Source organism: Sciurus vulgaris, assembly GCF_902686455.1.
Source record: "Sciurus vulgaris genome assembly, chromosome: 3".
Classification (NCBI taxonomy): Eukaryota; Metazoa; Chordata; class Mammalia; order Rodentia; family Sciuridae; genus Sciurus; species Sciurus vulgaris.
In genome coordinates, this window is record NC_136463.1 from 1,053,843 (window position 1) to 1,185,021 (window position 131,179).

The window sequence follows — 131,179 nt, forward strand, 5'->3', positions numbered from 1 at the left end:
CTGGGAAGTCTTCCACAGCTGCTAATTCCTTGCCACGCCTGAGCGTTTCCTTTTCTTCCCTCATTCCATAATTCCATATTTGTATTTGGTTGGATCATATGAAATTGCCAATAGTTTTTTGTTGTTGTTGTTTGTTTGTTTGTTTGTTTTTTGTGGTGCTGGGGATTGAACCCAGGGCCTTGTGCATGTGAAGCAAGCACTTTACCAACTGAGGTATATCTCCAGCCCCAATAGTTTTTCTCTATAAAAAATAGTAAATGGCTCAACCTCACATCTCCTTTGTCCACAGTGACCAGCCTTGTTTTCAGTAAATCAATATATGTGCTCAGTTGTTCTGCATGAAATCACCCTCCAGGGCTGGAAGTGTAACTGAGTAATAAAGCGCTTGCCCAGCGTCTGTGAGGCTCTGGATTCCATTTCCGGCTACTACAATGATCCTGCAAGTAACCACGGACCTGGTGATGAAATTTCAGATCCTCTCATAGTTGTTTTTGTTCTTAGAATACATCCCACCAGAGAAATACAGAGTATTGTGTTCAAGATTTATTTAAGACTGGGAACAATGGTACATGTCTGTAGTCCAGCTACTGAGGAGACTGAGGCAGGAACACTTGAGTCTAGGAGTTAGTGGCCAGCCTGGGCTACGTGGTGAGACCCCATCTCAAATAAATAAAAATAAAATTGTTGAAGACTTATTTGAATTAATTATGCTGGGGGATTAGGTTAGATTCTCAGGCTACCAATTCAAATGTGTAAGGGGAGATTCATTATGGGGATTGGCTCACCTGGTTTTGGAAACTGAGAGGTTCCATGATCTGCTGTCTGCCAGTCAAAGACCAAAGAGCTTCAGTGTGTGATTCAGTCCTAGTCTGAAGGCCTAAGAACCAGGGGAGCTGGATATAGTCCCACTCTGAGGCCAAAGGCCTGAGTACTAGGCGGAGGTGTGGGCCCTGCACTGCTCTAAGTCCAGTGGGCAGGAAGAGAAGGACATCTCAGCTCAAAAACAGGGAAGGGGCTGGGTGTGGCTCAGCGGTAGAGTACTTGCCTGCCTTGTTGGGTTCCAGCCCCGGGGGTGGAGGGGGGCGGTGGGGACGGGTAGGAAATGAGGAAGAAGACAGAATATGCCCTTCCTCTGCCTTGTGTGCCATTTGTTCCCCAATGAATTGAATGACCCCTCAATCATCCTCTTACACATTTGAATTGAATCTCCTCTTACACATTTGAATTGGTAGCCTGAGAATCTAACCTAATCCCCCAGCATAATTAAGTCAAATAAATTTTCAACAATTTTATTTTTATTTATCTGAGATGGGGGTCTCACCATGTAGCCCAGGCTGGCCACTAACTCCTAGACTCAAGTGTTCCTGCCTCAGTCTCCCCAGATCTCCTCAGTCCAACTAATTCAAATACCCATCTCTTTCAGCACTCCCGAAATCATGTTTTACCAGCTATCTGGGCACCCCTAAGCTCAGTCTTTTTTTCTTTCTTTTTTTAGTGCATTGCTGGGGACTGAACCCAGGAGCACACTACTGCTAAAGTGCATCCCCAGCCTTTTCTGATCAAACTCAGTGCCTCCCACATGCCAGGCAAGTGCTCTACCACTGAGCTACAACCCCAGCCCCTCTGAAATTTATTTTGAGACAGGGTGTTGCTAAGTGTCCCAGCTTGTTTTGAACTTGTGATCCTCCTGCCTCAGCCTCCCTAGTGGCTGGGACTACAGTGTGTGTCACCATTCCCAGCTATCCCAATAATCCGACATGAAATTGACCATTACAGTTAGGTCAGGTTAATAATCGGATGCATAGTTATGCTCATTTATTTTACTTTGTACTGAATTTTAGAGTTTGTTTTCTTCACTCCCTCCTCACCCCCCACCATCCCCAACCCTGGCAGTGCTGGGAATTGAACCCAGGGCACTTCTCCACTGAGTTGCATTCCCAGACCTTTTTATTATTTTTTTTATTTTGAGACGGGGTTTCAGTTGCTGAGGCTGGCCTTGACCTTTTTTTTTCTTAAGTTGTCAGTGAGAACTTTATTTTGCTTATTTATCTTACGTGGTGCTGAGAATCAAACCCAGTGCCTCACACACACTACGCAAGCGGTCTACCACTGAGCCATACCCCAGCCCCTGGCCTTGAACTTCTTATCCTCTTGCCTCAGCCTCCCAAGTCACTGGGATAACAAGTGTGTGCCACCACACCCTACTCTTCACCTCTCTCTCTTTACTTTTTTTTCTTTTTCTTTTTTCTTTTCTTTTATTTATTTATTTATTTTTGGCGGTACTGGGGATTGAACCCAGGGTCTTGTACTTGAAAAGCAAGCACTCTACCAACTGAGCTAGATCCCCAGCTCCCCCCGCCCCTTTTTCTTTTTTAACTTTTGGTTACCTTTTTTTTAAATATATTTTTTTAGTTGTCAATGGACCTTTATTTTATTTATTTATATGTGGTACTGAGAATCGAACCCAGTGCCTCACACACGCTAGGAAAGCGCTCTACCACTGAGCCACAACCCCAGCTCTGTTACATTTTGTTCGTTCAAAATACTTAGTGATTCAAAAGTCACAAGGATAAAGCAAGACAGGGCCAGCCCTTTCCTCCCAGCTCCCGCAGAAGACCATCGCCTTCCATCTGGCGTAGCTGCTTCTCTCTGCAGAGCTGAGAGTGTGTGTGTTAGAATGCTGAAAGAACCCAGCTGCGGATCCTTATTTTTCCTTCTCATACAATAGGTGACAGGACACAGCCTCCTTTGTTCCTTTCACTGTGGCTTCCCCATGGCAGGGTAAGTTAAGAGCCAAAGTGTCCCTTTGAGCAGGATGTCCCAGCGTCTGCAGCCTAGCGACCCTGGGTGGGGTATGCCCACGGCACAGCAGCAGCCACGGCACCACCCTCACAGGGGAGTGGGCGCTGGCCCAGCACAGGACAGCACGTCCGAGGCCCTGAGCCTGACCACAAGGTGAGGTTAGGGTCTTTGCCCTGGCCGCAGAGGTCTGGGCCTGTGCGGGTCTGCTCTCTGCCTGGTTTCCACACTTCCCCTCCAGCCTGTGCCAACTGCCCTTCTGCTAGGGAGCTCCCAAAGACAAACCCTGCAAAGCGTGCCCACCCTGCCGTCTAGGCCTGCGTCCCTGGGCCTGGACAGGCCCAGGTGTGCGCAGCGTGGCCATCAGAGCACCTTCCCCAGCTCGTGCAGCCACCTACCTCTGAACGCAGCCAGTGGCCTGCAGACAAGGCAGACACCTGGGCAGGTAGGGACTCAGTCCTTGCTCAGATGTGCAAGAGAGACACATTATTTCTTTCATTAAATCAGCCTAGAGTCTAAGTTGCCACCCGCTGGCTGGCAGGGTAATCAGCCCTACCTCAGTCCCCTCCTGAGAAGAGGGTGGGGCTCCTGCAGGAGGGGTGGGAAGTCGCCTAGGGAGCCTCCTCCTGTTCCCAGCCCCCACCGCCCTCTGGGCTCCACCTAGGCTCTGGACAGCAAACGAAGTGGGTCTGGAGAGGAGGGGTAGCTCTCAATGCCACCTTCCTAAGGCTCCTTGCTGCCAGCATCCTCCCTCCTGTGGCCGCTAGACAGCTGTTCCCAGGATCTGCTTTGAATTAAAAGTTGCATGGCCCTTTAAGAGAAGCATCCACCACCCCCGCCGCCCCCTTTGATGTCTCTGGCGCTGAAAGGTTCCCAGTGGCGAGATCTGAGGGTTTGTTTCTGCCTCCCCAGAGGCCACGTGCGGATCACAGGGTGGGAGGGAGGGCCAGCCTAAGGTCACATGGCCAGCCGGCCTCTGGCCTGCAGCCACTATTGCAGCAGGAGCATGGGGACCAGCAGCTGGACAGATGGGGCCAGGCCTGCAGCTTCGCAGGACTCTGCTGAACAGCTGGGAGGGCTAAGGAGCAGCCTCTCCACCCTCTCCCAGCACCTAGGCCCCTGACCAACGTGAACACTGGCTCCTCAACTGTCCAGTAAGGATGCAGAATACTGGCCATCTCGGTGATGCTCCCAGACACCCCCAAGGAGCCCCGTGTCCACAGATGAGCCAGGAGACCCACCCTTGCTACCCTTTCCTCCCCCAGCTTTGGAAGGTGGACCCTGACCCTCCACAGCCCACATCAACACAGGCCAGCATCCAGCAGGGTCCGTCAGCTGGACCACCTACCAAGCAAGGCCACATAGGGAAGTGAGAGAGGGCAGGCTCAGCTGCTGGAGTGTCAAGAAGGGGGTCCATCCTACCAAAGGACCAGCAGGGTTGAGACCCCCAAGAGGTCTGGATTGCAGATAGGACTGCCAATCGGGAGTGGTCAGGAGCACAGTGGAGTACAGGGACAGCCGCAGCCTCTGTGTCCGAGGGCTCTGACCCCCAGTGGAGGAACTGAGCGTGGCATGTCGCAGTTCTAGGGCAAGGGTAAGGGCCTTTCTGCCAGATCACCCCAGCTGTCACACCAGGCCTGATTCCTAAGAACCAGGGCCGGAGGCTCTAGAGAGACCACTGCTCTTGAAGGGGCTGGGCCTGACCTCTGGCCCCACTCCTTCCCCTTGCAGGCCTGAGCAGAGATGACCATGTGCCTCCCAACCTCAACACCATCTCTGCCAGACAGCTCTTGGTAAGGGGCTTTTCTCAGGACAAGGGTTTGAGACTCCTGCCAAAGAATTGGGGGAGTATCCAAAGGTGGGGCTTTGAGGAAACCCAAAGGGGGCTTAAACTCTGCTGGGACTACCTGAGGCCCCCAGGCTCAGAGTTGGAGGTAGGCTCTTAGTGGACTGGAATTAGGGCCTGTTCTTGGAGCAGGCTATAGAGTAAAGGGTGGCCTGCCCAGTCTCCCTGCCTACTTGGGCCTCAGAGGCCCCAGGTGAGGTACAGAGCTGCCCAGGTGGCCATATGAGGCAGGTGGCTAGGGCCAGCACAGAAGCTGGGCCCCAGATGACAGGCAGTTGCTGGACCATGAAACCACCCTCGTGCTATTGAGGGAGCAAGACTGGGGGGTGGCATGGAGCATCCCACATCTGGGCATAGAAACTGGGTCCAGGGTGACTGGACACGGAGCCCCTGGTCAGGTCACTGATCTGCTAGGGCCTCAAGTGGGAGCCCATGCACCGCTGTCTGCCCTCTGCTATACCCTCCACTCTCTCCCCAGCCCCTGCTGGTCAGCCCAGCGTGTGATCACCCCCACAGGCGCCCTAACTCTTATTCCCAAAACTTTCCATCTTGACCCTATCTTTTCAGGAATCAGGCTTCTACCCACTAAGAGCAGGCCCATGACTCTCAGTTAATCCTGTGCTCATCTGTGTGCATCCCTGGACCCCCTTCCTCCTTCCCAAAGTAGGAGGCAGTGAACCAAGCCCTCTACCCCACCCTGTTCTCGGGGTTCCTCTCAGAAGGAGTGAGCCCCCATGGGGGCTCTCATTTTCCAAGCCCACTTGCAGCTGAATGGGCAAAACATCTACACACAGACAGAAGCATCTGCCACTGACCTGACTGGGACCAAGGAAGACCAGGGGCAGGAACCCTGCAGAACCCGGCCCTAACATGCAGTGGGCAGCCAGGGGTAGAGATGGGCACACCCTGTGGTAGTCCACAAGCCTCCTGTACCTGAGACCTCACACACCTTGGTCCCTGAGGGACCATCAACACCCACCATGGCACTGGGAGCCATTACTGCCACCTGTCATACATTCCTCGCCTAAGAACAGTTGGCAGAGCTCCCACACAGGCTGCCTCACTTGATGCTCACAATGACCCCACGCAGCAGATACTCTTGCTGTGTTGTCCCCTTCACTGACCAGGAACTTCAAAGCCTCAGTCACAAGCCAGCAGTACAGCCAGGGTCCTAACACAGAAGGCAGGCCCTTTGTCACCCTCTCCGTCCCCAGCTGTGCAGGCAGTGGTGACAGGAAGAGCAGTCCACCCCATCCTCAGTCCCTCCATTCACCTGGCCTCAGGCCTTGCTCCAGCTGTCTGGTGCTCTGTGCCCAGCCTGCTGACCATCAGCAGTCTGACCCATTGGTGGGTTTTGTTCATTTGATTGGTTGGTTGAGTTTTTTTGATAGTAGGGGTTAAAACTGGGGTGCTCTACCACTGAGCCACATCCCCATTTTTCATTTTTTTTTTTTTTAATTTTGAGACAGGGTCTCACTACATTGCTTAAAACCTTGCTAAGTTGCTGAGGCTGGCCTTGAATTTCTGATCCTCCTGCCTCAGTCTCCCAAGTCCCTGGGATAACAGACATGAGCCACCACGCCTAGCTGGTGGCATTTTTTAAAGGTAAAATCCATAGGACTAATCACTTTAAAATGTACTTTAAAATTCCATGGTATTTAATATGTTCACAGTGTGGTTCAATCATCCCCATAGGCAATTTTAAGAATTTTTTGGCACCCCAAAGATAAACCCATGCCCATCAGTAGCTACTCCCTCCTCCTGTCATTGGCAACACCACTGTGCTTTCTGTCTCTGAGGTCTGCCTATTCTGCATATTTCATATCAATGGAATCACGCAGCATGTGCCCCTTGTGTCTGGGCTGTTCCATTCAGCATAGAGTTTTCAAGCCTCATCCACACTGTAGCATGTGAAATATATCTCAATGTAGAGATAGACTATTGCATCTATCCACTCATCTGTTGGACTCTTGAGTTGTTTTGAGTTGTTAGCTACTGTAAATGGTGATGCTGTGAACTCTTTCGCAAGCTTTCGTCTGAACATCTGTTCTGATCTTCTAGATCTACGGAGTGGAAGGGATAGGTCATATGACAACATTATGTTTGGCTTACTGAGGAGCCACCATCCATGGCAGTGGCCCCATTCCACATCCCAGTAGCAGCGCACAATGCTTCCAATATTTTCATACCCTCATCAACACTTGTTAGTTTCACTCATAGCCCTCCAAGGGGTATGTGATGGTATCTAACCTGAGCTTCAGTACACTTGTCAGGGACACAGTGACTGCTGGTCTCACTTGCAGGTGACCTGAAAGCAGGACCTATCACTCATGGCTTTAAAGATCTGCCCACTGGGGAGATACCACCAGGTGGACAGGGGTATGAGCAGTCTCAGGGCCCTGTCTGTGACCATAAGGTTGCAGCCTTGTCAGTCATCTGGCCAGATGACAGGGGCTTGAGAGGAGAGGAGATGTGAAAAACTGAGAGAGAAGGCAAAGAAGTTCCAGGAAAGGTTGGATTTGAGCCCCTCTTTGCTCCTGCTACTGGTGTTGAGTAAACCAAAACATGAACTCATGGTGGCTCAATGTGCAGGATAAATTGCATCACAGCAAATGCCAGAGAACATAATATGCATGTTCTTCTCTCATCCTGGGATTTTATTGGCAATCATTACCACTGACCCGCTGTGCACTTCCATGCATGGGCTCCCGTAATCCCACAACACTCTGATGGAGCAACGGTTGTTGCCCTTCTTTGAAGAAGAGGAAATGGAGGCACAGAGAGAGGTCACGGCCCTTGCCCAGGATCTCCTTGCCAGGAAATGGCTCAAGGCCAGAGCAGTGTGCATCACAACCCTGCACAGCCATGCCACCCAGCTGGAAGTTAGCCTTTCTCTGCTGGGACTTGGAATGACAGTCTCCTAAAACAGAGAGCTCCTGGGACAGGTTCTTACCCAATGCAGAAATCCTACCATGGATCAGCCTACACTGCTGATAGACACCCAGGAGGACACATCAGGATGGTGACGCTCCTGCCCCAGCCAGAATCAAACATGACCTTTAAACTGACCCAACAATGGAGGCACAGCAAATATGGCTTTCTAAGCGAACAGAGCGAGGCGCTGCCTTCAGCACTCCTGTTACCATCTCTGAACTTAGTCGCTGTGAGTATGCACTTGCTCTCAGGTACCTGAAGAGTGAACCTGTGTGTTTCTCATTTCACTGAGTCCTGAGGTCAGTTGATCTCCTGGGAACCTCTTGGCCTGATGTTGGGCTTTGCAGTTTACATTGAGGCAACTTGCACCACTTCAAGTGCACAACTGGACAGTTCTCAAGGAATTCTCTAGCCTGTGGCCGTGGCCGTGTTTTGCTAGGGGCTGGGTGTGCAGGTGTGCTTGGGCTCTCTTGCTACAGTTCATCACTGAGCCAGGGGAGCAGCAGTAAGCACCTGTGACCAAAGAGCCCCGGAGCTCAGGCAGCATCCTAGCTACTGTCCTCATCCTAGCAGCCTCTTACCTGCCTCCCAGATAAGGTAGGCTCCCACTGCACTGAATTAAGAGGTGGGATCCAGAAACGCTCCCTGGGTCTGGATCCTTGTCCCAAAAGGCAAGCCTATTTCCTTAATAGGAAAAGTCCACCAGGCTGCGGGTGGCAGGGGGGGAGGATGGCTGGGCACTGAGCATGAATGGCACAGTGGATACACCTTTTTTTCTTTTGCCCACCCCCACCCGCTGCCACTGGAGAAGAAAAGCTCCTGAGCAAACACCCGCTCCCCTCCCCCAATTTTGATTTCTGACAGGATAGAATTTCATTCGGTCCCCAGTGACCAGAGCCCTGAGACGTTGAGGTGAGGCCAGCTTAGAAGATGAGGTGACAGGGCAGATGCTCTAGGTTGCAAAAAGGTCACCAAGCCGGCCTCTTCTCTGGTCCTCGGCTCCCTCCCGCAGTGACGGCTGGGGAAGGCAGAGGTTTGGGGGGTCTTCTGGCAGGCAGTACGGCAGTCTGGACGCTCGCGGGACAGACCTGGACCTGTCCCCGCAGCTGATAGACCTTGGTAAGTCACAGCGGTCCCTCTGATCCCAGTGCCTCGGAGAGCCGCCCAGAATCACTCGCTCAGGCGCGGGACAGGGAGACTCCCCCGCGGCGCCGAGCCTGGGCGCCAGGTCCCTCCCGCAGGTCGCCAAGGGAGCGGGGCCTCGCGCCACACCTGTCCGCTCCTCCGGGAGGCCCCGGCGCCGCTACTGCCGGCCCCTCGGCGCGGAGCCCTGTGTCCGCCGCCGCTTTGATCCCGGGGGCCCGGCTGGATAAAAGTCCCGGGCGGCTCTGCGCCAGCGCCAGAGGGGGAGCGCAGCCGAGTCGGGCGCACCAGCCGGGCGGCGCAGCGCGAGCGACGCCGAGGAGCCCCGGCCGCGGGGCCGCCCGCGCTGGCCGCGGTGAGCGCAGGGCTCGGGGCCGTTCGGGATACGGGTTTTAGGGCCAGGGTGCCAGAGCCCGCGACTGCTCCGGGCCTGGACGGGGGCAGAGGGACACTGCAGCTCCAGGTGCGCGCCCCAGCCCGTCGGGCCGTGCAGCGGAGCCGCGGGTGGAGCGCCCCTCGACACGGAAAGGCCTCGCTTCTCCCCGCCCCCAGCCGCTCCCAGGGCGGGGGCAGCGGCGCCGGGCTGGCCGCGGTGAATGGAGCCGCTGGGGCCGCCCGGCCGCGCTGCCCCCCACGGAGCCGGGCCGGGAGCGCCTCCCGCGGCCGCGACGGGGTAGTCCAGGCCCCTCCGTCAGGCTTGCGGTTTGGTAAGAAAAGGCGATGCCTCCGCCAAGAAAAGAGCGAGCGCGGCCCCCTCCCCCTCCACCGAGCCCGGGCGGCGGCGGCGGCACATCTAACGCGCGGGCACCCGGGCCGCCGCGGCCCCCGCAAACTACGCCCAGCTCTGCCCCCGCTGCTTATTGGCGCGGGCCGGAGCCAGCGCACCCAGAGCTTGAGCTGCGCTCGGCCGGCTGCACGCCGAGCCCGAGCTGCCGAGGCCGACGGCGCCGGAACCCAGAGCCTCGACGCCGAGAGCCCACGCCGCCTCGGCCAGGCCCGGCGCGCGGGAGCACGGACCAGCGAGCAGACGCGGCCGGCGCCCCGCGGTCCAGGCGCCCTGGGCCCGGTGCCCCGCGCCACCGCTGCCTCAGGGCCGCCCGCTTCTCTGCAGGTGGCCGCGGGCCCGAGTGGCGTGGCCATGGGCCGAAGGGTGTGCGTGCTGCTGCTACTGGGCCTGCTGCACTGGGCCGGGGGCGGCGAGGGCAGGAAGACCTGGCGGCGCCGCGGCCAGCAGCCGCCGCCCCCGCCGCCCCCGCCGCCTCCCCCGCAGCGAGCCGAGGCGGCCGCCGGACAACCAGTAGAGAGCTTCCCGCTGGACTTCACGGCCGTGGAGGGCAACATGGACAGCTTCATGGCTCAGGTCAAGAGCCTGGCCCAGTCCCTGTATCCCTGCTCCGCGCAACAGCTTAACGAGGACCTACGCCTGCATCTCCTGCTTAACACATCGGTGACCTGCAACGACGGCAGCCCAGCCGGGTAAGGCCCGCGCCGGCCAGGACCCCGGGAGGCTCGTCCGAACGCCTTGCCTTCCTAACCCGCCAAGCTCCAGGCCGCTTCATCACCGGTGGCACCCGCAGCTCCACCTCCCTGCCCCTGAGCGGATCCAGAGACTCTGCGCTGGACCCCTACTGTCGGTGGCAATTCTCAATTCTTGCCCCCAGAGAAAAGGGCTCCCGTCGGGTGCCCAGTCGTTCTGGCCCTGGGGAGGGCCTGGCTTGGTGCCTACCGCGCGGGGGAGGGGGTGATTGGCAGCGTTGGAAGGCCTGGTCCCTGGCCAGAGCGGGCACTGACCCCCGGGGCCACAGTGCACATCCCCTTTGCCCGCGTCCTTGGGCGGGGGGTGGGGGAGTTGGGGAGACAGACTGGAAACAACCTGAGAGTAGCCCTGACTCCAGCAAGAAGAGGCGACCCTGGGGGCGGGGAGAGACCTGGCCGTCTCCCTCTGCCCCAGCAACTTGACTTTGGACAGTCAGAAATTCCATGTTAGCTAGAGAGAGGGGTTAGGAGAGGGTCGCAGGTGGGACAGAAAAACCCCGGGTGCCGCAAGGTCACACTCCAGGCTCGAAGTGAACGACAGATGTGATGCTAGGGATGAGGAAGGGATTGTGAGTGCTCCCGCGCTTGGTGGGTGGACGGTAGGCCGGGCCTTAAGTGGGAAGACCGAGACACCGCCTCATCGGCGCCCGCGCCCCCCCACGCCCGCTCGGCGCGCCCGGTACCCCCACCCACGCCCAGACCTCTATCTAGCGTGAGCACTGCGGCTCTCCAAGTGCGCTCGTGTGCCCCAGAGCTACCCCACCACCCCCACCGCCTTAGCAGGCGGCGAGGTGACAGCGGTCCCGCACCGGGCTGGCCGTGGGGATTTTCCACGGACCACACAGCCCTCGCGGGGTGCCCTCCCCTCGAGCGCCACCTCCAGGGACTGCCGCGCCGCTCGCGGGGCTCGTGCGCTCTGCGTGGGTCTGGTCGCTGGCGCCCCCATGCGGCTGTCGCGCGCACCGGACGACAGGTGGACCGACCTTTTCCGCCCGGAGCCTGGAGCCCGAAGTGAATTACTGTGGTCTCCATAGCCCCCGCTGATCACCCGCTCCGCGCGTTCTTCCCTGCAGTTACTACCTAAAGGAGTCCAAGGGCAGCCGGCGGTGGCTACTCTTTCTGGAAGGTGCGTCCTAGGGAACCAGGAGGGGAATGGGCTGGGGCCCCTTGGACGCGTGGGCTAGAACTTCGTGACTGTGTCTGCAGGCGGCTGGTACTGCTTTAACCGGGAGAACTGCGACACCAGATATGACACCATGCGGCGCCTTATGAGCTCTAAAGACTGGCCGCACACGAGGACAGGTCAGCAGTGGGGGGCCTGCTAACAGAGAGTCTTGAGGTGGGGAGTAGCCTCAAGGCAGTAGGCTCTCAAAATGAGATCCTGCAGGAAAGCATGCGTTCGCCTGGGACATCCCTATACCAGCACGCTAGTTCCCTTGGTGACCATCTCACGAATAACTCTCCAGTGCTGATGGTGATCCCCGATCATCCCCCCCAGGGTTGAAGCACCTGGTGTAGAGTGGGGAGGCCAAGGGTCACATCCAATGTCACAGCCTGGCTGGGCATCATGACCTCTGTGACCGCCTGCAGTAACTAAACACATCCATCCCCCACTTGCCTGGCAACCTTGGCTCAGGCCAGCAGTACTGTCTGCCTCCTTGCTGGGGCCCAGCAGGAGCCCCTGTTCCCCACACTGCCTACAGCCCCCTGCCACAAGAAAGAAAGATCCCCTGCCCCTCTGCCTGCAGGCACTGGCATCCTGTCCTCTCAGCCCGAGGAGAATCCCCACTGGTGGAATGCCAACATGGTGTAAGAGCACAGGGGCCATCTTGGGGCGGTCTTCCCTGGAGGGTGCTGTCTTGAATGGTTCTTCCTGGTGGGCGTGGGCCTTGGGGGGTGGTCCTGCCCGGCGGTCTTCCCTAGGGACCTTGGCAGCAGAGCAGACTCACCAGGTCCCTATTTCAGCTTCATCCCCTACTGCTCCAGTGACGTTTGGAGTGGGGCATCTTCCAAGTCTGAGAAGAGTGAGTCTCTGGCTTCCAGGCCCCTTCCCGTGACCAGGCAGGATGGTGGGCTTCTGGGGAAGTGCAAACTTTCAGCCTTCTGAAACCCCTCTGCTGCCTGTCCCCCGGTGCCAACTTGTCTGTGGCTGGCCTGGCCCCCAAGGGGTCCTTGCTCCTGAATGTTCCCTGGGGAGGGACCCCCAGCAGGTCCTCTTGCACCTGACCCACCTCCCTGCAGTCTACCCCAGCCCCAGGGACACCCCAGGCCCCTCCTCCTGCCGGCCTGGGTGGAGGTCTTTCTCTCTCCCAGGCCCTGTCTGAAGCCACCCCTCCTGCACGCAGACGAGTACGCCTTCATGGGTGCCCTCATCATCCAGGAGGTGGTGCGGGAGCTCCTGGGCAAAGGGCTGAGCGGGGCCAAGGTGCTGCTGCTGGCCGGGAGCAGGTGGGCAGGACAGGGCTGGGTGGGCACGGGGCAGTAGCCCCTGGGGCAAGCTGAGGTGGGACTCTGGGTGTGAGGGAGAGGAGGCGGTGGAGGCCTGCAGAGGCAGGGCGGGGAGGAAGTCCAGTGCCTGCTGGCTCCAGCCCTGCCAGGCCTTGGCGGGCAGTGATGGGGTAGAGGCTGCAGCCAGGAGAGCATGTACCACCAGGGATGTCGAGGAGATTAGGCTCTGTAATGAGAGACTGTCTAGAGAAGGTTTGTGGACCCGTGGAGGTTGGGCTGCAGTGACCTGGGCAGTTGGTTGCTGTCTCTTCTCCAGGGCTCACAGGATCAGTCTCTGATCCTGATAGGCAGCAGCGTGTGCATGTGGAATGGGTGAAGAGGCCCAAAGCAACATAGTGCACCTTTATTTTCAGATGAGGAAACTGAGGCTGAGAGGGTGGGGAAGGGAAGGAGAGAGAAGAACGCTCAGCCCCAAGCAGGAGTAGAGGCCTGTGCTGCCAGCCTGGAACTCTTGTCAGCCCTCTGCCTCAGGCCCCCAAGAGGCCTGAGGGTCTGGGGTGTGAGCAGGCAACGAATCACTGCTCAGATGCGTCCTTGGGAGACAGCAAGGCCCTGGCCCTCCTCAGGGCCCGGCAGGGGCTGAGCAGGCTCTGGTGTGGGTGTTGGGTGCCACCCCCCAGCCAGCCAGCCTCACGTCTGGCCCTCCCTGCAGTGCTGGGGGCACTGGGGTGCTGTTGAACGTGGACCGTGTGGCTGAACAGCTGGAGGACCTGGGTTACCCGGCCATTCAAGTGCGGGGCCTGGCTGACTCAGGCTGGTTCCTGGACAACAAGCAGTACCGCCACACAGACTGCATCGACACCGTCACTTGTGCACCCACAGAGGCCATCCGACGTGGGATCAGGTGCCCCGGGAGGGAGGGCCCTGGACCCACCCATGCAAAGGGCCTGGGGCAGGGTGGCATCTCTGAGGGAGGAGCTCCTAGGGACAGCGGACCCACAGCAGCCTAACTTCAGCGGTGGCTCCAGGTACTGGAACGGGATGGTTCCGGAGCGCTGTCGGCGCCAGTTCAAGGAGGGCGAGGAGTGGAACTGCTTCTTTGGCTACAAAGTGTACCCAACTCTGCGCTGTGAGTGACTGACTTGAGAGCAGCATGTGGGGTGCAGTGGGAAGTCTAGACCCGCCTGGTGCAGCCTCTCGGCTGCGGGAGGAGGAACCTCTGCCAGGCTAAGCTGGTACTCTTGTTTCCCTGCAACCGTCCTGGTTTTAGCTCTGAAATCCTCAGTCCCGGCAAACCAGGATGGTTGGTGACCTTATCTACACCAGTGCTTGGGGACAGGCTTTAGAGCTGAATCCCTGTGCTGTCCCTCTGGGTTACAGGGCCCCAGGCAGAACCCAAACTCAGAGGACTGGTGAGGTCCCTTGCTAGAGACATAATCACCAAATTTTGGTCAAATTAGAGTCCCTGAGACTTAGGTCAAGGTGATAGCAGGTTTCTTCAAGGAAGGGTAGTAATTTTTCTTTTTTTCATACCAGGGATTGAACACCAGGGGCGCTAACACTGTGCTACATTCCTAGCCCTTTGTGTTTATTTTTGAGGCAGGGTCTTGCTAAGTTAGTAGGGCCTTGCTAAATTGCAAAGGCTGGCCTTGAATTTGCAATCCTTCTGCCTCAGCCTCCCAAGTCCCTGGGATTATAGACGGTGCCACTATGCCCAGCAGCAAGGGTAGATTTTAAGGAAGGAAAGGGGTGCGGTGTCACTCAGCAGTAGAGGCTCTGGGTTCAATCCCCGGGACTTAAAAAAAAGAAAAGAAAAGAAAAGAAAAGAAAGAAAGAAAGAAAGGAAGGAAGGAAGGAAGGAAAAGAGAGAACACATAGGTGGGGAGACATGGCTGGCCCAGCTGGCCCCCGAGCCTGCCAGAGAACTGGCCAGGACCTCAAGCACCCAGGCAGGCCCATCTGAGCCAGGTCCTCTCCCAGGCCCAGTGTTCGTGGTTCAGTGGCTGTTTGACGAGGCCCAGCTGACCGTGGACAACGTGCACCTCACGGGGCAGCCAGTCCAGGAGGGGCAGTGGCTGTACATCCAGAACCTGGGCCGCGAGCTGCGCAGCACGCTCAAGGATGTGCCGTGAGTGTGTGGGGACCCGCCTGGTGCTCAGCAGCCCCTCTGCATCCTCAGTAAGCCACTTGATTCCAAAACAGCTGAAGTGGCAAGAGATTCATCCGTCGGGGACAACCCCTGCTGCTGCCCAGCAGGCCCCAGATGGATGAGGTGGACTCTGAGCAAGATTTGTAGGCACCAAGGGCAGGGTTAGCAGGGGGCATGCTGGCAGGTGGGGACAAGACCCAGGCAGAGTTGCTGCCGCCTGGCCACAGTGACAGGAGGAACTGGACTCCAGTCAGAAGATGGGGTTCAGGGAAACAGGGTGGAGTACCTGGGCGTGCAGCATGGAGTGGGCGGGGCTGGGGGGCCCCAGGGCTCAGGCTCCATCTCCTCCCCCAGGGCCAGCTTTGCTCCTGCCTGCCTCTCTCATGAGATCATCATCCGCAGGTCAGTGGCCCTGGGCCCTGGGCAGCCTGGTCTGCAGCACTAGTTTCAAACACCACAAGCTCCCCGCCAGCCTGCCCTTGCCCTCCCTTGAGCCCCCCAACCCCACCTCTACCTTAAGGGTCTCCCGTTGGGGTTTCCAGAGACATTTATTGCACAGCTGACTGCGAGGCCAGGATCAACACAGCCCCTCAACAGTGATGGCCAGCCCCTCCTTCCTGACCCCACCTGGATTTCTGTCTGCAGCCACTGGACAGACGTCCAGGTGAAGGGAACCTCACTGCCTCGGGCACTGCACTGCTGGGACCGCAGCCTCCACGACAGCCACAAGGCCAGCAAAGCCTCCCTCAAGGGCTGCCCTGTCCACCTGGTGGACAGCTGCCCCTGGCCCCACTGCAACCCCTCGTGCCCCACCATCCGGGACCAGTTCACGGGGCAGGAGATGAACGTGGCCCAGTTCCTCATGCACATGGGCTTCGACGTGCAGACCGTGGCCCAGCAGCAGGGACTGGAGCCCAGCAAGCTGCTGGGAATGCTGAGCAGTGGGAGCTAGGGGAGCCACCTCCTGGTGGCCAGCAGGCCCTCCCACCTCTCCCAGGACCAGCAGGGTCCAGCTGCCCCCAGCTCCTCTCACACTGCCCTCAGGAATCCCATCCGGGCAGCCTGGAGACCCTTCCCAAGCCCACTCACTTCCTCCCAGCCCCCAGCCCCCAGCCCGTGGTGCGGAGGGGGAGCCAGAAGGGACGCATTGGGTTCCTCAGCCCAGCCACCCATGTCCTCCCATGCCCCCAGCTGATCATGTCCTTTTGTATTATTTTATAAAATGACTTTTTTATTACTTTAATATTTTAAAAAAGGAAAATAAGAAATATATGATGAATGATCATTGTTTTGTAACTTTTTAAAAAAAATAATGAAAAAAGACAACGAAAGAAGCTCACACTGAGACCTGTTTATTTAAGGGATGGTTCTACTCAACTCGCACCTCCCCCCAGGGCAGCAGGAGGCTGGGGAGGCTGGAAACAGGACCACTGACCCCTTTGTATATGCTTAGTGGCCCCCACTGGACCTCGGTCTTGTCTCAGCCCCTGAAAAGGCCCTGTTCATTCATTCAGCAAATACCTAGTTCCTAGTGTTGACAAGTGACAGCTCACACCTGTAATCCAGTGACTCAGGAGGCTGAGCCAGCTGGGAGGATGGCAAGTTTGGGGCCAGCCTGGGCAACTTAAAAAGACCCTGTCTCAAAATAGAAAGGGCTGGGGGAGGTGCAGCTTGGTGGTACAGGGTTCAATCCCCAGTACAATAAATAAATAAGTGAACAGGAGTATTTCAATGACCATAGCATCTAGCAAGTTCCGTGTCCTGCAGCTGCAGCGACTGCCAACTTTGTCTTGTTTCAAAACTCATCACTACAGAAATGTGTTGCCTACGTAGCTGACATTTTCTTAGAAGTCTGCATCTGTATTTAAGTGGGGGGATGCCCCCTGCCCACCCCCGCTTCACGTCCAGGAGCACATGCATTTTCTGTAACCCACGTGGCTGTGTACACGCTGCTCGATTCTGATTCCACCGCTCTTGTATCTTGGAGCTCCAGGGAAGCGGCTACTGGGCAGTGTTCCCGGACCTCCAGTAGGCTCTGTCTTCCATGCTTATGGGGTGCAAAGGACACCTGCAAGTAGCTTTGTATCTGCATGGTTCAGTGTGTGGGCAAGCAGTCACCGATGTTCACCTCAGACGTGGGATTGTGGGGACAAAGGCAGAGAAGAGAGATTTTTTAAATTTATATTTTGGCCCTGGGAACTGAACTTGGGCCCTAACACCAAGCCGCACTCCAGCCTGTTTATGTTTTATTTAGAGATCGGGCCTCACTAAGTTGCTGAGGCTGGCTTTGAACTCATGACCCTCCTGCCTCAGCCTCTGGAGTCGCTGGGATGACAGGCGTGGCCACTGCACTTGGCTAGGGAACAGTTTTGATAGTGCCACAATTGGTCGTGGCAACACTGACCTTGGGACTTGTGGGTTGAGTTTTCTGAGCAAAGCAGTCTGTGCGAACCCAGGTGTTGATTCTCCCGGCGGGCCCTGCAAGGAGGGTTCTGTCATAAGCTCCAGTTTACAGAGAAGGAAGTCACGGCTCAAAGAGGCCCTGTCCCAGCTCAGCCTGACTCTGAGTCTGGCTTCCAGCCACAGACACCAGGGAACTGCAGCTCCATTCCCAAAGTGGGGACAGCCAGGTGGACCCCGACGTGTCTCAGGGTCTGACCAGGCCAACAATTCAGGGCAACGCTGGGCCTGAGGATGGAGCTGCCCGAGCTGCCGGTGATGCCCTGGCAGGCATAGCCCTGCTAGGCCCCACCAAAGCACACTGGGGCCTTGTCCTGCCCCATGTGGGGCCTCTCATCACAAATGTCCACTTCCCCAGGTCTCCTCCACGGGCCACCCTACATGGCTTCCTGTAGAAATCCATGGAGTCCCAGCAGCCAAGGGAGACAGCACGGTAGACTTGCAGAGACTGGGGGCTGGGGAAGGAAGAGGGCAACCCAAGGGTGCGCTGCTGGCCTGGGAGACCAGCCAGACCTCCTGGGAGGGCTTTGAACCACTCTCTCCATGAGGGAACTTGGGCAGGAGAGGAAGCTGGGGAGCCATGGGGCGGGTGCCCCTTGGCGAGAGGAGGTTGATGGGAGGGAGGTGCTGTTGGAGCTGGGCTGGGACGTGGGAGGCGTGCAGGGTACCAGCCCCTATTTGTGCAGAGAAGGGGGGTAGGTGGCGGCATCCAATCAGAGCGTGTATTGTTCCCTCTGAGGGGCCCCGAAGGCCTCCGAGGACACCGTGTGTCCGGCACACCAGACCTGCTGAACACGACACTGTGGGTCAGGCCCAAAGGGCTTTTCCTAGATGAATAAACCCTTTCTCTGCATGAATGTGGTGAGGGAGGAAGAAAGCAGAGCTCACCTTGGGACTGGTGGGCAGGTAGTCGCCGCGCTTTCCTGCCAGGACCAGAGACAAAAGGAACGCCGGCCCACAGAAGGACAGAGGCGCAGCCCCCAGCCAGCCCTCCGGACCCAGCCTGTCCACCGAAGCCCTGACGTGGCCAGAGGCCTCTCCACGCTGACTTCTCGGCCTTTCTGGAAATGTTGGGCCTTACACTTTCTGCAGGAGCAGCAGTGTTCAGGACACTCACCTGCCTGGGCCTCTCCTCTCCGCAAGCCTCGGCCAGAGCCGAACCTGAACTTCATGTCAACACCCGTGACACGTTTCAATCAAATTGAAAAAGAGTAGATAGGGCCGGGGTGTCCGCGGCCCAGCCTTGCCTGGCATGAGCTGGGGCCCAGGTTTGGCCACGAGCACTAGAAAAAAAAAAAAGAAGAGGAAGAAAGGAAAGGAAAGCTCTTGAAGGACAGAGCTGGGTTTTTGCTTTTCTTTCTTCCTTCTTTCTTTTTTTCAATGGGGACGGAACCTGAGCACTCTGCCACTGAGTTACAGCCCCAACCCTTAAAAAAGACTTTTTTTGTAGTTGTAGATGGACAAAATGCCTTTACTTTGTTTATTTTTATGTGGTGCTAAGGATGGAACCCAGTGCCTCACACATGCTAGGCAAGGGCTCTGCCACTGAGCTACACCCCAGCCCTCCCTAGCCCCTTTGATTTTTTATTTTGAGACAGAGTCCTACTAAATTGCCCAAGCTGGCCTCCAACCTTTTCTTTTTTCTTTTTTTTTTTTTTAATATTTTTTTAGATGTTGATAGACCTTTATTTTATTCATTTATTTATATGTGGTGCTGAGAATTGAACCCAGTGCCTCACACATGCTAGGCAAGCGCTCTACCACTGAGCCACAACCCCGGCTCTATGGCCTCCAACTTTTGATCCTCCTGCCTCAGCCTTCCGAGTTGCTAGGATTACAGGCTTGTGCTACCGTATCCAGCTTTCTCTCTCCTCTTCTATTATCCCTCCTGCCCTGAACCCTGGCCCCTGAGCACACCAGGCCTTTCTATCTGTCACACCCTGGCACCTGCTGATCCCTCTACCTACTGCTTACCTCTGTACCTGGGCCGACCTCCTCATTGAGCTTACAGTCCTGCTGTCAGCTCCTCAGCATGGCCTTGACTGATCTCCCCCAGAAAAGATGACCTCGGCTTCTCACCTCATGCTTCCTGTCTCTACATAACACTTGAGCTGATGGTCTAGCTATGAGGCTGTGGTCTCCTTTGTCCTTCTGCGTTTCTGGGTGCCTTGAGCAAGACAGGGCACTGCACAATCACTAGAGAAAGATTTGTTTAGTGAAGACATTAATCAGAAGGAGAGGGAAAAAATAGCATATTGCTGGGTGGTGTTATCCCAGAGGCTTGGGAGGCCGGAAGATCACAAGTTCAATGCCACTCAGGGCAACGTGGTGAGATCATGACTCAAAATAAAATAAAAATGGCTGGGGACGTGGCTTCATGGTAGAGCATCTGGGTTCGAGTCCCAGGACCATTAAGAAAAAAAAAAGTTCTAAAGAAGAAAGTCTAGGCATGTGGTGCACACCTGTAATCCCAGCAACTCAAGAGGCTGAGGCAGGAAGATCACAAGTTCTGGTTCAGCCAGGTAACTTAGCGACATCCTGCGTCAAAAATAAAAAATAAAAAAAGGTCTGGGTATGTGGTTCAGTGGTAAAGCAGCCCTGCATTAAATGTTAAATCCCTGGCAACAAAAAAAAAAAAAAAAAAAAAAAAAAAAAAAAAAGGAGGGGGGGGAGGGGGGGAAGAAGAGAAGGAGAAGGAGCAACTTTAAAATTTTTGTAAAAGCATAGGCAAGCCCTCTACCACTGAGCTACAGACCCCAGTCCCTCTATTTTAGTTTTCAAAACATGAAAATTAACTTTAAAAATTATTCTTCTTTCTAGGGGTTTAGAAAGTATGTGATTTTCATTTTAGAAAACTTGGAAAACTTTGAAAAATCCAAAGAACAAACAGGGCACTGTGCACTCCACACTTAGAGGCAGCCGCCAGGACAGTGTGGGGACTCTCCCGGCCTCTCCCTGTCTCTGAGGCCCACATATCCACACTCCTCTTGCTGTAAGAGTGAACTTGTGTCGCCCGCACAGGGCCTGTGAGGCTCCGTCCCTGTGGCACCCTCAGGCCTGTCCTCTCTTGTCTGTAATGGGACCCTAGGGTGCCTGCCAGCCTGGAACATGGCATTGAGGTCAGAGCACCACCAGGCCCCACGGCCAAACCTCTGGGTGATCTGCAGCTGCCTTGCTGCAGAATACCTTTGCTGCTTCCACCCCTGGAGAAGCTGTTGGTGCAGAATCTCTGTGCCTGTCACGATGTCAGACAGACATCATGGCTGGCTGAGTCGCTGGGGACTTGATATCTGGGATTTGAGACATATCCCATGTTTGATGTTTGGAACTGCTCTGCATTTTCTGGGTTAGCCTCGAAGTAGCCACCCAGCCTGCTTCCCAGGCCAGGGTACCGAGCAAGTCAGTGTGTAACAGGGTCAAGCAGTGAGGATCAGGGGGCTGCAGCGTCAGAGACATAAGCCCCCACTGTGGGTGGGTACAGTCCAGCAGCAGAGCACAGAAAGAAGTTTTTTTGTTTAGAAAGGGGTCTTGCTATGTCGACCAGGCTGGCCTCGAGCTCCAGGGCTAAGGCCATCCTCCTGCCCCAGACTCTCACCAAACTAGGTGCTACACAAGAGTCTTGGGGGTGGCTGTTGCTGAGTGGGGTGTGGGTGGTGGCTGGTAGCCAGGCAGCTCGGGCCGAGCAGCTGTAGCGTCCTCGTGTGCAGAGGGTGATAAGGAGACCTCTGCAGGCTGGCACCTCCTTCCCAGAGCACGTGAGGCTCCAGCTCCTAGTCTGGCCTTCCGGCATCCAGCAAGTCCAGGACAACCCATTCCCTCTTAGGAGTCTTCCGCTCCCTCCCGAGCCCAGTGCAGTCCTGTGGCCACAGCTCTCTCTTGGGCTGGTCCCTGAAGGCTCCCTTACCTTGCAGGGCCAGGTGGGCTTGGAGTGGGGCCAGCAGGGAGCCCACCCACAGCCCTGGGGCTGCAGGCAGTCATAGCTGCCATTTCTGGGATACTGCTGCAGTGCCTCCCAGGGCTGCTTCACTCAGAACCCAGAGGCCACTGGTCACTCTTAGGTGTCCAGCAGGGCTCCCAGGTAGCCTTTCCAGACCACTACAGACCTCTATAGAAAGCCCACTTCCCACCGCACAGATGTGCAGGCCAGTCTGGAGCCCCTGGGGACACTGGAGGCCCCAGCAGAACTGAGGTTGGGTTTCCCTGAAATGCCCAGTGCTCAACTGCCACAGTCGGTGACTCATTGATGGACAGATGTGGGAGGACAGAAGTAGAGACCAAGGGTATAACAAGAGGGATTGTTTGGTTTTGGAATTGGACCTAAGTGCTGGTAACACAGGTAATCACATCAAGAAGGTTGAGATTGCTGGGTGGCTTGGGAAGCTGAGGCAGGAGGATCGTGAGTTCAAAGCCAGCCTCTGCAGTTTAGTGAGGTCCTGAGCAACTCAGCAAGACCCTGTCTCTAAATACAATATTTTAAAAAGTACAAGGGATATGGCTCAGTGGTTGAGCACCCCTGGGTTCAATCCCTGGTACCAAAAAAGTAAATAAATAAGAAGGTTGGGATCCTCAGTAAACCTGGGAGCAATGTTGTGCCCTCTGCAAAATGATAAAGAGAACTGAGATCAGTCAGTACGCTAAGGACACTTGCTGCTTCTGAGATGGGCGTGGAGATCGGCTCTGGGGTCCCTGCACACAAACGGTGGCTGGTGCCAGGCCCTGTGGAACGCCCCTGTCATCCTATGTGTTTATCCTTCATTGCATGAACTATTCCGGAAAGATCAGGAGTGAACATCCTGGAGTGGAGGAACAGTGTGATTCCACTTTTCAAGGGGTGTAAGCTCCCAGAGAAGGTTGCCCTCGAGAGGCCCCGGGGGAGGCTGCTGGGGAACCGGTGGACATCTGAATGAAGGCCCCAACAGACAGTCGACTTCTCATGCTCCAGGTGGACTGTCAGGGTCTTTCTCTGCCAGTTTTTCCTGCCAGAAGCAGTCAGCTTGGAACCCAACCACCAGGAAACAGCCAGACAATACACATTCTGAAGGCTAGTCCGCGAAACCCCTGAAAAAGTCAGTGTTATGAAACAAAGAAGGGATGTTCCAGAGCAAAGAGCACTGAAAGCCAGGACAGCCACCACAGCGCATCACCCTGGTCAGATCTGTGTTCCGGGGACAGGTGGGGACATGCAGCAGGACATCATCTGTGTGTCGTGGTGCTCTAGGGAAACCGCCTTGCTCTGCAAAGCTGCTGGGGAAGGGTCTGGGGCCACACTGTCACATCTATAGAACCAGAGCTAATAACTAAGTGGGTACAGACAGGGCACAACATGAACAGTTCCTGGGTGTGCACTCACACCAAGAAAATCCTCGGCCCTGGGTGAAGGGGACACGGTGTGGGTTGCTCTCTTGCAACTCTCCCCCGGAACTGAAGTTTTTTTGACTACAAGTTGAGGGAACATCTATGAAGACACATGGGGATATTCACTAGGCAAGTGCTCTCCACTGAGTTACACCCCCGGCCCCGCACCAGGACGTTTTAACAGGGGTTTGATCCAGGCAGTGGAATTACAGGCAATGTTTCTGTCTGTTTTCTCTACTGATTGGGCCTGAGCATGCATTAGCTTTACAATCAGAATTTGCTTATCGTTTCAGAAACTTTTCATAATTTTTTAAAATTTTAGCTTGGGGCTAGGGTTATAGTTCAGTGGGAGGGTGCACGATTAGCATATACAAGGTCCTGCATTCAATCCCCAGCACCAAAACAAGCAAACAAACAAATGGGAAGTCAGGTGCAACTGGGGAGACTGTGTAGGAGGATGGCAAGTTCAAGGCCAGCCTGGGCAACTTAGGGAGACTCTGGATAAAAATAAAAAATAAAAAGGGCTGGGGGACTGGCTCAGTGGTAGAGCACTTGCCTACCATGTGTGAGGCACTGGGTTCGATTCTCAGTGCCACATATAAATAAACGAATAAAATAAAGATCCATCGACAACCAAAAAAAAAAAAAGGCTGGGGATGCAGCTCAGTGGCCAAGTGCCTGAGTTCAATCCCCAGTACTATTGGGGGTGGGGGAAGTTAGCCAGATACGGTGGTGCACACTTGTAGTCTCAACTGTTCCCGGGGCTGAGGCAGGAGGAACACTTGAGCCCAGGAGTTTGAGGCCAGCCTGGGCAACACAAGACCCTACTTCTAAATAAATAAATAAACAAATAAATAACATAAAATAAGCACCTGTAATCCCAGCAACTTTGGAGGCTGAGGCAAGAGGATTGCAATTTCTAGGCCAGTTTGGGCTACTCAGAAAGGCCCTGCATCAAAATAAAAGAAGAGAAGAGAAAAGAAAATAGCTGGGTCTGTGACTGAATGGCTAAACACCAGCAGGTCCAGTCCTTCGTACCAAAACTGACTGACTAAATAAAAAGGACTGGGCTGGGGTTGTGGTTCAGTGGTTGAGCACTTGCCTAGCATGTGTGATGCACTGGGGTCCGATCCTCAGCACCATATATAAATAAATGAATGAAATAAAAGTCCACCAACAATCAAAATAAATAAATAAATAGGACTAGGGATGTAGTGGTAAAGCCCCACCCCTCCCCCCAGGGGTTCGATCCTCAGCACTAAAAACAAACCAGGAGTTGAGACTTATTTTCTAGGTATTTACATGCCTAAGAAGGACAAAGGCTTCATGGTGTCACCTCCAAACAAAAACTAAAACTCAACCCTCCCACCCTCCCTGGCCCAACACCATCAGGGACAAGCTGAAGATCAAGGCCAGATTGAGGGTGGGCCCTTGACAAGTGGCCTCGGCCTCTACACTCCTCTCCCCTTCCCCAGGGCTCCAGGGACAATGACAGCAGGGTCCTGAAACCCAGCCACCGACTGGGAGGGGTGGGAGAAATGACAGGAAGGGAGCCCCTCCCCAGGGCCTCCCGCTGGGCTGCTGCCTCCCACCTCCCTGTTCCCCTCCCCCAGTGCGGCTGGCTCGGGAGGCTGCCGAGTTGGGGCGGCCTGGTGGGAAGCCCCATGCTCTCTGCATGCTCCCCACCCCTTCCCGACACTGACCAGAGTGACGGATGCAGGTGCTTAGGCAGCCTAGGGGTTAACGGTCCAGCAGAGAATCTGCGTGGACGCAGGGGTCAGATGCTCCTCCTGGACTGGGACAGGCTCACAGGCTGCTATTCCGGGGCTCTGATGGAGGTTGTCTATTTATAGAGCGGGGGTGGGGGGACGCTCACCACTCAGGCGGCAGAGAGGCTGCCCTGCTGCAATGTCACCATCGTCACCGCTGCTGCAGGCTGCCGGCACCTGTCACCACTGCAGAGGACAGAGGGCCCCCAGGCCATCAGGGACCCCAGGGCTTTGGGGCACTGCGTGAAGCTGAGAGGTGGCTGGCCAGATGGGGAGCACAATGGAGCCCCCCGGGGGTGCATACCTGCACCTGGGTGCTGTGACGTCCCCCGTGGGCACAGCCCGGGTGCTGCAACTGGCCTTTGGCTGCACCACCTTCAGCCTGGTTGCCCACCGGGGCGGCTTTGCAGGCGTCCAGGGCACCTTCTGCATGGCTGCCTGGGGCTTCTGCTTCGCAGTGTCACTCCTGGTGGTGGCCTGCGAGCTCACGAAGCTCCACGGCTGCCTCCGCCTCTCCTGGGGCAACTTCACAGCGGCCTTCGCCATGCTGGCCACGCTGCTGTGTGCCACGGCCGCCGTCATCTATCCCCTGTACTTCACCCGGCTGCAGTGCCCGCCAGAGCCTGCCGGCTGCGCAGCTAGGGACTTCCGCCTGGCGGCCAGCGTCTTTGCCGGGCTCCTCTTCCTGGCCTACGCAGCGGAGGTGGCCCTAACGCGGGCCCGGCCTGGCCAGGTGGCCAGCTACATGGCCACGGTGTCAGGGCTTCTCAAGATCGTCCAGGCCTTTGTGGCCTGCATCATCTTTGGGGCACTGGTCCATGACAGCCGCTATGGGCGCTATATGGCCACCCAGTGGTGTGTGGCCGTCTACAGCTTGTGCTTCCTGGCCACCGTGGCTGTGGTGGCTCTGAGCGTGACAGGCCACGCGAGCAGCCTGGGCTGTCCCTTCGACCGCCTGGTGGTGGTGTACACCTTCCTGGCTGTGCTCCTGTACCTCAGCGCTGCTGTGATTTGGCCGGTCTTCTGTTTTGATCCCAAGTATGGTGAGCCCAGAAGGCCCCCCGACTGTCCCCGGGGCAGCTGCCCCTGGGACAGCCAGCTGGTGGTAGCGATCTTCACCTACGTCAACCTGCTCCTCTACGTCGCCGACCTCGCCTACTCCCAGAGGATCCGCTTCGTGCCTACCCTGTAGCCCGGCAAGGGGTAGCCGGCCCACCTCCGCTCTCTGGCTGGGGGTTACAGGCATGTGTGGGGAACAAGACATGCGGGTGAGCAGGAGGGGGTCTGAGGACTCAGGCAGACACTGCACAATGGGCAGTGGACGCCCCTGGATTTCTGGTGGCACTCAGGGTGGGCTTGGCAGGGCAGAGGAAAGACGGGGGCAGGAGGCTCTGTGCAGGGGACACAGGACAGCTCTCATTCTTCCTATCTCTGTCTGTCTCCATCTGTGTTTCTCTCTCTCTCTCCATTTCCCAGTCCTTTTCTCCCTGGGTCCAGTACTGGGTCCAGTGTTGATCACTGTAATGTGGGAAGCCTTGGAGCAGGTACTGCTGAGGCCCATTCTACAGATGGGACATGCAGGCTAAATGGACTTCAGATATGGCCCAGCGTGTCCTTCAGTGTCTGGATATGGCACTCAAGGTGGGAAATACGTTAGACAGTGGACGATTTCCAGAGGTGTTGGAAGGGCCACAGACAAGCCCAGGAGAGCACCAGAGCCAGGCCCACGGAGGGGACCGTGAAGCAGAAACCTCCTCTTCATTTGAAGAGGCAGTGTCCAGAACCCTGGGAAGACAGCTCTGCTGGGAGCTGTGCCGGCGCACAGAAAAGGAACCCAGAAATCAGGAGCCTGCTCCACTGGCCTCTGGGGAGCTTGCCAGTGGCCACGGCCATTGGAAGGCGAGTGCAGACTGGGCTATGGCCACCCATGGCTGCCTTCCAGGGCTCAGTGGCTGGAGACAGTGCTGGTGGCCTGGAAGGGCCTGCTGAGCTGGCAGCAGCACCACCAGGAGTCGGGGTCCCAGTGATGGAGGCTCTGCCCAATGCCCACCGTGGGCTGTGACACAGAAGCTACTGCAGAGGCTGCTTTGGGAGGTTGGCCTGGTAGGCAACGCCGACACAGGGTGAGGGCCTGGCCTGGACAGTCACTGGGACGTGGAGCCTGGGCACCAGGCATCTAGCTGCCTGCTGCTCCTGACAACCAGGGCCCACAGGCACCAACATCCTCCATGTTCCAGCCAGCTTCTCCTGCACAAGAGCTAAGACAAGCCCAGCCTGGACAGGCCCACTGGCCACCAGAGCAGGAGTATGTGTGTAGCATCTTGTCAGTCCCTCAGCCCACTGACTGTCCCCAGGACCTTCAGCAGTAAATAAATGGAGATTCCTTTGCAACCTGGCTATGGCCAAGCCGTCTCTGCCCAGTCACACCTCCTGGGCTCCCTGCTCCTTGGATGCTCTGGGAGGAGAGCATACCCTGGGGCTGGCCGAAGGAAAACGTGGACTCTGGAGCGCAGGGAAGGCTGGGCCTCTTCTCCTGAGGAACTGGGCTTCAAGAAAGGGACAGGCAGAGCCCTCTCCCTTGGTGAGTGACAGACCAGTGAGGAGAAGGAGGGTCACTCCACCTCCTCCTTCCTAAAGGTGCCCACACCCCACCTGGCATCTCCAGAGGCTTCCTCCTTCCTAAAGGTGCCCACCCTCCACCTGGCGTCTCCAGAAGCTTGGGGCATGGGCGGAGGGGCTGCTGCGCTCTCTGGTTAGCCCTTTCTGACACTTTCTGAGCAGAGAGGCAGGCCCTGATGGTCTTGTGTGGTACCACATAAGCCAAGTGGCCTTGGCTGGTCAGCTGGAGAGGGCACCCTTGAGTCCGTCACAAACTGGGTCTGAAACGATCTTTTCTACTTGGAGGGGGTGGGTGTTTGAGGCCCAACAGCAGATCCCCAAGGGCAGGTAGACAGCTGCTGGGTCTGCTGACTGAGAAAGTCGGGGTCAGGAGGTCATGTCACCAGATAACAAAGGAGCACGTAGGCCATGCCCATCCTGACTCACAAGGGAGGTCTGGACATCATCTGGGGAGGGACTGTGCTTTCTCCTTTCCTTCCTTTAATAGGCCTTCTGCCCCAGCATGGGCCCACCTGAGTCTCAGGTCCTGAGGGAAGGGGAGGAGCATGGCAGAAGGGTTTTGGGGGGCTCATATCAGGGCTATAGTCCTGCTGTAGTTACTTCCTGGTCTTTGCTCTGTTTTGTTTTTAGGAAGGACTAAAATTTGTCGTTGTCACTTGGAGAATAGTGACCTTTAACACAGGGAGCTCTGTTCGAGAAGAATAATGGAGACCTGGCTTGTGTCATGGGTCCAAGCTGCACACTTGAAACTCACCATTATCCCGGTCTCTCCCTGGGACTGCATAGACCAAACTTATCCCTACCAAACAGGGCCCTAGTGTTGGTGGGGATCATTAAATGTCCAGGAGAAGGGGACCAGGTAGATAGGAAGCCAGGGTTTGCAGCCAGGCCTGGAGGACAAAAATGTCTTAATCATTCTGAGATTATCTTCTGAAGCAGCTCGTCCTCCCTTTTTTTTTGCGGGGGGAGGGTGGTGCATATCCAGAACTGAACCCAGGGTGCTTGACCACGGAGCCACATTCCCAGCCCTTTTAAAAATATTTTATTCAGAGACAGGGTCTCACTAAATTGCTTAGAGCCTCTCTAAGTTGTGGAGGCTGGCTTTGAACCTTTGAACTCTGGTGATCCTCCTGCCTCAGTTTACCAAACTGCCGGGATTACAGGCATTCGCCACTACACCCAGCCCACAGCTTGTCCTCATCTAAAACACGGAACAAAGAAAAATGAAACGGGCCACCTCTTCCCTTTGTCGGGGGTGGGTTGTCGTGGTGATCACTTCCACTTTGCCATGGTCCTGCGCCTGGGGGACCCCAGACTACCCCAGACTACCCTAGACTACCCGCAGCCCGAAGGGAGGGAAATAGATCCTGGGCATGCCCTGGGGCGTGAGTTGGATGACTAGAACCCTACTCTCCCTAAAACCCAGGGTCTAAAAGTACCAGGGTCTCTGCAGATAAGATGTCAGGGGATTGGGGAGCTGGGGCGCTACAGGATCACGCTCCCCAATTTACTAGTTGAATACCACCTGTTTGGAGTGTAAGAGGCCTGTGACCACAAAGAGCAGCCAGCTTTCAAAGTCGCGTCTGCGAGGTAGCTCTACAGAGGAGACACCCACCAGGTGGGGGCTTTCGGGGCGCTGACCCGGTGTGCAAGTGCCTCCCACTCCAGGGCGGCTGCGGTGGGGCGGGGCGGGGCCGACGGGCCGGCCTCCGGAATGATGCAACATCCCAGGCTCTGGCCGCCGCTCCCGATTGGCCGGCACGCAGCGGCTGCACCGCGGATTGGCTGGAACAGAGGGGGCGGGGCCGGGACGCGGGTGCCGCGTGGCGGGCGCTGCATTCCGGCGGGACAAGCCGCGCGGGTTTAGGTGGGCAGGGGTCCGGCAGAGGTTCTGCTGCTGGGGGCACGGGCAGGCCGGCGGCTCTCCTGGCGCTGGGCCTCTACCGGCCCTCTCTTATTTCCGATCCTTTCCCGGGGGCTCCCCGACTCCGTCTGGAGAGCTGGGGACCTTCGACAGCGGGCTCGGGACCCTAGTTATGGGCAGGGGGCTGGGATAGTTACCGAGCGGGGACCGATGGGCAACAACTGGGAAGATTAGACTGGCTGGGTTAGGAGGTGGTGGGCTCCCGGCTGCCTGAGGAGCGGCCAGCCCTGGTACTGCCCACCTAACTTCCAGCTCTCCATCCCGCTGGTCTCGTCCCGCAGCTGCCCTGCAGAGCCGGAACCAGCTGTGAGGGTTGCCGGTTTTGGGCCTCCAGGCATCATGAGCGTGGGCTTCATCGGGGCTGGCCAGCTGGCCTTTGCTCTGGCCAAGGGCTTTACATCAGCAGGTCAGGAAGGGATCAAGTGGGACAGGCTGGGCTCCCTTACCCTGTGCAGGGCTGGGGGCGGAACGTGGGGGTCTGGGTTACATGGCTTGAGTCCTGTGGGATTGGCAGCTTCCATGTTGGGATTGCTCTCTTACCCTGGAGGTGGGGTTTCTCTGCAGTTTCTTTCCCCCAGAGTTGGGGGAGAAAGGCCAAAATTGGCCTCAAGGGAGGAACTTTTGTCTTCCCCACCAGGTATCCTGGCGGCCCACAAGATAATGGCCAGCTCCCCAGACATGGACCTGGCCACAGTTTCTGCCCTCAGGGTAGGTGCGGGGCTGGAAGGCCCAGTTCCTAGAGAGTCTGGGACTGGGTGTTTGGCAGCCCTGATAGTGATGGGCTGTGCCCCTGTGAGAGAAGCAAGCCTGGGCTGGTGTATCTCCAGGCCCTGCCTCCTCACCCTGCTGTGGCTTCTGTTGCTCCTGGTGTGCAAGGCTGATGGCAGTGGTGTTGGTCTGGAATTGAAGTGTGAGCAGTGCTCACAGGGAGCCGCTGGGAGTCCGGCAGATGAGGCCTTAGCCAGGAGGCCAGACAAGACACTCCTGGGGCTGAATACAGCTTTGGTTTGTCACGGCTGAGTCAGGGTTTCCAATCTAAGGGTAGGCGGGTTTTCAGCTTGAAACCGTCACTCATCCTGGAGAGCAGGCATCTCTGCAGGCTGCAGCCTATGAGTGGGGTGGGACCGTGGCTTGGATGGGTTCCAAGCCCTATGCCCTGGGCCCTTGGCTTAGCCTGAAACGACCCAGCAGCCTCTGGGCTATTCTACCTCTGGGGCTCTGGGTTTAAGCAGAGGGGGAGGACAGCTCCTGGGGCAGGCTGACGTGCCTTGCCATTCTGCAGAAGATAGGGGTGAACCTGACACCCACAACAAGAGACTGTCCGGCACAGCGACGTGCTCTTCCTGGCTGTGAAGCCGCACATCATCCCCTTTATCCTGGACGAGATTGGCACTGACATTGAAGACAGGCACATCGTGGTATCCTGTGCGGCTGGTGTTACCATCAGGTCCATTGAGAAGGTGGGTGCTGTGGGCTGGGCCCACAGGGCCTGCTGGTGGGGGGCATGGAGTGCACACAGTCAGGAGCACCATGCCTGGGATCTCCATCTGTGAATGGGCAGGAGTTGCTCGCTGGGGCAGCGTGTCCACACCTATGCCTACCCTCACTGGGGTGAGGGTGGGTGGCCAAGGCCAGAGTGACGCAGTCCGTTTCTCTTCTAGAAACTGACAGCATTTCGACCAGCACCCAAGGTTATCCGCTGCATGACCAACACCCCAGTTGTGGTGCGAGAGGGGGTCACTGTATATGCCACGGGCACCCATGCCCAAGTGGAGGATGGCAGGCTCCTGGAGCAGCTCCTAGGCAGCGTGGGCTTCTGCACGGAGGTGGAGGAGGACCTGATCGATGCTGTCACTGGGCTCAGTGGCAGTGGCCCTGCCTATGTGAGGGCCAGTAGTGGAGGGTGGGGCTGGGGAGAGTTGGAAATTCCGTGGGTTCTGGGGCACCCTGTGTCCCTGCTCCCCTTGGAGGGCTGAGGCTTCATGGCTGTGGGAACTGGTGCTCTGCCCTGTGCTGTGCTCTGGGCCACAGAGGAGGAGGAGGAGAGGCCAGAGCAGGGGCTCAGGGTGCTTTCTCCCTGCAGGCATTCACTGCCCTGGACGCCCTAGCTGATGGCGGTGTCAAAATGGGACTTCCAAGGCGCCTGGCAGTCCGCCTTGGGGCCCAGGCCCTCCTGGTCAGTGTTTCCTGACCCTTTGGTGAGGGTGGCTCGTTGCCATCTCTGACACTGGTACACAGAGGGTGGGTGGGTGGGCAGCTTCTGTTACTGTGCTGGAGTGGCTGGGGACAGTGCCTGCAGAGGCAGGTGGATGCCCCATCCCCATCATTCCCTCTCTCTGGCTGTAGGGAGCTGCCAAGATGCTGCTGGACTCAGAACAGCACCCAGGCCAGCTCAAAGACAACGTCTGCTCTCCTGGTGGGGCCACCATCCACGCCCTGCATGTGCTGGAGAGTGGGGGCTTCCGCTCCCTGCTCATCAATGCGGTGGAGGCCTCCTGCATCCGCACGAGGTGGCCACTTCTACGCCAGTCTCTGCTGCCCATTTCCAGTACACTAGGCCCTTGGTCTTACAGGCGACGGCTCAGGGCAGATTATTTATTGAGCTGTGGCTTAGATTTAGGCAGGGCACAGGGAACCCCAAGGTTCCCGGAGTCAGTCTGCAGTGCCCCTCACCCACTTCCATCATCCTGTAAGGAGGGGCACCCGCATGTGAAGTGGAAGGCTTGTCCAGGCCTGCACAGTTTCCCCTGTGCAATTCCATCAACATTATGGCCAGAGGACTGTGGCTGGAAGGCTGCCCGGCATGTTAGGGAGCCCTGGGGCCTGATCTCAACACCCTCCTGCCCTGGCTTGGGGGTCAGGGAGTTAGATAAGCAGGAACCCAGTAGTGCCTGGCCCAAGGAAAGCCTGCTGAGATTGAAAGAAAACTGCTGGGATCCTGCAGCTGGTCAAAAGCAGAGCCAGGTCTACAGGGTAGAGAGCGCTTTCTGGCCACAGTACCCACCAGTCAAACTCTCAGAAAACCGAGTGGCACCACGTGACATGCTCAGGACTCGGGCATGCCATCAGTAGATGTGATGCCCCTGAGCCACCCTGAATGGGTGAGCTGGAGCCCTGTAGCTGTGTAGAGAAGGTGGCCACAGGATGTACAGCAGAGCACTATGAGGTGGGCAGGCTCTGGGAGCTGTGGCCTCCAGGAGGAGGCAGAGGCCTGAACCCAGCCCTTGCTGCCTCTCCAGGGAGCTGCAGACCATGGCTGACCAGGAGAAGGTCTCGCCTGCTGCCATCAAGAAGACTGTTCTGGACAAGGTGAAGCTGGACTCTCCTGCAGGGACCTCTCTGTCCTCTGGCCCTGCCAAGCCACTGGCCTGCAGCCTGGGCCCAGCAGGCAAGGACTAATGCGCCCTGCCTCTGCCTGTTCTCCCTCCTCCCTCCTTCCCTTCCTCTTGCTGTGTTGCCCGTGCCTGACTTTGAATTATTGCCCTCGACTGATCCTCCCACCTGAGCCTCCCCAGTGCTGGGGCCCAGCTTTGCTCTCCACTTCCTCCTTTCCTGGCTCCAGGCTCTTGCCCTGGGGTTCTCTAGTGAAGATGTCCTTCAGTGGACATCTACCCACAGTCTGGGTCAGCTAGGGTTGTGGCCAGGGAGGGACATGTCACTTTCCACTGGGAACTTCCATGGTCCCCAGGCTTCAGCCCATAACAGGGCTGGGTTCTTAGACCTCTGCCCACCCTGAGCTTTTTATGATGCTCTAGCCTGGGGGTCTCCACCCTCCCTTAGCCCCAGTGTCAGCTGGCTTGGGCTTGGCCCTCCCTGAGTATGAAGGTCAGTGGTAGAGCGCTTGGCATGGCAAGTCCCTGCTTCCACTCCTAGCACTGCAACACAGAAAGACCGAAGGGCCCCTTCTCCACCCTCTACTCGCTCTCCTTCCTGTATGCTGGCAGCAGGTCTCAGGCATCTTGAGTTTGGTGCCAGGGACCCAAGTTCTGGCCAGCTGCCCAGCTTCCTCAATCCTGTTGAACATTTAAGTACTCCTTGGGTAGCTGACAAACTTCCTGTGACCACCAGCACACAGACCATCACACTCCTGATCTGCCTGGTGGGTGCTGTCACTTCCCTCCCAACCCTTCAGGCTGAATAAACTGGTTTCTGAAAGCTCTCAATGCCCTGACTTCTAACTACCACTTGTGAGGAAGGCCTCTGCACAGTAGAGGCCCAGCCAGCCACTCACGGCCCTAAGCCCTGTAGTCCCATAGCAGCCAGGCTGAGGCCCCCGGAGAGCAGAGGTCTGGAAGCTCCTGGGCCTCACTCATTACAGACATACCTAGAAGCTGGTAGGGGCTTACGTCCAGCTGTGGCCAGGCAGGGCCAGGCTCCCAATGAGAAAGGAACCTTTTAGGAACATATATTGGAGTTTGGTAGAAAAATGGAACCCAGGGGCTAGGAGATAGTTCAGTTGGTAGAGCTTGCCTTGCATGGACAAGGTTCTGGGTTCAATTCCCAGCATCACAAAAAAAAAAAAAAGAGAGAGAGAGAGAGAGAGAATTGGAGCCCACAGAACATAGACACACATGGGGAGATCCTAAAGTGGCAAGGGAAGGCTAGCAGGTTGGAAACCCTAATGCACTGACAGCTGATGTTCCAGTTCAAAGGCTGGCAGGCAAGAAAAGTCAATATTGTAAATGAAATCTGAAGCTGTGTGTTGGAAAAATTCTCCCTTACCTGGGAGAGGGATGGTCTTTTCAGTTATTTAGGCCTCACCTGATTTGATGTGGCCCATCTACATCATAAAGGGCAGTCAGCTTTATTGAGTAAAATTTTATTCTTATCTAATGTTAAATCGTACTGATTTACATTTATCTCATGCAAAATGCCTTAGCAGAAACACTCAGAATAATGTCTGAATAGATATAAATAGATATATGGACAGGGTGTGGCCCCAACAGTTACACATAAAGTGCATCCTCATAGGAGGCCCACAGGCTGGAGGACACTGCAGGGATCACAGCAGCAGTGGACACTATGTGCTCTTGTTTCTTCAATCAGCAGCTGACTGGAAGCAGGAAGGCAAGGCCCCTCCCCTGCAGAGGCGACAGGTTCCTGCCAGGAGGGCATGCAGGGGAGCACCAGGCAAGGCGAGGGCCCGCCTGTGGGGGAGCAGATCAGAGGGCTTCTGAAGGGGCTTGGCAGCAGGGCTGTGTGCCCATTCCTTCCCCTGGTCACTTCAGCACCAAGGCTGGTTGGGGTAGGCAGAGGGGCACTTTGGGGACGAGAATCCAGCCCCTCAGGTCTAAGGGAAGAAGAGACTTGGGGAGGAAAAGCAGGGGCACGGCGACGGGGGTTGAGGCTGCATTCTTCCTCTTGGCCATGGAGAGTCCTGATCCTCCCCACATACAGAGTGGCCCCCAGGCCCAGGACCAAGGGTAAGGTGGGTGGGCTGTGATCTGGCAGCCCAGCAGGTTAGTTGTGGACTCGCAGCCAGGGCTGGGCCAGGAGGCAGGACAGCATGCCTGTAGGACCTTCCTGAGGCCTGGGCCCCAGTACAGACCCCCAGGCTGTGCGGGTAGCAGTGGGCGCTGGGCTGGGCACTGAACATCCCAGCATCATGACCGTGGGCACCCAAAACTACTCCCTTCCCTGAAAAGAGTCCTTGGCAGTACAGGAGACCCTGACACCCTCCCCTGGGCAGAGACCCACCCAGAAGCCACATGTCTGCTCTAGGACTTAACTGTTCCCTCCAAGTCAAGGCCAGTCCCTATTTGGATACCTCCTGTCAGGCACTGACCAACAAAAAGATGAAGGCTTGGCACAGTGCACCTGGTCTGAGCATGAGGGAGGCAAGAAGGACAGCCAGGTACTTCAAGTGAGGCAGAGTCCTGCTGGAGTCCAAAAGAAGGCAGGGCCTGGGTCCAGACAGGCTCTGCAAGGAGACATGGGTATTGACTCAAATCAGAACATGACTGGGAGCACAGAACACTATAGGTGGTCTCACCTGTAATCCTGGCACCTCTGGGGGTTAAGGCAGGAGGGTCCCAAGTTCAAGGTCAGCTTGGGCAACTGAGATCCTTAGATCTTGTCTTAAAAAGGAGAATTAAAAAAAAAAAAAAAAGGGCAGGGGAGATGTAGCAGTTCTTACTTAGCACACATGAAGCCCTGGGTTCAATCTCCAGCACACTCACACAAAAATAATAATAAAAACAACTAAATTAATTAATTCAAAAATTATCTGTAGAGAATGTGTCAGATTTCAGCAGGCAGGCCCTATGAGCATCCCCAGTGAGGTTCCCGATTAAGGAAAAGGCCAGACCAAATCTCAAAGGGTGTGTGGGCAGCATGTGGGGAAATGACTGGAAGCCAGCAAGAGTGGAAACCCAGCAAAGCCAGGCAGGGACACATCTTTTACATGGATCTAGAGCAAGCTGAGGAGGGAGAGGGCTCCAAGGATGCAGAACCTAGGAGTACTGACCAAGAGTGTCAGCGCTGCCATGAAGAGGAGACAAAGAAGGAGTCAGCTGGACAGTACCTTCATGGACCCTTATGCTGCCATCTTTGGTACCTCGCAGTCCTGGAAACCACTGCCAGATGGGGTAGAACTTGGAGTGAGCCACACTGCCCTTGGCACAAAAACTGGAGGAGGTCAATGCAAGAGTAGCCCCTCTGCTTGGTCCAGCTTCTGCCTCAGTTTCCTAACTAGCATGGCCCTTGACTCCAGCCTGTTTGGCTGAGACCTTTGCACTATCCACCTCTGACAGTCCTTTCTTGTACCAGGGTGACCCCTGTCTGTGGTCCCTCTGCAGGTCAGGCTTCAGAACAACTGGATCAGTAATCCTGGCCAGGCAGAGAAGGAGGATGTCCACCTGCACAGAGAGAGCAGGGATAGCCCATCTGGATGTGGATTCCAGTCACGTCCCATGTACCCTGAGCCTCCCATTGGCAATTAGGCTGGGGCCCTGTGGCTCTCAGGAGGGGGCAGTGGGGTCCTAAGGTCAGCCCGTGAAGGGTGCAGCCTATCCTGGAAAGGGGCTGTGGGGGTCAGAGGCTGTCAGAGAGGTGCCTGCAGGCGGTGGTGTTCACCTGGTGCTGGAGGTGTGGAGAGGGCCTGATCAGAGAGCCAGGCCCCAGCACTGTCCCCAGCAGAGGTTCAACAAAGATTAGGCCCTGAGGTGCTTGCACTCAACTGCTCTGCGGCTTTTCCTTTATCACCCTCCCCTCTGGGGGCTGGCTCAAGGGGGCACCACTGAGCCATTCCCCTCTTCCTTTGTTTTGGTATTGGGTACTGAACTCAGGGGTGCTCAACCACCCAGCCACATCCCCAGCCCTTTTCTAAAATAATAATCCCAGTGACTCGGGAAGTGGAGGCAGGAGGAATGCAAGTTTGCAGCCAGCCTGGACAACTTACAGAGACCCTCAGGAACTTAGCAAGACCCTGTCTCAAAATAAAAACATAAAATAAAAAGGCTGGGGATGTAGCTCAGTGGTAAAGCACCTGACTTCATGTCCAGTATACACACACACATACAGACACACAAACAACTAGTTGAGGGCTTTCTGGGTGTGGGTTTGTACCTGCAGTCCCAGCTTGTCTTTTTTTATTTTTTATTTTTTTTATTTTTTAGTTGTAGGTGGACATAGTCTTTATTTTTATGTGGTGCTGAGGACTGAACCCAGGGCCTCATGAGTGCTAGGCAAGTCCTCTACCACTGAACCACAACCCCAGCCTCCAACTAGTCTTGAGTCCAGAAGTTCAAGGCTGGTTTGAGCAACATATTGAGACGCCATTTCATTAGAAAAGTAAATAAAGCACGTCAAAGGCTTTAGAAGTCATACAACAAGCAGATTAAATCCCTATATTCTGTAAGACTCCAGCCATGCACAGTGCAGGGATCAAAGATGAAGGTCCCAACCCACTCCTCTAGGGAGCTCATTACAATAGGAGCCAACCAAATTGGGTGCTGTGGCACATGCCTGTAATCCCAGCAATTTGGGAGCTGAGGCAGGGGGATCGCCAAGTTCAAAACCAGACTCAACAACTTAGTGAGAAAATAAAAAGGCTGGGGATGTGGCTCAGTGGTAGCTCACTTCAGTAGTTGAGTGTCCCTGGATTCAATCCTTAGTACCCCAAACAAAACAAAACAAAACAAAACGACACCCAGAGCTCGACCCAGAGATGGTGGAAAGTCCTGGAAGCCTGCAGGGGGGATAGCTTTGGGGGCTCCTGGTTGGCCTCTGTGGTACCTTCACTCTTCATTCAGTGAAGAGGGCTGAATACCCTTTCTTCTGTCATCTCACCTTCTTACCCACCTGGCAGGATGGGTCACAATTCTTGGCTTTACTCCAGAAAAAGGAGAAGGACTGAGTGGAAAGTTCGGAAATTGGAAGTAAAAATTGCATGACTCCAATTTCCACTTTTCCCCTTTGTAACTTCCTCCACTGGGAATTTTCCACAGCAGTTGTTTCCTTACAGAAAGTGCAGGTGCATATGCAAAGGGAGAGGAGGAAAAGTGCAATCGACGACATTAACTGAGATGCTTCTGCCTCAGTCTCCAGAGGAGCTGGGACGCCAGGTATGCGACACACCTGGATCGCATCAACTCATTGTTCACTGCACTTACTACACGACAACCACCGCTCCGAGGCCCCGGAGGCGTCATCCCGAGCGTGGCGTCTCAGGGATTAGGGCCATTGGGTGAATGTTCTCCGAGACCTGTGCACACTGCACAGTTCCGGGGAAATGGGCCGGGGTCTCGGCTCTGCCCCCTGAAGAGCGCGCCCCCTCCAGCCTGTTGCGTCCACTGGGACCGAGGAGGGATAGCGGCTAGGAGGGGTAAACAAGAGGGATAACGGCGCACGACCACGAAACACGAAGGTTCTCCGTCAGACCGAGAGCCTGGGTCCGCGCCCACACCTGGAGGCGCGGCCCCGGCGAGCTGCGCCCACGGCTCCAGACTGGCGCCGCACCTTCCGCGCGGGTCGAGGCCGGCTGTTCTGCGGCCGGGGGCGTGGCCGGCGGGGCGCGCGCCCGGGCCGGGTCCCGCGAGACCCGACCAGGGCGCGGGGCCGATCGCGCGGCGCGTGTTGCCAGGGGCTACGGCTCTCGGACGCGCAGGCGCAGTGAGGCCCGCCCGCCCGACGACTCGCCGCCGCCGCGCCTTTCCCTTTAAGCTGCGGCCGGCCGCGTCGCCGCTTCATGAATGGAGCCCACGTGACCAAACATCATGTGACGTCTGAGGAGCGGCCGGCGGCGGCGGCGGAATCCCGAGCCCGGTCCGGCCCGGCCTTCCCAGCGCGCTCGGCCCGGCCCGCGCAGGCGGCCAGCACCCTCACTAGCTCCGGCCCGGACCCCTCGCGCCGGCCCCCCGCCCCGCGCGGCCCCGCCCCGGCCCGCCCGGGCCCGCAGTGTGGTGAGTGCGCGGGGCCGGGGCGGCGGGGCGGCGGGGCGGCGCGGGCGGGGCGGCGGGGCCCGGCCGCGGGTGTGCTTCGCGCCCTGGCGCGGCCGGTGCCTCGATCTGCCCCCCCGCCAGGAACCAGCGCCTGGGCACCGCCGCCCGCCGCGGGCGGACTCGGAGACGGCGAGGCCGAGAGCGGGTGTGCGCGCGGCGGACAGACACCGGCGCCTCGCGGGGGGCGCGGGGAAAGGGCGGGGCCGGGCGGCCGCGCGGGGCCGAGCTGCTGACTCATCAGGTGTCCGTCGCGTCTGCACGCGCTGGGTCCCCGCGGGTCGGCAGGGGCGGCGGCGGGGAGACCCGGCCGCGCGGCTCCGGCCCGCCACGCGCGTGCGAGCCCAGCGGAGACGTGCTGAGTCATCAGCATGAGGTCACTCGGTGCTCCTGCTGACGCGGGGCGGGGGCGGGGGCCCGGCCTCGGCGGCGGAGGGAGGGCAAGGTGCGGGGTGGCGAGGGTCGGTCCCTGTTTAAGTTTTGCAGAGCCGCGAGGAGGGGTTGGTGTCACGCTGCAGGTTTCCTCCCGGGGTGGAAGGTGAAGCCCGGGCCTGCGCGTCGCTCCCAGGCAGCTCCCGGGCAGCTGGCCCCGGTCCCACGTCTGGGGCAGTTCCCCAAACTGGGAAACAGTTCTCAGTGAGAAGAGGGGAGGAGCTTAGGTGGGCCGAGCTTGCCGGGCTGGGAAGCTGGCTTTCCCTGGACTGGTCTGGCCGGCCAGGCTGGGCCTCCCTTGATGGAGAAGACAGGGAGGCACCGGGAGAAAAAGGGGTGTGTGGCATAGAGGAAGCAGGGACAGTTTTACCAGGAAATTGCAAACGAGAGGAAGTGGGGAACCTAGACAGCAGGTGGGAACCTTGGGGTACGGGCTTGGTGTAGAAGAATTCAGTTCCTAGTCACCCCGAAGTTTGCCCACGTGAGCTGTGTGAAGTTAGTAAAGAGTGTGCCCTGATGGGCGTTTAACCTAGTAGCTGGGGGTTCATGAAATGACAGCCGGAGAGTGGAGGGCCCAAGCCGAAAGATGGGCACTTACTGTTCTCTACTCTTCTTTTGCTCAGGGTTCATGACTGGGTCAGCCTACCTTGTGGTTTGCTCTTAGGGATGCTCCCCACCCCACATGCAGCACCCTTACTTGAGCCCTGGGGCTTGTAGGGACCAGGTGTTTTCACACTTTAGCTCATTTATGGTGTAGAGTTTTATGTCCCAGGAAAATTCAGAGTCCCACGTGTGTGGTTTTTTTTTTTTTTAATGTCTTCTCAGTCATTTATGTTTCAGAGGAAACTAAACTTTAGGCTCTTTCAAAAAGTGACTGTCCAGAGGGGATGGGTCTGGAGTTTGGGGTGCCAGAGCATCCAAACTCATGCCTAGGAATCTTGGTCGTTGGGGTTTGCAGGCCAGGATGAAGACGCAAGGACAACTGCCTTGCCACTTGCTTGCTTTTCCTTTCTTTCCTGGCTCTCAGTCTTGAGTGGGTGGCCTAGAGTCTCTCGGAGGTCTCTGGGTATGACCATCGTGCCTTCTCCAAGTGACAGGTTCCTCAAAGAGATGAGCAGAAGTGAAGGATGCCTGAACCCCTTCACCAGGCTTTAGGACCTGAAGGAGGGGCTGAGATGGTGGTAGCTTCTTGATCATCCAGTCGCAGGATCCCACTGAGGCTGTGGCTCAATTTGTATCTCCCCGCAGGCAGCTGGAAGCACCAGCTTGGCTAAGACCTGCCCTTCCCCCACCATGCACACATGCATAACACATGCACACACACACACACCTTTGATTAGGAGACGAGATTGGCTACACTTGTGCTGAGTTCGGTCCTTCTGCAGAGGGTGAAATCTGTTGAGGAGGCACTTTTCGGCTCCCAGCTGCCACACTCCGCACTTTTCTGTGTGATCTCCTCAGGAAGTCACCCTTATTGTGCTTAGCAGTCAGGGTGGGGGAAGGATGGGGGTGAGAAAAGCCTGTGCCAGGGCAGCATCCCTGCATCCTGTCTGTGCTCAAGGTGGGAAAGCCCCTTTAGGCTCTGCTGTGGGAACCTGACTCCTGGAGCCTGTGGGACAGGCAGATCCCCTGAGGACCTATAACTCTGGTCTCCCACCTTTTGATCTCGAAGGATTCTTGCCTCTCCGATGTGCTTGGTGGCCTGGTGTGGGGAGGTGTCAGTGGCTTTCTCAGCCTATTCTGCATGCAACCTGGCCTCTGGGTACAAGGCTAGGTAAGGTGGGGTCTCCAGTGGGAACATGCTCCTCCACCTCCCCAGCTACACTCTAGCTCCCCTGATGAGGGTGAGAAGTTCCTTCAGCCCTGTCCCCACAGTTGACTGAAGTGCCCTGCCATCCTGTATCTAATCTGGAAAGGAGGGGATGGAGCATGGTGGGGTGGTCCTTGCCCAAGGGTCTGGTGGAGGCTGAGCTGGGTGAGGATTCCCTGGACTGGGTGTACAAAAATGTCCCAGCGGGGTTTCAGAAATCTGAAAGTGAGATTGGGGTGCCACAGAGTCAGGTGAGTGTACAGGAGGTAACCCTTTTGCTTTGGTTCCCTGGCCCTGTGGCACTGACCCCAGATGAGGAGCCAGAGTGCAGTCAGCTGACTCCTGCCTTCCTCCAGCTGAGCAGGCCCCCAGTGTGGGCAGCTGGGGACCTTGTGAAACATTCGGGTGGGAGTGGGGCAGGGCACAGGATGCTGCAACTCAAAGCCACAGGATGGTTACTCCATCATCAGAGGAGGTGGACAGGGAGGCCTGAGGGGGGTGGTCCTCAAGGCTCTTCCTGTCAGCTGGATTGCCTGCCACCTGGAAGGTGATGGGAATCCCTGACCAGCCTTGCAAACACAGCGTAGCTGGGAGGCATACCCCTGACCTCAGACATCTCTGGGAGACTGAGGCCTGAATCCCCAAGGGACAGCCTCCTGAGCCCTGGAGGGAGCAGGAATTGCCCCATGAGCGCTTAGGGAAGACAGTGGTGGGAGGTAGGACCCTGAAATATACAGCACAGTCACTGACTGGCCCTCACCTGCTGTTGGCACTAGCAGCAGGTCTCCTGGGGCGCTGGCTGTTGGCTGGCCTCAGGAGCAGGCTGGGCCTGGAGGGAGGGGATGTGCTGAGTCAGCGTGACTCGCCAGGAACAGTGTGCTCTGGGGCAGCACTGGGGTTATTTTTAAAGCTCCGCTTCCTTCTAGGCTTGCCCTCCCGAGTTTATTCCTTCTAATCTCTCCCCCTGCCCCTTTGTCTGGCCCCTGCTTTCCTCTCAGCCTTCAGTTCCCCTTCCCCCATCAGATCTCCCTGACCTCCCACCTGGTTCTCTAGGGGAAGGGTGGTCAGGAGCAGCTCAGCTCAGGAGAGGCAAACCCAAAGGTACCAGGGGAATGCCAGGCTCCCTGGAGGGCTATGTGGTGTGGAGCTTTTGTGAACTGGGGAGGGCAGGGGTGGGGGGGCCTGCAGGGTCCTGACCCCTGCCTTGTGTCTTGCAGAGTGCCTGCTCACTGTGCCCCGGGTTATGACGACCCCCAATAAAGGAAGCAAGGCCTTGAAGGTGAGTGGGCAAGGCAGGGGAGGCTGTGGCTGGGCAGTGTGGGGCGCCCTGCTCAACTGCCACCCTGCACTGTGCTACCATAGGTGAAGCGGGAGCCAGGTGAGAATGGCACCAGCCTGACAGATGAGGAGCTGGTGACCATGTCGGTGCGTGAGCTGAACCAGCACCTGCGGGGCCTGTCCAAGGAGGAGATCATTCAGCTAAAGCAGCGACGCCGCACACTCAAGAACCGGGGCTATGCGGCCAGCTGCCGTGTGAAGCGGGTGACGCAGAAGGAGGAGCTGGAGAAGCAGAAGGCGGAGCTGCAGCAGGAGGTAGAGAAGCTGGCCTCTGAGAACGCCAGCATGAAGCTGGAGCTCGACGCCCTGCGCTCCAAGTATGAGGCCCTGCAGAACTTCGCCAGGACCGTGGCCCGCAGCCCTGTGGCCCCAGCTCGGGGGCCCCTTGCTGCTGGCCTGGGGCCCCTGGTCCCTGGCAAGGTGGCTGCCACCAGCGTCATCACAATAGTAAAGTCCAAGACGGACGCCCGGTCGTAGGGACATGCAGGATTGCCGGGCAGGTCTTTGAGGGGCCACTAGGCACATGGCGAAGTCAGCAGCCCTGTCCCACCTCTTCCTCTTCCCTCTTCTTCCTCCCTCTTCCCCTTCTCCCCCTCTTTTCCCTCCCTGCAAAGCACAACCTGTTCCCTAGGGGCACTGGGCTGAGCCCCCTTGATCTCATCTTGTCGTCAGTGCGTGTGTGTTTGTACGCTGGGATTGGTCAGTTTGGTGGTGATGTTGGGTTCCTCCTAACCCTCTTTGTACCTAAGCCATGCAGGCTAGGAGTCTAGAGTGAGCACTGTGGGAATGAGAGAGAGAGTGGGAGAGCCAGTGAGCAAACTGGGCCTCAAGGTCTGCCCTCCCCTCCTGGTGCCCATGGCCCACAGGCTGCCAGGCTGGAGTGGGATTAGAGGGGTTCTCTTGTCTTCGGATCCAGGCAGGCAGCTCAGCTCAGCCCAGCAGGAAGAAAGGGACTCTACTCTGAAGAGTGGGGTGTCCTTGAGGGCCCTGGACAGGTAGGTCACCCGCCTGGGAACTGGGTGCTGGGGGCAGGGGCTGTGTGGTTCTGGGGCAGGGGCTCTGGCGCTCAAACCTGACACAGTGCACTGAACAAGACCAAATCACTGGCTGTGAGCGTGCGTGGAGGGTATGTCAGTGTGTCCTACGATGGGTTCCGTGTCACTGTTTACATGACCTATTTGTGTGGTTATATAGCCCTTTATTTAAAAGAGAAGTTCCTTTTACGAAGTTATTAAATTATATGTTTAAGAGCTAAAGAGAAGAAAAGCTGCAGAGTATTTATAAAATTGTCTTTTAAAAAAAAAAAAAAACAAGTGAAAAGAACATTTGATCATATAAATGGAAAAGGGAAGAAAGTATAATAGTAACTTTGCTAGTTAAAGAAAAAAATCCCTTCTTGTAAACTTACGGACAACTCTTTGTGGCTGTTGGAATTTAGTTTTTATATACACAGAGTTATCAGACATTATTTATAAAACTTAGTTTAAAAAAAGGAAAAAAAAACAAAAAAAAACAAAAAAAAACACCAAGCCGCGAGCCGACCGAGGCCATCCTCTTTGATATCTCTTTTGCAATTGTACCGAAAGTGACTTACTCCTTTGCCCTTCCTGCTTCCGTCTCTTGCCGGTGCCGTGGTGTTGTCCGTGCCTGGTGAGGTTTTGTGCAGCCGTAAAGTGCTGGTGCTTCTGGTGACCTTTGACCTGTGGCCGTCCCTTCTTGTGTATTTTCCCGTGTTTGTTTTTTTGGATTTGGTTGTGTTTTTGCTTCTGCTGGCTTGCTGGACCTGAGCTGGGCCAGGGTCCCAGGCAGTGCCTGCTCCATTGGAGTGTGGGTGTCAGTGCCTGCCAGCCCAGCCTTTTCTGCTTTCAGAGCCTGCCCTTTGCCCCAGGTGGTCTGCTGAGGGACTCTGCCACTCCCACCTGTGCTGAGCTTTGGCTTCATAGGTGTGTCTGGGGCTTGGGTTGATCCACTGGCAGGGTAGGTGAAATTGAGGGGCCATCCAGGGCCTCCATGCTGCTTCCACATCCATCACCCCTGGCCCTACCTGGGTGGTGGCATTCTAGGGACCAAGGAGTCACTGTAGGTGCCCACAGAGCTGTGGCCAAGCTGTTCCTAGCTGTCTTCCTTCTGACCTTGGCTTTATTCCTGTAGGCCTCAGCTCGGCTTGGACACTCAAGGAACCCGCCCTAATGGGTTGCAAATCCTACTGCTCACTTAACCCTGAGCTGGCTCTATGCTGTGGTGTGTTGCTTCCCAGGCAGAATAGTCAGGGGCTCCACCTGGGGCAGCACCTTCTCTGCTTCACTGTGAGGGCCCAGGTGACCTCCACCAGATCCAGACAAGGACTTGGACTCCAAAGCTGGGTCTGTTCCTTCCCCGCTGGTCTCTGCTGCAGCTCTTGGCTCAGGCCCTTCTTCCTCCTCTCTTTGGGATCTGTGTCTTCCAGGGATTGCTGCTCAACTTGGAGGTGCTTCTCTGCAGGGTCTCAGTCCACTTCCCCATCCCAGCTGCCTGACAGAGACTGCCAACTTTCTAGACTTGGCTCAGGAAGCTCCTTATAGGAATGGGACCAGGGTTGGTGCCCATGTCCCCCTATCCCCAAAAGAGGTATAGCCCCATCTCTGGGCATGTGGGCTTTGGCCTCTGACAGGATTGCTGGTATCCTCTTTGGGTGGGGTGGGGGGGAGGCGGCCCTGGATCCCTGAAAAGCACAGGAATGTGGACTGGTGAGAGGACTGACTGACTCAACAAGCATTCACTTCATGGACAGCAGGATTTTCACCCAGAATTTCATCTGGTGTGCCATGGGGTGGAAGCCGGGTATCTGTCATCCATAGTGTCTTGAGGGGCTCCTTTGGTGCAGGGTGCTCAGACAGTCCTGTTTGTACCTGAGACTGCTACAAATGGAAATTCTGACTTGACTGAGTCACCTGATGACTTCATCCCTTCCTTTAGTCTAGCTAACTGGAAGGCAGATGCAAGCTGCTGCTCTTGGCTGTAGCAGCAAAGTTGGAATGGATCAAGTTTGTCCTTAAGAGAGGGATAGGGACAGGCCCTCCATGTCCTTTGGTCCTGACTGGGAGTCCAGGCACCACTGAATGATGCTCTCCAGTTGTAGAGCTAGTGTGTGGGATGGGTGCAGGTGAGGAAGAGGAGGTTGAGACTGGGCCAGTACTGAGCAGAAGTTGCTGTCTTGGTTTGGTGTAGAGAAGTAGTTCTGGGCTTGGTGAAGCTGTGCTTCCTTCTTTGGTTTTTGGATTTGGAGCAACTGTTTCTTGAGTCCATCAAGCCAGACCTGCAGGGCCACACCACCCCTTTCCCTTCACCTTGGTTTCTTGACGGTAGATTCTCTGTCCACATGTGACTATTGGCTGTTTTTCTGATCCTTGTTGATTATGTTTCATTGCTGTGAGGGTATTGTGTTCTTTCTTATCTCAAATTTTCTGACACAGTGAATTGAGGGTTTTGGCTGAGGCCAGGTTTCCCAGACTTGTCCGCCTAGTAAACCATAATGTGCGTCTTTCCTCCTCCTTTATCCTAATGTGGAAGCTCAGATTTCAGAGGGAAGGGGGAAAAAGTGAACAATTTAGCTCTTGCCAAAATGAATGGCCCCAGAGAACCCTCCCTGAGATCCCTGGCTGCTGCTCCAGGGTGGTGCTTCCCTGAGTAAGGCACTCCATGACCGCTGTTTTGTGTATGGGCTTTCTGCTGGACAGGCCTTCCTGCAGGCTATTCTCCGTCCACACTTCAGTCTGTGTGCACACCTGCCAGCAGCATCCTCCTTGGGCAGTGCTTGTGCTGACATCTCTGATCGGCTACAGCCTGCTTTAGGATGGTAGTCAGGCCACATCCCTACTGCCCCCTGCCTGGAATGGCCACTTGGCCAAAGCTCCCATCCACAGCTGGCCAACCTGAGCCACAGCCTGCTACACCATTTCCGTTCGGGGATCTTGTGAGTTACATTTTTAGGCTGTGGTTTGGTAAAAGGAACCAACACAGTAACGATTTTTCCCCCCAGAAGCCACTGAATAATTCTTTTTGGCGTGTTTTCACCTTCCAGTTGACTGGTTTTGGAGCAGTTGTAGAGAGCAGAGTACATAATCAGTGCCACCCAGAGGCAGGCCTGCCAGAGCTTTTCATGGCCTATCCTGCTCTGATTTGTGTATCCTGGTCATGTTCTGTACCTGCTGGGCCAACTGCACACATTTCCACCTCCCCCTGGAGTAGCAGCATTGATACTGGGTGTTGCTTGAGTCTGAGGTGGAGTGTTAAGAGTGAATCCCTGTGAGCCGTTCTTGGTGACAGCAGTTGGGCTTTCTGCGTCTCCAGCAGCCTAATGTTCCAGCCCTGCCCTTCCTCCCATCCCTCCATCCGCTAGTCCCTGAAGCCTTTAACCAAACAGGAGTGGGTGCAGAAAGCCTTCTCCTGGCAACTTAGGGCAACAGGACAAGGGCTACCCTGTGTCCAACTCTGTTGGTCTCATGGCACTGAGAGGTGTGTCCCAGCAGAGTTGATCAGCCCCTGCTTGCCCTGCTGAGGGCTGAAGCCAGGGGGAGGCTTGGGAGAGGGTACCCTGAGATCCGCTGGAGTGAGGGCCGGGGACTGGCTTGGAGGAGAGGCCCAGGGGCCCACACCGTGTAGAGCGGTCAGGGGCCTGGCCTCGGTGGGGCAGAGGCTTTGGTGCCCGCCCGCACCCTGCGCAGTATTTATTGCTAAGTTATTGTCCAGGAGGGGCGGCGCTGGGCCTGGCCCCGGGTATTTATTGCTGTACATAGTGTATGTTTGTGATATATAAGGTTTTCTTTATTTTGTATATGATCAATAAACGCCTTTTAAAGAGATCTGCAGGTGCTTCTTTGGGGCGACGCGCTGGGGCCGGAAGGGGCGGGGCGGGGCCGGCACGCGCATGCGCTCGCGTGGCTGCCGAGCGAGTCGGAAGCGGAAGCCGGAAGCGCGGTCCCGGGAGCGATGGCAGCCGGCGGTCTGAGCCGCTCAGAGCGTAAGGCGGCGGAGCGAGTCCGGAGGCTGCGGGAGGAGCAGCAGCGGGAGCGCCTCCGCCAGGTAGGCTGCCGCCGCCCCCGTGCCCGCGCCCGCCCGCGCCGCCGCTCACCGCCCGCCCGCCCGCAGGTGTCGCGCATCCTGAGGAAGGCGGCGGCCGAGCGCAGCGCCGAGGAGGGCCGGCTGCTGGCCGAGAGCGAGGACCTGGTCACCGAGCTGCAGGGCCGGAGCCGGCGGCGCGAGGGCCTCAAGCGGCGGCAGGAGGAGGCGAGTCCCGCGCGGCGGGCGGCGGTGGCGGCGGGCGGCGGGCGGCGGCGGGCGGCGTGACCAGTCCCGGCTCCCGGCAGGTGTGCGATGACCCGGAGGAGCTGCGGAGGAAGGTCCGCGAGCTGGCCGTCGCCGTCCGGAATGCCAAACACTTAGTGGTCTACACCGGCGCGGGCATCAGCACGGTAGGGACGGAGGCGGGCCACGCGGGTGTGGGCGCCCCCGTCTGGGAGACTGACCCGGGACAGTCCCTGCTAGAGTTAGGTCACTACCCGGTCGCAGAGACAAATTCGCCTTTGAAGCAGCTCTAAGGTATCTTCCTTCATATACGAAACGACTTAGTAGAAAAGTTAACCAAGGCAGACTTTAAAAACGCTTATTCTGGAGCTGGGGCTGGGGCTCAGAGGTGGAGCGTTGGCCTAGCACAACTGAGGACCTGGGTTCGATCCTCCGCACCACATGTAACTAAGTAAAATATAGTGTGTCCGTTTACAACGAAACATATATTAAAAAACAAAACAAAACAAAAAAAACGCTTATTCTCTGTTACAAACACTAAAAATAAACAGATGGAAACAAACATAGTAGCGAATTGCCTTCTGTCCCTCCTTCTTAAAGCTAATGGATAGACCTAGGTTACTCAGGCAGAGTTCAGTCTTCTGTTATTCTGCTCATGTGCTCTCCCACATGAGAAATAGAGGATGAGAAATAGAAATGAGAAATGAGGATGAAAAATAGAAAGCAAGACAGTAATAATCAGAATACAAGAAATGCACTGGGTTTTGAGAAGTCTGATAAGATATCCTGGACTGTGGAACATGACTAAGCTTTGAAAGTGTGAATGACGGGTCATCTGATTGAAGTCTGATCCGGGAGTGTGAGGTGTTAGGCCGAGTAGAGGTGAACATCAAATGATTTCTATCCTCAGGAAGTTAGGTGACAATAATCAGCCATGTAAACAAATAAACAGAATGCTGACTGTGTGGGGTTGCTATCCCAGAAATCCAGACACACACTCAATACTCAAAACTGGGGCACCTTTCCCAGTGAGCTGGCTGTAGGAAGTGGTATTGAGTCAGGGCTTTGAGGGGAGGAAAATTTACAGACCAAGTGGGTATAAGGCACTCCAAACAGAAACAGCAGAAGTCCAGTAGCAAGGATGTGTAAATTGAGATTGCTGCTGGAGCCCAAGCATCTGGGGCTCCTTCATAGCCACATCTAAAAATTCAGTTGGGATTGTTGAATGACAATACTGTCACCTCTCACAAATCTTCTAATGGTAACTAAAAGCCACATGCAGCTCTATTTTATCTGTTATTGTTTGAATAACATTGAACACACTACTGTTTTTGTTTGTTTGTTTGTTTTTTTACACAAGGGATTGAACCCAGGGGTGCTTAACTACTGTCAACATCCCCAGCCCTTTTTATTCTTTGAGACAGGGTCTTGCATAGTTGCTTAGGGCCTTGCTAAGTTGCTGAGGCTGGCCTTAAACTGGCAGTCCTCCTGCCTCAGCTTCTCTCTAGCTGCTGGGATTATAGGTCTGTACCACCATTCCTGGCTCTGTTCTCCTTTTGAAGTATGACAGAATCACTGGTCAGAGTGGCATTTGTCTGAGATTAAACAGCAGTGAGGAGACAGGGCCTCCCCAGAGGGGAACATAAGACACTTGGATCCTAGCTGCTTTCTGCTTCCTTCTTAGGATTGGTTTATTTCACTGGATTGGAAACTTTCCTTAAGCACTATGTGGTGGTGAATGCCTATAATCTCAGAGGCTCAGGAGGCTGAAGCAGGAGGACCACAAGTTTGAGGCCAGCCTGGGCAACTTAGTGAAAACCTGTCTCAAAAATTAAAAGGGCTGAAGGTATAGCTCAACAGTAGAGCATCCCTGAGTTCAGTCCTTTGTACTTAAATCAGTGAAACCTTGGAAAGCAGATGTTTATCTCATCTGGAGAGGTTGTCCTCTATGAGTTGAGGTAGAGTGGAATAATTCAGTTTCAGGATAAAATAATTTTGGACAGAGGAGTGCTCCCACCTAGGGCTTGGCATTGCTAAATATTTCTTTATCAGGCTGTGAAAACACAGATGAACCTGACCAGTTCTCCACATCAATGTGGTCAACAGACATGACCACAGATCTGAGGCTTATACTCAGCTGAAGCCTGAAAGGATGAGCTGGGCTTGTCAGGAAGAGGAAGTCCAGGCGGAGGGAAGGAACTGTACTGGGGCATGCTTCACCTGGGGTCAGGCAGGTAGTTGTGGAAGGAATAAAGGCCAGTCTGGAATGTGGTATGTCCCATTTGGAGAATTCTATAGATACCCACAGTGATGGCTTTTCCTTGGGCTTATCTTTTTTCTGAATGTGCAGGCAGCCTCTATCCCAGATTACCGGGGCCCTAATGGAGTGTGGACACTGCTTCAGAAAGGGAGAAATGTGAGGTGAGCAGCCCACATGCAGCCTTCCCACGTGGTTGAGCCGGAGCTGCACAGCCTGGCCTGCAGCTCCCTCACCTCTGCTTTCCCTTCTGCCCAACAGTGCTGCTGATCTGAGTGAGGCAGAGCCTACCCTCACCCACATGAGTATTGCCCGTTTACATGAGCAAAAGCTGGTAAGAGCCCACTGTGACTGGCATACTCACCCAGGGCCAGGCCTGGGACCCAGAGCCATAACCTCAGTACCCAGGTGGGCAGCTGTATTCCACCTCTGCCTGTAATGAGCACCCCCAGAAGGTCAGACTCCTGTTTGATCCTATGGAGTTTCCTCTTCCAAAAGAAAGGGTATCCCCTGCCCTGCACTGTTCCCTCCAGGGCCAGCCTACAGTTTCTCCAGCTCCTCCTGCATTGCCCGGAGCCTTGGAAGCCTCCCTAGCCACAGGGAAGCTTGTCAGAAACCTCTTGAGGCCCTCTGCTGGGCACCTTCAATCAAGTTGGAAAGGGGATATCTCTCTGGGTCCCCAGGGACCTGAAATAAATGACCCAAGAAGGCATTATCTGGAGCAGAGCGGCTATACCGGCACCCAAAACCTTAAACCACTTCCCAGCCATATAGGTACAACACAGATGCTTGCCTTCTCAGCTGCTCTGAGTGTGTCAGAGCTGATAGGAGAACATGATCCCTCCCTACCATGAGGCCCTCCCAAGTCCTGATGGGATGTATTTGCAACATCCTTCACCTTCCAAGACTTTCTGTAGGGTCATAGTTGCACCTGGTCTAGGAAGCACTTGGCTAGACTGGGCTTAGAAGGGTTTCACTGCTGTAGGTTGCTTCCCCCATTCCTATGCTGACTGCGCCATGTCCTGCCTTCCAGGTGCAGCATGTGGTGTCTCAGAACTGTGACGGGCTCCACCTGCGGAGTGGGCTGCCACGTACGGCCATCTCAGAGCTCCACGGGAACATGCACATTGAAGTGAGCAGTGCTGCGGGGACCCAGGACCTGGGTGCCAGGCAGGTCCCACTCACTGTCCTCTTGTCCTCAGGTCTGCACCTCCTGCATCCCCAACAGGGAGTATGTGCGTGTATTTGATGTGACAGAACGCACTGCTCTCCACCGACACCAGACAGGCCGAACCTGCCACAAGTGTGGGGCTCAGCTCCGGGATACCATTGTGCACTTTGGAGAGAGGGGGACCTTGGGGCAGCCTCTGAACTGGGAGGCTGCGACAGAGGCTGCAAGCAAAGCAGACACAATTTTGTGTTTAGGGTCCAGCTTGAAGGTATGTGGTGACAGCATGGTAAACCCACTGCGGCGTGAGCATGTCTTCCCCTGCCTGGTAAACCACCTAGTGTGCATTGGACCCTGTTTCTCCAGCCTTGTTCTTCACGTGCGTGTTGTGTCTTATCTGTTCTCAAAGGTTCTAAAGAAGTATCCTCGCCTCTGGTGCATGACCAAGCCCCCCAACCGGAGACCCAAGCTCTACATTGTGAACTTACAGGTAACTTGGGCACTCAGAGCTGGTTTCTTTGACCTGGGGCTTAGATCTGAAGAGCCAGAAAGACATCCCACATCCATACCTGAGGTCTAGTACAAGCTCAGGTGGGTACCTGGGGAGTGCTGACCAACTGCTTATCCAGTGCTGACTGAGCCTGCAGAATTCAAGGCTGACAGGCTGAGGAGAAACAGGAACTTCTGGCTTGTTTTTTTTTTTTTTTTTTTTTTTAGTATTAGGGATTGAATCCAGGGGCACTTTATCACTGAGCTATACCCCTAGCTCTTTTTATTTTATATTTTGAGACAGGACTTTGGTAAATTGTTCAAGGTCTTGCTAAGGTCACCCAGGCTGGCCTCAAATTTGAGACTCTTCTGCCGCAGCCTCCCAAGGTGATGGGATTATAGGTGTGTGCCACTGCACCCTGCCTCATGTGCTTTTCTTGTCTTCAGTGGACCCCAAAGGATGACTGGGCTGCCCTGAAGCTTCATGGGAAGTGTGATGACGTCATGCAGCTCCTCATGGATGAGCTGGGCCTGGAGATTCCACTCTACAACAGGTGAGTGGGCAAAGCTGGGTCACCCCACGTCCCTTCCCCTCTGTGGTGGGCCGTGTCCGTCTGCTCCTGTGAGCTGAGCGTGGAGGAAGCTCTGAGGTGTTGTGAGCACTGTATGAGGTGAACTGAAGCATGTGGCCTCCAGAGCAATGACCTCAGTGGTTGGCTGAGGTGGCAAGACTTCACGTGTACACACTTCTCTTTGGTTGGTGTGGTGCCCGGTATCCCTTTCAGGGAGAGGGAATCAGCCAGTGTGTTCTACATGATCTTTCCTTTGACCTCTCAGACAAACGTGAATGGAAAGGGGCCTGGAGGGGATGAGGACTTGGCTACTCCAGTCAAACAGAATCTCATTGTCCTTGGTTTTGGGAGTTGACATATTTGGGGGAAGCTTAAACTGTGCCTTAATACAGAATTTGTGATAATTTAGACTTGGTATATGTGTTGAGTAAAAAGTTTACACTTTCTTTCTCTGTGAATTTTCAGGGTCTTATAGGGGAAATCAGTAACTTCTTTTAATCAAAGGGTTCAAGAAATTAAGGATCCCTTCACCTCTGGGCCTGGCAATTCTTGTATGTTATGTTTGTGGTGTTCTGTGACGTGGGCCTATTGTGTCCTGTATTTTTTTTTTGACATTAACTTAGCTCATTTTCTTTATCAGTGCTTATGTGTGCCTTACGTTTACAACATGTGGTTCTACATCTCAGTCAGACACATGTGGTCTGTGGGCCGCTCCTCCCCAGTCAGCTGGCCATCCTTCTCATCCCCGTCGTGCAGTCTGGGAAGGGGAAGAGGGTCTGGGCCACCTGCCCCTGGCTGAACAAGTGAAAGGTGGGACCCAGCGTTGCTAGTGACCGTCCCTGGAGACACAGCCCCCTACCCCTTTGGGGCTGTTGCCCTCCCACCCTGTGTGAGCATAGCCCACTAATCATGGATGAGACACTTGAGTCACGAGGAGACCAGCTAGGGTGGGTGCCACCCAAGGAGATTTCCTCTCCTACAGCTCTTGTGTAGCTTGGTGACGATGCAGCTACCACCAACCAGAGCCCAGCCATGGTTAAAAGACAAGAGGGGCGGGGAGGGAAGGCAGGTGACCTCAGACAGCTCCCCTGTGCTGGGGCGGGTTGCACTGAGAGGTCCCAGACCTGCCTGATGCAGCTTTCCCTTCTTGGTAGGTGGCAGGATCCCATCTTCTCCCTGGCGACCCCCCTTCGAGCTGGTGAAGAAGGCAGCCACAGTCGGAAGTCCTTGTGCCGAAGCAGAGAAGAGGCCCAGCCTGGGGACCGGGGTGCCCCACTTACCTCAGCCCCCATCCTAGGGGGCTGGTTTGGCAGGGGCTGTGCCAAACGTGCAAAAAGGAAGAAAGCCACATAACCTGGTGTTGATGAAGAACGTTTGGCACTTTGCAGAGGCTGGAACTCTTGTTCAGGGGCCAGTGTCACTGTCCAGACCAGGTTGCCCCCAGAGGGTCTGTTGGGAAGAACTCCTGGGGGTGATAGGTCATCTTGATGTTTTTTAGCCATTTGTGTGTCCTTGTGGGAAGCCCCCTTGCACTGCACGGTTGCCCACATTACGGGCTTGACCATCAAGGACACCCCTTCTCCATACGAGAGGTGGCAGCAGGCCTTTCTGTGAGGACAGAGCTGGGTCCATCCCAGCCTGGCCGGCAGAAGGACCCACGGCTGCCTTACCTCACTCATCAGGCTACTCTCAGGGCTTCCCAAATTTCTACTCCTTCTTACTGAAAAGCTGATTTATAGAAATTTCCGTGTTGGGTATGCGGCAGAGGGGCGGTTCCAAGCCTTGGCTCGGTACAGACCTTTCTTATTAAATATTTCTGCACTGTGTTCGTGTCCGGGTGGCTGCTGTTCTCACCACCGAGCGGCCGCGCGCCGTGGTTGCTTAAAAGCTCCCCTTCGAGAATACACTAAAGCGGCGGTGGCGGAAGCACCGCGCGGTACCAGCCTGTCCCTTGGCCAGGTGTGCGGCGAGTCACAGAGGCCGATGTGGCCGGAGGGCGGGGGTGGCGCATGCCATTGGCTGTGCTGGAGGGCGGAAGGGCGGTCGGGGCTCGGAGATGCGGGCCATTGGCTGTGTGCTGGGGGCGGGGCGAGAAGGCGCTCTCCATTGGCTGTGGGCTGGCGGGCGGGGCCTGGGGGCGGAGCTCTGTGCTGGCGGCTCATGCTATTGGCCACGCGCCGCGGGTGAGGTCCGCGTGACGGCGCGCGCTGGGCGGGGCGGGGCGGGGCGGGCCGGCGGCGCTCGGAGTCGCTGGAGCTGCGGGACCGCACCGCCGCTGCGGGGCCATGATCCGTAACGGGCACGGGGCGGCGGGCGGCGCGGAGCGGCCGAGCCCAGCGGGCAGGCGCGCGGTGCGGGTGTGGTGCGACGGCTGGTGAGCGGGGGCGGGGGCGGGCGGCCGGCAGTCTTCCCGGGGTCCCGCGCCGGCAGTTGTCCGGGGGCCGGCGGGGGAGTGCGGTCGCGCCCTTCGGCGTGCCGCCAGCCCCGGTCGGGTCCGGGTGCCTAACCCAGGGCTTCCCTGATGTCCCCCTCGGCTCCTCAGCGACGCCTGCCGGCTCGGGCTTGGAGCCTTCGGGGCTCTGGCGCTGCGGGCCGCGCGAGGCCGGCCGACGTCTGATCCCTTCGCGGTTAGGCGCGAAACGTGCGGACGCCGGTGCAGCCGGCAGCGTCCTTCCGGAAGACTGGAGATGCGCCCCTTGGGCGTCCCGGGGACGGCCGCTCCTCCCGGCGCTGTGGAGCGCACAGGCTCCCGCGCCGTCGGGGTCCGGAATGCGGTGGGCTTCTCTGGCAATGCAGAGGAGGTCATTGTTTTGAAGAAAGTTTGGGGCTGTCAACAAGTAGAAGGAAAGTTGACCTTTCTGATAGCTTGCTGCCCTCGGTGATTCCACGGGCCTGATGACGTGGGGAGGGACCCCCCTGGTCAGCCCACAGCCCCTGAGGAGGCTTAAAGGGGAGCAGGCAGAACTTCGTTGTCTTCTGCTCCTGAGTCACCTTGGGAAGAGCCTTCCTGTAGGTGGACTCTGACCGTGACGCTGGCCAGGGACCCACCCCAACCAGGCTACAGGCCACAGTAGCTAGGATCCAGTGTCGCCCTCTTCCCCTTTGTGTTCCCGCAATCCAGCCTCCTCCTCCTCCCCCTCCTGTCCAGCCTGTGCAGACCCTGGGCCTGAACCCTGTAACCCCGCGCGGCTTGTCTGCTGGGGCCACCCGAACTGTGCGAGAATGAAAGGTGGCTGCTCCAGGAGGAGCAGCGCTGCTCCAGTTGCCTGATCACACCTCACAGGGGATGGGGATCCCTGGAGGGAAGCAGAACCAACCCAGGCCCCTGCAGAGGAGTACAGGACTGTTCCCGTGGTCTGCAGGAGCACCTGGGGCCCAGGACATTGCAGGGGGCCGAGTAGCCTTGAGCTGGAAAGTGTACTCCTAGTTCGACTGGGATTTGAGGATAAGAGCTCTAGAACCAAGAGAGCAAAGCCAGGCAGTGGGGAAGGAAATGAGATTTTCAAAATCAATGATTCCCTGGCTGCTTTGGTTGGAGTTTTGATTTTGAGTTGACCCCAGGGACCTCAGGATAGAACAGGATCAAGCCCCAACCCACAATGTTTGTTTTAAACTTTGAAGTGACTCCCTACAGCAGGTCATATTTAGAGAAGTGCAGAACCACTTGAGACCTGAGAAATGACAACAGCCACCAGTGGGAGAGTCTGTCCTGGGAGCTCCTCAGCCTCACACTCCTCCAGGCTGTGTCCCTGTGTGTGCCACCCTTGCTTGTCCTGGCACTGGTGGGGTCCTGACTTGTGACCCACGACCTTGGGATGTGGATGTCTTAGTGCCTACCTCCCCACTGAAATCCTGCTTCTGGCCAGATCCTGGGTAGCAGTTTCCCATGGTGCTTTCTCAGAAAACTAACTAAGGAGTCCTGGAAGGAGCAAAGCTATGCCCCACAGAGCCCCTTACCCACTTCCTCAGCATAGGGCCTGACTGCCCTGTCTGTTCCCACAGCTATGACATGGTGCATTATGGCCACTCCAACCAGCTGCGTCAGGCACGGGCCATGGGTGACTACCTGATCGTGGGTGTGCACACCGATGGTAAGGTGCAGGCTGCTGTGCCCATACCACCCTACAGTCTGACATGGTCTTCCCTGACTGAGGAACGCCTGTAGGACCCCAGGTTGGGTAGGGCAGGTCCATGCATCCTTCCCCAGAGCTCAGCTGTGAGTGGGCTTAGCAAGCTCAACCCATCCTTGCTCGACTGAGGAAGGCCCAAGCTACGGAGAACAGACCTGTGGCATTTGTGAATAGTGCCAACACCGGGCAGGTTCCTTGGCTGTGCTGCCCACTCCCCTCCACCCCTTTCCTGGCTCCTCAGCGGCTGGACTGAGGGGCCGTCCTGTTGCCCAGCAGCTGCGTATCTGCTGTGTTGACTGGAGCACAGCAGTGGTCTTGGCCTGTGGGCTGAGGACCCGTGAGAGGCAGGCCCTACCACACACCCCACTGTATGTATAGGGCAGGGGTCTCCTGGGGAAGGGACCTGGGAGACTGGAGGTCACCTGTTTTGTCTTTTTCTGTTGTTATAGAGGAGATTGCCAAGCACAAGGGACCCCCAGTGTTTACCCAAGAAGAGAGATACAAGATGGTGCAGGCCATCAAGTGGGTGGATGAGGTGGTACCTGCGGCTCCCTATGTCACCACCCTGGAGACGCTGGACAAGTACAACTGCGACTTCTGTGTCCATGGCAGTGAGTGGGTGGGGCTGGGGCGGCTGCGCTCAGGTCCTCCTGGTGGTATCTGGAGGTGACGGGCCTCCTCTCTGGGGCTCCAGGAGAGTTCTGGTCCCTCCCCATAAATGAGTGCACAGATACGAGGGCAGGCTGGGGACTGAGAGGGTGCTGGGTGCTGGGCTCTAGGCTGGGCCACCTTGTCACCCTCTAGATGACATCACACTGACTGTAGATGGCCGTGACACCTATGAGGAAGTGAAGCAGGCCGGGAGGTACAGGTAAGTCCCCAGGGGGCCTGCCAGTCAGGGTGCTGGGTGCAAGGGTTCCTTCCAGCTCACTCTTGGCTGCTTTGTGGCCACCTCTGAGAAGAGTATCTGGGCCTCTGGCCAGGACTGGGGGTGCAGGAGGGAAGCACTTGCTGTAGCCCTCACTTCATGGCCATGAAGGGATTCCGATCTTCAGGGAAGTAACTGTAATCAGAGCTTAGCCGGGATGAGAGCTGTGGGGACGCCCCCATGGCCCAGGTAGCCATGAGACCGCAGTGGGGCTGCTGCCCCTGTGGAGCCAGCTTTTACTTTAATTACTTTGAAGAGCCAGCTGTGGCCAGTGGCTCCTGCAAGAGGTGGTGCAACCTGAATTCCCTTGGCAGAGAATACCCAGTGGGGCAGGACCTGGCGTGAGGGAGGCCAGAGGCCTGATGGCAGATGGGGACTGGAGCTGCACGCTCTGAGTCTGCCCTGCCTGCTCTTTGCTCCTGCCTTCTTCTTAACTGCTCAAAGCACAGTGCTCCTCCCCAGGCCCCAGGCTCCCAGTCTGTCAAGTGCAGGGAGATGCAGCGGCAGGTTGAGGTCATATCCCTCGTGGTGGGGTCCACTGCAGATGGGGCTTGGTGAAGGGTCCAGGACAAGAACTCCCCACCTCCCTTGTCCCCCTCAGAGAGTGCAAACGCACCCAGGGCGTATCTACCACAGACCTTGTGGGCCGCATGCTGCTTGTGACCAAGGCCCATCACAGCAGCCAGGTGAGTGTGCAGGACAGGGCATAGTCCCTGATTCCCTGAGCTGAGGACACCCACCCTGCCCCATCTTTCCCTTCCACCACCTCTCCTCCGGCTGGGGGAGCCACGAGATGTGCAGTCCTGGGGTCGGCAAGTTTGGAGGGCGGGGCCCCTCAGCTGCTATCCTTCCTGTGCAGGAGATGTCCTCCGAGTACAGGGAGTACGCAGACAGCTTTGGCAAGGTGAGTGCAGCTGGGCCGCAGGGCCCCCTGGGAGTCAGCCAGAGCTTGATTGCCCCTCTTCCACCACCCACACTGCCCTCAGGGCTCCCTCTGGGGAAAGGCCAGCTCTCCTCCCTCCCTGCCTGGCACTGACAGGTGGCCTCTAACCAAATGGCCTGGCCCTCTCTCCCTTTGTAGCCCCCTCACCCGACACCTGCCGGGGACATACTTTTCTCAGAAGGCTCCTCCGAGGTGACCAGATGGTGGCCTAAGGGTGCTGGTTCCCAGAGGACTATGTCCACAGGCCACTAGGCTCTGTAACTCATGGTGGTGAGGCCACCAAGTGGAGCTGGTATTGGTTGTAGTCCCTGCTGTGGCCATGAGGCAGAGCCATAGTCCTGCCAGCAGCAGTGGCCTTGCCTGGACTGGCAGTGGCAACCCTGCCCCTGTGAGTTGCTGCAGCTGCAGTGGGACCCTGAAGTCCTGACCTGTGGTGCCTACTGCACCTGCTCCCCATCCCACACCATGGCAGGCAGGGCTAAGGCAGTCCCAGATCCAGAAGAGTGGTCCAGGGAGGGACTGGGCAAGGGACATGCCTGGGAGGCCTCTGCTGCTGACCAGCTCCCTCTTTTGGCTGACAGTGCCCTGGGGGGCGTAACCCCTGGACAGGGGTGTCCCAGTTTCTACAGACATCCCAGAAGATCATCCAGTTTGCTTCTGGGAAGGAACCCCAGCCAGGGGAGACTGTTATCTATGTGGCTGGTGCCTTTGACCTGTTCCGTATCCTCCTGCATTCCTCTCCGGCGCCATGCCCAGGCCATGGATTAGTGACCTGGGTCATGCCCACACCATAGATTGGGGACCTGGGACAGGGCTGGGGGGCCCAGGGAGCAGCCCTGACAGGGAGACTGGTGGTGAGGTGCTGGGCAAATTGCTGGGAGGCGGGAGCTCTCTGCCCTCGGGCCTGTTGTTGCCTCTTGACCTGTGTGCAGACATTGGGCACGTGGACTTCCTGGAGAAGGTGTACAGGCTCGCTGACAGGCCCTACGTCATCGCAGGCCTGCACTTCGACCAGGTCTCTGCCCTGCCTCCTGCTTCCCAAACCCCAGACGACTATCAGGCCACGAGACCCTGGTGGGGCTCCAGGGCGGATGTTGGGCACAGGTGGCCTCTGGAGGAATGAGGCTTCGAGCGCCTATTGAAGGCCAAAGAGCCCCTGGGTGGGTGAGCTTGGGTCTCCTCTGGGCTCCAGAACTATCCTGCCTGGCTCCTTTTCCAACTTCTGCCCATAAGGGACAGCTGGGAGGGAGAAATGCCATCCACACGAGGTCCTCCAGCTGAGCTGACCTTGCTCGGCCCTTAGGAGGTCAATCGCTACAAGGGGAAGAACTACCCCATCATGAACCTGCACGAGCGGACCTTGAGTGTGCTGGCCTGCCGGGTAAGCACGGGCCAGGAGCCAGCCCAGGAGTGGGAACATCCTCTGGCATCTCCCTTCCAAAGGCTTCCCTGAGCCAGGGTGGGGTGCCTCCTGTCCCACTTGGTAAGGTGGGTGGTGGGTGTCTGGCCCTCTTGGTGGTGGTGTTTCTCCCCCACTGAGGAACCCAGAAGGCCGCCCAGGAGGTACAGGGGTCTTGGGTTCCCTGGCCAGCCGGCCCCAGCCATACCTGTCTTTGCTGGCTCACCTGCACCTGGGCCATCTCCTACCACTCTCCAGACCTGGCTGCCAGGATTGGGGACCTATCAAACTACTCTTCTCTGTGTCCCCACAGTATGTGTCAGAAGTGGTGATTGGGGCCCCATATGCGGTCACAGCAGAGCTCCTGGGTCACTTCAAGGTGAGGTGTCTCAAGGGCTAGGTACCTGGTGCTGCTGTGGCTCCCAGAGAGGCACCTGGGCTGATCCCTGCTCCCTCCCCAGGTGGACCTCGTATGTCATGGGAAGACAGAAATTGTGCCTGACAGGGATGGCTCTGACCCCTATCAGGTGGGTTTCACTGCTCTTCGTGGATAGCTCCCTAAGGCTTCACCTTGCCTCTGGCAGATGGAACAGAGATCCTTGCTGCTGTGTGGTCTCAGGGGACAGGGAGGCAGGTTGCTAATGAGCAGCAGCAGTGATTGCTTCCCCTGGCCTTGGCTGGTCTCCCTGTGAGGCAGGGCAGGGATAGGCAGTTTCTGTGGTCAGGAAGGGACTCGTCCTCTCTCTCCTTGAGACTTCCAGGAACCCAAGAGAAGAGGCATCTTCTGTCAGATCGACAGTGGCAGTGACCTCACTACGGATCTCATTGTGCAGAGGATCATTAAGAACAGGTACCCCTGGGCCCTTGGGGGCACCACGCAGCTGCCAGCAGAGGGAAGTTTCCCTGGCGCAGCTCACTCTAGCCTGGCCCCCAGGTTAGAGTACGAGGCACGGAACCAGAAGAAAGAAGCCAAGGAGCTGGCCTTCCTGGAGGCCACGAGGCAGCAGGAGATGCAGCTTGTTGGGGAGGGCGACTAGACTTCTGTCTGGAGGACATCATGGAGAGCCCCTGTGCCAGCACCTGCCCCACTCTGCTTTTGCGTCTTAGAGTTTGGCTCACGCAATTCTAAAGGAAGCTGCAGCACCACCCACTAACTGGCCTGGCTCCAGCAGGGCTGGTGGGAAGGGCACTACTCCTTCCTGCCTGCAAGGTGCCTGTTTTGCAGTGGGCTCTCAGCTCCTCTTGCTAAGCTGCTCAGAGAGGGCATCCAGCAGTGGAGCAGCCCAGCAGATGGGATGAACAGAAAGCACCAGTGGTATGAGGGCTGTTGCTCCAGTGTGCTTCCATCCAGTGTGGTTTCTAACTGTTGCTCCTCCATCTTGGACAGGGATGCCCCTCCTGCCTGGCTGGAGGCTGCAGTTCCTGCCCATCCAGCTTTGTGGAAGGCACAGAGTGGATGGCTTTGGGGAGCAGTGTTCTTGGGGCCACTCCCCATTGGGCACCCTGTGCCCTTTGGCACATCCCGGTACCCTGTGCCTGGCTCCAGGAAGATGTCCTTGTCCTGCTGCCCTCCCACCAGATACCCTGGTCTTGTTTTGTACCTCTCTGGTGCAGCTGAATAAAACCTGCTGGGAAGTGCTGTGTCTGCTCCCAGCTCACCCACGCACCACAGCGGCTCCTGGAGAGGCAAGATTAGGAAGCTGGCCTCAGAGCCTCAGGGTTGCCTCCTGATGGGCCAGGAGGCAATGGTTTGGTTTTTTGTTGAATTCAGATGTGGGGATTAGGGCTAGAGGCATAGCTCAGTGGTACAGTGTGATGCCCTAGGGTGCATGAGTCCTTGGGTTCGTCCCCAGTTCTGCAGAAGGATACGAATGTGCTTCCCAGCCCAGTGCCCTCGCACCTTCAGCTGCTGAGCCAGCTAGAAAGGGGCGGGCTCCTCTCTGAGGAAGATGGGCCTGTTCTTTTAATGATTTTGAGGTCTGCTTTACAATTCCCTCTGTGCCCTGTCTCAGGAGTGCAGTGGTGCTCACATTCAGACCCCTGAGCAGAGGGGCAGCCAGTGCCTGCAGACTCAGATCTGGTAGGGCATGGGCTGCCTGGCCTGACCAGACATGCCAGCACCCTGGAGCAGGGGCATGGTCTAATCTACACCAGCAGTGGCGCAGTGGTGCACGCCTGTAATCCCAGCGGCTTGGGAAGCAGAGGCAGGAGGATCGTGAGTTCAAAGCCAGCCTTAGCCAGGGCAAGGTGCTAAGCTACTCAGTGAGACCCTGTCTCTAAATAAAATACAAATAGGGCTGGGGATGTGGCTAAGTGGTCGAGTGCTACTGAGTTCAATCCCTGGTATCAAAAAAAAAAAAAAAAGAGCCTAGGCCCAGTGCCCCAAAGACACATCATCCAGCCAGGGGAGACTTCCTGCTCACCTGCCACTCATGGCATCTCTGGGTGGAGAACTGGCAGGTCCGGCTGTCCAGGGAACAATGGGGACACCCTGAGAGGCAGACTCTGGAACTCTGGATCCTCTGTCTCAGCCCTGCCAGGAATGGAACAAGAGGGAAGCAGCCAGAGGCCCCAGCTCATGCTGTAGAGGAAGACCCAGAATCCTTGAGTGTGTGGGGGGTAAGAGCAGGAATTAGCCTGAGTGGAGGAAATGGGGGCCACTGGGATCCCACAGTGCCTTAAGCCCTCAAGGCAACAGGGGCTGGTGCCCCCTGGATGGGGGCAGCAGGAATCCAGAGCTGCCAGGCTTGTGTCCAGCCTTGTGGATGGATCTGAGGACCTCTGGGTGGCCTAACTCATCTAGATGCAATCCCGTCCTCCCTGGACCTGCCCACCCAGTTGGCCCTCCTGCCTGGCCAGCCTGGCAGCTGTTATTCTGATCATTAATTCATTGTACACATAGTGGCTCTGTTCTCAGCACTGGAGGTGTTGTGGGAGGGCCTATTTCTAGAAATGGGTGAGATCCAGAATTAGGATTGGAGACAAGAAAAGCCATACCAGGTGAAGCAAGGCACAGGCAGGGCCTCCTGAAGGGACCCAGGCGCACTGGCTGGTAGGAAGAGGCTTTGAAGACCAGGTAAGGTAGGGGCCCATGGGAGGTTACACAAGAAAGGGTAATGGGCTCACCTTGTGGGGCCTGGAGTCCTATGCAGGGTGCCATAAGTCAGCCTGGCACATGCCTGCTAGGACCTGGTGGGCACTCTTGGGTGGGACCTTTCACCTAAGTAGAAGGGTTCCTGTACCCTAACTCCCTCCTGAAGCACCTGGGGGCTCTGGCCCACCCCTTACCTGGAAAGGCCCAGCCAGCTTGACCAGAGAAGAGGAGTACCTGGGGCAACCCTAGCAGGAACCCTGGTGTACTGGGTCAGGCAGCCACCAGGGCTGCATTTGTTCAGTCTAGGAGACTTTCGGGCCCCACCCCTCCAGCAGTTCCCTCTGAAGACGGACTTGACTTCTTTATTCATTTAGCTGATTACTGCACGGCCAGGCTGGGCCAGGGAGGGAGGATTAGGAGTGCCATCCCGCGCGGCAGGTTTAGGGGGTCCCGGAGCAGGCAGTGGGCATTGGGGGCACCCACCAGGGCCAGCGAGGTCGGGATTTGGGGTCTGGGACTCAAGTGCGGCGGCAGTCGGCGGCACGCAGCGACAGGAAGACGTCCGCTTTGCACTGGAAGGTCCCGCCGCCGCCGTCGGGGAGGCGCTCACAGCTCTGCAGGTTCGGGGTGACGTCCTTGACGCACACGGCCTGGGTGGGGGGTGGAGGCTGAAGTGGCCGCCCGCACCCACTGGCCCCAGCTGCCCGCTTGCGCGCACTCACGAGGCTCCGCAGTCTGGGCCGCTGCTCCGAAGAGGCGCTGGCGCGGCGCTGGGCGCCCGTCTCGACGGCGAACTCTGAGCGCCGCGCGAACGGGGATCCGCGGAAGCCGGACAGTAGTCCTGCGGCGCGGCCCACCGAGTAATGGCTGGGCCCCGCCGCCGGCTTGTACCAGGCGAGGCCCCGCGGCACCAGCAGCGAAAGCAGCGCCAGGGCCAGGGCTACCAGCGTAGCGCGCGGGGCCATGAGGATGCGGACGGCGGGCAGGTTGGGGCGGCGGCAGCGCAGAGCCTGGCCGCGCCTTATATCCACCTTGGGGACCGGGGCGGGGGCGGGGGCGGGGTGGGAGGGGCCCCGAGGTGCGGGGCTGAGGCGCTGTGCGCTTAGAGGACCCGTCAGCGCCCCGCAGGCATAGGGCACGCTGGAGGCTCCGGTGAGCCCCAACACCGCAACTTGCTGAGAAGCACAGACCCTCCCACTGACCTCGTCCAGCCTGGGCTGATTGCACTGAACCCCCAAATGACCCAAAGAGTCATCCCCACCAACTCCTCAGTACTCCCGAGGCCACGCCTGCACAGTACTCAAGAGGAAAATTCTCCCTCTAAAGAGGAACTGACAATTTTTTTTTTGGTGCAGGGGATTGAACCCCTGGCCTGTGCATGCAAGGCAAGCACTCTACCAACTGAGCTAGATTTCCCCCCATCCCCCGCGACAATTATTGATCACAAGCGTCAAGGACCCTGGGTCGAGCATGGGAGACTATGGTCTGTTTCATGCCTATCGTGGAAGGTTCTGTTACAGGCTGGATCCTGTAAGGAGGGTAGCAAGGCCAGGATCCAACTTTGGGAGGACCAGACTAAGGGATTACAGACCCCAGGCCCTCCCTGCCCAGCTCTGACCCTGGATGGTGGCCTCAGAGATACTTCCACCTGTGTGTGCGCTTGGAGCCTTCTCTGTACTCATTCAGCAAACATATATTCAAACACTAGATACAGAGGAGACTGCCCAGAAGTAGCTCAAGACATGTACTGAGCACTTTCTGCATGCCAGGGCCAAGGCTATGAACAGGACATAGTCCCTGCCTAGGATAGGTGGGGGACAAGGAAGGGGTCCCCCCAGGGAGATGAGGGGATGCTTGGCAAGAGTCTGAAGACCAGTGGGGTGACCCTCCCACAGGAGTTTCTGTGCCTTCCTGGACAGAGGGCTAAGGGAGAGAATGTCACATACTGGGTTTGATGAGGACCTTGCAGGGGTCTTGACTTTCTGGGAGAAGGCAGGCAGCAGAACAATGGGATAAAAGGGCAGGAATTAAAGCCCTGTGTGTAGGGTGAATCCTAGGTTTGTAATCTCCTGAAACAACATTCTGGGAGGTCTGGTGAGCAACGCAGAGATGAATGGAGCTGACCCTGAGGAAAGGACCCAACTGCAACTCAGGGATAAGGGGAACCCAAATGTGAGCCTGAGGTGGCCACTTCCTGTCTCAGAAGATGCTTCTCAGAGGACAGGGATAGAAGAGCAGGTTCTCTCGGTTAGGTTTCCAGAAGTGAGGCACCATACTGGCTCATACTGGGCAAGGGCTCCTAGCCCATGAAGGTAGGAGTTCCTAAGGACAGTACAGGAAGGATTCCAGTGGCTACTGGAACACAGTCCACATTCACCTTCACCCAGGAGCTGCCCAACATTCCAGGGCTGGGCCACTGCCCCCCCCCCCTCCCCCCGGCTGCTGAACTTCAGCTGTGGGGACCAGAGGAGCCTCCCAAGGGCTATTCTTCCTTGTGACACCTAAAGACATCCTGATGTTGAGGGCCTACACTGGACCTGGCCTTCAGTCTGAACAAAGGAAAAGGGTCCATGAGAACAGAATACCATGGCAATCTGCAGCCCATTTGGACACTACCAGAACTTGTTCAGAGACGTCTTCCTGCCCCCTAGAAGCCCACTGATGGGCCATGGCCTGTCTCCCCTGCCGGTGCAGACTTATTCCAGGGCCTCTACTCAGGCACACCCTGCCTCAGGCTCTTTGATGATTCTACTCCTCCTCCCAGAACTGACTCAGGTTCCATGAGGGCTTCAGGGTGTTTCATCAAGATGTTTATTCATGAGTTTTCATATCAAAACATTGCAGCTTCATCAATATGCCAAGAAGACAGGCAAACATGGCCTCCAGCAAGGCTCAGGTACTTTAATGAGTTTTACTTATTGAATAAAAGCATCAGCATTGTGATGGAAAATAACAGGTTCCAGTCCTTGTTTCAACCCTGTCACAGCCCAAGGACTATCCCCAGACCATGGCCATCAGGCTCCACTGTGAAGAGGGGACTCAGAGGCCATCTTGGGTAAGAGGGCTAGGCCCAGGCACGGCACTGGGAGAAACGGGATCCAGATGCAGCATGGCGCCTCACTCCTTGAACTTCCACTCCTGTCGGCACATGGGGCAGTGCTGCTGCACCTGCTGTGCGTTGAGCCACTTGAGAATGCAGTGCATGTGGAAGCAGTGTGAGCACTGGCCCCACACCAGCGGGCAGTCATCGCCAGGCACCTTACCTGTGGGAGGGCCAGGAGGGTACAGCATTAGGGAGGGCCCAGCATTCTCAGGCATGCTATACAGAGCATGTGGCAAGCCTGGCAGGGGTGCCAGGACATCAGGCTGTGGCTCCTGCCCCAGACCAGAACCTCTCCTGTCTCGTGTTTCAAAGACAGAAATCAGGTCAGGCATGCCTATAATCCCAGCAGCTTGGGAGGCTGAGGCAAGAGGATTTGAGTTCAAAGCCAGCATTAGCAATTTAGCAAGGCCCTAAGCAACTCAGTGAGACCCTGATTCTAAATAAAATATTTAAAAAAAAAAAAAAAGAAAAAAAGAAAAGGCTCGGGATATGGTTTGGTGGCTAAGTGCCTCTGGGTTCAATCCACTGTGCAAAACAACAGAAATCAGGAATGTGACTAGACTCATTCTCACACAGCCCATCCCCACGAAGATCTGCAGTGAGGTGAGGCCTCACCAAGTGCTGCAGTAACAGACCCCACCCCAAGTGAAGCGGAGGGGAGCTTAGCAACCCCCTCAGAGGGAAGAAGTCTGGCTGGCCCACCAGGACCCTTGTGCCTTTAGAGGTTGGGCAGAAAGGGCAACATCTGATCTCCCAGGCCCTGAGGACCATCTGTGGCCTCTTGACCCACTGTGACACCCAGACGGTAATATCACTGGTCAAGGTGCCAAGGAGACAATCTGAGTAGTGAGCTATTTGTCTTTAACAAGGCAGGAGGGGCAGGGACCTAGATCCCCTCCCTAGACTTCAGGGATTCAGTGAGCTACACGTATCCTGGGAACACTGGTGTTTAAGAGCCAGCTCGTCCTCCCACCTACAGCTCCAAGGCTAGGGGAACAGGATGCAGACACCCAACCTGTGGGCCTGGAAATGCTTCCCCTGTGCAGAGAGGGACACTTCCTATCAAGAGAAACAGAAGTCCTGATTTCTAAGGACCTGGGAAACCCCATGGAAGTGCAGGTTCTATCAGAACACAGCAATGCTCTCTGGTCCTGCCCCAATTAGCCTGGCAATGAGGAGCTAAATCTCGCTGCCCTCAACCCACCCTCTGGTGCCAGTTCTATGTCACACCTACTCCCAGTCTCCCCACAGTGCCTTGTCCAACATTAGAATTTTCCACAAGGTCACCCCTTTCAAATTAGGGTTACAGCCTGTGAGCCTGCAGATATGGGCACCCAGTTGGCCCTGGTGGGAGGGCTGCTGTGGAAGAAGGCACTGCCTCCTTCCAGTGAGATCTTGGTAGGCAGCCTGCTGGGCATTTGATGACTGGATGTGCAGAGGATGACTCATGTGGGGGCCTGCTAGTGTCCTGATGAAATTGTATTTTTAATTAAAATACCTCTCAACAAGACTGCTTTAACCCAGGCCCCGCTGGGATGTGCAGATTTATTACAGCCTTAGTCACAATGGATTGCTCACAGGTGTTCAATTTTAGCAAGAAATCTGGCACTAGTTAACCTATCCAGAAAGCACATTAGACTTGTCAAACAGTTTGCACATTAAAATCAGCTCCCTCTAACTTAACCTCAACCACTTCAAGCATTGGACTGAATTCCCTATTTTCTACAGTCAACTGGCCCTGTTTTAACAAAATTTCAGCACACTGCGCAGGCATGAAATGCTGAGTGTTCAACTGCAAAGACCTTGTTTGCATGCCCCAGTCAAGGACCCCCCTGGCATGCTGCAGGCTGGGCTTTGAGGCTATGTGTGAGTCCATCCCTGTGGGGTCTAGCAGCTCTGGGTTCAATAGCCATCTTCAATCCACAGGATCAACTGCCCATGCCCACCCTGTGGGGAAGGCCAGGAAAGGCACAGAAGTTACTGCAAATGTTTTTAAATAAATTACTTCCCATGTTAGGTAAACGGTCTACCACTGAGCCACACCCCAGGTCGTGAACCACATCGCCAGCCTCTTTTTTATATATTTAGAGACAGGGTCTTGCTGAGTTGCTGAGGCTGGCTTTGAACTCGCAATCCTCCTGCTTCAGCCTCCAGAGTAGCTGGGATGACAGGAGGGTACCACCTGCACCTGGCTTACAAATTATTTTTTGGTACCAGGAATTGAACCCGGGGGCGGGGCTTAACCACTGAGCCACATCCCAAGCCCTTTTAATTTTTTGAGACAGGGTCTTGCTAAATTGCTTAGGGCATCACTATGTTGCTGAAGCTGGATTTACAGGCATGTGCCAACACTCCCAATCAATCTTAAAATACATTTCACCTATTTGATTAAATCAGTGTGGATTAACTCCTGGATGATGGGATTTCTTTTCAACCAGGACAGATGTAAAAATTAAGTCTAGAGCTGGGTGTGGTGGCACACACCTATAATACCAGTGACATGGGAGACTGAAGCAAGAGAATCACCAAGTTTGAGGACAATCTTGGCAACTTAGGGGGACCCTGTCTCAAAATAAAAATGTAAAAAAGGTCGGGGATGTGGCTCAGTGGCAGAGCACCCCTGGGTTCAATCCCCAGTACCACACATACACACACACAAATGATACCACAAAAAAACCCTGATAAAGCCTGGAAGGTGGGACATCTACAAGGACTACACCAAGCTTTTAAGACCCAAAGACCTTGACAACATGTAGTAGTGTAGTAAGAGACAGGGGCTATTCTAGATTACACGGCTGAAAAATGGAGCAATGTTGAAATGTTTCGTTCAAAACACCCAATGGTAGAAGGATAAATAGCTACAGATGACAGAACAAGAACCAAAATGACAGTCATGTTGTCGGATGCTACAAGAGTGGTTTAAATGAGACACAAGGTTAAAGTATTTATAGTTTAAAAACATCACTGCCTGGTATGGCGGTGCAGGCCTATAATCCCAGCAATTTGTAAGGCTGAGACAGGAAGATCACAAGTTTGAGGCCAGCATGGACAAGTTAGTGAGATCCTCAGCAATCTACTGAGTCCCTGTCTCAAAATAAAACGATTAAAAAGAAAGACGAGTAGGGATGTAGCTCAGTGCTAAAGAGCTCCTGGGTTCTATCCCCAGTACGAAAAAATAAAATACTCAGCCACAAAAAAGCAAACATGGTATTCACTTCAAAGTGGTAGGCAAGGGTGTCCTTTTTCTTGGGAAGTACTGGGGGTTGGATCACGGGGTATCTCTTGCACATGGTAGTCACGTGCTCTACTACCAAGCAACATCCCCAGTCCAAAGGTGTCCGTCTTTGTTCCACTGTTCGAGATTTTTCAAACAAAATGTTTAAGACATCTCTACCTTCGTTCCACACATGCTCAGCGTCTGAGTCTGATTACAATAAAAGGCAAAAAAAAGCAACTTTGGGCCGGGTCCCTCTTCCAGAGCCGGGTCTTGCTATGCTGGTCTCCAGCCCCTGGGCTCAAGCGATCCTCCTGTCTCAGCCTCCGGAGTAGGGACCAGATGGGAACCACACCGGCTCGTGACGGGCCTTTATGCCGACGTGATCCCAACCTGCCTAACCGTTTTCAGGAAAGGAGACAAAGCCGGGGATTCCGAGGCCCGGGTGAGCCAGCAGAGCAGGGCGCGCAGGAGACACTTACAGTCGGGACAGCAGCCATTGAACGCCATCCTGCAGATCCCACAGTTCTCGTCGTTGGCCACCCAGAGCCAAGTGGCCACACCGTTCCAGCACTTAATCTTCACCTTCATGGCGCCGGGGCCTGCGGGCCGAGGGAAGAGGATGCCCTGGATAAAGTTACTCCGCGCGGCTACAACGTTTGGGCCCCGAGGTAGGAGCGCTGCGCGAGGGCCGGGGCTCGGCGCTTCGGGCAGCTCCGGGGGCCGCGTCCCGACCGAGGAGGGCGCACGGGCCTGCAGGCCGGCCCTGCTCGCCGGGGCAGTGGTCAGACCCGCGCCCGCGAAAGGGCGCGCCCGCTCTCATTAAGTCGCCACGACGCCGCGCGGCGTTTCCAACAGGAGAGGCCGGCGAGGCGTGGTGGTCGTCCCTCCGCAGGCCTGAGGGAGGCGGGCTGGGCCCGGCCGCCGCGCGTCGCCCGAGGGCAGCTCTCCCGGGCCGGCGCTCCCAGACCCCGACCCGCGGGCAGGGAGGGGCGCAGGCCCCGCCCACCCGCGCCCTCGCACCTTCGCCGCCTAATCACGCGCCGCCCCGCCCTTCCGTTGGCGGCGCCGGCGTCCGCGCGGGAAGGTATAAAAACGACCGCACCGCGGCCGGCGCCTCCAGAGCTGCGCCCGCCGAGCCCCGCTGCCAGTGCGCACGCGCCCTCCCGCCCCGCGCGCGCCGCGGCCAATCCCCGGCCGCTCCGGGGTCGCGTCGCCGGAAGGCTGCGCGGGGCGCCGGAAGTGACGCGCCGGCGTGCTGACGCGCGGGCTGGAGCTGAGGCCCGATTCCGCGCCCGCCATGGCCGACAAAATGGACATGTCTCTGGACGACATCATTAAGCTGAACCGGAGCCAGCGAGGTGGCCGCGGCGGGGGCCGGGGCCGCGGCAGGGCCGGCTCCCAGGGCGGCCGTGGCGGCGGGGCGCAGGCCGCTGCGCGGGTGAATCGAGGCGGCGGACTCATGCGGAACCGGCCGGCCATCGCCCGCGGCGCTGCGGGCGGCGGCGGCAGGAACCGGCCGGCGCCCTATAGCAGGGTGAGTTCGGGGCCGCGCGGGCGCGGGCGGCCCAGCAGTCGTGAGTGCGGTCCGCGGGGCGGTGGGCGGAGACGAAGTCGCGCCGCGAGGCCCGGCCCCGAGGCGGGGGCTCTTCCGCCGCTTTGTGTGATCCCGACGGCCCGCGTGGCGGCGGCGGCGGCGGGAAGATGGGCGAGCGGCCCCGGGCTTGCTCTGGCGGGGACCGGGCCCGCCTCGGCGCCCGCCCCGCGGCGCCGCGCGGAGCAGGGCCGGGGTGGCGCAGCGGCCCGGGGCGCCCGCCGCGAGGCTCACGGGTCTGTTCCGTTTTGCGCTTTTCCTTCAGCCGAAACAGCTTCCCGACAAGTGGCAGCACGACCTGTTCGACAGCGGCTTCGGGGGCGGTGCCGGCGTGGAGACGGGTGGGAAGCTGCTGGTGTCAAATCTGGATTTCGGAGTGTCAGACGCCGACATTCAGGTAGGCGGCGCGCGCTGCTCCCCGCGCTGCACGCTCGGTGTCTGCGGTGTGGCCGCGTCCTTCCCGCCTTGGACCTGCGCCTTCCAGCTGCCCACAGGCCAGCCGCTGTGCTGGCGAGGGCAGTCTAGCAGACGGACCCCAGAGGCGTCTGACGCTGGGTCGGTCTGGGAAGGCGGACCCCTGCCTGACGCGGGCGCCCCATTCTCCTGCTGAAGCTTCTGTGAGTGCAAGTTCTCCGCCAGGGCGTCCAGCTCCTGCTGGGCACGGACAGGGCGAGTGTGCGGGGTTCCTGCGTTACTGATAACACGGAGGCTGCTCGCTTCCTAGAGCTCGTGCCTGCGGTACTGAGCTAAGGGGAGAAGAAAGTCCTTCCTCTCGACCAGCAAAGCACGGAAGCTGTGGTAGCCGTGTTTTCTGGCCCTGCTTGCCTCGAGCACTGTGTCTTATCTTTCCCAGATCTTGTCAGTAGCATGGTTCATTTAAACCCATCTTTGGTTGAAGACTTTTTTTTCTTTTTGATTGGACTTCAAAGTCATTCAGAGTTGTTTGTGGGACTGGGGCTATAGCTCAGTGGTAGAGTGTTTGCCTAGTACGTGCAAAGCCCTACATTCAACCCCCAGCAGTGCAAAATAAATAAAGTTGTTTTTCTGCGGAAGAGACAGCTCTTTAGGAATGAGTATTGGAGATGGCTGGGTTGGGGTACTGGGCCTCCCTGGGTTCCATTTCCCAGAGCCCAGCTGTTTGACCTTGCCATGGGAGGACAGAGCAAGGCCAGTGAGCACTCACAGTGTCTCAACACTTTTTTAAGGTGGTTTCTGGCATCCACTGGAAACCGCTTTTGGTGAACTCCACTTCCCTGCTGTGTGCCTGCAGCCGGAGCAGCCCCACACTCTGGGTTCCCTCTCCAACTCCCAGCCTGCCTGAGGTCAGGGCAGTTTCCATGGCGTGCTTGACCTCAGACTTTGAGGCAGGCTTGAGTAGGAGGAGAGGGAAAGGTGAGCAGCCAGAATCTGCCCTTGGGGGAGGGGCTGGGATAAGGGCTCCAGAGGCAGTGGGCGCTTTGAGCTGGCCTGGTCTATTAGACAGCTTCCCTTGCTCTTGGCCTCTGCTGTTTTGTGAAACAGCCCTTGGGCATATTTTACCATTGTTGACCATTGTTGAAAAAGGTAATGACTTAACCCCTATACTGGGGAGCTTTGTAGCTTCCTTTACCTGCATGGTGGTACAAATGTCAGGTCCCAAGATGGGCAGGAGTCTTCCTGACCCAGGTGCTCTTCAAAGTTGCTGTTTCTCTTGGCCCATCCTTTCCCTTGGTTCCTGTTGCCTTTGCCCCATCCCCTTTGTAGGTGGCTGCCAGGGATGTGCCCCCAAAGCATTCATACTTGCAGGGACTGTCCCTGGGCCACTAGAAGGAAAGCAGTGTAGCTGCCTTGCCAACATCTGCCCTTTCTGACTCCTAGGAACTCTTTGCTGAATTTGGAACGCTGAAGAAGGCGGCTGTGCACTATGATCGCTCTGGCCGCAGCTTAGGGACAGCAGATGTGCACTTTGAACGGAAAGCAGATGCCCTGAAGGCTATGAAACAGTACAACGGTGTCCCTTTGGATGGTGAGTCTGGGGCTGGGCCCAGGATGCCTGTGGGGCTCGTGGAGTTTGGGGCTGGCACCTGTCCCTGTAGGAATATGGGTTGCCCCTCTGGCTGAGGACACTTTGCATTTGCCCCTTTGTCTCTCTCTTCCATTCTGCCACCTCTCATGCTGCCCCACACATCTGGACCAACCTCTTGTGAACCCCCATCCAGCAAGCTACATCCCTCCCCTCCTTCAGCTCCTTCCGGAAGATTCACTTCTGTGAAGCCTTCTCAGAACCGCCATAGTACACCTGAGTGCGGGGCTGTAGTCGTAAAGACAAAGGTACCTGTTCTTCTTCCGTCAGGTCACCCACACCTGTCCACCCATGAGCACCCTGGACACCTGACCAAACAGCCCACCTAGCCTGGACTGAGAAGGAGTGAGGAGGTGTTGGTGGGGTTGTTGTTGCTGCCAATTCGTTGTTCTCCCACCAGACTCTCCAGGCCATTTCCCTTGTTGGGGGCATTGGAGACGCACAAAGGCCCTTTCCAGAGCTTGCATGGAGACCAGGGTATGGTGCCCCCTGGGCTGGCTTCAGAGCCTCTGGAGTGAGCCTTCTTGTGTTCTTTGCCACAGGCCGCCCCATGAACATCCAGCTTGTCACATCACAGATTGACACACAGCGGAGACCTGTACAGAGGTGAGTTCCATGGCCTCTCGGGTCTGTGGAGTTTGGCTTGTGTTGTATGGTCATGCCCCCCTCAAGGCCTTCCAGGTAGATCAGTGAGTTCTCTTTTCCTCATCAGCATAAACAGAGGTGGCATGACTAGAAACCGTGGCTCCGGAGGTTTTGGTGGTGGTGGCACCCGGAGAGGGACCCGTGGAGGTAGCCGGGGAAGAGGCAGAGGTACCGGCAGGAACTCAAAGCAACAGCTCTCTGCGGAGGAGCTGGACGCACAGCTGGATGCCTATAATGCGAGGGTGAGTCCCAGCAGGCCACCAAGGCCACAGTGGGGGAGTAAGTCCTTTGGGGCTAGCAAAGCTAGGAAGGGGCCGAGGCCAGGTCCTCCTGAGTGAACCTCCTCCCTCTGTTTCAGATGGACACCAGTTAAGCAGCCGGGCAAACCGCGCGTGGAACAGGACCCAGACGTCTCGTCCCTGCTCTCTGGTGGGAGGGGGTGGCAACTGGGCTGTGCAGCCAATGACGGATTTGTTTCTTTTATGTTTTAAAATAGGATTTAAAAACTCATGTAAAGGTTTTTCTTTTCCTTTTTCTTTTTTTTTTTTTTTTTTTTTTTTTTTTTTTTTAATTCTGAAACAGACCTGTTTTGTACCAAGTTATTTTTGGGATAAATTTTACTGGTTGCTGTTGTGGAGAAGGTGACGTTTTTCACCTTTGCCATAATAAAATAGAAATGTGTGTAGACCTGGAACTGTCTGATCCATCCCGCTGCTGCTGCCGCCCTTGCCTAGCAGTACTGGGTGTATGTCCTATGGAAAGGGAGAGTAGAGCCATCTGTGGTGCCTGACACGGGGTTGGAACTAGTGCTCTGGAGGTGGTGGATGCCACTCCCCTGTCCCTTTCCCCACCTTTCCTAACTACTCCTAAATCAATAGATGGAAAGACACCAGAGCAGCAGTGGCCCTTTCCCTGGAGCTGCCTGTTCACTCTGCCTATGCCACAAGGTGAAGGGTGGGTGGGTCATCTGTGCAGTTCCAGAGTTCTTCCATGGCATGCTGCTGGACTGTTCTTTCCCCTCTCTGCACTGAAGCAGGGAAACCTGGGCTCTGAGGTTCTGACTGTTCTGTGTAGTCTCCTCGTAAGCAGGACATACGTGTTCCCCCTTAATTTTGTACAGTTGTGCAGATACCCAGATCCAAGGGTGTTTGAGTCCCTCTTATACAGTTGCTTTGTGCGTGCACAGATCCTGTGCACATTTCCCAAAGACTTCAAGTTGTCTGTAGGCTCCTTGTGCCTGGTACAAGGCAAATGCCGTTACTGGGTGTTGTCCTGTAATGCTAGGAAAGAAAGTTGCGTGTGTTCCAGCATCTGTGGCAGCACTCACAATCGTCCTGAGTATCTTCGTCCTTGAGTGGTTGAACCAGGATGTGGAGAGCTGGCTGTAGTTGATCAAGTAGCTAGTGGAAGCCAAGGCAGAATCTAACCTCCATTTAATAGTGGGCAGGGCAACAGAGATAGCCTTGATGCTAAGTTGGTGATAGCATTTTGAGAATGGGTTGGGCATGGAGATGGCAGTTTCAGATCTTACTCTGCTGGGAGGTCGGGAGGACCAGGGATGGGTGAGTGTTGTGGAGACTGAGGCTGGAGAGGGAATTCACTCAGGGAACTGAAGCTTCTTGCTGTAGACAGTAGGTCTGTTGGGCACATGCCCCAGACCAGCTCTGCTTCTGAGTTTGGACTGACTTGAGTCATTCGTGAGTGTGTGTGTGTGTGTGTGTGTGTTATAGTGATGCTACTAAAAATCAGTGGCAGCCACTGGAAAAAAGCCTTTTCCTGTGCCAGGCAGGGCCATTACTAGTACCAAACAAGGTGACTCATCCTGGACCTCTGAGGAGCCTAGTCCAGTACAGGGAAGGACTGCTCCATGTCTGACTTTAGTTGCCAGGGCAGAGGAGCAGAATGAGAAGCAAAGCAGTTCATGCAGTTGGGAGTGAGGCTGTCCCTGAGAAGGTGGCCTCAGCTGGTCCTGAGTGTTGGAGCAGACCTGAGTAGGCACATGCCATACCAACCTTTCCCAGCAGGCAGAGGAGCACTTGGTGAGTGGCACCCAGTGCGGAGGACTGAGGAGGGCTGGGGGCTGTGGCATTCTTGGAAGGAAGGAAGGAAGACATTGTGAGGTGCAGCCTCAGTGCTGTAGGTGGGTGTCAGCGGAGAGAATGTCCCAGGAAGGAGCAGGCTGAAGGTGGCAGTCACTGACTGGCTGTGTGGTAGACATGGAAGGTGGGCAGAGACATCCAGGTGTCCTGTATGAGAATCTGCTTTGAACTGGACGTCTTTACTGTGTTAGCTGTTTGGCAAGTGGAAGTGACCCAGAGGGAAATTTTGGAAGAAGTGGAAATAAGGAAGATGACACTGCAAAAGCAGTGACGAGTGTTTGCCATGGGGACATGGGTGCTGTTCAGGAGGTAGAGGATGGTGGCATGGGGGTGACAGGGCTGGCCACTTGTAACTAGTGTTAGTGGGGCCAATCTGGAGGCCACCTGGTTTCCATGAGTGGTGAGCAAAAGAGCTGGATCACCTCCTTGCCGAAGTAGACCTGTGCTCCCAGTCTGCAGCACAAGGAAGCCCTCGTGTGCACTCTGGGCCGTTGAGCCTGGGTGCTTTTCAGGGAAGATTTGGGGCTCTTCTGTGGCACGTGCTGGTGAGCAGTGGAAACCAAGGTGCATGCAGTAGTCCAGGTCATCTGGAGGGCGCTGCCTCAGTTTCCTGCCTGGAGCGGGAGGAGGGAACCACTGACCCCAACAATGTCGGAGGAAAGGATGAACTTGGTGTTCTGCATGCTTTTCTCCTTTATGTTCCTCCCTCAGACCATGAGCTGCAGATGTCTGGTTGGCTGCCAGAGCCCTTCAGCTGCTCAGGGCGACCCAGTTCTTGTGTCGCCCTGTGGGCTGCATGAGAACTACAGTGATTGGCCCAAAGGAGGGCACATGACTCAGGCAGGGCAAGAGTGAGACTGGGCTTTCAGATGTGCTGAGAGAAGGAAAGGCCAGTAATGGGGAGAAACAGCAAGTCCAGGTTTTGGGGCTCTTCCCAGGGTAGTTCACAGCACCTAGCACTGACATCAACTCCAGGCATTAGAGGTGGCTCTCTGGTGCATGCATGAGCAATTGAGCAAAGGCCTGCCAGACCCCTGCACCGAGGAGGGGGCACCTCCCTTTGGAGTTCCAGTCCTATTAGACCTGACCTGACCGCAGGCCCTGGGTGCAGTTATTCAGTGGTTCAGTTGCTGTATGCAGACAGCATTATAATTGCTTCTTTTGCTGTCTATACCTTGCAAAAGGGTCATCCTATAAATTAGTTCTGATCTAGCTTTCAACAAGCTGGTAGTTTAAGTAGGAAATGAAACACAGTGAGATGTATGGTAATGAGAAGTAGGAAGTGGAAGCACAGTGTGTGGCAGACTTGAACAGCACTTCTGCTGCAAGCTGCAGTTGTCAAGCACTTGTTGAGGTCCTGGCCTGTACCTTGTACTCTACTCAGTGTTCTCTGTAGCTCTCTCATCCTTTCAAGAATTTGGTGATATGATCTTTTCACTTTAGAATTTAAAAGAAGGGGCTGGGGAGATAGCTCAAGTTGGTAAAGTGCTTGCCTTGCAAGCACAATGCCATGGGTTCAATTCCTAGCACCACAAAAGAAAAAAAAAAAAAAAGAATTTAAAGAAAATGAAGTTTATTAACTTGCCCAAAAAAAATGTGAGCGCCTGCTGCAGGTTGCAGGGAAAACAGCACTGAACAAAATAATAATCTCTGCCTAACAGAACTGTAGTGCATTCTAGTAGAGAAAAAATAGGAGAATAGCTGGGTGTGGTGGCATACTCCTGTAATCCCAGCAACTCCAGGGGCTGAGTTCAAAGTCAGCCCCAGCAATTTAGTGAGACCCTAAGCAACTTAGCAAGACCCTGTCTCTAAATGAAAAATAAAACGAGCTAGGCATTGTGGTTCAGTGATTGAGTGCCCCTGGGTTCAATCTCTGGTACAAAAAAAAAAAAAAAAAAAAAAAAAAAGTGGGCTGGCTGGGGAGGTAGCGCAGTTGGTAGAGCACTTGCCTTGCAAGCACAAAGTCCTGGGTTCGATCCCCAGCACCGCAAAAAAAAGTGGAAGGAGGTGAAGTACAGGGTATCCAGTGAGGCCACGGAAGAAAACCATGCAAGGTACGGTGGGGCGCTCTAACACGTGGCTGGTCTTAGAGCTAGCTACAGGGTGGAGTTGTGAGCTCTGCAGACAGTGGAAATAAAGCTAACGGGGAGGGCTGGGGATATAGCTCAGTTGGTAGAGTGCTTGCCTTGCATGCACAAGGCCCTGGGTTCAATCCCCAGCACCGCAAAAAAAAAAAAAAACAGCTAACGGGGAGAGGCTGAATAGCAAGTAAAAAGGCCCAACCTGAGAACACAGGAAGGGTGGGAACAGCCCAGTATTCCTGTGTGTGTGTTGTGGGGGGCAGCAGATGACATGAGGCATTTACGTGAGGACACCAGCCAGAGGGATGCAGTCTGGCTAGGGGAAGAGCTGCATGCATGGCTATAGACCAGGGCCTATGCATGTGAGACAGCACTCCACCACAGAACTATGTCCCTAGCCCCAAGGATTTGAACCCAGGGATCCACATAAGTAGGGATCCACATAAGTTCAGCAAATGTACTACCACTGTGCTATACTCCCAGTTCTCTCTTTTTGGTTGGGGTGTGGGGTACTGGGGATTGAACCAAGGGGTGCATTACCACTGAGTTTTTTTCATTTTGAGAAAGGTCTTGCTAAGTTGCTGGCTTTGAACTTGCCATCTTACTGCCTCAACCTGAAAAAAAAAAAAATCCTAGAGTTTTAATTAAAGGAGTAACCTTGCTGCAGCACAAAAAGGTGAGGACGTAAAGCAAGCCATCTCCCACCTTCCCCAGGGGAAACCTTGCTGTTCCCTTCTGCAAGGTGGACTTGGAAGTCCACCTTATTGAGAGGTGATATATTTCCACTGATTCACAGATTTCATGTCTAGCACTACTGTCAGATTCCAGAACATTCCATCACCCCCTAGCAGTCAGTCCACATTTCCCCAGTCTTAAGCAATCTACTTTCCATCTCTGGATTTGTCTGTTCTGGACATTTTATATAAATGAATCAAAATAATAGTATCGAGCTGCTTTGACAACATGTTTCAAGGTTCATTCATGTTGTGTGTGGCATGTGCCACCTTCATTCCTAAACGCTGTGACTGGGATTATAGATGTGGCCACTGTGTCTGACCTGAATATGCGCATTTTTAATTCGTTCATTGATGTGCATTTTAATTGTTTTCAACTTTGTGGCTGTTAGACCAATGTTAGTAGCATTTACAATAGTTTTGTTTTTGTTTGAAACAGTTGCTAAGGGTCTTGCTTAGTAGTTGCTGAGGCTGGCTTTGAACTTGTAATCCTTGAGCTGCTGGGTTTATAGGCGTGCACCACCGTGCCTGGCAATCCTTTTCAAATCTGGATAAGATAGAAATTATTACAGGAAGACTTTCTTTTGGAAACTTAAGAAGATTTCACTTGGGAACATTGATGGCCTTCATGGGACTGAACACCACTGGTGTTAATCAATGCAACAAAATAGATTCAAATGTTGATTTTGTTGCCAGGCCTGGTGGCCTTCACCTGTGGTCCTAGAAGACAATCGATCTTGAATATTGATGAATGCCTGTACTCCAGTCTGTTGTGCAATTAACTGCTGGTAGAACCTTAGGCTGTGGGGCCTACTTGGAAATTAGGTTTTTGTAAGCACATCCTTGAAGGGGATTTTGAGACCCTGGCCTCTTTTTTCACTTATGGATGCCATCCTAAACTGTGCTGCCATAGACCCAAATAAGCCAACAGCTCATGGACTCAAACTGGAAGCCAAAATAAACTTTTCCTTCATTTATGTTGTGTCCAGTGTTTTATCACAGTATAAGAAAGTGCAGTGTTGTTAAATTTAATACAAAAAGGTGGCTCATTGGGTGCAAAGGTGCATGCCTATAATCCCAGCTCCTTGGGAGGCTAAGGCAGGAGGGCCCAAGTTCAAGGCCAGCTGAGCAACTTAGCTACACACTCTCTCAAATAAAAAGGGCTGGAGATGTGATCTAGCATCTCTCTTCAATGCTTCTGTTGATGTCAGCCTGTTTATTTAACTGAATGTTTGAAGAGCTGTGTAATTTTGGTATTCAGATTCACTGAAAAGAATTCCTGTATAACTGCCTAGACTTCCCAGATGGTGATTTGCCACAGTTTGTTATTCTCTCCTTTTTCTGAATGAATTGAGAGAAGACTGCAGACAAGCAACTTTATCCCAAAATCCTTCTGTGAGATATATTTATTTAGGTACTGGGGATTGAACCCAGGGATGCTCTACCACTGAGCCCTTTTTAAAAAAACAACAAAAATATCTTGAAATATGAGATATTTAGGTGAATATCTGTTACTTCAATTTTTTTCTACTAATTTTAGCATCTGTTGAATCTTGGGTGCACTAATTGTCATAGTTTTTTATATTTTCCACATTCCTTTGACCCTTATTAATTGGAATTCTTATCTAAGAAGCAGCAGTCCCTTCTCCAGCATTTATTTGGTTGGTTAGTTGTCAGGATGGACTTTATTGCTCCAATAGCTTTATCTCTGGGCATTAGAGCTCTTTTAGATGGCCTGTGCCACTTTGATGTGCTCTTTTCTCCAAGGAGCCCTGGTCCCTTTCCCTGTAGACTGGCATTTAGCAACCAGGATCTTAGCACTGGCCACGTTTGCTACTTCTGACCCTCAGGCACAGCACAGGAAGCATGTGCTAAAAACCATCTACACACTGCTGGATGTGTACATTTTGGAAAATCATGAGTTCCTACAGGTATCTGACCACCCAAGTGCCACTGGGTAGTCCTGCTAAAAGAAAAGTCTTGCTTTTCTTTTTTTGGTGTTGCTGGGGATTGAACCCAGGGCCTTGTACATGCGAGGCACTCTACTGACTGAGCTTTATGCCCAGCGCCCCTTTTCTTGTCTGTTTCCTCTCTGACAGAAGCCTGGCCCTTGGCCACACTGTTTACTTGCACAGTTTTGGTGTCTGGTGTGCCCCTGGCTTTCATAGTGCAGGCCAACCCGTGAGGGGCACTCACTACCACAGTATTGGAGCACTGGTGCTCCTGTATTGCCTCGTGGGGTCCAGCATCCCCTCGGCGAGTTCTTCCCTCCGCCCGTGCCTGTGGTTTGCATGTAGTGAGCTTCTCCCTCATCCTGGCTTGCTTTCCTGAGCAGACAAAACAGCTGGGCATTGTAGGTAAACAAAGCCATACTAACGTAAGTGGAACTTTATTTCGGCTATTTCTTGTAATTGCCCAAGTTAAAGAAAAACAGCTAATTTCAGCCATTCTGGACCTGCCAACAATGTTATATAACTAGGATAACTAGGGTTGCCATGTAGCCCAGTGTATAACTAACTAACCAGTCTAATGCTTCCTTTATCTCCCCATCTGCCCTATAAAAAGCTACACTTCATGTTCCTCAGTGGAGCTCCTGATCTACTTCTGGTTTCTAAAACAAACCATTCAAGTTACCATTCATGATCCATACTATTTTTTTAAAAAATCATTGTCAAATATGTAATCATCCAAGTTCATAATAGTGCTTTAAAAAAAAACTTGGCTGGGGAATCTAGCTCAGTGGGTAGAGTGCTTGCCTCACAAGCACAAGGCCCTGGGTTCAATCCCCAGCACTGCAAAAAAAAAAAAAAAATCTTAGCCAGTATGGTTGCACACACCTGTAATCCCAGCAACTGAGGAGGCCAAGGCAGGAAGATCAAAAGTTTCATGCCATCCTGGGCAATTTATAAGACCTTGTCTCAAAATTTAAAAAGCAGCTGGGGATATAGCACAGTGGTAAAGAGCATGCCTTGGTTCAGTCCCCCTGATAGAGGGTAGACAAGCCTGATTTCTGGAACCTCAGCACAGACAGGACAGGAAGACCCCTGTGCTGAGGAGAAGCAGTTGCCCATAGCACCACCTCTGTCCCACCTGAGAAGTGCAGGGTATAGAAGACATGCAGGACTCTGGGGATTTAGTTCTGCAGGTCCTGAATGTGGGCAATGCATCAAGTCATCCTAATTTCTGTGACAAAAGTGGCTCAGGCACAGCAAAGGAGAGAGAAGTAGGATTGACCAGGTAGGCAGTGTGAACTTGGTCCACATCCTGGTGCTTGTCAACAGTTGGAACAAGGCAGCTCTAAGACCCAGGAAACTGTCAGGGACTTGGGGGCATTGTGGAGAAAGTAGTCAGTTTTGTTAGGTGTGATATTGTTAGGTTAAAAATAAAACATTCCAGGGCTGGGGTTGTAGCTCAGCAGCAGAGCACGTGCCTTGCACATGGAGGTGCTGGGTTCAATCCTCAGCCCTGCATAAAATAAATAAAATGAAGGTATGGGGTCCATCTACAACTTAGAAAAACATATTAAAAATAAGTCAATAAAACATTCCTACCTGGTGCCATGGTGCATGCATTCCTGTAATCCCAGTGATTTGGGAGACTGAGGCAGGAGATCCCAAGTTTAATCTGGTGAGACTCTGTCTCAAAATAAAAATTTTTAGTAAAAAGGGCTCAGAATTTAGCTCAGTGGTAAAGCACCTCTGAGTCCAGTGCCCAGCACCTCACACTCACAAGAGGCCATACCTGCTTTACTGAGGAGGTTGAAGCAGGGTGATCACAAGTCTGAGGTTAGCCTGGGCAACTTGGACCCTGATTCTTAATAAAAAATAAAAACGTCTAGGGATGTATGTAACTCAGTGGTAGAGTACCCCTAGGTTCCATACACCAATATAAGTAAGTAAATCAAAGTATTTTTTTAAAAATCCATTCCAGGACTGGGCATAAGCTTAGCTGGGTGGTAGAGCACTTGCCTAGTATGTGCAAGGCACTAGGTTCAATCCCCAGTACTACAAAAAAAAAAAAAAAAAAAAAAAGACAATTCATATAACTAAGTGCCAGACCTTTACACTAAGAATTCTATAAGATATTGACAGACTAAAGCCAAGTGTGGTGGATACCTAATAATCACAGACTTTAGCGGCTGAGGCAGTTTCAGATCAGCTTGAGCAATTTAGCAAGACCCTCTCTCAAAATGAAGAAACAAAGGGGAAGTAGGAGTGTTTGGGGCCTGGGTTCAGTCCCCAGTACTGAAGGGCAGGGGTAGTACTTTTATCTGAATCATGTGAAAAGTTTAATCCCAAATTGCTGGGATTACAGGCATGGGCCACCACACCCTGCTATTGCCATTTATACAACATGTCAAGAGCTTCAAAGGTCCCAGTGGAGAAGTGGCCTCTGCCTATGGGGAGTCCTTCTCAACACTGAGGGTGGCAAAACACTGCAGTAAACATATTTAAAAACATTTTCAGATGTTGATGGGCCTTTATTTATTTACACGGTGCTGGGGATCGAACCCAGAACTTCGCACATGCCAGGCAGTGCTCTACCACTGAGCCACAACCCCACCCCTTGCAGTAAACATTCTTGATGAAACCTTTCTCCCCCTCCAAGGCCTGTTCCTCAGGATGCATCCCTGAAGGGGACTGCACTGAACCAGGCAAACGTGCCCAGGTGAGGTGTGAGCCCTGCTGCTTGGGTTGAGTGTGACAGCTCCTGTGTTTTGCACTTATATCTCTCCCCCTTCTTTTGCTATTTTGGTAAAAAGTTCAAAATAGCAATCCCCCTTGCAAGGACACACCATGCCATAGGGCAGACAGGAGCAAGTTCAGCTCAGGAATGCAGAGACTCCAGCATTAGACACTGATCCTTTGACATTAGGAGGAGCAAAAGGAGGCCTGACTGAGTGCTTTCAATAGGTCCTCCCCAAACTCCTGTGTTGAAATCTCAGCTCCCAAGGTGGTAGTATTTCAAGGTGGAGCTTTGGGAGTGACACTTGCCTGAGGAAGGAAGCAGCCCTCACCAGACACCAAACCTGCCAGTGCCCTGATCTTGACTTCCAGCCTGCAGAACTCAGAGAATTAAATGTCTGTTGTTTAAGCTATTCAGTCTAAGGTACTGTTCAACTAGCCCAACGGACTAAGACAAGATCAAGTCTATTGACTAGGAGACATAGCAGCCAACTGCAATGCAGAGTTTTGTTTGGTTCTTGCAGTGCTGGGGATCAAATCAGGGTTTTGTGTACGCAAGTGTTCTACTACTAAGCTAAATACCCAACCCTGGAATTTTAAAAATTCTGATTCAGACAAAAAGTAATGCCTGAGCCGGGCATGATGGTGTGTACCTGTAATCCCAGTGGCTCAGGAAGCTGAGATGGGAGGGTTGCAAGTTCAAGGCCAGCCTCAGCAATTTGGCAAGACCATCTCAAAATGAAAAAGACTGGGGCCGGGTGCGCTGGGGTTGTAGCTCAGTGGCAGAGTGCTTGCGTAGCACGTGTGAAGAGCTGGGGGTGTGGCTCAGCGGTAGACCACCCATGGGTTTAATCCCAGTACCAAAAAAGGAAAAAAAAAAAAAAAAAAAAGCTGGAAAAACAACAAATGAACTAAAAAGAAGGAAAAATAGTTCCTGGAACAGTGTCACAAGCTTGTAATCCCAGCTACTTGGAAAGTTGAGGCAGGAGGATTACAAGTTCAAGCCTGGGCAATTTAGCCTGTCTCAAAAAATAAAGAGGCTGGGAATGTAGCTCAGTGGTATACTTCCCGTGGATTCAATCCCCAGTGCCAAAGAAAGAAAGGGGGGGGGGGGGGGAGTAGCTAAAGAATTCACAATACAGTCAAGGAAAATACTGACCATTTAAGATTTTTGTTAATATTCCTGGTAGCTAAACCGGGTACCTGTTGTTCTGTAAAAAACTCCAAACTGGGCATAATGGCACACACCTGAATCCCAGCTACTCAAAGGCTGAGGCAAGAGGATTTCAGGTTGAGGGCAGCCTGTGCAACTTCGTGAGACCCTGCCGCAAAACAAATATTTTAAAAACGGCTAGGGTACATGGCTCAGGGGTAAAGCTCTCAAGTACTAAAAAACAATAAAAATTTCAAAAATTAAAGAAGGTTCCCGCTATTTGCAATGGTTTGTCACAGAGCAGCAGATACCTGAAGCAGGTTAAGAATGGCGATTATTTACCAAAATAGGACCTTCCCCTTAGGAATAAAAATGCATGCCGAAATGCATAGGTAGAAAGGACACCAGACACTCCAAAGCTGCTGGGTGCACGTGGAAAGGAGGTGGCAGCGGGTGGTGAGCCCGCTGGGCTCCGGATACCACCCTTCCACCTCGGTTAAGGGGCGACTTCTGCCCAGTGCCGTCCCCCACCCCCGCTCTGTGGGGCGGGTCGGTGTGGGCAGCAGAGCAGGGCAGAAGTGATGACCGCCTAGGAGCTGCTCCCCGGCTCGGGGCCCGCCGAGGGGAAGGCCACAAGCCTGGGTGCACGTCCTCAGGAGGAACGGGGTCTCCTGCGCAGCCAAGGTCGGACGTCCCAGCCGACAGTGGCGCGCCGATGCTCTGGGCCGTGTGATGCGGCGGGCGGCGGCTGGCCGGTGTGCCTGAAGTCGCCGCAGAGGTTCTGGGCGGTGGTTCTACAGCAGCGGGCTGGGGAGCGCGGCCTTTCCTGCCGCGCACCCAACGTCGGGGCGGAGAGCGAGGCCACCCCCGCGGCTCCGTCCAGCAGCGGGCTGCCAAGCGCGCCCCTGGTCCCTTCCCGAGAAAGATCGCGCGCTGTGGCCGCTCGGGGCCCTGCCGGGGCGTGGGCGTCACCGCACACCCGCAGGGAACCGGTGCTCATGAGGCGCTGTGCGGCCTCAAGAGGGCCGAACTCCCGTCGGGCTGACCCCAGAGGGCGCGGGACAATGGGAGAGTCGCGGCCACCGCAGCCACAGGACCGGACGAGCCGAGAAGGCGGGCCCTGAGCGCGGGCGTCAGGGGTTCAAACCCCGGCCAGGGCGGGAACGTGCAGCTCTCAGCCAGCACCGCCCACCCGGACTCGGGCCGCTGCCGCCCACGCGGGACGAGCCCGCGAAGCCGCCGCAAGATGGCGGGCGCACAGCCGTCTGCGCATGCGCGCTGGCCCCACCCGCGGGAGCGGAAGTCGCGTGACCCCGGAAGTAGCCGTCCGGGCGGCGGGCGGCCGACGACGTTCGTCATTTGCTGCGGGAGGGAGCGCTAGCGCGGCGGTCGAGCCTCCGGTGAGTGGCCGGCGGCGCGCGGCGAGGGGAGGGGCTGCCTTTGTGCCGCCGCCTGGCCCGCGCAGGGTCTCGCGGGCGGCGGCCCTGCGGCGGCGGCGACCGCTCGGCGGGGCGGGGCGGGTCGGGGGCTCCTTGCAGGCCCCACCCGTGCGGGCGCCTCGCTCCGGCCGCCGCGCGGAGGCTGGTGCGGGGGCGCCCCCAGGACTGCGCGCCGGGCCTCCGGGGTGGGCGCCCGCCGCTAGCTCCCGCCGCCGGCCGCGCCCCGCCACGCCCCGCCCGGATTGCGGGCCCTGCGGAAGCGCGGACCGCGCCCAGGGATGCTGTCGCCTGCGGCCACGTTCGGGCGGCGTCCAGCGGCGCGCCCGCAGGAAGGGGCGGCCTGCTCGGGCCCGGCGGCCACCCCCGCCTCCTGGGGCCTGGCGGCCCTTCACTCGGGCGTTTGGACCGGCCCCTCCCTGGGCCAGCGGAAAAAGGCGCTGGCCGCGTCTCTTGGGTTGCGCTCCGACCCCTCGGTACCGCCCGGGGATATCCGTGTGGGCTCCTGGATGTGCTCAGGGTCTTTGGGAGCTGATCCGTGCCGAGGGGAAGGGGGCTTGTCTGCGACAACGCTGTCGCTGCTTGGTCGGCGCCGCCCACGGCGGCTGCGCCACTTCCCCGAGGGTCCTGAGAAGCCTGAGTCTGCAGCAGCCCCAAGCTGTAGCCACACATGCTCCCAAGTGGGGATATCCTCGTGCCTCTTTGGGCCTGTGGGACCCAGACGGCCGGACATCGGAGCTGTAGGACAGCACCAGTTGGCAGGATGAACCAGAGCAGACCCTTGTCCTGCACGTGGCTCTGGCAGGGAGCATTCCTCTGCAGGGGCACTCAGCTTCAGGACTCAGTAGGGATCCCTTGGGTGAGGGCCTTGGCAGCTGAGAGGCAACAGCAGGACAGTAGTAGGCGTATTGTGTTGGCCCTCTAGTTGGGTCTGGGGTCTGGCGCCTCTGCCCGGAAGGAAAGGTGCGCCTTTATCTCCCTGAGGAACAGACTGTGCTCCCATTTATTTTCGGTCTCTATACCTAGGGTGAGGCCCTTTCAGACAGCCCAGAAATCCCCCCGGAGGGGGAAGGGGCAGGTGGCTAGTGAGTCTGAGGAGGACCTCTGCTACTCAGAAGGGGGCCCTCTCCTTGGCCTGGTACTGTCCGAGCTGTCACAGTCCTGCCCACCCACAGGTGTCCCATACCCAGGCTAGAGGTGAGCATGGCGGAACAGGAGCCCACAGCCGAGCAGCTGGCCCAGATTGCAGCTGAGAATGAGGAAGATGAGCATTCTGTGAACTACAAACCCCCGGCCCAGAAGAGCATCCAGGAGATCCAGGAGCTGGACAAGGATGATGAGAGCCTGCGCAAGTACAAGGAAGCCCTCTTGGGCCGAGTGGCTGTCTCTGCTGGTGAGTGGCTCTTCAGTAGGAGGCCGGGGCCCCAGCTCACTCAGCAGCTCTCCTGCAGGGACACCTGTCACTCTCCTTCAACCTCTGCTCCCCCTCTACTTCCTGGCTGTCTGAGGGAAGAGGAGGACCAAGGGGGTGGGGCTCTAACTTGCTGTCATTCCCTAGACCCCAACGTCCCCAACGTCATCGTGACTCGCCTGACTCTGGTGTGTAGCACTGCCCCGGGCCCCCTGGAGCTGGACCTGACAGGTGAGGCCGGGAGGGGTACACTGAGGTCCCTGGGTGGGGCTGGCTGGCACCCTTCCACTGCCCCTAAAAATACTTTAACTATAGCACAGGGGCCCTCTGGTGGGGCAGGCAGGGAAGTGCAGTCAGGTGCCCTTGGAGGTTTTGCTTTGTGTTGGGGGAGGAGATTGAAGAGGGTGGGGATGGGCGAGGGGGTGCGGGACACTCAGCTGAGCCTCTTCCCCAACACAGGTGATCTGGAGAGCTTCAAGAAGCAGTCCTTTGTGCTGAAGGAAGGTGTGGAATATCGGATAAAAATTTCCTTCAGGGTAAGGCCAGGACTTGGGGAGGCACTGGGGGAGTGTGGCTGGAGAGCCTGGCTGACTTCACCCGGGGTCCCTACAGGTGAACAGAGAGATCGTGTCAGGCATGAAGTACATCCAGCACACGTACAGGAAAGGCGTCAAGAGTGAGTAAGGGGCCAGGTGTGGTGGTGCTCACCTGTAATCTCAGTAACTCAGGAGGCTGAAGCAGGAAGATCACAAGTTTGAGACCAGCCTCTGAAACTTAGCAAGACTGTCTCAGAATGAATTTTATAAAGATCTAAGAACAGGGCTGGGGCTGTGGCTCAGTGGTAGATCGCTTGCCTAGCACATGTGAGGCACTGGGTTCGATTCTGGCACCACATGAAAATAAATAAAGGTATTGTGTCCATCTACAACTAAAAATATATTTTAAAAAAAAATCTAAGGGTGTAGCTCAGTGGTAAAGTGCCTGTGGGTTCAATTCCCAGGACTGGGGGTTGGGGGCAGCTTCAGTCTTCCCCAGAGGGCCATTGGCACTGGTGACCATACCCTTTCTTGTGTTCTGCAGTTGACAAGACTGACTACATGGTGGGGAGCTATGGACCCCGGGCGGAGGAGTATGAGTTCCTGACTCCCATGGAGGAAGCACCCAAGGGCATGCTGGCTCGGGGCAGTTACAACATCAAGTCCCGCTTCACAGATGACGACAAGACTGACCATCTGTCGTGGGAGTGGAATCTCACCATCAAAAAGGAGTGGAAGGACTGAGCCCCTGCCAGGAGGCAGGCAGGCAGGGCAGACGGACGGACGGACGGACGGACATGTCCCACCCCACTCCCCTCCCCATCCCAAACCAAAGTGCTGACAGGGCCCCTTCCCTGCCACCATCCCACCTGGTCCACAGGAAGCTCCTCAACCCTTCCTCTTCCACCCTCCCGCCTGCAGGCCCCTGTGGTCTCTAGTATCATGTTGCTGCTTCTGCCTGTGCAGTGTTGGGGGGCATTCAGCCCAGGCCTCTGCCCCCTCTGTGTCCCGCCAGGTTCTCTGCCCGTCCTATCCCAGATCCTGGCTTTTAGGGAGTGGAGCACTGTCCAGGTTGCCCAGCCCACCTTGTCTCTGCCCAGTTGAACTGGGGTACACAGTGCAAGCCCCAGCCAACTGACCTCCAGCCCCACCACTCCCTGGCCAGTTCATCTATCGCTGTCAGTCACCGTCTAACCATGATGCCTTAACATGTGGAACGTGTATTGGGGGGCCTTCGCTAACTCTTAACTCCCCCTGTCTGCATGAGCATGTGGTCTCCCCTGTCCCTGCCCTGTTTGTGATCTTGGTGACCCGGGGAGGCCTGGGGTGTGCTGCTGTTGCCCCTGCCCAGCCTGCCAGGGCCTAGGCAGCCCTTTCCCTCTCTGGGCTAGGGCTTGAGGTGACTCCAGCAGCTTGGGGAGGGCCAAATTGCCAAACGCAATGCCTCCAGCCCCATCTGGGAAGCAGGTGTGTTCACACCTCTGCCTTCTCTGTCCCAGGAGGCAGTGCTCAGTGCCCTTGAGGGATAAAGCCAGCGGCAGAGCCTTACTTGCCCCACCTGGGCCCGGTGGCCTGGAACCTCGTGCCTGGCCTGTCAGTATTTATTGCCTCCATTTGTGCCGTCCTCTGGGCCGACTTGCCTGCTGCCTCCGCCCCGGCTCTCAGTGCCACCATCCTGGGCAGGCCCTCCCCGGACCCAGCCAGGACAAAAGCGGGACCAAGCGCACACAAAGTTGGGAGCTGTCTCCTGTGCCTCCCCTCCCTGTCCCCGGTCCCCGTGTGGTGTCTGCCAGGCCCAGGCTTCAACAGGCAGAGAAGCCTGCCCTGCTTCTTTTCTGACCGGGAAATAAACACCCTTGAAGGAGCCTGTGGATTTGCTGCTCGTCTTGAGGTTGTGGCGATTGTGGTGTGACCCTAGCAGGGAGGTAAAGCAGAGCAGAGGCCCCTCAGGTCATGGTCCTTTGTTAAGGGTTGGGGTTCTCCATTCTCAGCCTTACAAGGCCATAGCTGCTGGCTCTCAGCTATTTAATGAGAAATGAACATAAAGTTCCCCTTCTATCACACCTACTCAGTGGGTGGAGTGACTCATGATCACCAAGCACTCAAGTCTAGAACCTCTAAGAAAGGTGAATGGGGGGGTGGTCTAGACCATGCATTTTGTTAACATGGTGTTAGCTCACCCTGCTGCTGGTGCATCCTCCATCATCCACTGAGGTCCTGTGCTGCTCATGTGGTGCAGTCTGGGCATGTCAAGAAATGTTCAGTTCTACTAAAGGGGAACTTGGCAGGAGTACCAGGAACCCCAGAGAGACCACAACCCTGTATGGGCCAGCCAGATGTGGGCGGGAAGCTGAGGCTGATGCAGGATGTCAGTGCCCCCATTGTGGTTAGGGTCCTCTGAGATGGGAGGGCTGAGGGCCCAAGGGTGGATAAAATAGAAAATAGGCTGTGTGGGATGGAAGGGACCATCACACTGCACAGAGGTGCAGGTGAGCTGGTGGTACCCTGGGAGGCTACCAGAACCTTCCCATCTGCAGTGACATCCTATTCACCTGCCCTGGACAGGCAGGGGCAGACCAACTATAACCAGTGGCAGGAATCTCTCCAGACACTTCCTATCCTATGGCTTGGTGCCAGGTCTTTAAATCTGCCCTTTGCAGTCTGCACTGCTCAAGAGAGGTGGCTCCATGCTTAGGCGGTTGCCACAAAACCATCTGATTCTGCTTTCATAGGTCCACTTAGTGTGTGCTGAGCAGTTGGGAATCCCTGCCAGGAGCTTGTGGCCACTTGGTCCAGGAGATGCACCGTGAGACCCACCCAGGCCAGAGCAAATCCCTCCAGCCACTGGCTATCTTGGCCATCCTTGCTAGGCTCCTGTGAGAGCCAGAGCTGACCTGTAGCTGGCCTTCAGCATAGCCTGTGAGCAGTAGTGGCCCAGCCAGACCAGGAGTGACCCTACCCAGTCTCTCAGATCAGGTTCTGGCCCAGTCAAGGGACAGGCAGGGTGAGGCAGTGCCCTGAGGCTGACCACTTCAGTGCAGAAGGAATGGGCTCCTAGGCAGCAGTTTGGGTCTGCTGGTCACATCACACCTCTCCCAGTTCCTCCTTAAAAGGTCCCGTCTCATTGCCAGTAGTTGTTTATTGGGCACGGACTTCTGAGGCTCACATTGGGCCAAGAGGCTTAATCTTTTTTCTCTGGGATTTTCCAAGCTTGTCAGACATGTGAACTCAGACCCTGAATGCCAAGTTGTACAGGCACAGGGCCAACAGCCAGGACTTTGCTCTAGCTCCTGATGGAGGATAAAAAGGTGGCACCTGCAAAAGGTGCATGACGTGTCTCTCATGTCCCAAGTCTAACCTGATTCTCCTGGTCCCACCCTGACCGGTTGTGCAGCCTGGCTCTCGCTCCAAGGCTGGCCTCCCAGCTCCACAACCAGTGCCCTCTTGTCACCTCCCTTTGTCCATGGCCCCCAGAAATCCCCAAGCTTCCATCTTCTTTGCCTTCCCAGACAGGAGAAGTTATGGCTTCCCTGAGGAGACCATAACTGGTGCTAGCTAATGAGGTCAGGTCTGGATGAGACCAAACAACTGCCAGGTACTGATGTACCACCACTGCCCTGCTTCAAGCCCCGCTCTCGCTCGACTCCTGCCTCAGACTTGGGCACAGAAGTCTAGTACGGTGAGAACCTGCAGCCAGTAGCCCTGAGTCTTCTCTGGGTGTCCATGAACTTGCTGGTCACCCCTTTACAAGTGCAGCATGAGAGCAGGCTGAAAGGAAGTTATGTTCTAAGAACTCCAATTTTGAAAGCAGTATTTTTGAGGCTGAGAATGTAGCTCAGCTTAGTAGCACAGTGCTTACCTAGCGTGTACAAGGCCCTGAGTTCAATCACCAATACCACAAAAACAGCAGGGGTGGTAAAAGTAGCTTTTTTCCCCTGGTATTGGGGATTAATCCAGAGGCACTTTACCAGAGATACATCCCAACCCTTCTGATTTTATTTTGAGATCGGGTCTCACTAAGTTGCCCAGGCTGGCCTGGAACTTGCCATCACCTACTAATGCCTCCTGAGTCATTGGGATTATAGGTGTGCACCACTGTACCTGGCAAGGGTAATATTAATCAAAACACAATTACTCAGCAGGAAACCATGTTTAACAGGCAACCTACTCTGAGTGTGACACTGGAAGATGTATGGAAGCATCTATGATGGCCCAGAGAAATGCCAGTCACTGCCTCTGGGGGGGCCAACCAAGGGCACACTCCTTGAAGGCCTGGGCACAGGTTGAGTGACCTATCTCCTCTACCATGTGAAACAGACATCAGCTTCCCCTCAGGGCTGAGGTCCACAGGTATCTGTGTTCAGATGGGTTGGCCAGTATCCAGGGAAGTGGGATGCACCCAGAGTATCCAGGGGTCTCTCAGGCCTCCTGCTGGGCTCTTAAGAACCAACTTTGCTGTACCTTCTCAAGTTGAAGGAGGCAGATTCAGGAAGGGCCAGGCACCTGGAAGAGCTGCCAGGGTAGCCGTGACAGTGTGATCACCTGACGGAGTGCTGCTGGCTACCCTGGTTTTCACAGAGCATCAGCTTAGCCACAGCCACCTGGGTCAGAGAACAGCAGCCCTGCTCTCTGCTACTTTGGTGAGGCAATAACCGGCACTGAAGTGTGTTCCACTGCCCTTGGCATAAGCCACTGGAGGGCCAGAGCCAACCTTAGACTACCACAGCTACTTGGACCATTGATCTGAGCACCTGGAGTGGCCTCTGCTTGATTATGGGGATGTAGATGTGAACACTTCCTCATACTTTTTATGTTGTGGGACAAGATGCCTTCAAACCATCAAAAGCTAATCAACACAACAGAACCTTATATCCCTTCACTTCCCATCAGTGAACAAAACACAAGCCTCCATACTAAGGAATCTAATCTCAAAAGTCTTTTGTCTTGAGCCCCAAACTGTGGTTTGTAAAACAAGTCAAAGCAAGCACAAAAATAGTACAGTGAAGCCAATCTGAAGCAATCACCACTCCACTGCGACATTAAGAAGAGAGGCAGTTCAGTGGGCAAGCACCTTGTCAGTACCGCTGAGCTGGTGCAGGGCACTGGTTCATAGTCCTTCTAGACCTGAAAAGTCAAACTTGGGAAACAGGCATGTCTCCCAGCAGGCACCACCGGTATCTGACCCTTGCTCTACCAGCAGTGTGTGTGTTTGTGTGTATGTGAAGGCTGAGGCGCATAGCACCTGGGGACCGATTCCACGGGCCTCTACCGTTGAGTTACATCCCCAGTCCTTTTGACTTAGGGTGTAGCTAAGTTGCCCATGCTGGCCTCCATCTTGCAATCCCCGTTTCAGCTCCCAGAGTTGCAGTAATTACACGTACGGAGCTAGTAGCACTGGGTCTCGAAGGCAAGGAACTCACATTCCAAGTGCACTCTCTCAAGAACAATCTCTCTGGGCAAAGGTGCCACACACCTGTACTTCCAGGTTAAGGGGGAGGCCGAGGCAGGACCACAAGTTCGAGCTCAGCCTGGACAATTTAGCCAGACCCTGTCTCAAAATAAAATGGAAAAAATGCTGCGGGTGTAGCTCAGTGGTAGACCATTTGCCTGGCATGTGGGAGGCCCCGGGTTCCATATTCCCAGTACCGCAAAACAAAGTCCCAACACACAAACGCGCAGAAGAACAGGAACGTTTCTTTCTGTATTTCGCCATTTCTGAAAACCAGGACGACATTACAGTCAACGTGCACGTCTAAGTGGGGAGCGCTTCCCTTTCCTGGTGAGCCTTAAGAAGAGCCCTGCACGCGAAAGGGAGGCAGGGGCGAGGGGGCAGGGCTCGCGGGAGGCGGAGGACTCCGCGGCGGGCAGCCAGTCAAAACGTGGGCCTCGTGTGTAACTTAAGTTCCCAAAATCCACGGAAATAAAGAAAAATATCACTTCGACGGGCGGCCATCGATGCGGCCGCGTTCCGTCCGCCCGGCATCCGAGTCTGGCACGAACCAGGCCTCGGAGGCGGATCAGGGCCGCGCCACCGCCCGCTGAACCCGCAGGCGCAACAGGCCCCGCGAACCCCGCCTGGCCCACCCGGCCAAAACCGCGCAGAGCGCCAGAGCTGCCCACCTGCTGGACCCCGCACCCATGCAGGCGCTGCACGAGCAGCACGCGCGACGGAAATTGCGTCAGCCAGACTTCCGACCGTCAGTCAGGGGGCGGTGCCAGTTACGGATACGCGGTCCAGTCAGAATGCAACACGAGGGGTTTCGGAGGCGCAGGCGCAGCTCCACCCCCCGGCCAGGGACTCCGCCCCACTGCCACGTTCGACGAAGGGACGCTCAGGGTGCGCGCAAATCTTGGCCAATCAGGAACCACAGACAAAAGAAGCAGCCATTCCAGCCCCGCGGAAGGTGTGCATGTATATCACCAGTCAGAAGTCGAGGGAGAGAAAGTTCTCCGCTCGGAGCCAATCAGAGGATGGGGAGCGGAGCGAGCGCGAGCGCCGCGGCCAATCCCGGAGGAGGGCGAGGAAGGCCTCCGTAGCGTTTCCGACTCCCGGGCGGTCCTAGCGTGGGCGTCCAATCCGTGCGCGGCGAGGGCAGGCCCCCGCAGCTCGCCTGCCAATCCGAGGGCCCCTAAGGGCGCGTGCGCGCGGCCGATGGTGCGCGCGGCGGGTTAGCGGGCGCGCCCCCGGAGCAGGATTTATAAAGGCGAGGCCGGGGCCGGCGCGCGCTCTCGTCGCCTCGGCTGTCCCGGCGGCCCCAACCGAACCGCCCCGCCCGCTCCGGCGTCCGACATGCTGAGCCGCGCTCTGCTGTGCCTGGCCCTGGCCGCGGCTGCCCGAGTGGGCGCCGACGCGCCCGAGGAGGAGGACCACGTCCTGGTGCTGAAGAAGAGCAACTTCGCGGAGGCGCTGGCGACGCACAAGTACCTGCTGGTGGAGTTCTGTGAGTGCGGCGGGCCCGGCCGGGCTGGGGGCGCCGCCTCCTGCGGCCCTGCGCGCGTCGGGCCGGGGCGGCGGGGCTGCCTGCCGTGCTGGCCCGCCGCCCGCCGAGCTCGGCCTGGCCGGGCGCGCCTGCTGTCAGCCTCGCTGCCCCCGGCCGCCCGGAGGGCATCCTTCCTGCCTAAATTGGAAGCGTTCGCGTCCCGGCTCCTCGAGGGTGACTGCCGGGCGGAGAGCCAGGGAGCTGTCTTTGTGCCCGACGTCCACATGGCAGGAACCCTCTCTTAAGTGGGGGAAGCAGGACGGACCTGTGCGGGCCGCCGCAGACGAGCAAGCCAGGGTCCAGCCCTGCTAATTACCCAGCTGGACTGACCCAGAATGCCCAGCTCCTGCCCGCGCCACCCTTAACCTGCCCCAGCTTTCTTGTCGTGTAGCAAGCTCTTCCGAGGCTTTGCTTGTTAACGAGTATTTGGGCTCCAACTGCCTCCGGAGTGGGAATCTTATGCCCACCACAGCTGCTACCCTTCCTTGGCAGATTGTGTTACTCCCACCTGTAAAGAAAGGTTTCAGATGAGAATCTGAGCAGATGCTGGACCCTGCACAGATGTGTATTACGTGCTCAAGTATTTTTTGGTTGTTATAAGGCTGGGCCATCAACCCCTTAACTTGTCCTGGGCTCTTAAAGGGAAATCTTAGGGACACACTGGCTCTGACCACCTGCAGCTTACAGGAAGTTACCAACCTAGAGGGTGTGTCTTCCAGTGCTGGTGGTGAGGAGCAGAGCAGGGGGTGGTGTTGGTTTGTCACTTATGGCCTCTCTCCTGATGTTGCCCAAGAGAGCAGTTATCAGCTCAGCCTCATGGGTTAAGAGGTCTTATCTTGGTGTGCAGATAAGGTTTTTATGAAGGAAAGGGCAAAAGAGAAAGCAAGGGAAGCAGTGGGACTGGATCAAGGACTGCTTTCCAGAGTCCCACTTTCTTTTCCAGATGCCCCTTGGTGTGGCCACTGCAAAGCACTGGCCCCTGAGTATGCCAAAGCAGCTGGGAAGCTGAAGGCAGAAGGTTCTGAGATCCGACTCGCAAAGGTGGATGCTACTGAAGAATCTGACCTGGCCCAGCAGTATGGCGTCCGAGGATACCCCACAATCAAGTTCTTCAAGAATGGAGACACGGCCTCCCCCAAGGAGTATACAGGTGTGACCACGGTGCAGGCCTTGGAGGCAAACCTAGCTGAAAGCTCACCCAGTGGTGTACCTGAGGTGGGGGCCCGTTTTCAGGGACTCTTGGGGGGGACTATATTCACAACTGGTCCACGTCTAAGGGTCCTGTGAGGAAGTTCCCTCCCTGGAAGAAGATCCTCAGGTGCAGCCCACTGTGTCTGGTGGCCTCTGGGGGTCCTGCTGGCAAGGTTTTTCTGGAGATGCCGCTGGCTGGCAGGGCTTCAGGTTCTCATCGCTTCCAAGAACAGCTGTGCATCTGTGGCACATGTGGACTTGCATGCAGTGTGCCAGCCACCATGCTTGGATACACCAAGCATCCGTGTGATGTCTCCAGGCAGGTCCCAAATGCAAGCTCCCAGCTGCTGTCCTTCCACCTCCAAGACAAATCAATGACTGGCAGCACAGGAAGGCTTTCTGGTCTCTAAGATGAGTTCCGCAGAATATCTGTCAGGGCTGCCCATCCCAGTGTTAGCAGAAGTATCCCTTCAAACAGACATGTCCTAATCGGCATCAGCCACTCTGGTTGCTTCACTAGTAGACCCCACTATTTTTTTGGTACCAGACATTGAACCCAGGGGTGTTTAACCATGAACCACAGCCCTAGCACTTTTTATTACTGCTTACAGCCTCACTAAGTTGCTGAGGCTGGCTCTGAACTTGGGATCCTGCTGCCTCACCCTCTTGAGTTGCTGGGCTTACAGGTGTGCTCCACCCCACCCAGCACCTGGTCCCCACTGTTTAATTCATGTTTAGTCTTGGACTAGGGAGAACCTTGTCCAAAGTCACCATGGTTCCCCACTAACACTTGGGTTTTATAGATGAGACAACTGCTCCTGCATCCACTGGTAACTGGCAACTCAGCTTTTTGTAGGCACTTGGCTGCAGAATCCTGGTCACTCTGGGGTGGGGCATCACTTTCCCGGTTGGCCCAGGTAGTCACACCCTAGGAAAGAAGTGGAGAACAGCTTCGTTGGCCTCCACCTGGAAGGAGCAGGCAGGCCTTTTTCTTATCCCTGTCTGCTTTGGGTGGCATGCAGGCACATACTCTCTCTAGTTCTTACCAGTCCAGGAAGTGGGTAAGACTGGGCTTAGAAACAACTGGCCCACCTGGGAGTGTCAGAAAGTCAAGTTGAGCCTGTTTTCAAGGAGGGAGAACTGGCATTGAGGTTGACATAACTAACTACATCTCCACAACTCAGCTTGGTATGAGAGTGCTGTGGGGAGAAAGTGTGTGTGAGTATAATGGAAAAACAATTTTGTTTTAACTTTTGATACTAGGGATTGAGCCAGGTGTGGTGACTCAAACCTGTAATCCCAGCAGCTCGGGAGGCTGAAGCAGGAGGATTGCATGTTCAAAACCAGTCTCAGCAAAATTGAGGTGCTAAGCAACTCAAGGAGACCTTGTGTCTAAATAAAATACAAAGTAGGGCTAGGGAGGTGGCTCAGAGGTCGAGTGCCCCTGAGTTCAATCCCCAGTACCAAAAACAGCAGCAGCAAAAAAAAATTTGGTCCTGGGGTTTGAACCAGGGGCAATTCACCACTGAGCTCCATCCAGCCCTTTTCTTCTTTTTCTTTTTGAGATGTGGTCTTGCTAAATTGCCTGGACTGACTTTAAACTTTGCCTCAGCCTCCCAAATTGATGGAATTACAGGCATGTGCTACTGCACCTGGCAGAGTTTAATCAATTTTACTGTCAAAGAAAATTTAGAAAATGCAAGGGATTTGAGAACAAAAACTTATCTCCCAAGAATGACACTCACTTCCTGCCTTTCAGCATAGCTGTGGCCTCCCGTGCTGGAGTCAGGAGGTGGGTGGCCAGGGTGCAGACCTCCCTGTGGAGAGAACAGCTCTTTTTAGGGGTCAGTCAGCTGTCCTCAGCCTGCCGGGTGGAGCTCAGGCGAGAGAGTGCCAGGCACCCTGACTCTGGAACCTGCTTTTGTTGGGGTACAGCTGGCAGAGAAGCTGATGACATCGTGAACTGGCTGAAGAAGCGCACAGGCCCTGCTGCCACCGCGCTGCCTGATGGTGCTGCTGCAGAGTCCTTGGTAGAGTCCAGCGAGGTGGCTGTCATTGGCTTCTTCAAGGTAGAGTTTCAGAACTTGCAGTGTGCTATCACTTTTGAGAGGGGTCCTGTGCCCTGGGCACTGCAGTGTCTGCCTGCCTGCTCTGCCAGGTGGGCTCCTTGGTGTTGGGGGTGCAGCCACCTCTGCTTTTCCTTCCTTTCCCAGGATGTCGAGTCGGACTTTGCCAAGCAGTTCTTGCTGGCAGCAGAGGCCATCGATGACATACCATTTGGAATCACGTCCAACAGTGATGTGTTCTCCAAATACCAGCTCAGCAAAGATGGGGTGGTCCTCTTCAAGAAGGTGAGTGACCCTGGACAGCTGCACCCAGGGCAGGACAGATGTTGGTCTGCAGGGGGTGGTGTTGCTTTTCTTACTGCTGGGAGGCTCGTCGTTGTCCAGGGTGTCACTGACTGGCAGAGCCAGACTGCAGGAGTCACTCAGTGGCCTTTGGACTTTGGAGTGCAGGGCCTATGGCCAGCCTTCTGTGACAGCCAATGTGCTGGGCCTCCTAAAGGACACAAGGGCAGCCACTTTGGACTGGTAGCTTTTTTTTTTTTTTTTTTTTTTTTTTTCCCCACTTGGGGCAAGGTTGGCTAGCTTAACTTTTTTTTTTTTTTTTTGGTGCCAGGAATTGAACCCAGGGGCGTTTAACTGCTGAGCCACATTCCCAGCCTTTATATTTTTTTTTATTTTTGAGACGGGGTCTCACTAAGTTGCTTAGGGCCTGGATAAAATCACTGAGGCTGGCCTCAGACGTAGGATCCTCCTGTCTCAGCCTCCACCATGCCCGGCATTACCCATGCCCAGCATGGTTAAGTGACCAATTTGGTGGCATTGATCACATCCACACTGCCATGCCGCCATCACTCCGTCCATTCCAGGGCTTTCCTCTCCCCAGATGGAAACTCCAGAGCGCGAGCTCTGGGTATCTTCCCGCTGGTGGGCAGAGCTACAGTTCCTGTGCCTCCCACCTTGGAAGCTGCTGAGTCTGACCCTGCTGTCCTTCCTCTTTGTCAGCCACGTGTCTCTTCCCTGATTCTGCCTGTTACAGGGACATAGCAGTCTCCTCATTGCCCGCTGCTGCCTGTGGGCCTGTGGGTTGGTCTTCTCCCTGGAGGTAGGGCTGGCACAGAGCACCCCTGCTCTTGCAGCACAGCCATGCCTGGGAGTGTGTACTCCCGGGTTAGTGCCGTCCAGGTGGCAAAGTGCACAAGGAAAAGGGAGAGGAAGCTCTATGAAAAGGAAGACCAAAGGAGCCGGGCAGGATGGTGTTCTCAGTTGGGGTGCAGGGTCTTGGAGTGCCGTCCTGCTCTGTTCCCAGCAGAAGGAAACCCCCAGAGCAGTAGACGTTCAGGAAGCATGCAGTGCTGGTGGGCGAGGCTGCCTGGCTTGACAGTGACGCTGCTTCTCAGTGAGGTCCTTTTGTATATGTGCTTCACCCCGAAACAGCTTCAGACTGGGGGCTGAGCTCCTTGCACTTCCAGACTGGGCGGAGGACTGAGTGCCCCTCCCAGCAGCCACACCGCAGGAGAGGTGGGGCAAAGTGCCCTTGCTCTTGGCTTTTAGCCATTTCCCTTACTCCTTCCTCAACAGAGCCCCAGCCAGCTGACATGCTCTCCTCCGTGGGAGCCTAAGGCCTGACGCGGGTAGAGCTGCTGGGTCACCACTTGTCTTTGCACAGGCCCACAACAAATCTTAGATACCTGCCTAGAAAAATCTGAGAGTGCAAAGTGAAGCAGACAGAGCCAAGACTCTGGAATGCAAGAGAAGGTTGCCCATCTCCTAAAGCCGAGGTTGAGGGACAGTTCCTGAGGCCCATGGGAACCTGCAGGCGCCACTTTCAGTTCCGTCCACCAGTCTGCCCCTCATGCTGCATCTGAGTAGCCATGTGCACGTTGGGTGGATGGTTGTGGCAGTCACATATCCTTGTAGGCTAAGACAACAGTTTCTTGTTCTTGCCTTGGAAGCGTGAAGTACATTAAGGTAGGTCCCTGTTTGGGCTGTTGGTGTGTAGTTAGTATTTTGATTTGGTTGGGGTTTGTTTGTTTTGTTTTTTCTGTTTTTGTTCTGTAATGGAACCCAGGCCACTTGACCACTGAGCTACATCCCCAGCTCTTTTTATTTTTTTGAGACAGGGCTTTGCTGAGTTGCTGAGGCTGGCCTCCCATTTGTGATCCTCCTGCCCCAGCCTCCTGAGTTGCTAGGATTATAGGTGTGAACCACCATGTCTAACTGTATGTGATTTTTAGTACCTCAGCTATCTGCTTTCCACTGGGCTGGGCATGCCTTTGGGTCTGGTGCTAGCTAGTGGGTGGTGATTTCTTTTGCACCAAAGCCGAGGGCTTGCTTCCTGGCAGCCCTGCCGAGGGGGTCAGCAGGGGGGCACATCTGAGGTTCGACAGACAGGAGGGGATGGTGCTAGAGTCCATCTCAGGTGTCTGGTGTTGCAGTACCCACACCCCTGCTCTGTCAGGTTTATTTTCTTTACCTTTGTTCCTCCTCCTCAGACTGCTAAACCCACTTCTGCCAAGTGAACTGGGTCTTGCTATCTGCCCAGGGCACTGTCCTGGGCCTGGCTTGGTGGGGACAGATGCCTTACCTTCCAGCAGGCCAGGCTCTGAGGCAACCAGCTGCTGCCTGCTTCCTGTCCTACCTGGAGGAAGTCAGGGAAAATCCAAGCTAGGGAGGCCCTGGCTGGGACTGTGGTCCTGTTTGTTTATTTGATGTTCACTTTTTTGTCTTAGGAGTTAAGGATAAGGGTGGGGCCAGGGGCCTCCACCAACCTGCAGCATCCGCCTTTTCGTGACTCCTGTCATGGTGATCTGGCAGGACTGGTGTCCAGCCTGAGATGTAGGTGGAGGTATAGTGGCCTTCACTTGAGGCCCCTTGGCAGGCCTCTTGGCGGCTGCCCCCAGCTGAACAGGAGCTTTACCAGAGTAGACTAAACCATGGGTTGGGCATGGTGGCACACACCTGCGATCCCAGTGCTTGGAGCACAAGCTCAAAGCCAGTCTGGGCAATGTGACAAGACTGTTGTCTCAAAATATTAAAGAGCTGGGGATGTGGCTCACGGTTCCCCTATAGTATCCCCAAAATAGAAAGGAAGTAGACAGTGACCAAGTGTAAGTGGCCATGTTACCAGCAGGATCGCAGCCTGACACAGATGCTCAGCTGTGCTCTCGGCTCTCAGTGTGAGGTTGTGCACATGATGCCTGGTGCTCTGGGGGCAGCAGAAGCTTCACTGCAGGTTGAGGTGCCCTGTGGCTCAGCATAGTAGGAGAGGAGAGCAGGCCCCGCCCACCAGTGCCTGGTGGATCTGGGCCAGTGACCCTCTCAAAGGGCTCCCTGACCTTGCCTTTCCACCCCATCATCCTCTCCACATTTGCTGATTTGGGGAAGGTAGAGCAGGCCTGGAAGCCTCTGCTGCCCTGGCTCAGAGCAGGGCACCGTAGGGAGCAGCCCACGGTGTGGGGTTGGCCAGGGTTGAGCTAGAAGGTCTGCTTGACACAGACCTGCCCTGGATGTAACCCACCCTGGGAGTGGGAAGTGGCCAGTCCAGTCAGCTCCACATCCTCAAGTCTACCCAGCCTGGATCAAAACCACCTGGAAGAGTCCAGAGCTGTAGCTCAGTGAGACACTTGCCTCACATATTTGAGGCACTGGGTTCGATCCTCAGTACCACATAAATATAAAGAAAGAAAGGTTAAAGAAAGAAGAATGCTTTAAAAAAAAAAACTTTAGGAATAGGCTAGGCTTGGTGGCTCAGGCCTGTCTTCCCAGCAAGAGGCTGAGGTGGGAGGATCCCTTGGGCTGAGGAGTTTCAGGCCAGCCTGGGTAGCTCAGCAAGACCCTGTCTCAGAATAAATACAAATAAGATAATGGTAACCCTGTTACACATAACAATGAAAAACATTTTTACAAAAATTATTTTTTCTCAGACAAAAGCACTTTAGCGAGGACAGTGGTATTTAGATTTCTGCAACTCTCAGGGACCAGCCTGAGACTGCAGGCCCTCCTCTTGTGCCTTCAGGCTATGCGCACACCTGCCACCCTGCTCCTCCCTGCACAGAGAGCCACAAGGCCTGGTGACAGGTGGCTTTGACACTGGGGACCTGGGCAGGGCCATGCTTTGTGAATGCTGCCTCAGGAAGCTGGAGATGAGGAAGGCTGGTGAGCCTGACGGACTCCCTCATACTCAGCAGCTGGAGCGTCTCAGCCCACGGGCAGCGATGGAGTCTCCTTACGATGCCCTGGGCTGCCGCCTGCCTCCAGCCTGCGCCACTCCATGGGCTTCTGAGCAGTGGGTCTCTGCAGTGACTTCTTAGCCTCGTCTGGCCTACAGGGATAGAATCTAGTCACTTCTGTGACTGTCCTGCCACACACGCTCTTCCTTTGGAGCAGCTAGAGGACCTGGAGCTACGACGCCTGAGTTGTGGACAAATCGAGACTTGCTGGTGGCCACAGGGAGCAAGTGTGTTCTGTCCCCGTTGCTGGGGTCCTCAGACATGCCTGGCTGAGCCTAGAAGCCTGTGGCAGGCTGGCTTATAGCAGCAAAACTCACAACCCACTTTCTGTCCACAGTTTGATGAGGGCCGGAACAACTTTGAAGGGGAGATCACCAAAGAGAACCTCCTGGACTTCATCAAGCACAACCAGCTGCCCCTGGTCATTGAGTTCACTGAGCAGGTGCGTCCCCTGCAGCCCTGAGTGGAGGTCAGTGGTGCAGGTGGGCTCCCCCGGTGTGCAGGAGTCCATTTGTCACTGTCATCAGTATTCTGTCAAAGATGAGTTGTGCTTAGACCCAAGAACTTCTGTTTGTGACACAGACAGCCCCGAAGATCTTTGGAGGTGAAATCAAGACTCACATCCTGCTGTTCCTGCCCAAGAGTGTGTCTGACTATGACAGCAAACTGAGCAACTTCAAGAAAGCCGCCGGGGGCTTCAAGGGCAAGGTGGGCCACCTGGGGACATGTGGCTTCCCCAGGTGGTCAAGGCCTCGAGCTTCCCCTTGGGGTCTGGGTGATGGGGGTCCCCTAGGCCAGCTCGGCCTGCAGGCAGTCGCCCGCAGGGCTGGGAGGAGAGAGCAGCTCCAGGACAGGAGTCTGCTGCCACGGGCTGCCGGGGGCCTGTCTCAGTGTGCCTTTTCTCCCCCAAGATCCTGTTTATCTTCATCGACAGCGACCACGCTGACAACCAGCGCATCCTCGAGTTCTTTGGCCTAAAGAAGGAGGAGTGCCCAGCAGTGCGCCTGATCACCCTGGAGGAGGAGATGACCAAGTACAAGCCCGAGTCAGAGGAGCTGACAGCCGAGAGGATCTCGGAGTTCTGCCACCGCTTCCTGGAGGGCAAGATCAAGGTCGGCAGTGGGCTCTGCTCCTGGGCTCTGGGCCCTGGCGTCCCCGGCATCTGCGCTTCCCTCAGAGTCTGAAGACACTGGCAGCGGGGCCCTGCTGTCCTTGCGAGTGGCCCCACCACGCGTGACAGTGGCCTCAAGGCTGCGAGGTGCCCTCGTATTCTCTCACTGGGCCGACCTTGCTGGCTCCTCTCCTCTCGCCAGGTTTGGCACCACTGGCTTGGCGGCCTCTGAGGACAGCGTGTGCCTCGGCCAGGCCAGGGGTGGTGTGGGGGCAGCGCCGTGGGCCTCTGGGCAGCACTCCCTCTGACCTGGTCTGTTTGCCCTCTAGCCCCACCTGATGAGCCAGGAGCTTCCTGAAGACTGGGACAAGCAACCTGTCAAAGTGCTGGTTGGGAAGAACTTTGAAGAGGTGGCTTTTGATGAAAAAAAGAACGTCTTTGTGGAATTCTGTGAGTGCGGCACCTCGGGTCCTGGGTTGTGCTCCCCTCAGCAATTTGTAAGTCATTCAGAGCCCAGAGCCAGCAGTCACGGTGGCTCCTGGTCCAGGGTGGACCTTTCAGCACGGCCTTCTTTTCAGATGCCCCATGGTGTGGCCACTGCAAGCAACTGGCCCCCATTTGGGACAAACTGGGAGAGACGTACAGGGATCACGAGAACATCGTCATTGCCAAGATGGACTCCACAGCCAATGAGGTGGAGGCGGTCAGAGTGCACAGCTTCCCCACGCTGAAGTTCTTCCCTGCGCGTGCAGACAGAACGGTGCGATCTCCCCTGGGGCCAGAAAGGAGTTGGGTGGGAGAGGCCTGCAGGCTCCTCTTGAGAAGCCTCACCTGTCCGCAGCACAGGGACACTGCTGCCCTGGGGTCTGGTGGTCTAGGCTGGCTCCATGCCCCTCGCCTCTTGTCTCACAGGTCATCGACTACAACGGGGAGCGGACCCTGGAGGGCTTTAAGAAGTTCTTGGAGAGTGGTGGCCAGGACGGGGCAGGAGATGATGATGTGAGTGTGGTCATACAGACCTGGGTGGCTTCTGGGGACACAGGCCTCCCTCCACGTGGGAGGTGTAGCTGTGCCTGCAGGCCCTGGACCCAGGTGCCCTGGGGACAGGTGCTCCCACCGCAGCACGGAGGCCGTGCGCCTCCTGCAGGGGTGATTTCAGAGACGCAGGCCATGGGGCCCTCACATCCCTACTGACGTGGACTCGAGTGTCCCACCCCTGGCTAAAGCCCACCATTGCTTGGCTAATGTGACACTTAGTAGTTACTGTGTGGGGCACCCTGCTGGCCCCAGGCTGCGTGTGGGTGTGGGCTCGACCTCAGGAGCCCAGTCCTGTCCACATTGGCTCGTAGCTGGTCGTAGTTGTTCTGGGGAAGGTGGAGGGCAGTCGGGAGAACCTGGGGGTGGAGCGGGTGACTGGGTGGCCTCAGGCAGGGAGTGGAGGGTGTGGTCAGGGTGTGGTAGGGGTGAGAGCAGGTCTGTCCTGAGGCCACTGTGGCTGCTAGGGTGGGCCTGGACCAAGGCGCCGAGCGTCACCACTGGCCGTGCAACAAGGGACCCGAGGACTGAGTGGGACCCGGTGCTCGCTGTGCTCGGACTTCCCGCCAGGATGCCTGGGGTCCCTGGCTCATCCAGTCTTGCAGGCAGATCCCGGTGGCCTGTGGCCACAGCCCTGTGACTGCCCTCCCTTCCTGCATCCCAGGACCTAGACCTGGAAGAAGCCGAAGAGCCAGACCTGGAGGAGGAGGAGGAGCAGAAAGCTGTGAAGGACGAGCTGTGAGGCAGAGGCCAGCCTGGCACCCAGTCCACCCCGTCCAGCACCGGGGCCGCCCTGCAGCCAGGCCTCCGGAGCCGGCCCCACCTGCGCAGGGAGCGTCCTCGGAGACCAGGGAACTCATCCTGACACGCGCGTGCACCTACCGTCTCCTCTTGCTTTTCAATGTTTGGAAAGGGATTTATCTCCAGGCCAGCCCGTCTGGGTGGGCTCCTTTTTTTAAAATTGTGATGTACTTTTTTGTACATGGTTTTTGTCCCGAGTGCTCGCTAAAATGTTTGGGATCTCACACTGGTACTCTCTTTCCTGTTAGAGAGGATTGTGCTCTCCATCTGTGGGACTTTTAGACATTTTTTCGACGTCAGGGTATTTGCTCCACCTTGGCTGGGCCTCCCTGGAGACCCCTGTGCCCTGTGTGGGGAGGGACGGGTCCACTGGATATGGTCATTCTCCACGCACCTCGTGCCAGTGTGGCCATGACTGCACATGGTCCTAACAATTCTTGGTTAAATGGAGACCTCTGGACCCAGTCAGGGTGCCCCACATCTAGAGGAGGCGCTGTGGCTGCTGGCTGCAGGGCCAGGACAGACCTGGACAGCTCACCTGTTCCTCCTCAGGCCGGGGCTCCCCACCGTCTCGGGCGCTTCACGCTGGCTGCAGGGTCTCCTCCAGCATGGTCAAGGCCTACACGAGGCAGAACCAGGACCCTTGGTTCCCAGGCCGGGGGACGGCCAGGTACACTGCAGCTGAATCAGACCTTGACCATTCTTCAGGCATTTCTACCACAGTATGGGAATTGAACACATTGGCCAAATAAAGTTGAAATTTTACTACCCACCGTGGCCTCAGCTTCATTTCTTCAAGTTACAGGAGCTGGGCTGAGATTCCCACTGACTGGACTGAAGAAATTCCACCAGCTTTGCGGGGTCACTGGCATTGAGACCTCTTTGTTGAAGTGTGTTACAAAGTACAGCAATACGGCCAGCACAGAGTCACTCAGGGCCTGTGTGCGGGTTGGGAACCCCAGCCCTCAGCAGACAGGCCACCCAGCAGGGGCGTGTTGATGTGCCCACGTGGCAGGCCAGCTGCTGCTGGCCTGTGCCTGGTGTCATGATGTTGACTGGACGCGGCTGCGCCTGGCCACTGCTGGGTCACCCCGTGCCTTCACCTGGGGGGTCTGACAAGCCTCAAGAAGAGGTCAAATGAACAATTTGCCATGATTGTCGACCAAACCTTGATGGAAATAAGACTGGTATTAAAAGTAAGGCTTTTCCTGGGTTTTAAAATGTAATCTGAGCCAGGTGAGGTGGCACATGCCTGCAATCCCAGCAGCTCAGGAGGCTGAGGTAGGAGTGCAAATTCAAAGCCAGCCTCAGCAACCTACCCAGGCCCTGTCTAAATTTTTTAAAAAGGTGGAGTGCTGGGGATTTGGCTCCGTGGTCAAGCACTCGTGAGTTTAATCTCATACCAAAACTAAATTTAAAAAGTTTGACTCGCTTGTGGGGCGCATGGGGAAAGGACAACTGGAGTCCACAGATGATGCCGTGCAGGCGAGGGAGCTCCTGAGCCGGCTCGTCCCCTGCCCACTGGGATGCATCAGGAGTCCCACGGTGACCACACAGGAGGGGCAAGCATCCAAAGGAGCCCAGCACCGCCACCAGCAGGATGGCTGGTTCCCACACTGGAAGATGACTGGCCTCCTGGAGAAGGAGCCTCACCTCCCACACCACTGGCCTCCTGGGCCCCTCCTGCTCTACCAGCCCTCACAGCCCTCACAAGCCCAAGGCTGCCCCTGCACAATGCAGCACACAGCCAGCAGGTGATGAGGACTGGTGTCACCCTTGGGCAGCACCAGCTTGCTCAGGCTCCCATGGTCCTGGCACTGCCCACTCCAGCTCGTCCACTTTGCTGGCTTCCAGGCGGCCCATATTGGGGGTGGTTTCCAGCCAGCTGAACTCCAAGGGCCTCAGTAGCCTTCGTACGTCATGCCTGGGTCCTGCCAACACGGTGGCGTGATCCCCACGTTACAGAAGGCACAGGGAACTGGAAGCTGGGTAAGAGGATACTAAGGTGTGAGCCGAGGCCCTGGAGCTGTGGCCCCTGCAGGAGCCACAGGGCCTCCAGGGGAAGGAATGCAGCGAGGCCAAGAGCAGAGGCCATCTCCAGCCACGGCTGACAGGACAGGGTGTGGGTGACCCTGCTTCCCAGCTGTGCAGGTGCTTGGTCTCTGGATAGAATGATGGGACCAGGCGGCCGTCACGCGCTCCTGGTCAGGGAGTGAGTCACGGATACCTTTCCCCTTCGCAGAGGCAGCTGATGAGTGCATTCCCGGGCTAGGCTGTGCTGGAGGCTGTGGGGTGGTGTCCAAAACCCTGACGGGGCCAGTGGATTAGCAAGGCAAGTCTGAAGGCTCTGGGGGAGGCAGCGAAGGCTTAGCAGCCTGGGACTTCCCAATCCCTCTCTCTCTCTCTCTCTCTCTCTCTCTCTCCCCGCCTTTCCTCCCTCCCTCTCCCTAAGTGACCAGAAGCTACTGAAACCTAAAAAGCAGATGCCAGTCTGGGCTCACTGCCCCCAGGGTCCTCTGGCCTCAGAGCCTTCCTGGAAGGGAGGGGCTGGGGCCGGGGCCTGGCCTGGCTGGCCAGCATGCCTCTGCCAACTCTTCTTTCTTTTTGGTACTGGGGATCGAACCCAGGGACATTTTGCCACTGAGCCACATCCCCAGTCCTTTTAATTTTTTATTTTGAGACAGGGTCTTGCTAAGTTGCTTAGGGTCTCACTAAGTTCCTGAGCCTGGCTTTGAACTTGTGGTCCTTCTGCTTAGCCTCCCAAGTCGCTGTGATTACAGGCATGCACTGCCATGCCTGGCAGATGGTAACCTTTTTGCATAAATGTTTACTTTGATGTTGAAAAAATAGAAACTAAAAATCACGCAGACCAGCTCACTTTTGTCACAAGTTCATACCAACTGAGACAAATCAGGGACAAAGCTACCAAAATACAAGTTCTGTTTCACCCAGGATAGCAGGGAGGGCTGTGACAGTTGTGGGCAGGTACTCCAGGTAGTGTCTGCTGCTCAGGGTGCAGACACGATTTCCAGCAACTCCAGCAAGAGCATGTCCGCCCATCTAGGGGACCTGTAGAGACTAAGAGGCCTTGGGGAACAGTTCCTTCTCTGATCCACACAGAAACCCCAAAGGCGCAAACTCCTCCACTCCCTCAGGTCGCTGGTAGCAGGATAGGCATCCACTTGGGCTGCCACTTGGGGTGGCCAAACAGGCTCATCTGACCCATTTAACCTAGTCCATCCAGCCTGAAGCCCAGAGCCTGCTAGACAGGGCTGTTCTGCTGGTCCTGGTCAGTGCTGGTCGGGAGGCAGCTTCACCTCACAAGCTCACTAGCTTTCTCTCCCCACCCCCACCTTTCTTTCTATGTCAGGGAAGGAACCCTGGTCCTTGACCAAGGGGAGAAAAGGCAATGTTCACAGCAGAGGATGCATCCCCTAATGTTTAGTCTCCTGGCTTCCTGTAAACAAGGGGCAAGTAACTGTACTGACTCTTCCCAAGCGACCAGGAGTTTACAGGACAGACCAGCACTTCCCGAGTCCCTGGAAATGCAGGACACAGGCACGGCCCCAGCAGGGTCCCTGCAGGTCGGGCCTAGACAGGCTGTGTGGGTTGCCACATTGTGTGAGACATAGAGGGATCAGCCTGGGTGTGAGGCCCCAGGCCACAGTGGGGTGCACCTGGGCACTGAGGCAGGAGGTGCTGCCAGGCAGGGCAGGGACAGGGCTTTCTCCTGCAGCCTTCGGCCACGGCTTTGCACCTTGAGGGCGCTGGACACGCTTGTTGACTTGACTTTGTTGGCTGGAGTCTGACTGATGATGGAGGGCCTCTGCTCACACGCCAGCTCTCCCTCCCTCACCCCGCTTGCAGGGCTGGCCAGTCCAGGTCCTGTCATCCAGGCCTCCAGAGGCCACCTGGAGCATCTCGCTAATGGGATATTGAGCTCTGCTCCGATTCATGTCCTATCCCCAGGACCTTGGAATGTGACTTAAGGACTGAACCCAGGAGCACTCTACCACTGAGCGGCATCCCCAGCTGTGTTCGGTTGTTGTTTTTGTTTTTGTTTTTTTCAGTCAGGGTCTTCCTAAATTGCCCAGACTGACCTTGACCTTGCATCCTCCTGCCTTGGCCTCCCGAGAAGCTAGGATGACAGGTGTGCACCAATGTGCCCAGCTGGAATGCCAACTTATCTAGAAATAGGGTCACCGTTCCTGTAATTGGTTAAGATGAGGTCACGCTGGAGTGAGGTGGGCCATAAATCCATTATGACTGCTGTCCTTTTGAAAAGGAGATGTGGCCAGGTGTGGTGGCACAGGCCTGTAATCCCAGCAAACAGGAGGATAAGGATGAGGATCAAAGTTCAAGACCAGCCTCGGCAACTTACTGAGATCCTATCTCAGAATATAAACTAAAAAATGGCTCAGTGGTAAAGCAACCTGGGTTCAATGTCCAATACCACCACCGGAAAAAAAAAAAAAAAAAAAAACAGGGCTGCTGGTAACGACAGCTTGCGAGGGCTAGGCTGAGGGCACACCTCTCCATACGGTCTCTCAACATGGGAGACAGACTAGACACCACTTTCAGTGTGAGCACGTTCCTGGCAGCATGTCCAGAACCCAGAACCAAGAGAAGGTGTGGCAGGGAGGGAAAATGGCAGGAGAGGGGATTCCCCAGGGTCGGGCAGGACCCTGGTCTTGCAGTGTCCAGCCTGGGGAACAGGTCTGTGCAACCACAGAGCCACCCAGCATCTAGAAGCTATGATGCAGGTGAGAGTGACAGGTGGGAGGGGCTGGGCCTGGCCTCCCCAATGCTGACAGACCAGTGCTCCTGGGGTGTGGGGAGGCCCTCCTTCTCCAGGAGGCAGAGGCCAGTCATCCCAGGTGCTCAGGCCTCTTTATAACTGTGGCACTTACCTTGCCCTTCAGTCTACAACTGAGGCCTTCTTCAAGGGCCCTGTCCTTCTCCTGCCCTCTGTTAAAGCACCTTCTAGGTCCAGCTGTGGGGCAGGGAGCGGTGGCCAGGAAGGATCTGACCCCTTTGGCCGGACATGACGACAGGTGGGCTGAAAGATGAGCCACCAAACATGATCCGGTGCACAGGGAGGGGAGCAGCTCGGTTTCAGCCCCTCTTGTCCACAGCATGACTGCGCAGCTTTATATAGCTCCGCAGACACTATATAAGCAGGACGTGGGTCTCCATCAGAAGAACCTGCATGCTGGCCTGGTCTGGCCGGCACACTCCTCCTCCCAGTGTAGGGACCCACCCCAGCCCCCAGGATGCCCAGCAGAACAGTACGCTACACCCGCTATAGCCCCCGGCAGCGGCGCCGGCGGCTGCTGGCTGACCGCAGTGTGCGCTTCCCTAATGACGTCCTCTTCTTGGACCACATCCGCCAGGGTGACCTGGAGCAGGTAGGGCGTTTCATCCGGGCTCGGAAAGTTTCCCTGGACACCATCCACCCCTCAGGTGAGTGAGCCCCAGAGGGACTGGTCATGGGCCTCTGGGGCTCCTGGGGAAGTTAGTTCAATGTGGAGGACTCCAGCCTTAAGCCCGGCCCTCCCACCCTGCCCAGGCCTGGCTGCTCTGCATGAAGCAGTGCTCTCTGGAAACCTGGAGTGTGTGAAGTTGCTGGTCAAATACGGGGCTGACATACACCAGCGCGATGAGACGGGGTGGACACCTCTGCACATCGCCTGCAGTGATGGGTACCCAGACATAGCCAGGTGAGAGGGCCGGACCGGGTGCAGAGGCCTTGTCCCAAACTCTCCAGGTCTCCACTGGTCTCCAGGGTGTGGGTCCCCACAGCACAGCCCTAATGGTGCAGGCACCAACCCGAGGCTGTCCTCTGGCACCCAGGTTCTGTCCTGTTGTGGCCCAGAACAAACTGGAAAGCTAGCTGCAGCTTCCAAAGGGTCAGGTTTCCTCCTCCTCCCGCTGCCTGGAAAAACAAACAGGTGACCCAGGGCTCCCTGCCTGTGCGCTGGGGCGGGGACAAGCAGTGAGCTTCAACCTCGGCTGCTCTCTGCACCCCAGGTACCTCATCTCCCTGGGGGCAGACCGAGAGGCAGCCAATGACGACGGTGACCTGCCCTCCGACCTCATCGACCCCGACTTCAAGGACCTGGTGGAGCTCTTCAAAGGAACCACGATGAACTGAGTCAGGCTGCACTCCGGGGCTCCTGCGCTCGTTCCAGGAACAGGGCATTCTTCATTTGTCGGATCAGGGCTGCCGCTGGGCTGGCCAGGACTGGTCCTCGGGCGTGACCCCTGTCCCCTACACCCATGTCTCTGGCTTGGCTTTTTCACCAGGTGAATTTCTCGTGTGGTGCTGGGGCTCAACCAGGTGCTCACACGTGTTGGGCAAGTGCTCCCAAGTGCTCCACCACTGAGCTACGTCCCCAGCCCGCTAGGTGGATTTTTTATTGTGACACTTTGTACTTTTTCAATAAACGTGATTCCCAAGCCTGTGGTGGTGGCCCGATTCCTGGGGACCAGGGCGGGCGCTCACGCTCCTCGCCGGGGGGCGCCCCGGGCCCCCTTGGCCCCGGCCCGCGCCCCGCTCCGGCTCCCGGGCTCCCTGCCCGCCCGCCCCGGCCAGCTTCGCGGGCCCGCCCGCCCCGGCGCGGTCACGTGCCCCCTGCGCCTGCGCGGCGTCACTTCCGGCCGGCCCTCGGGAGGCGGCGGCGCGGCGGGCCAGGTGAGGCGGGCGCGGCCGGCGGCGGGCCTGGGCTGCGGGGCGGGGCGGCCGGCGGCCGGAGCCGCTGCCAGGTTGCTCCCGCCGCGCCCCCGGGCGGGCAGCGAGCGGCCGGGGCCGAGGCGCGCGGCGGGCGGGCGGTGCAGGCGGGGCGCCGGGCCTGCCGCCTCCACGGCGGCCCTTTGGCCCGGCCGGCCCTCGAGGTCTCGCCGGCCGGAGAGGATGCAGGACACCGAGGGGCGGCGCGGCCCAGGAGCTGCGGGGGAAGGAACGCGGCCGCGCACCGCCCGCTCCCGCGGGACGCCCGCTGTCGCTCGGCTGGACCGGACAACCACCTGGGGCCGCGCCCCTGCCGCCCGGGGTGCCCGGCGCCCCCGTCCCAGCAGGGCCGCAGGGCGGCCGGGGACCGCGCCGTCCCGGAGGCCAGGACCCCGCCTCGCTCCTCGGTCGGGCAGCGCCGAGGCAGCCACCGACCTGCGCGGGAGCGGGCCGGGGTCGGCCCTGGAGCGGGGCTGCCAGGCCTCCTCGCCGGCGGCCTCCTCGGGACCCTGTGCTGCCCGGGTGGCCGGCCTTCCGGTCTGCCCAGAGCCGCCTGGTGTGTGCTCGTAACCAGCAGCATCGCTTTCCTTCGGAGCGTCAGCTGGTTGAGGAGCCGTGGAGACCTGGCTGGAGGCAGAAAGCCGAGGCCCGGCGGGCCTGCCTGCAGCCGGCGGCAGAGGCGGGCGGACGGTCAGAGGCCGCACGCAGAGGAGCCCTGCACCGCACTTAGGCTGAAGGCTCACTTGCACTGTGGGGTGGCAGTTCGCAGGCAGTTCTGTGGCAAAGGCTGCATTTGGAATGGGGGTTGGGGAGTAGCAGGAAGTGACCCCTGAGAGAACATGAAACACCTGGGCAGTGGGCTTGATGGCAGAAGAGGCCATTGGCAGCTTGCTGGTGAGTGCAGGGGGAGGGTGTCGGGAATGGCCCAGCAGAGTTGTGTGCACTCACACAACTGCGAGGCCGGTGCAGCAGGGCTGGACTTGGGTGTCAGCAAGGTGGGGGTCGTGGATGGAAAAAAGAGTGTTGGTGGAGGGACTCTGGGCCGGAGGTCCTGGGTGGGAAGACGGTCACTGAGTTCTCAGGTCTGAGACACTGCCTCGTGAGGTTCCCCTTGTTTTGTGGGTCCGTGGAGAAGGAAAAAAAAAAAACGACACTGCCACACTTTGACATGTTAGCGACTGCTAGATGCAATCCAATTTCAAAGTCATGAGGAAGCAGTATTTTAGAATGCTGTGTATGGTCTGTGCCTGAATCCTAGCTACTCGGGAGGCTGAGGCAGGACTGTAATTTCAAGGCCAGCCTGAGCAACTTATTGAGACCCCGCCTTGAAGTTAAGATTTTTCCAAAGGCTGGGGCTGTAGCTCAGTGGTGGCATGCTTGGCTAGCATGTGAGAGCCTAGGTTCAGTCTTCAGCACCATATTAAAGAAGTGTTTTAGGTTGATGGGATGTAGGCTGAGGTGTTGAGCTCCTGTATTGAGAACATGATTATGAGAAAAGAGAGGACAAAGGCAGGAAGGTGTGTGGACCTGGGGTGGTGGTGTCCACCTGCTCCAAGCCTGGGGCTGGCCCCATGGGGTGAGGCTTGAAGTGCTGCCCTGCATGCTCTCCCTGTTGCCCACTAACAGTGCCTCCCTGCACCCTTCCCTGCCCCCTGGTCTGCCTGGCGGCCACCACTTACTACCTCAGCTGCAGATTAACAGGCTGCAACCTGATGGCTGTCTGAAGCTTGGGGGTTTTTTCATGCTTTCTGGCACTTCTGCTGGCCTGAGCCATTCTCTCCAGCCCACTCCATCCCTGTGGTCCTGGGCTTCCTCATGTCTGCTGCTTCAGGGACCCTGCTCATCTGGTGTCATGCTTCCCTCTGTCCTGGCCAGTAAACATGCTCAGGTTGTCCTTACTTAGCCAAACACAAACATCACTGCCAGCCAGGCTGGTGCCAGCAGGGGGACCCAGGCTGAGGGCATGGCATTCATGAAAGCCAGGCAGCCACTGGAGGCTGTGGCTGCTGAGACTGCCCTGGGAAGGAAGGCACCTGAGGAGGGTGGGCTTGGAGGCAGGAGTCCCTAATGGAGCCTTCGGTGTCGGGAGCTGGCATTCTGGGCCCTGAGAGCTGAGGCAGGGTGCTGAGTGCCTCCCTTCTTTGAGGGTCTTCACTTGGTCCTGCTGCCTCATTGGGTCCCATAGGGCTTTCCCTATGCTCTGGCCTTCCCAGGCGAGCAGCCCTGGAGGACCATGGGCAGAGAGCCCCTGGGATCCAAGAAAGCATGAGCACATGGGGAGGGCACAGGGTCCTAGTGCCCTCAGCTGACTTGGTGCCTTTTTTCTTGCTTTTGGTGGTGGGCTTATATTTGCTTGTACTGCATTCAAATGATGGGTCGTTATGTGATGACTCAGCAGCCAGGGAGGGAGAGCCCATAATGCCAAGCTTCCTGCCCTTTGTGAGGGGCTGCAGCTGTGTGCTCTGGGCTGTGTGGAGCCCTTTGGCCCTGGGGATGGGCATGGAGAGTTTTTACTAGAAGCCCCCTTCTGGGACTCCCTTGCCCAGCACCTGGGTTGCACCCTGTGTAGACCATGTGTCCAGAGCTGGCCAGTATGAAAACCCCACCCTCAAAATAGGTGCAGGCTATGAAAACCCCGAGTTGAGACTAAACTGGCAGTGCTCCCTCAGTCCTAATTACTGATCAGACCTGGCAGCTCCCTCTGCCCCCATCTTGGTAGGTTCTATCCTAGGGGCACAAACTCTGCTCACACCCCAGCCTGGTCCCAGGGGACCAGGAATCCAGGCCCGACACCAAGCAACCTTGAGGCCTCTGGTATATGCCAGGCTCCTCACCATCAGGAAGCTCATTCCCATTTTGCAGCTTGTGGGGGGCACTGGACCCTGTGCTGAGAGAGGCCCCTGCCCTCTGACAGTGATGGGGCAGAGCACACAGGCCAGCTCACTGCGTCCTGCAGGTGTCTGACCAGCTGATGCCCCTAACCCTCCAGCTGACCTGGCTGCCCAGGATTGCTTGGAGCCCACTGACCACCCAGGGCTGGGCCTTAATCTGCGGGGTCCCCTGGATAATGGCAGGTCCACACAGTTTGATCACTGCTTACAGGGAGGCAGTGGACGTGCCCGCTCCCTCCCCTCTGCTGGAGGAGTCATGCTCTGTCCCACTCCTGTTTCAGAGGCTGAGGGGATCCTGCAGCAGAGCACTAGGACCAGACGCCCAGCGATGACCAGGTAGGTTCTGGGCATCAGGGCAGCCTCCACCGGGGGTGGGGGGGGGGGCCCACTCTGCCCTGTGCCCAACCTCATACTTTGGCCTCCCCAGTTCCCCCGTCTCCAGAGTTGTCTACAACGGCAAGAGGAACAGCAGCCCCCGCTCGCCCACTAACAGCAGTGAGATCTTCACCCCCGCCCACGAGGAGAATGTGCGCTTCATCTATGAAGGTGGGTGTGCCACTTGGCTCCTCCTGGGAGCAGTCAGCCTCCCTGCTCAGCTGATGCTCCACCTCCACTGCACCACCCCATGAGTCCTTCTGAATGTTGGGGGGTACTCTAACAGCCCTAGAGGAGAGGGTGGCGTCTGCAACCTGTCGTCGGCACTGGGGTGCTGGGGAGGAGGGAGGTGTGGAAGATGGGTGCCCCCAGCAGTTGCTGACCCAGAAAAGGGGTCGGTGGAGGACGCAGAAGGAAGGCCAAGCCAAGACCACTGCTCGGAATCCCGGCTGGGTCAGATGGGCATCTCACTGAGGGGCCAGCCCGCCAAGGTGGGGAGTGCTGGGTGCTGGAAGATGGAGAGGGTGGTCTCATGGCTGGCCTTTGCCTGACACTGACCTCACTGCCCTCCGCCCGTGCCAGCCTGGCAGGGTGTGGAGCGAGACCTGCGCAGCCAGCTGTCGGGTGGTGAGCGGGGCCTGGTGGAGGAGTACGTGGAGAAGGTCCCCAACCCCAGCCTGAAGAGTGAGTGGGGCCGCCCTGGGAGGTGGGGCTGGGGCAGGAAAGCCCCCTGCTTCCAGAGGTGGGCACTGGCAAGGGGCCTGCACCAGCGCTGACCACACATTCCCTGGCAGCCTTCAAGCCCATTGACCTAAGTGACCTGAAGCGCCGGAACATGCAGGACGCCAAGAAGTCCTAGAGTGCCAGTGCCCCTCCCCTGGCCTCTGGAAGATCAGGGTGCCCTTGATGTTGGCTTCCTCCTGTCCTGTGGGCCCCACTCCCAGGAGGAGAGAGGGGCTGTGCTCCAGTGGGCTGCAAACCCCAGGGTCAGCAGAATTGATGGCTGAGGCCACTTTTCCTCTCTGTGTCCTCTCCTTTTCTCCCTGGGAATCTCAGGCTGCCCCTGTCACTTGAGGGGGGTCTGACCCTGCCTGCCCTCCCCCAGAGGCCTTGACTCTTGTCCCTTCTCACCGGCCACTGCCCCTCCCTCCTGTTCCTGGCCACTACAGGATCAGGAAGGAGAAGGGGGCCTGTTTCCCAGTTTGGTGGGACTGGCTTGCTTTGTCCTTGAGATGACCAGAAAGTGGGACAAGCACCACTGCCCCTGTGCCCAGCTTGGGGCCCCACGACCCCTGCTGCTCCTCTGGCCTCAATACTTGGGAGCCTCCAGTCCCCACTGTCCAGCCTGCCCCTTCTCTGCCTCAGCTTCAGGGTGGCACCGGGTCTCTGGGCCTGAGACAGTGCTGACCTTCCTGAAGGGGTCCCCAGCAACCAGACCTGGCCTGGTGCCTACAGTCCTGTGGCCACAGTGGCACCTGTGGGCCAGGAGTGCCGAGACTGACCCTGAAGTGGTGCTGTTGGGCCTGTCCTGGCTCTGGAGTGTGTGGGAGGGTCACCAGGGCCCCTTTTTCTTCCTGTACCTTCTGGAAGTCAAGTGTCTGTGTGGCCCTGGAGCCTGGGGGTCTGTGAATAAACCTGGGTGGCACTGGGATTGGCCCCTTGGCAGTCTCTCAGCTCTCCACTCTACAGCCCACACACCTGAACAGGGCTGGGTATCCCAGCCCTCCTAGAGACCCTGCCTAGCGCTTGTCAGTGTGGGTCAGGGACCAGGGGAGGGGTTTGAGGGTGTTCTGGGGGAGAGATGAGCTGCTCTGGACAGTCAGCCCTTGTTCCAGCTAGAGGCTCCCCAAGGCCATTCCCTCTGGGGGGTGGGGACCCTGGGGGCAGTGGGCAACCATCTGCCACCCTGGACCCATCTTCTATGGCCTGGTCTACTGGTGCGGGGGAGTTGGCTCCTCCATTGCCAGATGAAGGGGTGGCTGCTGGGCCCCTGGAGAGCCCCAATTGCACTTGACCTTCAAACATGGAAACAGCCCTGGAAGGCTTCTGCTCCTGAGACAGAGCCAAACTGGAATTTATTTCAGGAACACCCTTTCCCAGAAGAGTATTCCGGGGCTCAAGTGGCCCATGGGCTCCTGGGGGTGGGCTGGGCAAGTCTCCATGGGAGAGGACAGTGCCTGTGACGATCAACTGCCTTGTGCCAGTGGCACTCGGGGGAGCCAGGTGCCAAGCTACCCCTGGAACATGTGGCCTTGTTAGGCCCTGGGGACCTGCAAGGCCTTCCACAGAGGCTTTTGAGTGACCCAAGCTGGGGTCACCCTAGCTTGCTTCCCACTGTCCAGGGGAGAGGGGTGGGCACACAGCTCACTGGGTTCCTCACTAGCACTCCAGAGCATCCTGGAGCATCCAGGTCAAGGCAGTGGGTGGGGGTAAGCAAGGCCCCAGGAGGTGTGCTTTCCACCCCTTGGTATCTGCCGGGGCCAGCAAGGGGCAAGGTGAGGTCCACCTACATGTGAGGCTTGCTGGGGGCTTCCTGACCTTTCCCAGAGGCAGAGGGGTCCTTGGGCAAGTTACTGAGTCTCTGACCTCAGGTTTTTTGGTGTTGGTTAGTGCCCATTTCCTGGGTGGCTGCCCAGGGCCTTGCAGAGATCTCCACCCACTGTTCTTCAGGTGGGAATCTTGTGCCTGTAGCCATTGGCTTGCCATGAGCCCATCTCAGCTTCCCACGTGCAGAATGAGGGAGCTGCGGTGGCCACTGGACCCAGTTAGTGCTTGACATGATCTAGAGACAGCTTGAGCTGTGCAGAAGTGCTGATTTGGGCCCCAGCCTTCTCCAAGTCCTGCCCTGGCATCTGGCCACAGGAATTCCCTCAGGTATGACCCAGCTACCTGGGCCTGCATGCCTGTGTTTCCTCGCACACTTCATGGTCTCTTCCCTGGTACTCCCTGTCAGCTGGAGTCCTGGGCATGGTCTACAAGAACACCTGAGAGGTGTGGAAAGGAGCACCCTTCTGTAGCAGAGCCCAGTGGACTGGGACAGTCCCTGGGTCAGAGCTGTTGTGGCCTAGACCAGCGATGAGCAGGGGCAGGAGAAAGGGCCTACCTGGAAGGCCTGCCAAGATGTGCCCGTTGGAATCCACTCCAACCCCACAGCAGGCTCGCCTGCCTTCCTCACCTAGGGCTTCCAGGGACCACCGCAGAGCTGAGTCCACCTCATGGGGGCCAGTGCTCCACAATGGTGCTGTCAGGGGGAGCTAGTGCCCAGCCTGCTGTCCACCCTTATGCCAGCAGCTCCTCGGGGCCCGGGAGCCTCCCACAGGCCAGCCCCTGTCTTCCTCTGAGGTGCTGGTGGCCCTCATCCAGCGGGCGGCTCCGTGGGGACGGCCAAGGGAGACGAGTAAGCATCCTGGGGTTCACGGTCCATCCCTTCGCCTGGGCAGCCTGCACAGGAATCCACACGCTTCACTTCTCACCCTTGGCAACTCCATGGTCCAAGTTTTACTACCCTGATTTACAAATCAGGAAACAGTGACCTTCAAGGGAATTTTAGTGGTGGGGTTTTTTGTTTTAAGCGATCAAGCCAGGACCTCACATTCTCACATGATAGGCAACTGCTCCACCACTGAGCCACACCCCAGCCCCATCCCTTAAGTGTCTATCCCTTTAAGAATTTAGTTGTTGATTTTTTATTTTCTGGGGGTTGAACTTGGTGCTTTGCAACTGAGCCGTTTTTTAAGAAATATATTTTACTAGTAGGTGACACATACCTTTATTTCGATGCGGTGCTGAGGATGGAACAACTCAGGGCCTCACACCTGCTAGGTGAGTGTTCTACTACTGAGCCACAACCTCAGCCCCATCTCCAGCCCTTTTAATTTATTTTCTAATTTAAGACAGGGGCTCACTAAGTTGCCCAGGCTGTTCTCAAAACTTGGATCCTCCTGACTCAAGCTCCAGAGTTGCTGGAATTACAGGTGTGCACCACCGCGCCTGGCTGAGTTTCTATTTCTTCTCCCCCCCTTTTTTTTAAAGGTATTTAGTTGTAGATGGACATTACCTTTATTTGTTTTTATGCGATGCTGAGGATGGAACCCAGTGCCTCACACATGCTAGGCAAGCGCTCTACCACTGAGCTATGACCCCAACCCTCTCTTTTTTAAGTTTACTTTTTATTTTTGTGCTTCTGGCAATTGCACCAATGCCTGGCCCACGCAAATGCCCTACTGATGAGCCACAGCCCGGTGTCCTGGGTTCCTGTTTCTAAACACCTTGTTCAAGTTGTCCCCCGCCCGCAGCACCCGCTGGGCTTTTGCCTGCACTACCTCCCCTGACAGCTCTCCCCATGACTCTGGTTCTATCACTGTTGCGCTTACGTTGTGTCTGCTTGTACTCAGAACTGAGCCATAAGGCAAATCAGGCTTGTATTCCATTTTCCGCCCAACTCTGTTTTCCTGGAGTTCCTGATAAGTTCTGCATTCTGCCCCGTTATTTGAATCTCCCCTGGGTGTGCTCAGTCACCTCCATGTCCTCAAGGGGTCTCTCCTGAGCCTCCTGCCGAGCTGCAGGTGCCCTCCCCAGGTTCCATCCTGACCGCTGAGGTCCACCCTCCTTTCGTAGTGCAGGTTCTGGTGCTCACAAGGCACATGACGACATCCCTCTGGGCCCGAGCGCCTGCACGCCAGGAGCTCCCTCTGCAGCACGCCCCCTCACACACTAGTGCAGGACTGAGGGGAGGCGGGAGGCACTGCAGAGATGGGAAGGGGTGGAGTCTCCTCCCAAAGGTCTGCTGTGTGGGCACCTGGCTGTGTTGAGGGTCCCTCCACTGCCCGCCTGCAGGACTGCCTGTTGGTCGGATGAGTCCAGCCCTAGCCTGCCCCCACCTCCACCCTTGACTCTAGCCTGCTCCATCCAGTTCCCTTGGGGATGGGGATGGGGCAGGGGTGAAGGAGGACAAGGGCAGGGACTTGGGGTAGGGAGGGCTGTCCGGAGGCCCCAGGAGAGCAACTTGTCCCCCAAGGCAGTCCCCATCCCGGAGCTCAGCTGGCGTGAAGGAGAATTTGCTCCTGTGCTAACTCAGTGTGGCTTTGTGCCCAACAAGCAACCAGGGCTCCATAGAGTCAGGGCCTGGGCCTGGGCACCTGGGATGAGAGCTGGCCAAAGCCTCAGGGTCAGGTGCCTCAGCCTCCAGCAGGTACAGCTGCTCCTAAAGCAGTCTTATGTCTGTGCCCCTGACTCCCTGCCCTGCTTCAGGCCTGTGTGTATGGCTGGGTGGGGGAGAGGGCCTCCCTGGGAGGGCCCCCACCTGCAGGTGAGTAATTCTGTTTACCTTTCCTGAAAGGCCTCCTGTCCTTTCATCTGCTCCAATTAACCCAGCTCTGCCCAAGTGGCTCCAGCCCACGTGCTCCAACAGCTGTGGGCACCCCTCCCCCAGAGCCTCAGGGCCACCTCACCAGTTCTTCACAGCAGGGACACCAGCCTGGCCCCTTCTCCACCCCATGCACACATCCCACCAGACGTCATGGTACCCACTGCATGGGCCACCCCAGAGGCTGGCCAGTCCCCTCATGGGCTACCACTCTGGACTTGCCTCTGCCCAGCAGTGTGGTCCTGGATGGCATATCTAAACTTGGGGGTACAGACCCTCCTGCTGTACACCATGCCTCAAGTTAGACTCAGGGTTGCACCCCCACTGACCGGGTCCTCCAGCCCCAAAGACCTTCTGGCTGTTCCTGCACCCAGTGCTGGTGGGGGAGCGCTTTTCTGGCTGGTGTCAGCCCCATCCCCACCTGACAGGCAGTGTGCCCGCGACCACAGGATGGAGCGTGGACTGCTGTGGGCAGGGCCTCTGCTCTCTGCACCTGGACCCACGGCGACTCTAGGAACCACTGCTCTCTGCTGTGGACACTGCATGGCCCAGAACTTGCTGGGTGGCTGAAGCTGAGGGCAGAGGTTGGTCTCCATGGAAGAGCAGGCCTGAGCCGAGCGTCCACAGTCCTGCTGTCTCCAGGTGGGGGCTTCTGTCCACGTGGCCTCTCTCAGCCACCACTGCCCCTTCACACACTGCTGATGAGTGGAGACCTGCCAGGGCAGTGAGGTCAAAGCCTCCAGAGGGGTCATTGACCTGACCCAAGATGGGAGGCGGGCCAGGCACTGCTAGCCACCTTGGGGACCCCTCCCACTCTCTGTGAAACTGCAATCGAAGGGGCCCCTGGAGGGGGTGCATCCTGCGCCCTCCCACACTGCCCACACCCACCCGGCCTTGGATGCACCCAGCCACTACTCCAGCTCTTTATTGGAGGACACACATTTCCACATGCACAGGACAGACATGGGCCTGCAGTTCATGGCCCGACTTCCCCACCACATGAACTCCTGCCCCAGGGGTGACATGGACAGTGGGAGCTGCTGTCCAACTGTCCTGCCTCTCTCGACTCCATCAGGTGTCCAGTTCTGGGTTGTCCAGTGATGCCCTCTGATGCCTGAGCCCAGGAGATTCAGAAGGGGTTCTCAGCCAACCTAGGGAGGCCACAGGCCAAGGGGGTCTCCACAGAGGGGTCCTGGTCAGCCCCATTGCTGCTGCCACCCCTCACAAGTCGGAGTTCCTCACAGGAGGGGCCAGGGCGAGGCCCAGCGGGGGCCGAGGGGCTGCTGCTGCGCCGCTGGTCCTGCAGTGCTCTGCCCTCATGCCAGCGCCGCCAGCGCTGCAGCAACTCTGCCTGGACCTGGTGGGGGAGGAGACACAGTCCCAGCCCACCTGGTGGGCCTCCAAAGTGAACAGCCTCAGCCATGAGCCTCTGCCCCAGCCTCACTGAGGGGAAAGCTAGGGCCTGCAGAGCCCAGAGACCCCTACACTTGTGTTCTCTGAGGACCCTGGTGTCCTGACACCCAATGCCATGGCAACCATCTCGGTGAATGTGGGAGGAAGGGGAGAGCACACAGGGTGGGCGGGCATCTGCATCACCTGCGGGTCTGGCCCCTGCCTACCTCTTTACTGAGGAAGCAGTAGAGAACGGCCACCAGCAAGCCCTGGAAGGGAAGGGTGGTCAGAAGCCTGGCCCTGGGGGCAGAGCAGGGTGAGGGCAGGGCCTTGGGCTCACCTGGAAGGAGCTGAGGAAGAGGTCAAAGAAGAGTTTGGCGGAGCGCAAGGTGCCCTGGGCCTGCTCGTCGGTCACAAAGGCGAAGACCACTTCGTGGACCCCCAGCAGGGGGATAAGGGTCAGGGTGGATCTGGCCAGCCTGCAGGGGTGGCGCTTGAGTACCCACCAGACCCAGCTTCGCCCATGTGGCCTGGTGTCCCCGTCTCTGGCCTCTCCATGTCTGTGAACCCCAGCCGCTGCCCATACCCACCGGAACTTGTAGTCGGTGTACTGCATCTGGCGGGCTTGGAGCTTGGTAATGAGAAGGTGAACCACGCGGACAAAGATGAAGAAGTTGATCTGGGAGGAGGGCACAGGTCCCGGCTGCCCAGGGTGCCACGCTGATGGACCCCACTGGGCCCCAGCGGGTGGGCCACAGCCACCTGGTCCTGGGCTGGCAGGCATCCAGCCAAAGAAGGCAGCCTGCCTGCAGCCCAGGGCAGTGTCCTGGTGAGTGCTAGCTCCCTCCCTTCCTCCCAGGCAGGATGCCCCCTAGTCTCCAGAAGGCCAAGGAGAGCCAGTTTCCTTACCAGTATGGCCAGGAAGACTGGGACACGCAGGATCCACCAGACGCCCATGTTGTCATTGCTGGTCCAGCACCTGTGGGCACACCCACGCATGGCCTGGGGTGCACACAGCCCCTGCAAGTCTCTCTGCCCCCATCTTGAATTTTTTTTAATGTTTAAATATTCTTTTTAGTTGTCAGTGGATCTTTCGTTACTTATATGTGGCGCTGGGCTCTGATGTGTACCTCAGGAAAAGGAAGGAAAGGCCACAGTGACCCGCACCCCGGGCACGAGGTTTGCACAGAAGCCCCGCCCCACCTCCCCCAGGCCCCTCGAGGAGCCCACACCAAGCGTGCCAGCTGTCATAGCCCGTTCTTCATCTGCCCCTACTCACTGGATGTTCTCAAACAGACACTTGACGACCGCCCAGGGGATGATGAACAGCAAGGGTGCACCTGTAGGGGGGGCAGAGGCTGTGGTCCTGCACTGCTGACCAGCCCACCCTATCCCAGCACAGCTCACTCACCCCAGCCAATGCCCAGGTAGAGGGTGAAGAAGCTCCGCTCTGGGAAGGAGGCCAGGCCCAGCAGCCCGTGCAGGTACACGCCCTCCACCAGCAGCCAGCAGTAGTTGGCCACCACGCCGTACTGCATGATCACTGCAGCCACACGGCAGCCGGCCACCGCCTAGGCGGGCACAGTGCGGGCAGCTGTCATGCCACCCTGCCTGCCCGACACGGGAGTGGTCCAGGTGGTCTGCTTTGGGCACTCACCCCATCACTGAGCCAGATGCTGACACTGAGGTCATCCCCGATCTTCTGGCTGTAGCGGGTCTTCAGCAGCCAGTCAATAACCAGCACGGAGCTGGCCTTCAGCACAAAGGACACAAACAGGTTCACGTGGATGTAGTTGCGGGTGCAGTGCAGCTTGCTGCAGGGACAGTGAATCAGTGCCTGCTGCCTGCCCCAGGGCTGCCCTGTCCAGGTGATGGGCCACAGCGTACCTGAGGCCCAGCATGGTGGCCAGGGCGAGCAGCAGGGCCCCCAGGGACAGGGTGTAGCCCACGGTGTACATCACCTGGAAGCTACTGTACATCTTGGCTACCTTCTTCTGCAAACCACGTGGCAGGTCAGGGCTGGGAGATACTTCCCTGCCCCGACCCGGTCCCACAGTGCCCACCCCCCAACACTGCTGACCTGGTCCTCGATCTCTTTGTCCTCCATCTGGCATTGAGAGGCGTTGCGCCATGGCTGTCCCCGGGGCCCACGCACCCACTGCCCGTCCGGCCCACACCTCTTGAAAACCAGGCGGTGCTGCACTAGGGCATGGGGACAGGCTCTGGTCAGTCTAGCCCCAGGTCTAGCCCCCTCAGCCACCCAGACCTTCCAGGGTTACCTTTGTGATACCAAGGCAGGTACCAGGGGCAGGAAATGTTGGCCGTGGTATTGGGAGGGGTGTCTGGCCAGCAGGAGTACTTGTCGAAGGTTCTGTTGCAGACCAGGTCTGCAGAGGTGGGGTGCGGGGGGCTCCTCAGCAGAGCCTGGAAGGCTAGGACCCTTCTCACCTCCTTCTGGAAGCTCCTGAGCTTTGCCATCTCCTCTCCAGACCCGCAGCCCAGAGCAGCAACCTCCCCACCTGACTGCCTCCCCCAGCCCTACCATGCCCACCCAGTCTCCAGCCCAGCCTGGTCCTGACCTTGCCAGAGAACTTTCCCTTAGAGATCTCCGTCTCAAGTGTGTCCCAACCCCCCACCTCCCTGCAGCATCTTCCCCTGGGGGCTGAGCCCCAATTCCGTGCAGAGCCAACCCTACAGCTACCATAGGCTGCTCTTCCTCATCTGACAATGGTAGGCCTCAGGGTCCACTGTGTGGCCCCCTTTCTCCCTGACCCGAGTGACCACCAGCCTGGGTCTGCATCTGGCCCCTCTCCCTCCCACTTGCTTTGTCTGGGGGCTTTGCCAGCCATCTCTGTTGAGCACGGGGCACCCGAGCAGCAGGCAGAGCAGCGAAGCACACCAGTCCTGGGGCAGTGCTGCCCTTTCTGTTTTCCCAACCGTGGGGGCCACCTGAACAGCCCCAGGCTGCACAGCCAGGCAGGTGCTGGGGGCCTACAGGGGGCTCACCAGTAGGGGGAGGCAGCAGGCTCATGTTGCGGTGGCATTGGTCACTGTAGAGCTTCCATTTCTCGAACAGGAAGTCCATTACCTGAGCGGAGAGGGCCTGTGGCTGGTGGACGGGTGGACAGCAGCCAGAAAGACAGGACAGAGACAGAGAACCAGTGGCAGTTAGCACAGGCAGGCTGGGGGCCCTGGGCACGGGATGGTGGCTGTTCAGCCCTCACCTGGCAGGCCAGCAGCAGCAGCAGCAGCAGGTGGGGATGCCAGGGCCGGGTGGGGGACATGCTGCTGGGTGGCTGTCCCCTACATCTGGCAGAGGCCACACAAGTGGGTCCTTGGGGGTGTTCAGGGGCCTCCTTGCACTGCAGAGGGTCAGAGCAGTGGGGTCTGGAGAGAGGCCTGGCCAGGGGTATCCTGTGCCCCTAAAACCAGCCCTCTGCCTCTGAGGGCTACTGATGAGGTGGCAGCTGCAGCAGGGGAAGCAGAAGTGGTCTGTGCCAGTGTGGGGCTGGGAGGAGATGCAGCGGACTGTCCCCCCACTTGCGGCTGTCTGTCCAGTGACTCTGACAATTCCAGAGCCCCTGGGGGCAGCCACCCCCCACCCTCCTATGTGGTCACCCAAAGCTCATGGAGGGGGACCAGGCCCCAGCCGTCTACTTCCTCCCTCAGCCTGGTGGCCTCAGCTGGGCCCAGTCCTCCCTGCATTCTTAGCCCCGGAAAAGCAGGCTGATGAGGTAACCTGACCAGCTTGGGGTGCCAAGCATGAGGGTAGGGTACCCAGGCCCATCCATCACTTCACCCCAGTGCCAGGCCAGCTCCCCACCATGCCAGGGGTCAGGTGTGTGGGACACATGTTCAGGTGGTCTCTGCCACACTCATGCCACCTTTCCCAGCACCAGCATGCCCAAGTGACCCCATGGCCCTCACCCAAGACTCAGGCTGGACTTCTGGGTCCCCTGGGGCGCCACAGGCTGGCTGGCAGCACATTTTTTTGAGGTTAGCATAGCCGGTGGGGGGGGTGGGGCAAAGGGCCGCCCCCGCCTGCTGCCTGCAGGGCTTGGAGAGCCCAGCACCTGTCCCGGGGAGCTCAGGCAGCCCTGCAGATGGGCAGAGCTCTCTCCGCCCCAACAGAGTCCTGAGGGCGAGTCCGGAGGCGCTCCCTGGGGCCTGCAGGGCTCAGTGGGCCTTACTGCAAGCCCAAGACCGTGACACTCCAGAAAGGAGGAGCAGTGTCCGGCTGGATGGACAGACAGATGGCTAGCTGGAAGACAGTGCCAGGAAGACTCGGGAGTAGGGAAGGAGAGGGGCGAGGCTGTGGCTATGGGAGGCGTTTCCAGGTGGGCCTGGGCACCTGGTTGAGAAGGGGAAGCCTGAATTCTAACCCTTCACAGTAAATGCAGTCCAGCCTGGTGGGGTCAGCCCAGTGACTGGGTGGCACTCAGCCATTGCTGCTCCTGCACAGCCCTGGCTCACAGCCTGCTAGGGCACTCCTGACCCCAGCTGGAACCTTCAGTCATGCAGGGCCTGTGGGAGGCAGGACCCAGGAGTGGCAGGTCCCCAGTCCCTGACCCAGCTGGGGAGACATTCAGGCTCAGGGTCAAGTGAGCGACCCGCGGAGTGAAGGACTCTTTTTGAAAATATGTATTTATTTACTTTTGGTACCAGGATTGCACCCAGGGGCGCTTAACCACTGAGCCACATCCCTAGCCTGTTTTTGTATTTTATTTAGACACAGGGTCTTGCTGAGTTGCTTATGGCCTCACTGAGTTGCTGAGGCTGGCCTTGAACTTGCGATCCTCCTGCCTCAGCCTCCTGAACAGCTTGGATTACAGGTGCGCTCTTCCGCCCACTACAAGGAGGACTCTTGCTGAGGGCAGGGCACTGGCAGGTAGGTGGGGGGAGTGTGGTGTCCCTGGATCTGGTTCTCATCAAACAACCCTATCTGCTGTTGCCGCCCAGTCTACAGAGCCGGGCTGGGTCGGGAGCAGCCCAGCCAGGAGCAGGCCTCCCATCTGAAGCCTCCTGTCCACTGTGTCTAGCCCCCACCTGAGAGCTACTGGGCTCCCCAGAGGCCCTGGAGAAGGGCGGGTGGGTGGGCACATTTGTGGGGCAGGGGGAGAGTGACAGGGATGGCCAGGGTGGAGAGACCCTGAAGTCACAGGCAGGGGGCACAGGAAGAAGGATGTGGCCCAGGCACTGTGGGAGGGTGGCCCACCCCAGTGAAGGAGGACGGCCAGTGAGGAGACCCCCGAGGCCCCCAGAACCCAAATTCAATCCCTGTTGGGAAAATGGGAGCATTTTGACACCTTCTTGCTGACCTCCCAGGGCCATGAGGACCTTTGAAGCTGACTGTGGGAAAGACTGGGCCTGGTCCACTCCAGAGGCTGCTCAAGCCAGGGCTGGCCGCCAGGAGGGGGATCCATCGGTCTGGGAACCCAGAGTACAGCAGGGTCCAGAGGCAGGGTGGAGGGGCTGCCGCTCTGGGCCCCTGGGGCCCTGGGCTTTCTATGTGGCCGCTTGTCCAAGGGAAGCACGCTGCATGACCCCCGTCCCACCCCACAGGTCAGGAGGGTAGGGCTGCTCGGCGTCCCAGGCCACAGGCTAGGCAGGTTCAAGGACTCCTGGGCTCCAGGTCCCTGGGGGTCAGAGCCTCCGACCCCTCCTCAAAATACAAGGGCAATCCACCTCTGGATCTCTGATAGAAACTGGGGAAGGAAAAGTCAGCAAGCCCTCCACCTGCGGGGTGGCAAGGGGGTGTGGGCAGATCCCCAGACTCTTCTGCTCTGGGGAACAGGGGTGGCAGGGGTGTGTGGCCCAACTTCCAGCTGCATGAGGCCAAGGTTCTCCAAGCTCCTGCTGAGAGCTCCCAGGCAGGAGGCTGGTCCCAGGGAAGAGGGCAGACACACGGCCCAGGCCAAGGCAAGTAATTTAACTTCCCAAGTCCGGATACCTGAGGGCGACCGGCCTCCAGGGGGCAGAAGGTTGTCACCTACAGCGAAGCACTGATGGACCCTAGTGGTGTCCAGGCCCCACTGTGGGCACCACTGACCCCAGAGAGAGCCCTCCAGTGCCATGATAGATGGCTGTCAAATGAGTGAGTGGGCGGGAACCCTGGGGTGCAGGCCATGTGCACTCCAGGGCTCCCATTGGAGCCCTGGCCGGCCCTTTTCCACCTTATTGCCTCCCTGGCAAGAAGCAAGTGGGGGTGGGGGACACCGGATGGCAGATCAGATAAGCATCCTACCCTTCTTCTTGGACCAGGTGAGTGAACCCCGTCTCTGGCTCCAGACTTCAAGGGGCGGAAGTGAGCCGAGGATTAGATATGATGGCTGGGACACCCCCAAGCTGCAACCCAGTCTCCCCCAGCCCTGCCACCAGCAGGCCCCTCCCCTCCTCACCTCCTCCGCAGCAAACTCATCTGGCCACACAGGCCACCTGGGTTTGACCTGGCTGGTCCACTACTTGTGGCTGGCACAACCCCCATGCCAGTTCCAGCAAGACACATGACTCAGGTGTTTCTGGCAAGGCCAATGTCACACCGATTTCCACTGGGGGTAGCTGAGGGACCCCAGTGGGTGACCCACTAACCAAGGAAGGCAGGAGACTGCCCTTGATGCCCCAGGACCCAAAGGGGTAGAGAGGGTGCCTCAGGCTCTGAGGGAGGTGGGAGGTGGGATGTTTCTGTGGAACCCAAGTAGTTGGAAGGTCATGGCCTGGGGGTGGGATTGGGGCCACAGGCTGTTGACAGTGCTGGGCAAGCCTGGGATGCAGGCCAGAGTGTGCCGAGATCCACCCCCAACGCAGAAGGACAGCAAAACAGCCCTGGCTGGTCCTCAGAGGATGGCAGCCGCCAAGAGGGGAGGGGTCCGACTGTTCTGAGTTGGGGTACGAGGCATAGATCCCCCTGACCCAGAAGAGGGAGGAAAACCGCCAGAGAGGCTGGAGTAGGGCAGGGTAGGGCAGTGACCTGCACTCGCCCCGGGGTCAAAGTCACAAGTGGAAGGACAGTCCGGCAGATTCTGATTCCCCGCACCCACCCTGGGAAACCCGGGTACTGCTGGGGAGTCCTGGGGAGCAGGGACGCGCCAGGGCGGGAAGCCGGAGCTGCCGGGGACCCTGGGCCTTGGGGTGCAGCCGCGGTGCTGCGTGGGCTTGCATGGCGGAAGGGCGAGGGGCTGGAGGGAGGGCGCGTCCCAGCGCCTGCGGCCCTCCTCACCCAGGTCCCCAGGCCGCGGTCCAGGGGAGAAGAGCGCGCGGGGAGACACTGAGACCCCTGAGCCGACGGTGGTGCTGGACCAGGTGACGGTCCAAGCGCTGAGGGCGCATCCCTGGGCTGGGAAACGATGTGTCCGACGTGGGCACGGACGGCGACAGCCGGGCCCGGGGACCGCCGGTTCCCGATGCCCTACTCCGCGCGCCCCGGCCGCGCCCGCCCGCGCCCGCGCCCTGGGGACCCGGCCAGGTGCTCACCGCGCGGCTCCGCCGGGCTCCCTGGGTCCTCCGCGCCCGCAGCCGCTTTCCTCCCCGCGCGGGTCCGCGCCAGCCCCGCGCCCGCGCCCCGCGCCTACTGCGCTCGGACTTTCCGGCGGCGACGCTGGGCGGCGGAGGGGGCGGGCGGGAGCGGCCCGCCGGGTGGGGCAGCCGAGGGTCCCCGCCCGCGCCCAGCGCGGCTGACCGGCGGCGGGCGGCGGCAAGCGCGGACTCGGCCCCTCGCAGCGCGCTCCGCGGACCCTGCCCGCGCTACCCCGAGGGCCTCTCCTCCGCCTTAGACCCGCGACTCTCGACCCTGATGGCGGACCCCTGGGCACAGGCCCTGACCCGGACTGCGACCCCGCGAACCCCGCAGACCTTGATCCCGCGCATCGAGTCCTGTAGACCCTCGACCCCACGGACCGACCCTGTTTGGTGGATACGGGCGGGTGGTGTGGGCTCTCCCCACTGATCCCCGCCCGCTGACCCTGGCCCGGCAGGTGGCGGCCGGGCAGGTCCAAGCTGCCCGCAGGGACGCGTGTGTCAGTGCGCGGGCGTGCTGGGGTGCGGGCCTTAGCTGAGACCCCGTCCTCTTGCCTCATCTGTGTTCCCAGGGTCTCGCCACTGTGTTCCTGGTCACCTTCCTGATTCTGGGAAGGAGTGACACACTTACTCCCACCCAGCTCCTGGGTGACACCTTCTGCCACCAATCCTGCATTGCAGATGGGGATTCCTGGGGGCCAGAATGTGGGGCTCAGGAGGTCTCCAGCCAAGTGACCCCCTAGGTGCCCCTTTAACCCTTTCTGTGCCACACCCAGGTCTCAGACCCTCCTCCAGCATACCCATTCTGTAGCCCCTGCTGGCTGCCCAGCCTGCACCCTGCCACTGTGCTACCCCAGGTGCCTCCTTCCCTGAGGACTGACAGAAGCTGAGCCAGACACTGGGAGGAGTACATTGTCACCCCCACCAACTGACCCCTAAAGCCAACGTCCAAGGTGCTGTGGCCCTTCTGCAGCACCCACGTCAACCCTCAGCACTAACTCACCACCCTTCCGCCCAGGCATGCCCCAACACCACCAGGGCCTGCTCCTGCCCAGCGACTTCGGGGTCACCAAACCCATTGGTGTTTCTGGGCCTCAGCTCTCCTGGCTTTGCATGTTCTGGTACACTGATGGTCATGTCTTCTAGGAAGTTCTCTGTGTGATGGGTTTCCAGGACAGGCACTCTCCAGCCTCCTCTCCCCTCTCCCTGGAGCTGTCTTGCCTCCATGATTCCCAGAGAACCCCAACACACACACACATGTTCGTTGGACCCACTGAGAGCCCTCTCCCCTGACCACTCCTTCCAGGGCCTCTCCTCTACCGTCACCTTCAAGACACTGGCACTGGGTCCAAGGCCTGCTCTCAGGCAGCCCAGTCCATCTCCACGTGCTTCTCTCGTGCTTCTCTGGAATCTCTCTGCTCTTTCCACTATCACCCCCTGTCCTGGCCGCCACCCCCTGGGACACCTTCCCTAGCTCACAAGTCAACCCCCGAGTCGGTCCTTTGTCCTGGGGCCCTTCTCCAGGACTCTAGTGCTGTTTTAGGGGCATCGGAACCCCTGATCCCCCACGGGCTTCTCCACCCTTGAGGTCTCACTGCCCCATAGGTGCTGCAGGTCATGGGCTTCAGACACCTCCCTGACCTTCGCAGGCCTGCCCTGCAGCCAGGCTTGGGGCTCAGGAGAGGGTGCTCCTGGGGCACTTCTTGCAGTTTGCACCCCATTCTTGCCAGTTGGTCTGCAACCCGGTCCCAGCACAGCTGGGCTCAGGCAATGGCCAGAAGGCAAAGGTCTCTGCCTGCTGGGGGGCTGCCTGTGCCCCTTACCCCACCCTTCTTGGGGCACAGATCACGAGCTTTGCTTTTGGGGGACTGAGTCCTGTAGCCCGATCTGCCCCTGAAAGTGGGGTAACGGAGCCACCCCTTGGCTGAGGCTCGGTGGGGCAGTGCCGTGACCCCACAGCTGGGGTAGAGGGAGTGGGGTCTCCTGCTCTGGGCTGTGCTCCCACCCTCCTCTACCCAGGGCAGGTTCTTCCTGGAGGTTGGGGAGGAGGGGTCTCAAGAGGGTCTTCCCGCTGGGCCTCATTTTTCTGAGCACAGCGGTGGGGCACAGCAGGAGCGGCCATGTGGCATGCCTGCAGAGTGCACACTCGAAGCAGGATGCCGTGGACGTAGCTGACCTCACGTCCGGGATTCTCTGCTTACCCAGACTGTCAGTCTCCAAGCACCCCTAGGCCATGCCAGCCTGTAAAATCCAGATTTAGCAAGAATATTTCTGGGGAAAAAACCCTGCTGAGTCAGGGGAAGCCCTCCACCCCACCCCACCCCCTGTCCTCCACCCCTGCTGATGTCCCATTGCCCTGGCCTGCCTCTAGCAAGAATCCTAGTAGGTGGCTTTAGCCAGAATTCTCCTCACCTTCTGTGTTCCTGGCCGGAATTTTCCATTCGCTGACCCCACCTGCCCTGGGCAGTCAGTCTCCACTGGTCAGC

At 56.9% G+C, this 131,179-nt stretch overlaps 14 protein-coding genes across 35 annotated transcripts; 11 read left to right on the forward strand and 3 right to left on the reverse strand.

Annotated features, from left to right (window-relative positions):
* The first annotated feature begins 8,456 nt into the window (after window positions 1-8,456).
* On the forward strand, window positions 8,457-15,870 carry NOTUM (notum, palmitoleoyl-protein carboxylesterase). 7 transcript variants are annotated; one of them, XM_079133022.1, is made up of 12 exons: window positions 8,457-8,698; window positions 9,834-10,198; window positions 11,332-11,384; window positions 11,465-11,560; window positions 12,007-12,067; window positions 12,224-12,327; window positions 12,604-12,706; window positions 13,419-13,610; window positions 13,735-13,835; window positions 14,687-14,834; window positions 15,210-15,257; window positions 15,501-15,870. In XM_079133022.1, exons 2-12 carry the CDS (start codon window positions 9,861-9,863, stop codon window positions 15,805-15,807), a joined length of 1,551 nt encoding a protein of 516 aa, XP_078989148.1. In that variant the 5' UTR covers window positions 8,457-8,698; window positions 9,834-9,860; the 3' UTR covers window positions 15,808-15,870. The 7 variants fall into 7 exon arrangements, with proteins under 7 accessions (XP_078989148.1, XP_078989151.1, XP_078989152.1 ...); XM_079133026.1 differs by lacking the exon at window positions 8,457-8,698 and adding an exon at window positions 8,777-9,077 and having other exon boundaries at window positions 15,398-15,534; XM_079133020.1 differs by lacking the exon at window positions 8,457-8,698 and adding an exon at window positions 8,782-9,077.
* An 8,562-nt stretch (window positions 15,871-24,432) lies between these two features.
* On the forward strand, window positions 24,433-26,834 carry MYADML2 (myeloid associated differentiation marker like 2). Its single transcript, XM_079133028.1, has one exon. It carries the CDS (start codon window positions 24,708-24,710, stop codon window positions 25,629-25,631), a length of 924 nt encoding a protein of 307 aa, XP_078989154.1. The 5' UTR covers window positions 24,433-24,707; the 3' UTR covers window positions 25,632-26,834.
* Window positions 26,834-33,815, forward strand: PYCR1 (pyrroline-5-carboxylate reductase 1). Its single transcript, XM_079133027.1, is given in 10 exon segments — window positions 26,834-27,020; window positions 28,573-28,676; window positions 29,264-29,388; window positions 29,620-29,690; window positions 30,265-30,287; window positions 30,289-30,442; window positions 30,644-30,865; window positions 31,066-31,158; window positions 31,329-31,492; window positions 32,222-33,815. Coding segments are annotated over 10 exon segments (1,299 nt in total). The 5' UTR covers window positions 26,834-26,837; the 3' UTR covers window positions 32,382-33,815.
* Window positions 33,816-38,118: 4,303 nt separating this feature from the next.
* MAFG (MAF bZIP transcription factor G) lies at window positions 38,119-46,840 on the forward strand. 3 transcript variants are annotated; one of them, XM_079133194.1, is made up of 3 exons: window positions 38,119-38,383; window positions 41,879-41,940; window positions 42,024-46,840. In XM_079133194.1, the coding sequence occupies exons 1-3, from the start codon at window positions 38,170-38,172 to the stop codon at window positions 42,474-42,476; spliced, it is 729 nt and encodes a 242-aa protein (XP_078989320.1). In that variant the 5' UTR covers window positions 38,119-38,169; the 3' UTR covers window positions 42,477-46,840. The 3 variants fall into 3 exon arrangements, with proteins under 3 accessions (XP_078989320.1, XP_078989322.1, XP_078989321.1); XM_079133196.1 differs by lacking the exon at window positions 38,119-38,383 and adding an exon at window positions 38,463-38,567; XM_079133195.1 differs by lacking the exon at window positions 38,119-38,383 and adding an exon at window positions 38,874-41,762.
* Window positions 46,841-46,913: 73 nt separating this feature from the next.
* SIRT7 (sirtuin 7) lies at window positions 46,914-53,592 on the forward strand. 3 transcript variants are annotated; one of them, XR_013762757.1, is made up of 11 exons: window positions 46,914-47,060; window positions 47,127-47,264; window positions 47,345-47,449; window positions 49,633-49,703; window positions 49,801-49,873; window positions 50,573-50,671; window positions 50,742-50,978; window positions 51,117-51,197; window positions 51,644-51,750; window positions 52,234-52,319; window positions 52,923-53,058. XR_013762757.1 is itself a non-coding variant. In XM_079133192.1 (10 exons), exons 1-10 carry the CDS (start codon window positions 46,968-46,970, stop codon window positions 53,119-53,121), a joined length of 1,203 nt encoding a protein of 400 aa, XP_078989318.1. In that variant the 5' UTR covers window positions 46,914-46,967; the 3' UTR covers window positions 53,122-53,592. The 3 variants fall into 3 exon arrangements, 2 of the variants coding, with proteins under 2 accessions (XP_078989318.1, XP_078989319.1); XM_079133192.1 differs by lacking the exon at window positions 52,234-52,319 and having other exon boundaries at window positions 52,923-53,592; XM_079133193.1 differs by lacking the exons at window positions 49,633-49,703; window positions 49,801-49,873; window positions 52,234-52,319 and having other exon boundaries at window positions 52,923-53,592.
* Window positions 53,593-53,982: 390 nt separating this feature from the next.
* PCYT2 (phosphate cytidylyltransferase 2, ethanolamine) lies at window positions 53,983-60,803 on the forward strand. 3 transcript variants are annotated; one of them, XM_079133408.1, is made up of 14 exons: window positions 53,983-54,142; window positions 55,771-55,859; window positions 56,348-56,509; window positions 56,703-56,769; window positions 57,428-57,512; window positions 57,686-57,730; window positions 57,908-57,961; window positions 58,351-58,489; window positions 58,702-58,784; window positions 59,073-59,150; window positions 59,482-59,547; window positions 59,630-59,695; window positions 59,930-60,018; window positions 60,103-60,803. In XM_079133408.1, the coding sequence occupies exons 1-14, from the start codon at window positions 54,054-54,056 to the stop codon at window positions 60,203-60,205; spliced, it is 1,215 nt and encodes a 404-aa protein (XP_078989534.1). In that variant the 5' UTR covers window positions 53,983-54,053; the 3' UTR covers window positions 60,206-60,803. The 3 variants fall into 3 exon arrangements, with proteins under 3 accessions (XP_078989534.1, XP_078989535.1, XP_078989536.1); XM_079133409.1 differs by lacking the exon at window positions 57,908-57,961; XM_079133410.1 differs by lacking the exons at window positions 57,908-57,961; window positions 58,351-58,489; window positions 58,702-58,784.
* A 498-nt stretch (window positions 60,804-61,301) lies between these two features.
* Window positions 61,302-63,310, reverse strand: NPB (neuropeptide B). The gene is made up of 2 exons (XM_079133733.1): window positions 62,985-63,310; window positions 61,302-62,912 (listed from the first exon to the last, which is right to left on the reverse strand). The coding sequence occupies exons 1-2, from the start codon at window positions 63,225-63,227 to the stop codon at window positions 62,781-62,783; spliced, it is 375 nt and encodes a 124-aa protein (XP_078989859.1). The 5' UTR covers window positions 63,228-63,310; the 3' UTR covers window positions 61,302-62,780.
* A 1,833-nt stretch (window positions 63,311-65,143) lies between these two features.
* Window positions 65,144-69,741, reverse strand: ANAPC11 (anaphase promoting complex subunit 11). The gene is made up of 3 exons (XM_079133732.1): window positions 69,603-69,741; window positions 69,062-69,181; window positions 65,144-65,525 (listed from the first exon to the last, which is right to left on the reverse strand). Exons 2-3 carry the CDS (start codon window positions 69,168-69,170, stop codon window positions 65,380-65,382), a joined length of 255 nt encoding a protein of 84 aa, XP_078989858.1. The 5' UTR covers window positions 69,171-69,181; window positions 69,603-69,741; the 3' UTR covers window positions 65,144-65,379.
* A 114-nt stretch (window positions 69,742-69,855) lies between these two features.
* Window positions 69,856-76,593, forward strand: ALYREF (Aly/REF export factor). Of its 2 annotated transcripts, XR_013762834.1 has the most exons (7): window positions 69,856-70,116; window positions 70,439-70,570; window positions 72,031-72,178; window positions 72,778-72,841; window positions 72,948-73,122; window positions 73,239-75,524; window positions 75,573-76,593. XR_013762834.1 is itself a non-coding variant. In XM_079133731.1 (6 exons), exons 1-6 carry the CDS (start codon window positions 69,880-69,882, stop codon window positions 73,251-73,253), a joined length of 771 nt encoding a protein of 256 aa, XP_078989857.1. In that variant the 5' UTR covers window positions 69,856-69,879; the 3' UTR covers window positions 73,254-76,593. The 2 variants fall into 2 exon arrangements, 1 of the variants encoding a protein (XP_078989857.1); XM_079133731.1 differs by having other exon boundaries at window positions 73,239-76,593.
* Window positions 76,594-84,906: 8,313 nt separating this feature from the next.
* ARHGDIA (Rho GDP dissociation inhibitor alpha) lies at window positions 84,907-88,880 on the forward strand. Its single transcript, XM_079134162.1, has 6 exons — window positions 84,907-85,032; window positions 86,244-86,461; window positions 86,627-86,710; window positions 86,939-87,015; window positions 87,092-87,155; window positions 87,560-88,880. The coding sequence occupies exons 2-6, from the start codon at window positions 86,272-86,274 to the stop codon at window positions 87,757-87,759; spliced, it is 615 nt and encodes a 204-aa protein (XP_078990288.1). The 5' UTR covers window positions 84,907-85,032; window positions 86,244-86,271; the 3' UTR covers window positions 87,760-88,880.
* Window positions 88,881-93,703: 4,823 nt separating this feature from the next.
* Window positions 93,704-105,198, forward strand: P4HB (prolyl 4-hydroxylase subunit beta). The gene is made up of 11 exons (XM_079134161.1): window positions 93,704-93,956; window positions 94,939-95,145; window positions 97,122-97,255; window positions 97,400-97,537; window positions 101,819-101,923; window positions 102,064-102,189; window positions 102,393-102,593; window positions 102,922-103,042; window positions 103,171-103,352; window positions 103,505-103,591; window positions 104,292-105,198. The coding sequence occupies exons 1-11, from the start codon at window positions 93,806-93,808 to the stop codon at window positions 104,367-104,369; spliced, it is 1,530 nt and encodes a 509-aa protein (XP_078990287.1). The 5' UTR covers window positions 93,704-93,805; the 3' UTR covers window positions 104,370-105,198.
* A 4,412-nt stretch (window positions 105,199-109,610) lies between these two features.
* PPP1R27 (protein phosphatase 1 regulatory subunit 27) lies at window positions 109,611-110,892 on the forward strand. Its single transcript, XM_079134163.1, has 3 exons — window positions 109,611-109,891; window positions 109,998-110,148; window positions 110,459-110,892. Exons 1-3 carry the CDS (start codon window positions 109,702-109,704, stop codon window positions 110,580-110,582), a joined length of 465 nt encoding a protein of 154 aa, XP_078990289.1. The 5' UTR covers window positions 109,611-109,701; the 3' UTR covers window positions 110,583-110,892.
* Window positions 110,893-111,038: 146 nt separating this feature from the next.
* Window positions 111,039-116,075, forward strand: MCRIP1 (MAPK regulated corepressor interacting protein 1). 4 transcript variants are annotated; one of them, XM_079134663.1, is made up of 5 exons: window positions 111,039-111,122; window positions 114,331-114,385; window positions 114,477-114,595; window positions 115,007-115,108; window positions 115,219-116,075. In XM_079134663.1, exons 2-5 carry the CDS (start codon window positions 114,378-114,380, stop codon window positions 115,281-115,283), a joined length of 294 nt encoding a protein of 97 aa, XP_078990789.1. In that variant the 5' UTR covers window positions 111,039-111,122; window positions 114,331-114,377; the 3' UTR covers window positions 115,284-116,075. The 4 variants fall into 4 exon arrangements, with proteins under 4 accessions (XP_078990789.1, XP_078990788.1, XP_078990786.1 ...); XM_079134662.1 differs by having other exon boundaries at window positions 111,069-111,122; window positions 114,261-114,385; XM_079134660.1 differs by lacking the exon at window positions 111,039-111,122 and adding an exon at window positions 111,810-112,052 and having other exon boundaries at window positions 114,261-114,385.
* Window positions 116,076-120,696: 4,621 nt separating this feature from the next.
* GCGR (glucagon receptor) lies at window positions 120,697-129,812 on the reverse strand. Of its 6 annotated transcripts, none has more exons than XM_079134903.1 (15): window positions 129,030-129,812; window positions 124,406-124,543; window positions 124,188-124,290; window positions 123,461-123,568; window positions 123,262-123,383; window positions 123,069-123,175; window positions 122,839-122,995; window positions 122,593-122,752; window positions 122,461-122,521; window positions 122,091-122,160; window positions 121,772-121,983; window positions 121,522-121,660; window positions 121,409-121,450; window positions 121,008-121,146; window positions 120,697-120,903 (listed from the first exon to the last, which is right to left on the reverse strand). In XM_079134903.1, exons 1-15 carry the CDS (start codon window positions 129,042-129,044, stop codon window positions 120,701-120,703), a joined length of 1,776 nt encoding a protein of 591 aa, XP_078991029.1. In that variant the 5' UTR covers window positions 129,045-129,812; the 3' UTR covers window positions 120,697-120,700. The 6 variants fall into 6 exon arrangements, with proteins under 6 accessions (XP_078991029.1, XP_078991032.1, XP_078991031.1 ...); XM_079134906.1 differs by having other exon boundaries at window positions 129,079-129,809; XM_079134905.1 differs by lacking the exon at window positions 129,030-129,812 and adding an exon at window positions 128,652-128,980.
* Between the last annotated feature and the right edge of the window lie 1,367 nt (window positions 129,813-131,179).

Bases quoted from the DNA above. Each gene is read 5' to 3' on its own strand.
- MAFG (XM_079133194.1), top strand. From the start codon at position 38,170: ATGAATGGAGCCCACGTGACCAAACATCATGTGACGTCTGAGGAGCGG. The intron at 38,384-41,878 runs GTGAGTGCGCGG...TGTGTCTTGCAG, and splicing joins CCGCCCGGGCCCGCAGTGTG to AGTGCCTGCTCACTGTGCCC. The intron at 41,941-42,023 runs GTGAGTGGGCAA...GTGCTACCATAG, and splicing joins AAGGAAGCAAGGCCTTGAAG to GTGAAGCGGGAGCCAGGTGA.
- ARHGDIA (XM_079134162.1), top strand. From the start codon at position 86,272: ATGGCGGAACAGGAGCCCACAGCCGAGCAGCTGGCCCAGATTGCAGCT. The intron at 86,462-86,626 runs GTGAGTGGCTCT...GTCATTCCCTAG, and splicing joins CCGAGTGGCTGTCTCTGCTG to ACCCCAACGTCCCCAACGTC. The intron at 86,711-86,938 runs GTGAGGCCGGGA...TCCCCAACACAG, and splicing joins CCTGGAGCTGGACCTGACAG to GTGATCTGGAGAGCTTCAAG.
- NPB (XM_079133733.1), bottom strand. From the start codon at position 63,227: ATGGCCCCGCGCGCTACGCTGGTAGCCCTGGCCCTGGCGCTGCTTTCG. The intron at 62,913-62,984 runs GTGAGTGCGCGC...CCCCCCACCCAG, and splicing joins GGCCCAGACTGCGGAGCCTC to GCCGTGTGCGTCAAGGACGT.
- MCRIP1 (XM_079134660.1), top strand. From the start codon at position 112,023: ATGGCAGAAGAGGCCATTGGCAGCTTGCTG. The intron at 112,053-114,260 runs GTGAGTGCAGGG...CACTGCTTACAG, and splicing joins AGGCCATTGGCAGCTTGCTG to GGAGGCAGTGGACGTGCCCG. The intron at 114,596-115,006 runs GTGGGTGTGCCA...CGCCCGTGCCAG, and splicing joins TGTGCGCTTCATCTATGAAG to CCTGGCAGGGTGTGGAGCGA.
- PCYT2 (XM_079133408.1), top strand. From the start codon at position 54,054: ATGATCCGTAACGGGCACGGGGCGGCGGGCGGCGCGGAGCGGCCGAGC. The intron at 54,143-55,770 runs GTGAGCGGGGGC...CTGTTCCCACAG, and splicing joins CGGGTGTGGTGCGACGGCTG to CTATGACATGGTGCATTATG. The intron at 56,510-56,702 runs GTGAGTGGGTGG...GTCACCCTCTAG, and splicing joins CGACTTCTGTGTCCATGGCA to ATGACATCACACTGACTGTA.
- ANAPC11 (XM_079133732.1), bottom strand. From the start codon at position 69,170: ATGAAGGTGAAGATTAAGTGCTGGAACGGTGTGGCCACTTGGCTCTGG. The intron at 65,526-69,061 runs GTAAGTGTCTCC...GCCCTCCCACAG, and splicing joins CAATGGCTGCTGTCCCGACT to GTAAGGTGCCTGGCGATGAC.
- GCGR (XM_079134903.1), bottom strand. The intron at 122,161-122,460 runs GTGAGTAGGGGC...GTGTGCCCACAG, and splicing joins TGTCTGTTTGAGAACATCCA to GTGCTGGACCAGCAATGACA. The intron at 121,984-122,090 runs GTAAGGAAACTG...GGCTGCAGGCAG, and splicing joins CAGTCTTCCTGGCCATACTG to GCTGCCTTCTTTGGCTGGAT.
- ALYREF (XM_079133731.1), top strand. From the start codon at position 69,880: ATGGCCGACAAAATGGACATGTCTCTGGACGACATCATTAAGCTGAAC. The intron at 70,117-70,438 runs GTGAGTTCGGGG...CTTTTCCTTCAG, and splicing joins GGCCGGCGCCCTATAGCAGG to CCGAAACAGCTTCCCGACAA. The intron at 72,842-72,947 runs GTGAGTTCCATG...TTTCCTCATCAG, and splicing joins CAGCGGAGACCTGTACAGAG to CATAAACAGAGGTGGCATGA.
- PPP1R27 (XM_079134163.1), top strand. From the start codon at position 109,702: ATGCCCAGCAGAACAGTACGCTACACCCGCTATAGCCCCCGGCAGCGG. The intron at 109,892-109,997 runs GTGAGTGAGCCC...CACCCTGCCCAG, and splicing joins GGACACCATCCACCCCTCAG to GCCTGGCTGCTCTGCATGAA. The intron at 110,149-110,458 runs GTGAGAGGGCCG...TCTGCACCCCAG, and splicing joins GGGTACCCAGACATAGCCAG to GTACCTCATCTCCCTGGGGG.
- SIRT7 (XM_079133192.1), top strand. From the start codon at position 46,968: ATGGCAGCCGGCGGTCTGAGCCGCTCAGAGCGTAAGGCGGCGGAGCGA. The intron at 50,672-50,741 runs GTGAGCAGTGCT...TCTTGTCCTCAG, and splicing joins ACGGGAACATGCACATTGAA to GTCTGCACCTCCTGCATCCC. The intron at 51,198-51,643 runs GTAACTTGGGCA...TCTTGTCTTCAG, and splicing joins TCTACATTGTGAACTTACAG to TGGACCCCAAAGGATGACTG.
- MYADML2 (XM_079133028.1), top strand. From the start codon at position 24,708: ATGGGGAGCACAATGGAGCCCCCCGGGGGTGCATACCTGCACCTGGGT.
- NOTUM (XM_079133022.1), top strand. From the start codon at position 9,861: ATGGGCCGAAGGGTGTGCGTGCTGCTGCTACTGGGCCTGCTGCACTGG. The intron at 10,199-11,331 runs GTAAGGCCCGCG...TCTTCCCTGCAG, and splicing joins AACGACGGCAGCCCAGCCGG to TTACTACCTAAAGGAGTCCA. The intron at 13,611-13,734 runs GTGCCCCGGGAG...CGGTGGCTCCAG, and splicing joins GCCATCCGACGTGGGATCAG to GTACTGGAACGGGATGGTTC.
- P4HB (XM_079134161.1), top strand. From the start codon at position 93,806: ATGCTGAGCCGCGCTCTGCTGTGCCTGGCCCTGGCCGCGGCTGCCCGA. The intron at 102,190-102,392 runs GTGGGCCACCTG...TTCTCCCCCAAG, and splicing joins CCGGGGGCTTCAAGGGCAAG to ATCCTGTTTATCTTCATCGA. The intron at 102,594-102,921 runs GTCGGCAGTGGG...TTTGCCCTCTAG, and splicing joins TCCTGGAGGGCAAGATCAAG to CCCCACCTGATGAGCCAGGA.